The sequence below is a fragment of the Elgaria multicarinata genome, chromosome 2, assembly GCF_023053635.1.
Source record: "Elgaria multicarinata webbii isolate HBS135686 ecotype San Diego chromosome 2, rElgMul1.1.pri, whole genome shotgun sequence".
In the NCBI taxonomy this organism is placed as follows: domain Eukaryota; kingdom Metazoa; phylum Chordata; class Lepidosauria; order Squamata; family Anguidae; genus Elgaria; species Elgaria multicarinata.
The window spans coordinates 27,549,823-27,694,001 of NC_086172.1; positions in this window are offsets into that span (position 1 = coordinate 27,549,823).

The window sequence follows — 144,179 nt, forward strand, 5'->3', positions numbered from 1 at the left end:
TTTATTGTGTCTATAAACTGATGAAGTCCTATAGCTTTATAAACAGGCCAGAAGGATCTGAGATAAAGATTTTCCGGATTATATATTGTTGACTGTAACAAAGGTTTTCAAAATATGTATCAGGCCATTAACTTTTACTTAAATTAGGTGGCAGGTTATAGGTGCTCTTTCATAAAAGTGGAACATTGCAAATGATACCATGTTAACAATAATGTTCTAGAGATGTTGGTGGTCATGATCTAGTGTTTGTGGCCAGTGTTGAATGGAGATGTTCCCACTGGAAAATCTGAAAAGTAAGAGCTCCTCAAACAATTCTACAGCTTTGTCTTCCTATAGCTACAGATGGAAACCCTGTCATTAAATGGGTGGTGATTAAAAGGGTGGTGACATCAGGTTGCATGCAGTGTCATCCACCCATTCAGGGACCATGGCTAGATGGGGCGATATCCTGGGGATCGCCTCGGGATCATCCCTATGCATCCACATGATGCACAGAGGATCCTAGGGGCAGGGAGGGATGATCCCTCCCTTGCCCTGGGATATCGCCCAACATTCTGTTGCAGTTTTTCCAGTGGTCCCAGGTTGATCCTGAGACCGCGGGACGTGTGGCCGGGACCCGGGCATGTGTGGCCGCGACTCAGGAGCTCCGTGCCCATCGGGGGTGGGGTGGGGGGAGCAGGAGCAGCTTGGTTTTTTTAACTCACATTTTGTGCAGGAGCACTTCTGCGCTCTTTCTCGAATAAAATTTAAAAACCAAAATGGCGGGCGTGACGTCCTCTTCCTTCCTGGGCGCTGCATGCCATGTGTAGACTGAGGGGGGATCTCGCGACCATCCTCCGCTTCCACCCCCATCGTCTAGCCATGCCCAGAGAACCGTGTCGTGCCATAACCTTCAACTGCGCCAGTTGAATGGATGCAGCACCTACTGCAGAGGTGGCCAGCTCTGAGGGCTGTGTGGGCAATCAAGGGCTGCACACAAGCATATCATGTGGGATGGGGTGAGATTAAAGCCCTCCCATACACACACACACACACACACACACACACACATCCTTCCACAGATTCTCCTGTTGCTTCCCCTCCATGAGGGGATCAGAATCTTAAACTTTTAGGGTGGCCATACGAAAAGGAGGACAGGGCTCCTGTATCTTTAACAGACGCATAGAAAAGGGGATTTCAGCAGGTGTCATTTGTATGCATGCAAATTCCCTCTTCGTCACAACAGTTAAAGCTGCAGGAGTCCTGCCCCCTCTAGCTAGAGTGACCAGATACAAAAGAGGGCAATTGTCATGGGCATGCCCATTCCCTCTGGCAACCACATGTGCTGACAAACTGACGCAAGACAGTCACGTCAGTGAGACTTCTTTTTATTGAGGAAATCCCACGGTAACAGGCTTAACAGTTACACACTCCAAAACCGCACTTAAAGCTGAATGGTGGTCAGAAAGCTTTAGACTCCATGTTTCAGGCAATCACAAAGGGAATTTTGAAAGGGTTAACAAACCATCCCAAGGGAGCTTCTCCAAATGCAGCCATGGGTACATGGGTTACTTGGGGAACATGGTGAAAGCCTAAACAAGATCATAGGTAGGGTAAAATCTCAGGCACAGGAGCCCCATGCTTTCTGCTTTAGCACTGGCAACTCCCTGCCACCTGAGTCTGGCAGAGAAAGATCACACACCGATCAAACCCAGCCTGCCGAATGCTGAGCTGACCTGGTAGACCTGATCACAGGAAAGGGGATATCTCAGGCACAAGGACTCCTCTGCACACACGTTAGCTCCGATGGAGATCTCTGCCACCTGAGCCGGGCAGGGAAGAAAACCTACAGTCAATCCCAGCCTGCTGAATGCTGAGCTGACCCTGGAAGGTAAACTCTCAGGCACCAATACACAAACCACAGCAAGTACAAGTTCAAGTCTATGAAAAGCCTTACAGTACTTTTCATGGCAAAGTTCTTAGAAATCCACAGTCCCAATCAATGAGTCCATGTGCAGAGTGCTTTCAAAGTCCCAAGTGGAGATGGATCCCAACAGGAGTGATTTCAAGCCTTGCGTTGAAAGTTGAAACCTAGCAAAGGCTCTTCAGCTTTTACTACATTTTATAAAGGCTTGTTCAAAGCCACTTGACAGACAGGACCTGTGACCTGTAAAACATGCTCATGTGCCAACAGGGTGGGCCTGCACCACCCACTAAGATGATGCTACATTCTGAGTGACACTTTCAAACAGTGGCCCCCACTTTTCCAAAACACTCCCAAGTTCCCAGAGAACCAGCAGCTTCAAGGCCAAGACAGGGAATGAGTAAGCTACTCCCCTGGCCTTGTTGAAGACTTATACCTGACAGCAATAGCCACAGTCTCCTCCCTGTTCCCCCTTCCAATCACAGTGCTTAGGGGATGGATTGCAAATTATATAACCCATTTCCCTCCACCCTGGAGCTCATGGAGCAAGAATGAGTCCAAGTTCCACTTCCTATATGCACTTCATCTTCTCTCAAGAAACTAACCTACGAATATTGAAGTCCCCCATGTGTGTTGACTTGGTACCATAGACCATATGTTTAAATTATGGGAGCTGTGTCTGAAATAGAATGAAACTACAACCAATTTTCTTCACTTCTTGAAAAATTGATGTTGGCTGAAAGGAAGGATTTAGGAAAAATGGCTCACAATATGAAAATAATGAAAACCATTCCATGTAAATGAGTTGTCCCAGGAAATGATGATGACTGGCAGCCAGTATAGATCCATGCAGTCCCACAAGCCAATATTAGGATACAGAAAAGAATCTTGTGCCAAAGACTGATCTGTGTACTACAAGTATGGACACAACTTGGCCAGGCGTAAAGTCAAGAGAAGAAGTTTGCTATTGCTAGTACTGGTATCTATCTCCTGCTTTGGACTCAAGTTTATATGCTTTGAATATGGTATTATATTTCTATTTGTTCTTGTCTGACCTCTCATAGGGAGAGCGCGCACGCACACACACACCCCCACACACCCCCACACCCATTTCACCCTATTAGAGCAAATGGTCAGGGAATGCAGCAGATCTCTTTTTTATAAACTGAAGATGCACAACTGTGCATCAGCAAAGTAAAGGATAAAAGGTCCTGCACAGTGTGTGTGTGTGTGTGTGTGTGTGTGTGTGTGTGTGTGTGTGTGTGTATGAGAAGGGGAATGTTTTGAGGGTTTTTTAAAAAGAAATCCAAAAAATCAATGGATGAAGGGACCAGCTTCAAACTTGACATGGCTAAATCCGCACTTAAGAGCTCTCACAGTGCTAGGTTTCATCTCTTTACCTTTAAAAATGACAGAGCTGTAAGCATTTTGGTTTCCCACAGGCTATGATAGGGTGGTTATCGGAAAACAGAATGGTTCTCTGATGGGTAATCTGTCGGCGCGGACAGCCACTCTAGAAATTGGAGCAGAAAATTGCCTAATATGAGCACTGCTCTGATGTTAGGAGTGGAGCAGACCCTCTCTGAACACCCCAAGAAACCATAGAGTTCAGCAAGCTAGAGTGGCAGAAAGTACAGTAGGAAAGTGAATTTTGGGTAGGGGCAGGTAGGGTACTCGTGGGCTGCAGGAGAGACCTCTGAGAGCTGCATGTGGATTGACCTGCATGGTGGTATGAAAGCATATTATGGTTTGCTCAGTCTGAGTGGGGTGTGAGGTTGCAGGAAAAAATAAGAGAGTTTATATTGAGATTTTAGAAAACAAGTATAGATATTTATTTATTTATCACATTCATATTCCACCTTTTTTCCTCCTTAAGGAACCCAAGGCAGTGTACATAATCCTTCTCCTCTCCATTTTATCCTCACAATAACAACCCTGTGAGGTAGGTTGGGCTGAGAGTCTCTGACTGGCCCAAAGTCATCCAGTGAGCATCCATGGCTGAATGGTGACTAGAACCCGGATCTCCTGACTCCCACACCACAGTGGCTCTCTATAAGAGAGAAAGAAGCAGCTTTGGGGATGTAGGTTACTACTGTGGCATGGGTTGTCATGGGAACAGAAGGGCGGGGGAAAGAAGGGAGGGGCAGTTGGGAGCGGTTAGGAGGGGGCCGGGGAGAGAGAAGGAGCAAAAGAGGAGGAAGAAAAAGGAAACGAGGGAGGGTTTTGAGGGATTTTAGGAAGATAAGAAAGAGAAGGCAACATTGTACAGAATGTCTGTAAGGAGCAGGGAATTGGGCAGCCTGCCACGGCGAACAGCATTTCAGGAGCAGCATCAAAAAGTTTACCCGGCCAACATGCAGGGCCCTGCAGGAATGGTTGAACAGCTATTTGGGAGTTGAGATAACTCACAGGGACTCACAGGGTGTCAATTGTTAAGTTGTTAATAATAAATTCTTAAGTTTTGTAAAACGAAGGGCTTCCGTGTTTGACTAAGTCCTGGTGCCTCACCCAGATTCCTGACTTATGGTTATACTACCACCTGTGTACTTGCTTCTGTGCAATATCTGCTCTAGCTGTGCCTTGGTAAATAAGCAGCTGATGACAAAGACATAGTAAGTCCCCAGTGCTTTCGCCTCCTCTGATTTATTTTATCTAAGCATTTTTAAAAATCTTGTCCTTGAGCAAAGAGCGGCCAGTCTGGCTACCAAATCCCAAAATTCTTCTGCACCCACCCCCTTTATTCTCCCAACAGTCCTCCTGTGTGGTATGTTAGGCTGACAGATACTGACATGGCCAAGGTTCATGGTTGAGCGGGGAGTTGAACCTGAGTCTCGCCAGTCGTAGGCAGGGTCTACCCTACTGCTTAATAATGGTTGATAACAGTATCGACAACTGTTGGTGCCCAGGACACGCTCCAGATACCGTTTTCAAACCACTTTCAAAGCCCCTGTTCAGAAGACACCTTAAACCATGGCTTTAACCATGGTGACTAAAGCAAAAAGCCTTGTTCATTGTGGTTAAAGCCATGGTTTAAGGTGTCTTCTGAACACAGCCTGGCTTTCTGGCTTAACCAAGGTGGTTAAAGCTGTGGTTTAAAGTGTCTTCTGAATGGCACCACTGTGTTATATCCTGCTTGGTGTAGATCTGGCCCAAGTCTGCCAAACTAACCACTGCATCATATTGGCTCTCCATTGGACCTTGTAAAGGTCATTTTAGACTTCCCACCCTTTGCAGAAGAGGGAGCATACAGCAATATTTTCAGAAAATCCTATTGGTTTGGAGGATCATGTGGAAACTCTAACATTGTTAGAAAGTCTGGTGAAACACTTTGGGTGAAAGAAATTGGTTCAATCTCTGGCATTTCCAGGTGGGGCTAGAAAGATCTCCTTCCTGAAACCCTGGAGAGTTGCTACTGGGTCAATGTAGTACAGCATTCCCCATGCCTTCTAAATGTTTTGGACTATGACTCCTATCATCCTGGACCACTGGCCATGCTGTGTGGGGATGATGGTAGCTGAAGTCCAAAACTTTTGGAAGGTGCCTGCTCGGGGAAGAGTGGTGTAGACAATACGGATTTATATCGACCAGTGGTATAAGGCAGCCCTGCCATACTGCGGAGAGAAAAAAGCCCTCTGGATAATTCTTGTTAAAATATGTGCCACAGAATGCAGTCAGATGAAATGTAGAGCCTAATCCATTAGCTTTGTAGCCATAATTAAGAAAAAAGACAATACATCAGCACCAATCTCTTCAATCTAACTGCGTGGAAACTGACAGATCTATTTTTCTAACTGCCTTGTGGATGGAAGAGCAATTGTTCTTGGGTTGTAGTTACAAGTTCCTTCTTTTGCCCATGCCATGCTTTACAACGATTTCTTCATTAAGGAGGCTTACAAACAACACTCATTTATGTCACCTACTCTGGGAGTACCTCACAGCCTGGATATCTGGGCGGCATCCAAGGGTGTCATTTCACAAACACAAATCGCACTAGCGCAGCTCTGCCGAATCTTTCTGTTGCCCATCACGCTTGTGTGACCGTTGTTCAAGCAGTTGGCGGTGCAATGGGTTGCGTGAGCATAATGCACAACTGTGTGTAACCCTTTGTGCAACCATAATGCACAACCATTTACGCAACCATGCTTGTGCAAACATATGCAGCCTGCTCAGTGGTGGTCCTCCCATGAGGTGGGGTGAATCTCCTGCCTCAGGTGGGGGATCCAGAAGGACATTGGGTCATGGGCACCCACCATGGGGGTGCCCACCACCACCACCACCACCACCAGGAGGCCTACACGCCCCACCATCCTTTAAATACCCTTTTCAAGTGAGGCATAGCACAGGCAGCCCATCCAAAGAGCCCTGCTGGCTATTCTCTTGTTATGGCAAATGCTGCAACAGAATAGCAGCTGGCACAGCTCCTTGGGGTGGCCCCTGATGCTGCCTGTCCTATGCCTCACTCTGATGACCTCTCAGAGTAAGGCATAGAGTGGTGGGCACTCCAGAGAGCCACACCAACTACTCTCCTGCTGTGGCAAATCTTGCATCAAGAGAACAGCTGGCATGACTCTCCAGAGCAGGTGGCTGAGATCTCACTTTGAGAGGTCCTCAGGGTCAGGCATTGGCCTGTGTGGCACCTCCCAGCCCAAATGAATTCCTCTGAAGGATTTTCCCTTAGAGTGAGGCATTCTGGGTGTGGTGGCCCTCCAGATCACCTGGGCTGCTGCAGCACAAGCAATCTCCAGGTCTATCACCCTGCAAATGCCTCACTCTGAGGAAGGGCCCCTCAGAGCAATGCACTGGTGGGGGGGGAAGGAGAAGATGGAGGTAGCAACATGTCCACCCTCCTCAGGTGGTGAAAAGTCTTGCATTAGCCCTGAGACTACTGTTCTGTTGCAGTTTAGAATTTCCATGTGTGTTGTTCGATGGGAACCATTCCATGAAATTGCTTCTGCATGAGGGGAAAAAAATATTATGCCAGGATTGGCTAACAGAGACAGTGTTAGAGTCCTTCATGACAGGTAAACAGAAGGTCCTGTTGGGTTCTTTGCAGTGCTGTGTTTTGCCACAAATTTTGAACCCCCGAAGAGCTTCGTTGAGTGCATCTTCAGCCACGAGGTCATTTTTTTCCTGAACTTTGGATGACTTCTGATAAACGTGGCATGCCCGTCGCCGCCTCCGCTATCGGCAGAGGACTCCACCCTTTCCTTTTAACCAAGTGCTTAGGTTGGATTGCAAGTCACAGATCCCACCAGGCAGACCAATTGCCACAGCCTGAGCCATGTGCTCTTTCTAATAATGGGCTGGAAATGCAAAAACATCAAAAGAATGAGAATCACAAGGACATCTCTACAAGGTATTTGCTATCACTCACCCTGTAACTATTATTTCAGGCAAAGCATTGTAATTGTGGTTGAATGGCAGATTACAGATTCATACCGACTTCCCTCGGTCAACTCCTACCATTATGCTCCTAAATTTGCACATGTCCACATTGCCCCCTGGAAAAGCGCCATTGGTTCGTCACTTATGGGATAAATCATCTACTTTTTTCCCTCATTATTCTTCCCCCGTCTCCCCTCCCATAAAAGTGGGACTTGCACTATTTATAGAAGGAAGCACATGCCTCTTCTTAAAGTCTGGCTTTTGCCGTAGCCTGTAATTTAGGGTAATATAATAAGTAATTTAGAATTAAAGATTTGAGACAACAGTTCAGCATTAGCGTCTTTAAGACAAAACATTCAAAATAAAACTGAAGCCACAGGAATGAACTCTGTCATTAGATGCCTACTTTCAGCTAAATTTGAACCTATGGCTGTTTAAATCTCCGGCGGTTTCAGCATGACCTCTTGTGAAATAATACTAATAAAAATAGTATTATTCCATGCGGCAGAAATCCAATATAGCATATATATTTTATCCCTGAGGAAATCTTAATTGTATTAATTAGTTTGCCTTCCAAAATCACGGATGTTTTTATTAGGAAAGATGTGTGTGTGTGTGTGTGTGTGTGTGTGTGTGTGCTTGTCTTGCTGCTACACCACACATGCATACTGTGGCATCAATAGAGATGTAAAATTTCCAGAAATGTTGAAGCCATGGAAAAAACCATGTTTTTCCTGGGTTTTTCTGGGAAAAACGGAAATTTTCAGAAAAATTGAAATAATGCAATATTAGCACTTTTTACAGATTGAATGTCACTTTGTTTCTTTAGGAACATAAAATGTAATTATGTCCAGGTTGGTTTGGCATAAAATTATTACATTTGGTATATTAAAAGTACAGTGTATTTGAACAATTATTACAAACTAAATTTACTTTTTAATATTTTTACCTTTTTGGTAACAAATGGAGCTCCTGAACTGTTAGGAACACCTGAACTGTAAGGAACCTCTTTGGTTTTGCCAGTTTATGAGGAACAGGCAAAAAATAATTTAAAAAACCATCAACATTAGTAACAAAGAAAATTATTTATGTCTCTGCTAGTCTTCCACAGTGTCAAGCGGATATAAAGCACTCTTTCCCATAAAAAGAACTGAGAAAAAATGGGGGTGGGGCAAGATTCAATGAATATGCATGAAATTTAATCAGACTCATTTTCTGACCTATAGCTATCACTATCAGTATCAGTCTCTGCTTCAGTGGCAGTGCCCCCTAGAGGCAGAAATGCATCTTGCTCTTGCATTTGAGAGTTGTAGTCTCAATTTTCAACCTAGGACTTACTTGTAATAATCTAATACTGTACACAGTTTTTAGAAATCATTTGGAGAAGTAAATATCTGAACACCTTGTCTTAAACATTTTATTCATCATGCTAAAATAAAACATCCCATAATCCATTTTTTCAATTTTTTGGGAAAAAACCAAAAAAAGGCTTCGGAAAAAAACAGGGAGAAATGGCTTTTTTCCTAATTTTTCCGGGGGGTTTCCAGGCATTCACCGATACATGCATTTTCATTTGTGTGTGTTTCAGCGTTGATGTGACGTGCTTGCATAAAATACTCATTGGAAGTTTGCTACAATTAATTTCATGGCACGCTACAGATACAGGTATGAGGCACACTGCTCAAAAGCTTTTTAATTTTCTCTCCATAAATCAGATTTTATAAACTCCTTTTCCTTCTTGGGATGTACAAGAAGCTGACAGGCAGCTGATGTCAAAGCCAAATGTTCGAAATGCTGTAAATAATGGATGTCAGGTAGTTCAGTCGAGTCCATTAACTGTGTTAAGATGGACTGTTCCCTGGTTATTCCTCTTAACACGGCACATTTTCCCTGCAAATTATGCAGCCCTCTCTCTAGAGCAAGGGATCCCTCTCTGCCTGGTGTCAGCACAGGCTGGAGGGCCTTCAACTAGATAGGTAGACTTTCTAATCCTGAAGGTGCTGCCCTCTGTGTCTACCACCCATCCTGAATTCTTATGACTCTTCTACACCAAACAGGATATCCCATTATGAAAGCAGTATTTAAAAGGCAGGAGCCATACCAAGCAGGATATAGCAGTATGAAAGTGGCATATGGTACGGGTCAATGAGCCCCAACAGTTTTCAGTGCACTTCAATACCACTATAAAGCAGTAGTGTGGCTCCTGCCTTTTATATACCATGTTCATAGTGGAATATCCTGCTTGGTGTAGATGAGCCCTCAGCCTTGATCGTACTTTCCAATGGGAAACCTTGAAGAATCAGCTGAAGCTCAATCACGTTGCCATATAGGTGGATGGGCCATTAATTGGATCTGCTCAGACCCCAATTGGCACATTAGGCAGTATCCACTCCAGTGCTACCATGCACTGGTGGGACCCACTGAAGCCACAATGGAATCCTAGGGTGCAAGCTGGGTGAGCATCCAAGATGAACACAAAGGCCTTAGGTAGACCTAAGGTTTATCCTGGGATCGTCCCAGGGTCGTCCCTGCCTGCTCCTGAGATCCCCTGTGTGTCATTTACATGAACAGGGATGACCCCAGGACGATCCCGGGATAAACCTTAGGTCTAGCTAAGGCCAAAAGGGGAGAATAGTCTCAGGATGCTATAAACAAATTTATTGGGAAAAAGGCCGAAGCATTTCAGCCTCTTGTTTTTTTTTAATTAGGTCTTCTTCAAGGATCTGTAACAATACATCTGTGAACAACCCAGAGAGCTTTGGCTATTGGGCGGTATGGAAAAGCAATAAATAAATAAATAAATAAATAAATAAATAAATAAAACATGAGTGAGACAACACAGAACTAAAATAATTTTCAATTAGAAAACTACATTGCAAGCCCGGTCTGTGCATCCATGTAAACAAGAACCAAATTTCAACCTTACACATAAATGGTTCATAGGGCACATTGCAAGTGAGGCCTGTGGATATATTTAAATCGTATACATCAGTTAAAATATGACATACTCAAAGATTTTTTTTTGTCTAACTGTATAAAAAACATAGCCTTCAGCACATCCCATCCAGTCGCCAGTGTTTATAGCAAGACTATCTGTTGTAAATAATTTCTGCTTTTTGAATTGATAATTATTTAATTCTGTGTTGTCTCATTCATGTTTTATATATGTATTGTAACAGCTCCTTGAAGAAGGCCTAATACAAAGCAAGGGGAGGGAACGTGTTGGTTTTTTTCTCCAATCCATTTATTTATAGCACCCTGAGACTAACCTCCCGCAATGGGAAACTAGCACTTCCTAAGACAGCCAGAAATGAGCTGGACCTTCCATAATGAGCTGAACCACTCATTTCCTTCCATAATCCCTGCTGAATTGTCACATGCTGGAAACAAGTGTTTCGACCCACATTTGGGTTTGCTGTAGGAAGCGCCAGCTTCCTGTTGCCCCAGAAGTGGTTTCCACTGGTGTAGCATAATCAGTGGGGGAATGCACAGGCTGTACTGCCAACTGTCTATGGGGCAGCCATGCCCTTTGTCTCAAATTTGTGCCACTGGAACAGAAACGGAGAGTTTCTATTTTGGGGGAATGTGCCACATCAGTCACTTTTTGGTTGGTGAACAGCCCATAATAACATGAATGAGATTTTTTTAAAAAAATACTTCAGCCTAGGGATGGAGAAAAAATGGTTGGGTTTGAACGTCATACTTCTGAACCAACATGCGAACCAAACCTCAGTTATCCTTCTTTAAAAATGCATTTTAGAGGGAAAGTGTGGACAATTGCATGTATTAGTGAAAAGAATGCTAAAAAAATGCACCTATAATGCAATGGACTGAAAACCTTGCAATGCTTTCAACCTTTGAATGGGTGGTGTATGGATGCCACCTGCGAACGGATACTTATTTGTATATTTGGTTTGCTTTTGTTGAAGTTTATGTATAATTCTTAGAAAAGTGTATTTGGCATTGCTTATTGGTCACAAATGAAGCCAAAATCTTAAATCCAGGTGGTGGCATATATTGGCCAGTGGTACCAGAACACTCTGTTCATCTCTTCCCCGTTGTGGGTCTACAGAGCTTTAAAACAGGGGTGGGAGATTCTTACCATTGTAAGGCTAATGTTTTATTTCAGCCCATGTGTAAAATCTGACTCTTCCTTTCCTAGATCCTGGAGAAGATCCCAAATAGTGGTCTAAATTTAGGAATACTTGGAGCAAGATCATTGGTTTTTCAGGCATCTTTATTATTCCAATGAAAATGACTTGACTATGAGCTAAATTCTGGTTTTGGAAGAACAGTGAAATCAATGAGACTGGCGTATTTGACATCCAAAGGAAAAGTTTGGGCCAATACTTGGAATGACAGATCCTTAATTGAATATATAAAGATGTGGTAGCCACACCCAATGTTTTGAAAAGCTCTAACACCACAACAGTTCTGAAGTTTAATGCAGAACATTTGTTTCCCCCTTTCATCCAAACCGTAATCTCTTGGCTCGTAATGTATGAGAAAGTATGATGGTTCAGTGCTTTTGAGGACCACGTTACTGAAGAATCCCAGAGCATGCCAGTCTATTTGGTGCCTTAAAAGGAAATGCACATTGGCAAATCTAGACAACTAGGGGTTGCCACTGAATTCTAGAAACACTCAGAATAAGGCAGGGAAATCTGGAGCAGGGAGGTCTTACTGATCTGTGCTCTCTGGCAACTGCCCAAGGCAGATCAGGGCCAGATCTACACCTCGTGCCAAATTGTTATGAATGCAGAATAAAAAGCAGGACATAACACTATGGAAGTGGTATATGGAATGCGTCCTGTGCCCCAACACTTATCAGTGCTCTTCAATACCACATGCCTAGGGCACAGCAGAATAGAAACATAAGAACGTAAGAAGAGCCACGCTGGATCAGACCAAGGTTCGATGTAGTCCAGCACTCTATTCACACACTGGCCAGTCATCTTTTGACCAGGAACCCACAAGCAGGACATGAGTGTACATAGGCCTACTGCCTCTGATATTGGAGGTAACACATAGCCCATCAGGCCTAGTAACCATTGATAGCCTTCTCCTCCAGGAATTTATCAACCCCCCTTTTTAAAGCCACTCAATTTGGTGGCCATCACTACATCTTGTGGTAGTGAATTCCATAGTTTATGTGCTATGTGGAGAAGTCCTTCCTTTTATCTGTCCTGAATCTCCCACCCATCTGCTTCATGGGATGCAACTGTAGCTGTTTGCTATACTCATTTCTTCTCCGCATCCCATCCTTCAGATCTTCTCCAATGGTTCAAGCTTTCCTCCATCTGCTGTATCCATTTAGGCCAGCAAATGTACACACAGGGCAGCTGCTTACACATTGCTGAAAAAGAGGACACCGATTTCCATAAAATTTGCAGATTGTAATTTATATGAATTTAGAAATAATTAGTATAATTTAAATAGAAGTGCCATACAGCTCATCATAGTGTAGAAGACTGTGTCCAGGTGACCTGTGTTTCTTCCTCAGTGCATTGTTTGGGTGCTTGCTATTGATGGGCAACTTCATGGCGCCTTTAAACTCTCCCTCCTTATGGTTCTTTGACTTTAAACCAAACTGATCAGCCCCTTAAATAGCAGACGCCTTCATATAGAAGGCTGTTTCTATAAAGCAGGACATATGGCCACCCTATTTGCACACGATTACTCTACTACAGCTGAACATGTGGATTAGAGTAGGGGTGTTGTGGGCGTCCAATGGACTCCCACCCCAACTTGGCCTGCTGGACTGGAGTCCACAGATCCTGCCAGCCACCTGTCCCTGCTGGAGCCACTGGTCAGCCCAGCAAACTCCACGTAGTGAACTGCTAGTTTGCATAAAAATGGTGGCTTCTTAGTCTACATGAAAGGTCTTTTATGCAAATGGAAACTGTAAAGCCTCCATTTACGCAACATTAGAGGCGTGAATGGATCATTCACGCTTCTAATCTTGCTTAAATGGAGGCTTTACGGCCCCCATTCACGGAAAAGACCTTTTACGCAGAACAATGGGCCACCATTTTTACGCCAAATGGCAGCTTGCTAAGGTGATGGGGGGCCACGCAGTGCTCACGGGCCCTCCCCAGGCCATCCAGCAGCTTGTGCAGTGCGGCAAGTGTGGGCAGTCAGCCAGCACGGGTTTGGCGAGCGCCCAGCGGCATGGATGGAGGTCAGGCCGTCCATCCCTATATTAGAGTCTCTGTTCTTTATATTTTTATTTAAATTCATTTCATGTCATTTTATTTTAAGCATTTAATGAGCCACTTGATTAGTCCAAAGGACTCTCAAGGCAGTGCGCCATGTGCTCTAATGTAATGTAATTTTGCCCTTCGACATCTGCCCAAGTTGGCATGAAATACAAGCCTTTCCCCACCAAATGTGTATGCCATGAAGAAATACAGAGAATGGGCAAAACGATGTTTCCTCTTTGTTTTCATCACAATATGTGTGTGTCTGTGGCTGATTATCACACAATAAGAGCACAAGCCTGTGTGTGTTTAGACATGTTTTGTCCTACAACTGCTGGCTGGGCAATGATGAGAGTTGTAGGACTCCCCCCCCCCTATCTAAACATGGATAGGCCTGTGTCCTAAATTGATCATAGAGCCCGGGGAGCAGTTTAATAGTATGTAATCATGAGAAGGCCTGAAAAATGCACTTAGCTTAAAATCCAGACAATTTGCCTTACCAGTGGGAATTTTGGAATTGGATGATTTACCTTGTGAGGGGTGTAAGGCCATGGCTAGACCAGGCCTATATCTCGGGATTGTCCCGGGATCATCCCTGTGCATCCAAATGCCACACAGGGGATCCCGGGAACAGGCAGGGACGACCCCTCCATTTGCCTGGGATAGTCCTTAGGTCTAGCTAAGGCCTAAAAGTCTCATGAAGAAGGGCTGAGAGACAGAAAAATTCAAAATGTTTGCACTGAGAAGGTAAGAAAGGTAAGGATTGGGGGCAGGTCGATTGTTAATCTAAAAACAGCTATGTTGTTCTTTACTTTTACCCTCCGCTCACCAAGGAACCTATGTATTTTAGCTAAAGTTGGAAACAAATCCAAGTAGAGAAATCTGTTCTGTTTTATACTTCAGTGTGAACTTACCTCATTTTGCCATTTCAAATCACCATGTGAACTGAAATTCAGTAATCCTTCAAAATCCGTTTGCACTTTTCCAAACGCCACAGTGGAGTGCTCTGATTAAAAACAAACATACAAATGCATATATGAGGAAAATGGCTTGCAAAAAATGTATATGTTAGTCAAAACTGCATACAAAATGTGTGTACTAGGAGAAATGGGCAAATAAAAAATGCTTGTGAATTTTCAAGCATGCTTAAAACAAAAATCTCAGTGTTCGGGATGAGCCGAATGTAAGACTGAAGAAATGTTCGCAATTCAAAATGAAACGAATTTAAGATTGGAAAACTGAAAACTGAGAGAAACCAAAATTGGCAGATCCCTAGCTGACATGTTGCTGTGCCTGTTTGCACATGGTGCGCAGCTGCGTATATTTCCACATCTGCTTGTGAATGAGTGAGAGTGAGAAGCTGCCATGACTTCACTTGATTTGTGGTCTCTGACTTGGCTCACTGCCTCTAGTGTGCTGACTGACATCTCTTTTGATATCTCTGCTCTGTTTGCTTAGTTTTCAGTCAGAGATAACAGCCCTGGACTACATTACAGGGTTGTCATATGTCAGCTTTAGTATCTCCATGCAATGGACCACATTGTATGTCTAGTATATTTTTTGAAATACTGGGGAAAGTATGAATAGAATAATGATATTATTATTGTAAACATTACTGAGATAATATGACTGAAGTGCTTTCAGTATCTTAATGCAGAGTTATAATTGGTAAATAATCATCGACCAATGAAGTCAAATCAACCCTCTTGTAATTCAGTAAATTTCCTTTTCAAAATCATCATCATCATCATCATATTTATATCCCACTTTTTTTCCTCCAAGGAACCCAAGGCAGCATACATAATCCTCTTCTCCATATCATCCTCACAACAACAACCCTGTGAGGTGGGTTGGGCTGAGAGTCTGTGACTGGCCCAAAGTCAGCCAGTGGGTTTCCATGGCCAAGTGGGGACTAGAACCCGGATCTCCTAACTCCCAGTCCAACACTCTAACCGCTACACCACACTGGCTCTTAAGATCAAATAAACGTTTACTTTAAGAGAGGAGCAAAAGAACTTAAAAATTACTCCTGCACCAAAAATCATGGTGATTGTAAAGCAAGGCACCTACCGTAACCTTGTAACCCATTGTACAGTCTCTCATACTGGGTTGGCTCCAGGTTTAGGCATGTGCCGCTGGGCTGGAAGAAGCAGGCTTCTCTGCCCACCCACCCACCCACCCACCCTTCAGAAAATGCTCAACAGGGGAGATGGGGACCCAGCTCAATGGGATGAGTCAAGGTGTGTGGGGGAATGGGGATCCTCAAAAATCAGAGTTGAGCCATTGTAGTGATGGCTATCAACATAAACCTCTTTAAAGGGGGGTTAGACAAATTCTTGGAGGAGAAGGCTACCAATAGCTACTAGTCCTGATGTTTCTATGCTATCTCAGGTAGTCAGAGGCAGTATGCCTATGTACACCAGTTGCTGGGGAACATGAATGAAAGGATGCTTCTGTTGCACTCATGTCCTGCTTGTGGGTTTCCTGTGGGCAGCTGGTTGACCACCGTGTGGACAGAATGCCGGACTAGGGCCTTAGCTAGACCTAAGGTTTATCCCGGGATCGTCCCAGGGTCATTCCTGTTCATGTAAATGACACACAGGATATCCCAGGAGCAGGCAGGGATGACCCTGGGACGATCCTGGGATAAACCTTAGGTCTAGCTAAGGCCTAGGCAGACCCTTGGTCTGATCCAGCAGGTCTGTTCTTATGTTCTACTAAGTGAGTGCATTGCGTGAGGCCCTAGATCATGCTGTTTCCATCCTATTTGGTGCATGAGGGGTTGTTGTTGTTTTAAAAAAGGTCTTAACTCTTCCCTTAAACTGAAAGGGTTTGTTTCCTTCTAGATTTTTTTCTTGCTTTCCCCTAAATATCACAAAGATTTTGTTTATATATAAGAGCAGACAAAATGTCTTTTTTCTTTCTTGCCCACCCCCCAAACCCGCCCACCCCCAAATCTTATGTAAACTAACTAAATAAATGATGAGGTGAAACTCTGGCCGTTAATAATTCATCCGTGCCATTGGCTTTTTGTGCTTTCTTGCAAAACATTTGTACCCGCTTGTAATATTTCATTGTATTTTTAAATACTTTCGTAACCTTGAGACCAGTGGCACTTTGCCTGGAGTAATTGTTTCCTAGTGGCTTTCCATCCCCCATAAGATTTGAAGCTGAGTTCTAAGCATGTTTAGTCAAAAAGATGTCCGGCTGGGCCCCGTGGCATTTACTTCCTGATGAGAAGGTTTAGGATTGCAGTCTTAAGTAAATTTACATTTTGTGCATGGTTTAAAAAAGAAGCTTCCATTATTATTTTTTAAAAAATAATAATAAAAAGGAATAGAGATCTATTGCAAATAATGTTGTACATGGTTAGGCACGTATTCTACAGCCATGCCTCCCTGTTTGGTCTGTCAACCTATGGTTTTACAATTGCTCTTTCTATGGGCACATTACAGGAGGTGCTCGTGTGAAGAGGTAGACAGGTCAGAAACGGTAAGGTGGTTTTTTTGGAAATTGAAATAATTTCAGCCAGTCATTGTCAATATCAGTGGAGGCTGGTGGCTCCAGGTTTGGTTGGGCTGTGAATCCATTCTGGGTTTCAGACGGAACACCCAAAACTCTAAAGGGAGCTATCCAAGGTGCTGAACCCAACCCCAATAGGTTCAGCACCTTGTATATCTCCTTTAGAGTTCTAGTTGGTTCTGACTAAAACCCAGAATGAACTCACAGCCCAACCAAACCTGGAGCCACCAGCCTCCACTGGTCAATCTTGAGATGGTCTCCAACCCCTGAGGTGAGACCTCTCATTCTAAATATTCTACCTAGCAGGGTGATGTTTGCACCTAATTCACACTTCCTGAATCAATATGTGAATCAAAGTTCAGCTATCCTTTGATACCTGCATCTCTCCAAATTTTTCTCCAATCAAAAAATGCATTCAAAAATGTGTATGTTAGGAGGAAAGTGTGTGCAAAAAATGTGTATATTGGTGAAAGTAATGTACCAAAATGCATTTTATTAGCAAATATCTGTATATCTAGCAAAATTGGGCAAAATTGGGCAAAACAACGTGGACAAAATTTTACATCCATTTTTGTGCAGACAAATCCTAGCTTTCTGATGAATAATATGTGAATATGTAATGTCTGAGTAATATGTGAATTAGACAAATACATGTTTGGAAATATTTGCATCGAAGATATGCTCCTTGATGCATGCCTCTCTGAACATGTATTTGTCTCATTCAAATATTTCATTTTAAGTTATGTGTGTGTGTGTGTGTGTGTGTGTGTGTGTGTGTGTGTGTTTTAAATTTAAATGTACGCCTAAAAATGAAATGATGAGTACGTTGGTTCCTCATGGCTGACCCTGGCTTCAGTGAAGGAATACTGAGAGTGAGGTTGTCTAGAAAGAGCAAGGGGAACCAATCACTGGTGCTATAGGCAGAGTTTGGAATAATAATAATAATAATAATAATAATAATAATAATAATAATAATAATAATAATAATAATATCCTGCCTTTTCCCCAGTACTGGGACTCAAGGTGGTTTACAAAATTAAAACATGTACAATTAAAACATATAAATATAAATTACAAAGGTTAAAATAGAATTAAACCTACAGTAAAATTAAAAACGTGTTAAAAAATTTAAAAACTGTAACAGGTTAAAAGGGGGGGGGATCCAATACATTAACACAGGTCCAGTATAGTTCCAAAAGCCTGCTGAAACAAAAAAAAAATGTCACTAGAACCTCAAGTTCCACTAAATGGAATCTGTTGCCAAAGACATACACAATTTGTCTGTCCCTTCACCTCGTCCCGCCTCCATGAGAGTTGAATCTTCTGCATCAATTTCTGCCACTTCCATAGAAGCTGGTATTTATAAGAACTTGGTAACTTTCAGAACTGATATATGAGTTTTCCCTTCCACACATTTTTTTTCCTTTTGAGGGATGCCAGTTTTCAATACAACTGTTAAAGATACAAGGGCCCTGTCCTCCTTTTCATAGGGTCACCCTACATATATCTAGATGCTGTCAGCTTTATTATGGTCCTGACTCCTTCCAATGCCTGGAGAATGGAGACCCTGAGAATAGAGATATTAGCCAGCCCTGCTCTAAAAGATCTTAGAAATCAGACTGATACTATTCACAGGTTATTCCAGTGTCCTAATCACATGGACACTGAAACCAAATTGTTGTGTAATCAACCATTCATCGATGATTTTGGTTCTAATCATGTCTAGGCCAGCCTTCCCCAACTGGGTGCCCTCTAGTTATTTTGGTCTACATCTCCTATCTGGCCCAGACAGCATGAGCAATGCTCAAGGATGATGGGAGGTGTAGTTAAAAAAACATCTGGAAGACACCAGAAAAGGGGAAGTCAGATGTGAGCAATTGCCAGTAGTACAAACTATGGATGAGCTACAGGTGGGTTTGATTCAACAGAAGCATTTTTTATCAGCTTAGCAGAGGCTTTAGATCGGAGGGATGCAACTCCCAGCAGCCACAGCCAGCATGGACAATGGTCAAGGGTCAGGGCAGTTGTAGCACAAAATATCTGGGTGATGCTGGCTTGCCTACCACAACATTAGACTTCTTTAGGGTGGGTTCCTGCACTGAGCGGGGGGTTGGACTTCCAACTCTACTATTCTATGATTCTGCTCCCCCATGCTTCAGCGACTTTGCTGTCAGAACTTGGCCAATTCTTTCCTGACATTCAGTAGTCAGTTTCTCTCCCTCCTCCCTCTCTTTGTCAGTCAAAGGTGTCAACGTAGCCTCCTCTCTTTCCCCTTCTTGAGTGGTGTCACTCATCCCTCTCTTCTCTTTTTATTAATGATTTTTTGTGCGTGTGCCTGGATATGTCATTACTGCTCTCTACTTCTTTTCTGCAGATGGCACGACTGTGCATTTTAATGGCAAATCTGTTTCTCGCAGAACGACTGAACTGCAAAAAGATTTTGACAGACTGGATCCAAGAAAACAAACTGGATTTAAATCCAGCAAAAACTAAAACAATGCCTTTTGGCTTCCCTAATCATCTGAGCCCAAACTGCGATTTTCCTTTGAAGTCACAAATCTGTTGAAGAATAAAGATGTGAAATTCAGGAAAATCGTTATGATGATGAATGTCTTAGGTAAGTAGGTAGTTATTTAGGGGTGAGGGGATTTCCTCTGTTGCATTCCTTATTGTTACATGCGGGTGGCATTTCTTTTAATCCCACTGCCATGGGAGGCATGTTTGGTGGTGATATGAGAGAGGGCCTTCTTGGTGGCTGCCCCTAGTCTTAGGAATTCCGTGCCATGGGAGGCCAGCTGGGCCCCTTCTCTGTTCTCCTTCAGGCAGCATCAAAAGACTTTTCCCACCAGCCAGGCCTTTGACATGTAAGCTGGTCAGCTGCTGAAAGGGGCTTTAATGGGTTCTGCCCTATTTATTTCTCTCATTTGTTTTATTTTTTAATTCATTTGTTTTTACATTATGTTTTAATTACGCTTTTGTTTCCATTTCACTGTTATTATTGTTAGCTACCTTGGTGGTAAGGCAGGTTGCACATTTAATAAATAAAAAAAATGTTTTGTTTTTCTTCTGGCTTTCTATATCAGCCTTCTTCACCCTGGTGCCCACGAGATGTTTCCGTTTACAACTCACATTAGCCCCAGCCAGTATGGCCCAATGCTCAGGGGTAATGCACAATGTAGTCCAAACATCTGAAGGCACCAAGTTGGGGAAGGAGGTTCTATGTGCATATATGGCCTGATATGATCTCCAAGTAACAGGGCATGGATGAAATGTGTAGTGTTTTGGTCCCATCCAGTATTCAAATGTTATCAAGTTGCCATATGGCTGTTAATCAAGAGGTTCTATATTAGCTTTGATTGCCCCCTTCTCCTCTCCCCATGGAATTACTGCCATCCCTGGGCATTTCCCGTGCCCTCCAAAGTAGGGTGAACATCTGAAAGGGTGTTGCTGGCCTGTATCCCTACATTCCACCCCCTGCAAAAGACCTCTTGGCAAGTGTCACTAGTTTGCAGCTTGTCTTCACTAGGGATGTCTGGTTCTTTTTGGACTCGATGAAGTTCCACAGCATTTATTTATGTATGTATTTATTGCATTTTTATTCCGCCCAGTAGCCGAAGCTCCCTGGGTGCTTCACAAATTTTTAAACTCTTCAAAGTATAAAACAAACAGTATAAAACCATGATATAAAATACAATATAAAAGCACAACCAGGATAAAATCAGCCGCGGTGCAGAAATATGGATTTAAAATACAAATTTAAAAACAGCCAAGTTAAAATTAAATGTATAGACTGTTAAAATGCTGAGAGAATAAAAAGGTCTTCACCTGGCATCTGAAAGAATATAGTGCCGATGCCAGTCGAACCTCCTTAGGGAGCTCATTCCACAGCCAGGGTTGATACAGCTTGATTTGCATTTGTGAGTCTAGCTGCAAACTCTGGGAACTTTTTGTTGCATGTCCCCCCACCCCACCCCACCCCACCCCTTCTTCAATCTGGGCAAATTTCTGAGCAATTGGTGCAAATGCCTTAGCAAGTTGCACAAATTCATCTCAGAAATTTACACAAATTGTATGAGGAGATAACATAGGGTGGCAGCTGTGGAGGCACATGGGGGCAGCTCTGTGTGTGTGTGTGTGTAGGACACTTTGCCCAGGGCCACCTCAAACCTGGCACAGCCACTGTGCAATAATAAGAAAACAATCAAATCTGCATCTACCCACAGCCTGTCCAACTAAATATTTAAAAAGTAAAGGAACTCCAGAGAGTTATAGCTATTTGGGATCCTTACTCTCTTTCTAAGCCCTGCAACTTACAGTTAATATTTCAGGCTCATCACGCAGCTCTACGTTTCCCTCTGAGGTTCTGGAAGTTTCCATCACCCTTGCTACTACCAGAGCAGGCTTTGCAGTCATCAGTGTTCCTGATAAATAGTCAGCGTCCCCTCATAAATAGTAGCATTTGATACTCAATAGCTCTGCTCAAAGGTTAACCGTTCTCCAAGTTGAAGGGGCTATTGACTTGAGCCATGCTTTTATAGGACAGGATTATAAATAGTGTTTAACTAGTGCAAGTCGATGCCATGAGGCTCAGATATCTGAGGGAAGCGCTTGCTCCATCCTCATCAACCTCCCATCGCAGTAACTAGCTTTCAAAATATCGCTCTATAAAAGAATGGTCAGAGATGGGCACATGTTGTTACAATACTATCTAAGGATACTACTGAAGGCTTTCTGTGTGGTCTTGACAAAACACGCACGCAGCTTGCAGTGGGTGGCAGAGATGGAAACTTTAAAGATTGTTGGAGAGTGTCATTGACACCAGAAACAATGCAACACACCTTCTCCTTAACTGGAAAACCTACCTGAGTTGAGATGTTGCTAGATCACATTTCACACGACACCCTCCGTGGGCCTCCTCCTCCAGTGACTCAACCTTCTCACTGTGATTATCACCAGCTGCTATTGCTCCTCACCCTCTTTCATCACTACCGCTCCCTCTCTTGAGAGCCAGTGAGCAAAGAAGCAGTAGCATCTCCTGCTTCTCCTTCTCACCGTTGTCAGGAGCTGGGCCTGCAGGTTGCCATGGTGAAGAGGAGGAGCCAGGTCAGGAGGCTCTGGTCAGTGGGCCCCTGTTGGGATGTGCGTCATCGGCAGGTGCCCAACCATGCCTGTCCTTGAAGCCGGCCTTGACTATATGCGATTCTTCTCACTAATTACATTTCGTGGGATGGGATCGATCCTGCTTTCCAGGGATAGTCAAAACATGACAAAAGAGCACAGGATGGTTTTTCTTTTAAGTAAAGACTGAACTGGATGTGATATGGCAGTCTCCTCAACTGTGCCCCCCAGATGTGCTGGATTGCAAATCCCATTATTCCCAGCTAGCATGTTCAATTGAGTAAATCTTTCAACCCACTGCAATTTCTCTCCCCCTTCCAGACTTAGGCCTGTTTCCCTTACTGTGGAGGAAGGAGTTTCAGGCTACCAGTAGAAATGTACCAGCCTTCACAGGAAGTGGGGGAGGAGATTTTCACAGGCCCTTCAACAGCCAGGGATGAATCTTCACAGGACCTTATCAGTGAAAATCCCACAGTCTGTGGGAATTTAGCAATCCTTAGAGGGGGAAGGGACTTCAGAGTTGGCCGATCCCAGAGTCCGCCGCAGGTTCAAACGTGCAGAGCTAAAAGGAAGCGAGAGGCAATTGGCTCAGCTAGCTTCTTGCCAAAGGCTTCTTCAGAGGAATCCTCCCTGAAGTTAAAGGGACTCAGGGAAAAGACCATCCCTTTTGTTGAAAGGACAATTGTCTTGCTTAGTTAGCCAATTTTTAGCCTAGAGCAAAGTTCCTAGTGTTTCACCTCTGTTCAGGTGTGAAGAGATGTTTATTTGATGAATAAAACTTTGTGGATTACTTGGCAGATGTCTTTATTGTCTTGCACTGCAGTGGGAGGGCTTGAAAACATGACACAGTGCACAATTAAACACGTAAGATGTAGTGATAGCCAGCAATTTGGTTTTAAAGAGGACTAGGCAGATTCATGAAGGAGAAGACCATCAATGACTACAAGTCATGATGGCCATGTGCTACCTCCAGTATCAGAGGCAGTATGCTGGTTGGAGAATACTAGTTGCTGACAAACATAAGTGGGATGGTGCTATTGCACTTGTGTCCTGCTTGTGGGATTCCTAGAGGTATCTGGTTCTCCACTGTGTGACCAGAATGCTGAACTAGAGGGACCTTTGGTTTGATCCAGCATGGCTCATCTTATGTTCTTTTGCCAACACCAAAATGATTCACCTTCTGTAAACGTGTGATGGCACTGGAGGAGGAGAAGGAAGAGGAAGAGGAAGAAGAAGAAGTAGAAGAGAATAGAGAAGCGATTCTCTATTAACACTCTTAACACTCTTTAGTTTCAGTTGAATGCATAGCGAGCAGCAGCCTTTAATGGCATGGGTTAAAATCTTTCCTTCACAGAATTATTGTGCAATCCTATGGGATATGCCCTGGTACTCAAAAACCTCCAAACTCCAATGCAGAGCAGGAGGCACCTTGCACCTCCTGTTCTGCATTTTAGCTAGATGGGTGATTTTGCCCGTTTAGCAGATGCTTTGGAGAGGAAGTGAGAAGGAGGCTGGGGATAGCTGGGGATCCCTTGTAGTCCCACAGCTCCAGTCTCCTCCCTCTCCACCTCTTGGAACACCTCCTTTTCTCTGTCTCCATACTTTTTTCTCTCCATGCCTGTTATGAGGGAGAGGGGGGAACGCGGATCCCTGGCTCCAAGCCCTCTCTATGAGCTTGGAGCCAGAAAACCAAACAATCCCATGTCCCCCCAGGTGCTATCTAGGGGAAATAGGATTACCCTGTGTCCCCCCAGACACTTTCTAGGGGACATAGGATTGCTCCCTTAGGCTACTTTTTCTTTTAAAGCCACATTTGAAACAATGGGCTTTAAATACTTTTATCGTGCCCAGCATTGCACAGCTGCATTTTCTGTCAACTATCATGGCATGTATGTAGCACTACAAACCTAAATCTGGTGTGTGAAGTTTGGCACCTAGAATTTTAGACGCACCCTGCCCGGCATTTTCTTGTGACAAGTGCTTCTGACAGTCAGTATTGTTTAATCATAAATAAATGAAACACAGGTTAAATTCTTGGTGAGAAGTGGCAGCTGCCAAATACGAATGTGGTCTGAATTTATCAAAGGTGATTGATGATTATTTTTACTCAGTATATTAAATGGAAACCAGCCTTCAGAGAGGTTGAAGTAATTTCCTTTCATTTGCTGTATGACTTGTATTTATGTATCAGTGAACATAGCCTTTGAAGTGACCATGTAGTCCTCTCCTTTAACCCTTTTCTGCTACATGTGCCTGGGCTGTAGTGGTTAGAGTTTCTCCCTAGGACTTGAGAGGGATTTTTTTTTACATTGTATAGGATCTTTATTTATTTATTACATTTCAATACCGCCCAATAGCCGGAGCTCTCTGGGCGGTTCACAAAAATTAAAAACATTCAAAGTATAAAACAACAGTATAAAACCATAATATAAAATAAAATATAAAAGCTCAACCAGATAAAAACAGCAGCAATACAAAAATACAAATTTAAAATACAAATTTAAAACACCAAGTTAAAATTAATTTATAGACTGCTAAAATACTGAGAAAATAAAAAGGTCTTCACCTGGCGACTAAAAGAATACAATGTAGGTGCCAAGCGAACCTCCTTAGGGAGCTTATTCCACAGCCAGGGTGCCACAGCAGAGAAGGCCCTCCTCCTGGTAGCCACCTGCCTCTCTTCCTTTGGCAGGTGCTCGTGGAGAAGGACCCCTGAGGATGACCTTAGGGTCTGGGCAGGTACATATGGGAGGAGGTGTTCCTTCAGATAGCCTGGCCCCAAGCCATTTAGGGCTTTAAATGTTAATACCAGCACTTTGAATCGGGCTCACAACAACATACAAATAATAAAAACCATAAAATGGACATAAAAGCCTTCTTCAGTAGCCTAATGACATTGAACCATATCTACAGGCGTTGGCTCTTATATGCAAAGCTTTAAATGAAGAAGAACCAAACAATTCTCTTTAGACACCTTTCCTCAGTCCTCATCCAATTAATTATTTCTCAACATGGTTATGAGAATATTTCCCCCAATTACTATAACTTTTTCCCATAGGATCTCTTTTTCCCTTGTTTTCCTATGGCTATGTATTCACCAAAGCCACTGGTGAGTGAGCCTTCCTTGTTAGATGAAGCTGCTACATTCACAAGTAGGGAATCAAAGCAATGAATGGAAAAATCTCTTCATCAACTACTAAGCTTTTATTAACCATTCACCAAACCCAAGTGTCTGTGCATTTTAATATCTATATTTTTATTTAGGCCATTTGTGAAATTTATTAATTGCTGGGATCAGAAATATACACTCTGAGCAAGATTTATTTAATTAATTAATTTCTATACCACCCAATAGCTGAAGTTATTCAAGAACTACCTGCTACTTACAGTAAATATCTTCCTAAATTAAATAATTTTCTTAGAGAGCAATCCTATGGCCCCTAGGCAATGTTGGGGCATAGGATTGCTTGCTTTATTGGCTCTGAGGTCAGAAACAGTAAACCACTAAATTGTAGAAGGCGTGTGTTCTTTGACGGATGCCATTTGAAGAAATCAGTATGACCCTTTATTGCAGAGATAGTTTCAAAAGTTTAGGCTTAACCATAGTATCCTGTCTCTTGGATGTCAGAATAAATCCTATGGCCTGGTTCAGAGGACACTCTGGGCTTTGTGGTTAGCTTAACCATGTTCAGCTGTGGTTAACGCTAACCACATGTGGAATGCTTGCAGACAACACTTTTAACCCTTTTGTGGTTAAGTTTTCCTTAGTGAGCCTAACAACAATGTGGTTAACGGGGCTGACTTTTAGGGAAAACGTGTGTCAGACGACACCGCAAACCGTGGTTAAGCATTTCCATTAACCATTTTGTGGTTAAGCAGCATGGTTTAGCGTATTGTCTGAACAGGGTCTATCTCTTGTTAAGTTATCACCATCCCCGGGGTCTACTTGTGAGCCCAGTTGTTTCTTTAAAAAGATTGCATAGGTAATGAATAATGTTCTATCTAACCTAAATTTGTCTCCCTATAGGGTTTCAAATAATAGCTTCTTAGTAGGTATGTCGGAGGAATCCATCTTGGGGGTGAAGTTTACTGACCTTTCATCAGCTCAGCCCCTCCGGATCCCAGCTTGTTTCCCCTTGAGCTAGCCCAACTCGATATGCACCATGTCAGGCCAGTTTGCGGATTTATGGAAATTACGGAAATTACGTTTGCAATTTGCTCAAATTTCTCTGTACAGAGATTAAAACAAGCAAATGGAAAATGTTCCCATGTTTCAGGAAAAACCATGGCTTGGCTCACAAATGCAAGCTGAGTTGGGGGCACCACAGAAGTTCAAGCCCCCAAAGGGCCAAATTTCCTGATGATAGACATCCCTACTTCTTAGTGTGTTCTTGTGTGAGTAGTTCTTTCCTTTATTCATTCTGACAGCCTCTTAAAATATTTTCAAACTGTTAGCATATCCTCATAATGCTACAATCCTTTCCACATTTATCTGGGAATAAGCCCTTTGGATTTAATGGGGATTACTTCTGAGAAGACATGTATAGGGTTACACTATTCATGTTATTTTTCAATGCCAAAGCATACCCATCAGTTATAATAATAATAATAATAATAATAATAATAATAACAATAATAAATTTATTTCTTACCTGCTTCTCCACTCTGATTGAGGCGGGAACAACAACAAATGATAAAATACGCAATACTCAATCAAAACACAATATACATAGTTAAAAACATTTTAGTCTGTTCTCATTGAAGGGATCTAGAACCTGCATCATCTTAGCATGAAAACAAACAACCACCTTCTATAGCAGTGGTTCCCAAACTTTTTCAGGTAACCACCCCTTTGGTTCCACAAACTCATGCCCAGTGCCCCCTACCCTACACTATAAAAATCATTATTCAGAATAGCAGTTTTCAACAACCCTCTAAGGAAGTTAATAATAATAAAATTCAAAACTAACAATTAACTGAATATTTATTCAAAATCCAATTACATCTTTTCCCTCCCTCCCTCGGCAAGCCTGGGGTGGGTGCTTCCCATTTAAAGGGTCCACGCTCCTCTGGATCCTGCTGGTCTGGGCACCCGGCTGAGCAGTGGCGGTAGCCGCTGGATGGAGGAACTGAGCTAAGGAGCTGAGAATGAAAAGGGGGCTGTGCTGAGCATGGACCCTTTAAATGGGAAGCACCCGCCGCAGGCTTGCTGAGGGACGGAGGGAAAAGAGAGCGAATGCCTCTGTTTTGCAGCTGGCGTGGCGGGGCACACCAAGCAGGGAATGTCTCTTCATTAGCATTTTGGTGCTTTTGAAACATTTCAATTCACCATTCAAAGGACTCTTCTTAAATGGTATTAATACATGTGTGGATTCTTCCCCTATATGGCTTGGGACAAAACTACCTTTTCCCATAAAAATGTCCTTGGGTTTTAAGACCTTCTGGAGAGGCGCTTCTCAGAAAAGATGACCTTGAGCGCCCCCTGCTGCCTCTTAGCACCCCCTGCCACCCCCTTGCATCTTAACGCCCCCCTATGCAATCCCACCCACCCAAGGGGGTGGTACCGCCCACTTTCGGAACCACTGTACTATAGGATAACTTACCTTGTTGGGCATGAAATCAACTGCATTGTTTATCCACATGGAGAGAAGGATTTTACTATACATTGGCTTCTGAACAGCACTGCAAGCAAGCTGCAAATCGCAAGATTTTCCTCACCACATGGGCAGCAACTCACCATATAATTATATCATCACTATAGTAAATTAATAAATGATAAATATCCATCTGTATTGAAACTAATAACTTTTGTTTGACCACATCCAGTCTCTGTTCTTGGTGGCTTCATTGGAAAAATGATGGGGCCTAGGACTGCAGTCTGAGGGCTTCTCTAAATGAGCGATTTGTAGCACGCTCATGACTGGCCATTCACAGAAGTTTGCAGGTCGATTACATGATGTTGTCAACAGCCAGAATGAATCCTGCACTATCCCCCCTATCCCACTGTCAGAAAGCAGAGACAATCAGAGAGGTTTTTTTAAAAAAAATCCACAAAATCGGCCCCGTGTAAAGATGTTGTTGCACTATAATTACACACTAAATGGCGATGTTTCATTGAGTTGAATGGAGGACACAGAGATAGGAAGTATTCAATCCAAACCACTTGACTGCCTGTGTAATTGAGCTGATTGCAATCCTAGAATGAAAACGGAAGCAGAAAGCAGTGTCTTTTTTCCCCCCTTTTCTTTTTTAACGTAGAGAAGCTTTGAATCATGAAGGCTATAATTCTGTACTCCTGGGAGCAGGAGTATCAACCTAGGGAGTAAGACCCATTGAACTGAATGAGGCTTACTTCTGAGTAAACATGTATAGAATGGCATGGCACAGCACCATTTTAGAGGAGACCCTATTGCCAATGGACTTGAGTAGGATGGTTGTTGGGGAATATGCAAGAAGTTGTTGGATGAAGATAAAATGTTATTTTGCTGGGAGTTTTTTTTCCTTCCAAAAGTGCATCTGGTTGCAAACTATTTTGCCAGGTTTCATGTGAATTTCAGCATTGATTTCCCTTAAAAATGGAGCTGAAGTGGAAACGCTGGCAGAAGGGATGGTGGGTGCTGCTACTGTATATATCTGTTGTTGTCATATTGACTTTTGTGCAATAAAAATAAAGCTCTCAGTCCGAAGCCCCATGGAAATTTGATTGACTCTTCTCTGTAATTGCTTATCATCCTTGAAGATTCTTCTTGGCATTAAGGAACCAGTGAATCTGTTTCACATTTCTTTGAGCTTTATAAATGCACCCTGTTTATATTAAAAGGATAGACATATATACTGGAAAACATGACCACAATGTTTCCCCCCTCTTCTTTATTCACAGAGGAGGAAAATAATAATACCTAAAAACATTTTTTTAAATGGTTTCTAAACTTTTGCCCTTGGCTGGTAGAGTCTTCTTCATATCTTAACAGACCATGATGTGCTTTTTATGCAGTCTTTGTTGTCTGTGAGTTTTAAACTAAAAAAAAACCCACCTCTCTGAATCAACATTGTGATGCCATTGTTTTCTTTAAAAAAAAAAAAGGCTAAGCAATGTGATTTGCGAAAAGAAACATTTTCCCCTTATTGGATATGCATGTTTTCTTTCAGCCATTTGTAAATAAATGCCTTACTAATAATTATTACAAGCAGGATGGAAGAACTATACAAACTGATATACATATGGTTTATGGGGTTTAAAACTGAATGTGTACAAGGCACCTAAGGGCCAAAACAGAAACTACTTTAAATCTGTATCTAGTAACTACATTTTTTAAAAAAATACTCTAGAGTAGGCACAGGGGGCCTGATCTGGATTAGGACTCTAGTATGTGAGGGTTAAGGGAGCTTTCATGGTCCTGAATGTCCCTTCCCAACACCTACTCTACAATATTAATGAAAAAGAAAGGCATTGCTACTAGACTCTGATTTAAAGTAATGCTTGCTTTGGTTCTTAGTTTTTCTGGCCTGCAACTTATTGTTCAATGCAGCATTGGTCCATTGCGTGGGCTCTTCTGTTCTGAATCAAATCGAGCTGTGCTCAAATGGCCTCTCAAAATTTTCCATCTTCTTTACGTGCCAAGAAATTGCAAGGGGGTAGGGAGAAACCATTTTACTAAATGCCGAGAGAGAGAGAGAGAGAGAGAGAGAGAGAGAGAGAGAGAGAGAGACCCCACCCACAGAAGTGTATTCTACCTAGTGCTTCATTGAAATCTGTCCTCAAATTTCCCCAAAGTTTTCTTCCCCAATGAAAGAGCTGCCATTTTTCTGCCTCATGGCTCAGCGTGTTTAACGATTTCTTCTGATCGTGTTTTTGAACTTACCTTATTGTTGAGAGTTGGCTGAAGGTGCTCTGTGTGTGTGTGTGTGTGTGTCCCTTCCTGCCATTACACACCTCTCCTCCATTCTGCAGCCTCCTCAGCTGCCCACACTTCCTGATCCGAAAAAGTGCTTATGGCAGAAGTTATCTCTTTATCTCTTCCCTGGGGCTTTAATCGAAGTGAGGGCAGCCCAAAATGTTGCAGATTGATGCATAGATGGAAAGACACTTACTCCTTGGCCATCTCATAACTAATTTATTTATTTATTACATGTATATCCTACCTTTTTTCCTCCAAGAAACTGAAGACGGTGTACATAATCATCCTCCTCTCCATTTTATCCTCATAACAACAACCCTGTGAGGTGGGTTGGGTTGAGAGTCTGTGACTGGCCCAAAGTCACATAGTGGATTTCCATGGCCGAGTGGGGACTAGAACCCGGATCTCCCGACGCCCAGTTCAACATCTTAGCCACTACAACACACTGGCTCTAACTAAGGTAAGAACAAAAATCCTACACCCCACCCTCAATACTTTTAGCAACATTTTCTTCTCCTTTGAAATTCCCCCCTGAAGGCAATTTCTTTTCCGTCAAATTGAATGAGAATGGTCAGGTGGCATGGGGAATGTGGAAGATATTTTTTGGCACAGCACTGATCTCTACTGCAAACCATTGAAGGGTATATCCATTTCTTCACATGAAACGGCGCCGTTTGATGCACTGTTGTTTTAAAAGCCCTCCCCCCCGATTTAAAAGAAGACAAGTGTCATCTCAGAAGCAAATAAGCCTTTTGTTCAGAAGTACAGAACAACAAAAAATAACTTGACACATTCCGGCATGGAAAGCCAGCTCAAAATACTTTAAACGAAAGTGCTCTTCGGATCTGGAGGCTGAAAAATGGCAGGGGCACAGTTTTCTCTTTCTAGATTTTGAGTAGCCAAAAAAAAAAAAAAAAAAAAAAACCACCTTGCTTGGCAGTTCTTTTTTTATAAACAGTGGGAAGCATATTACGAGTTTGTTGCTAGAAGACAACTAAATATTTCCCTTGTGGAGCCAGCAACTTCTTTTCTTTGAAGAAAGTATTTGAATGATATCTCCGGGCAGCTAGAATGAACTTTTTGGATTGAGATCACTATACAGAGAAATTTCATTCCACCCCTCCCCACCCCCCACCGCTTTGGAGGAAATAATTGTTTAGAGGCAGAAAGTAAAGTTGGAAATCTTGTTGACGCTTTGAGTCACACCCTTTCCATGGGAAGTTGCGTGTTGGCTGTAGCACGATCCCTTCTCTCTCTCTCTCTTTTTTTTTGCCGCGCAATTTGTGCCGGTTGTGGTATGCCCTTTTATTATCCCGTGGTGACCTCTCAGCAGTAGCTCATGCCTCTGTAACCACAAAGGATTGATTACTATAATTCCCTCCTAGCAGGAGTCACCAACCCGGCATCTAAATTGCCTGCCGCTTATTCCAATGGCCGAAGCCCATTTCTTCGCTGATGAGCATAGGATCAACCATAATTATATTTCATCTTCCTGGCCCGCTTGGAAATTTATTTGAAAAAAACATTCTGCTTTGGTGTGTCCCCATTTTTACTGTCTGCAGATTGTCTTCTCTGATCGTTTGTCAGCATGACAAAAAGAGCAACCAAATGGATTGTTTCAGAAAGTCAATTAAATTTAACAGTTGAACAGAAAGGAAAGTCTGAATCCAAGTATTTCAAAGTCAACGGGACTGGGCTGGCTGCAGCTTTTGAATGACAGAAATGAATATTGTTATCGTATCTAAGCTGACATGCAACATCTAATTAGATTGGCGCGTATTCCTGTCATCTTCTCTGTGCATTTCCCACCCCCTCTTGAAATTTGGTTTGCATGCTTCTTGGGGCAGGGGACTTGCTTTTCAGTTTATCTTAAATCTTCATTTTTTTTTTACAATTCACAAAACAGATCATTTTTTTTATTTATTACATTTATATCCCACCTTTTTTCCTTCAAGGAACCCAAGGCTCCTCCTCTTCATTTTATCCTCACAAAAACAACCCTGTGAGGTAGGTTGGTGTTGTGTTTCTCAGAGAGCTCCTGCTTTTGATGGGAGACAAATGACGAGGCCTACTAGGTAATCCACAAAGCTTTTATTAAGCAGCAAACATCTCTTCTAGCTGAAGAGAGTCTAATCTCTTGGAAACTTCCGCCTAGGCAAAACTATGCAAACTAAGTGAGACAATTGTCTGACCAAGGACAACAGGAAGCCCCTTCCCAAACACCCGTAACTTAAGAGAGCCTGGTGCGGAGGCAGGTTCTGGCGCATTCCTAGTCGGACCGACTTTCTCACACCTTCCTTCCGCTCTGTGCATTTTAGCTTCCGGCAGACCCTAGCATCAGCTAGCTTGTCGGGGCACTTTCCTCTGGAAGAAAGCTCACTTCCCACTGAGTGTGTAGAATTTGGCCTTAAGGAGATTAGCTCTGGAGAGGGCTGACTCCCAGCTGGTGAATCACCCATGAGAGCTTCCTCCCCACTGGTACAGGTTGGCTGGTGTCTGGCGCCTCCTCCTCTAAGTCTGAATCTGATTCTGATTGATTACCTGAAACACCTTCTCCCAAAACAGGGGCAGTAGGGTTATACATGACAGTTGGGCTGAGAGTCTGTGACTGGCCCAAAGTCACCCAGTGAACTTCCATGGACAAGTGGGGACTAGAACCTGGATCTCCTGACTCCCAGTCCAACACTTTAACCACTACACCACATTGGCTCCCACAGAAATAACAAGATTGTCATTTCTGAGCCATTCTGCCATCTGCTCTATTGCTGAGCTATGGCCCTACCCTAAAATGTAAGGTTGTCTTTGAAATATTCACCATCTGCATTTCTCCCTGGATTTTGGTGTTTCAAATTATCTGATCTAGCATCGATGCATCAGAAATCCCCCACTGTCCTGCCTTTATTTCTGGATTATGTACAGAGCACTGAGCATTTGTAATTTGTGTAGCTTTTGGACTACCACTCTCACTGGCCCCAGCCAGCATGGCCAATGGTCAAGGATAATGGGAGTTGTAGTCTAAAACACCTGGAAAGTACCAGATTGGGGAAGGGTGCTCCATATTACCAATACATATCTGCACACTGAAGGAAGGAAGAAGGAAGGGAGGAAAAGTTAATGCAATGTTAATGTGGCTGTATGCATGACTTACATCAAGATTACTCCTGTGAGGAATTTTACTAATTCACATATGTGCTTGCCCTGTGCACATTGGTAAAAGAAGCAAACTTGATGCAATTGTATATAAAGTTGCTTCAAGATCCTTTTTGTGTGTCGTTTTTCCAATCTGCAGTAGCATATGTAAGCGTCAGTAAAATGCTACACGAAAATCATCCTGATGTGCACGTGTGCATGGATAAAACACTGCAAAAAAGCAGGCTTTATGTGATCTTCATGTGTTCTGCAGCCATTATCTAAATGTTAATTTTGCATCATCCCTACAACGGGTTGCTGATGTGGATTGAAAATACTGTTTTTGTGTGTTGCTGTGTGGATCTCCCCCATACCCGCCCCGCCCCGCCCCGCCCCACCCCACCCCACCCCACAACTCTCTGCTTTGCAGGCATGATCTTAATGTTAACTTGCCCTGGTTTGCCTTTTCTGTAGAATAGCTTGATGCTGTGGATTCAAAAGACTGCTTTTGAGTGTTGTTGTGTGGATGTTTCCCTCCCTGCAACCCTTTGTTTTCCTTCAAACATCTTTTTCAAGGCTGAGTTTTGCAGAAAAGCTTCCACTGAAAGACCAGGCAACTGATGCTCTTGAAAGCTCTGAGGCCGCGGCTTTCAAGGAGTGGTAGGCTTAATCGGAGGCTTGGGGTGGTGGACGTCACGCGCCTTTTCTCCCAACACAGAAGAACCAAGTGACAGCTCCCAGCCCTTTCAAACCAAGGTAAGATACTACCCTATAGATTAGTTAGAGGCATGGTGATTGTAATGCATTGCTTAACTGTCTTAGGGTTTTTGCAAGGGACGAGGATGGAGAGATAATAACATCTAGCTGGCTCTGCCTGAAGTGCCCCTTGGCTCCACCTACCATTAGCTGCCATGTCCCACCAGCTCCAATGGGTGCCAGCCACCCCTTATTGGTGGATGCAGGCTCTGAGAATACAGAGAAGTTCAATAATGGCCATGCATGTTTAGCATCCTGAAGGGGAGCTGTCCAACAAGCATCGGAAAGCCTGGATCACCTAAATAAGTGAGATGTTGTTCTAGTAATAGAGAATTATGGATGTTCTCTTTGGACCTATCTGGGCCTTGCAGAGTTAGGCTTGCAAGCAATCAGCAGGAAGGGCCAGAAGTCAGCATGTAGTGCAGGTCAGGCAGAATGGCTCATGGAAGTAGGAGGTATGCCAGTGGAGGCCAGTGGCTTTGTGAATCCATTCTGGATTTGAGTCAGAACCAACCAGAATTCTAAAGGAGCTACTCAAGGTGCACAGAACCTATTTTGGGGGTTGGGTTCAGCACTGTGGATAGCTCCCTAACCCTCCTGCTTTACTTTGACCACTACACCACACTGATTCTCACTAGTATGGATTACCTTCAGTAGCAGAGGCCGGGGAACATGAGCGAGAGGGTGCTGTTGCCAGGGTGGCCCATGTTTCCTACTTTACAGAGGACACTACTCTGTGTGGTAGGCTGCCAGAGGAGCCTCCTGTATTTGAAGGGCTGTCTTGTCTAAGCCTGGTTTAAAGATAAAGAATGGAAAACAGGAGCCTTGTAGCTGATGGGCACCCTTAACAGCAAATGGGCAGCAGGCGGAGCAGCAGGCACATGGGTCATGGGGCCACAGTCTTCCTGACTATGGTTAGGTGTATTGTACTTCTACTTACATTATTTCTAAATTTGCATCTCCCTCTAGCATAAGCATTTTATTGCATATGTGTGTGTCCTCATTTTGTGGGATGGATTTCTTCTTTCTTCTTCTTTCTAGCAATGTCTAAGTGGCCACCTTGGCTATTGCATTCATGTCCTGCTGATGTGGGCTACCCAGTGGGCATCAAGTTGGCCACTGTGAGAACAGAATGCTGGACTAGTCAATGCTGGACTAGTCTGACCCAGCTGGGCTCTTCTTATGTTCTCTGTTTGTTAATGCTCTGCTTGGAGTATTTTTGTTGTGAGTGTGTGTGTGTGTCTTGTCCCCGCCATTAGATTCTCTGCCTTTTTTCAATACAATACAGACGCTAAACACTTCTCCCATTCTTCCCCCTGCCCTAATCCTTCCCTATAGGTTTCCCCCTCTCCTTCTCATATTGCTCTCTATTTAAAGAGTAAAGGTTTCATGTATATAAGTAAAATCATTAAGAAAAAGTTGGATAGTTACATAGAAAGAAAACTATAAATAAAACGAGAGGGTTTAGTGCCATGCACTTTGTGGGCCTGCACTGCTTTTGCGGTGGACCATATTACTCTGCACATAATTCAAGAATATTTACTTAAATTGTTTGGAAATTATTTTCTTTTAGTAATTTGACGTTCTGCATGGATTGATGTTTTGTTAGCCACTGTGAGAACGTTTTGGGGTTGATACACAGGATTTAAGACAAACAAACAAAAGAGTAAAATAATATTCTCGATCATGCCAGAAATGCTTGCCTTCAAGACCGCCGCCCCCCCGCTGCCACCCAAAATAAAACAACTATCACCCAACAATCCTTTGGAAAAGCTCCACTTTGGAGATACCCTTTCCCAACAGTGCCCTAGTTACAGTGCACTGAGAACAGATTCTGTTCTCAGCGGTATTCAGAAGTTGATAATATACTTGCTCCTCAGTGAAGTGCAACTCCCATCAAACAGAGATATTCCCTCTCTTCCCTCCCCTCTCCCCATTCATGCACAGACAAAAATTATTTTTGTTTCAGTCAGCAGGAAGTTTCTAGCAATATGTTTTCAGATTTGGAGCAGTTTGCCAAAGAAAGGGGGGGTGGAGATTGAAGAAAGAATGGAATATCAATATTCTGTTTGCCCTTAACTATCTTAAACCTCAACTAGGGAAGGATGAATCAGCAAAACCTGAGCTCATCAAGATTCTCCAAATTCCACCTCATAGCTTGTATAGTTGCGAACTTTGTTTTTGGTTTCCCCCCTCCTTTTTGCCCCCCCCCCCCAAAATCTGCATCTTTTTGTGCCCATTTTTCTAAACGTAGGTATCCATTTTGTGCCTTTCTCAAAAGGGGATGCCTTGTTCTTAAGGATTTCTCAAACGTGCACATTTCCCGAGCGCTTTCTTTCGTTCCACAAATGACATCGCAAGCTCAGAATTGCTTGGACTTCAGCCGTAGCTTTGGCCCTTGTTCGAGGGAAGCAGAAACGGCTCACTCTTTGCAGGCTTTTTGGAAGACATTGAAGACCTCATCTGAAGGCTGACTGGGCTTGCTCAATTCGTTTACACCTTTAAGATGAAGGTTCTGGCAGTGCCAGTTCAAGGTACTGGAGGGGCCTTGGGCCATGTACTCTCAATGGGGGCCCCTCCCTCACTGAGGCTGCCTTCTCACCACCATTATCACCAGCTGCTCTGGCTCCTCTTCCTCTGTCTCGTCCTTCCTCCCCCTTGCTTGCTTGACAAGCAGAGAGCCAGTGATAGGGTGACCATACGAAAAGGAGGACAGAGCTCCTGTATCTTTAACAGTTGTATTGAAAAGGAAATTTCAGCAGGGGTCATTTGTATATATGGGGAACCTGGTGAAATTTCCTCTTCATCACACCAGTTAAAGCTGCAGGTGCCCTGCCCTCTTTTAAATCTGGTCACTCTAGTATAGCCCCTGCAGCTTTAACTGTTGTGATGAAGAGGGAATTTCACCAGGTGTGACATGCATACAAATAACACCTGCAGAAATTCCCTTTTCTATGCAACTGTTAAATATACCGGAGCCCTGTCCTCCTTTTCATATGGTCACCCTAGCCAGTGAGCACTTAGGGAGTGGCCTCTGCTCCTCATCCTTCTCACCAAAATGTTATCTGGGTCAGAGCAAGAGGCAGGTGGACAATCAGGTTGCCATGGTGAAGGGGGAGGAGCAACTTCAGGTACCCCACCATGCCTAGCCCTGATGGTTGTCCTGGGTTCTAGAATAACTATATTCAGCTGTTCCTGGTTGTTCTTTTGGGGAGTGGGTGACCTGTTAGTATTCTGGTTGATGACAGCTTTTCCTTATTTTCTTTCCTTTAATTTTAATGTTTTATTGTTTCAAAAACACAAAAAAAAAAAAACCAAGCCAATGCCACAAAAACAACAACAATCAAAAACCAAAACAAAACCAAATGAAGTTAAAATGGACTTCCGGTTTTCTCCACAGCAAAGATATGTAACAATATTTTCTCTTACTGTATAATTACAAAAAACAAAAACAAAGTTCCCCTCTTTCTATTATCTTAAAGTTTTCTTCTTATTCGTTGAATCCACAGATAAACAAATCATTTTTTGTAGTTCCTGCAAAAAGTCAATAAGCAGTTTCCATTCGGTTATCATCTAGATGGAGACCTTTCTCTAATTATTGATGTACATTTTGCCATCTCCACCAACTCCAACATCTTCACCAGCCATTCATCCATTGTAGGTAATGTTGATCCTTTCCACTTTTGTGCATATAAGCTTTTCCTTATTTTCAATTGTATTTTTCGATCTGAAAATTATTAAAAAATAAAAATACAATAAATAAAAATGCTTATATAGGGATGGGTGAACCACTTTAGATCCACTTCACGTCCGTTTCACATGTATTCAGTCCTATGCCTGTTCTGTTAATTTTTGCATCTGTCTGAGTTTTTTTTAAAAAAAAATCCCCCCCAAAGGCACAGGAATTTCATGCAACTTTTCCTTACATTTCATATGCAATTTTGGAGCCAAAGATCACATTGCAAATCTGGAGAAGTGCACAATCCGAGGGGTGACTGGGTTCCAATCTGCACAAAGAAGCGTGAATTAAGTCAGCTTGCTTAACAATGCAGACCAAACAAAAATTCTCTCCCCCCCACCCACTGATATCAGTGTGTTACTCAGGTGAATGGAGATTTAAAGGCTGTAGACATATCCCCATGCACTGCAGTGTTGCATTTTGGAAAATTGCTCCTCATAATCATCTCTACTCTTTTTAACTTTCTTTTTCTCAGTTGATCTTTTCTCCTCCTTGAAAGGAAAGGGCTGTGTGACTTCTGAGCTCCTAAATACCTTCATTCTGACAGAAGCTAATGTAGGGTGACCATATGAAAAGGAGGACAGGGCTCCTGTACCTTTAACAGTTGTAAAGAAAAGGGAATTTCAGCAAGGGTTATTTGTATGCATGCAGCACCTGGTGAAATCCCCTCTTCATCACAACAGTTAAAGCTGCAGAAGCCCTGCCCTTTTTTGTATCTGGTCTCTCTAGTATAGCTCCTGCAGCTTTAACTGCTGTAATGAAGAGGGAATGTCACCAGGTGCTGCATGCATACAAATGACACCTGCTGAAATTCCCTTTTCTATACAACTGTTAAAGATACAGGAGCCCTGTCCTCCTTTCCAAATGGTCACCCTAGCTAATGCTTCTCATCTATCTATCATCTCTCTCTCTCTCTCTCTCTCCAGGAGTAAATTGGGGCCTAAGCCAAAGTAGCTGGGGAAGAAACAAGAGGGGGAACGAACAAACACTCAGGATTATTCCTTTGCTTCCCCCACAATTCCTGGAGAGTGCCAGCATGTAGAATATTAATGATGATTCATAAGGTCAAATGCTTGTCGTATAATTATTTTTAAAACACTTGGCTCTTTAAATATAATCTCCCATTAAAAAGGGGGGGTGTTCCTGCAAAACTGTCAGTCCGTGGCATTTGCTTGCCTAAGGGGGACCTTGAACTCCACAGACCAGGGGTCAGGAGCAAGGTTCCTTATTGTTGATCATGATAGCAAATCAACATTTGCTGTGTGTGTGTGATTTAAAAAGATGTTTGTTTAATCTCGCCGCTAAGGAGCCCCCGGGGTCCCAGCTCCTGCTTCACTGCTGCCGGGATGCTTGGTCAAGCCTTAAAAACTTTATAGGTTCTGGCACAGCCCTGGAACAGAAGCTTTGATGCTTGAGACCTTCTGCCTGCTCAGAGCAAATATAATTTTTTATCAGTACAGTAAATGTTTGTCATTTGCAAAGTCAATATAGCTACCTTTTAAAAAAAAAGAAAGGAAAAGAAGAGGCTTTTACAGGCCGTGGGCTTGGCAGACTTGAGTCACAGGTAGGCAGAAGTGCATTAGCGCCAATTAGGTCCCTCGTTCAGATCCAACCTGATGTTGCAGCAATGCCCTTAAACACTAGCAGAGGAGGCTGGTGGCTCTGCTTTTGCTGGGGCTGTGAATCCATTCTGGGTTTCAGTCAGAACCAGCCAGAACTCTAAAGGAGCTATCCAAGGTGCTGAACCTGACCCCTAAAATGGGTTCATAACTTTGGACAGCTCCTTTAGATTCATGACTGGTTCTGATTGAAACTTTGAGCACATTAACAACTCCACCGAAATCAAATCCAGCAGATTCCACTGTACACTAGAATGCTTCTCATCAACTGGGATTGGAGCATTGCTTGCCAGGAGATGTATAGCCATAACAAGGCATAGTAAATCATTCTCTCTCTCTCTCTCTCTCTCTCTTAGATATCGATACATTTGCAGATCAAAATTTCCCTAACATGGAAATGTTGCAGTCCCACTTAAAATGGGGACGCACGTGGTTGGCCTGCCTACTTACTTCAAGCCCAAGAATTGCTCATCAGCCCTTGCCTGTGGCTTCCATCAGTTTGAAAGAGAATCCCATGGAAGCAAGGATAAGACCAAAGACTTACAGCTGCTCAGAAGCAAGTCCCATTCAATTCAATGGGGCTTTCTCCCAGGTAAGGGAGTTTATAGGATTACAGTCACTTACTGTGGCATGCATGGCATTAGCAGTGTGTCAGACTCGTCAAAATCACTCCGATTCAGTGAAGGCGGTGTGCATGCAGAAGCAGACTTCCAGCATGCCCGCCTCCTGCTACCATATTGGGAACTGCTACAGAAAGGTTATGGCGTCCCCAAATGTGGATCTCTCTGGGCATGTCTAGAACTCCTGGCTTTCTGTGAGGGAGGGGGAGGATCCCACGATATGGTGATTGCGGGATCCTTACCCTCTGTCTACACACGGTGCGTGACATCCCGGGAGGACGTAGGATGTCGCACCCGCCATTTTTTTTTATCATAAATCAGTGCAGGAGCGTGCCTGTACAAAGGTACATTGTTGTTGTTTAAAAAAATTCTTGTTCCCTCCCACCCCACCCCAATGGGTATGAAGCTCCTGAGGAGCTCTGCGCCCCATGCCCGGTTCCCAGCTCCTCGCTGTTACTCACAAGGAGCCGAGACAAACCAGGATGGCCAGCTGCATGTCCCATGGTCTTGGGATCATCCCAAGACCGTGGGAAAAACTGGAATTAAAGGGTAGGGCGAGATCCTGGGGAAAGAGAGGGATCATCCCTCCTTGCTCCCGGGATCCCATGTGGATGCACAGGGATGATCCCAGGATCATCCCCGGGATATTGCCCCATCTAGACATGTCTTCAGCTCTTGGGGCTGCACCTGTAGTTCACAACAAGCTATTGAGGACTGTGCACACAGTAGTAGTTGCCCAGCTCTGTGTGTGTGTTTGTGTGTGTACCAAACCAGACATTAAAGATGTACCAAGCAGCTACAACTTTTGTTCTTTTTAACCTAGTGCAAATACAGTGTGTGTGGGGGGGGGGGGGAGGTTGCAATCTGGATTGGGACCCTAGCTTGGGCGTTTAAGGGGACTTTAGCTTCAGATTGGGGGGCCCAGACCTGTGATTTATACTGCCAAATAGTGACCCAAAGTCACCCACTGAGCTCAGTGGGGACTAGAACCCTGATCCCCTGACTCCCAGTCCAACACTCTAACCACTATGCTGCACTAGAGTAAAAAACGAACAAAAGACATAGCTGGTTGTAACATACTGTCTGCTTTGGCCCTGTTAGCGCATGTGCGTGTGATTTAGCTCCCTTCTTTTCCTACTGGGAGATCAGATTCACCCCCATCCCTTAAACGAGCAAAAGCTCTTAAAAACCAAGCTCTGGGCAGTGCTGTGCTGTCAACTCTGTGCTTCTGCACCACTGCAATCATACAATTTGAAATTCCCATATTATTTCAGATCTCACACTATTCTCTTCCCTTCATCAAATCATATAGAAGGGTTTGTTTGTTCTCAGAAGTACGGAGGCATTAGTTACGGCAGTCCTTTCTTGTTAATTTTGAATTCCAAAGTCCAATTTGCCCTCCTGGTCAACAGCTGGGGAACGCCAGCAATCTTAACCCCAACGCATCCGGTTCTTCTGTTTGTCCGTTGTGAAGTTTCACAACACCTATCAAGTACACTAATAAATTCTCAGTAGCAGAGGCTGTAATGGGTTGAATTGCATATAAACAGAAATGGCCTAATCCCTCACTTTTCTAGCACTTTTTATATCTATCTATCTATCTATCTATGGCTAACTAAAGAATTTGAACAGGAAATGGAAATGACTGATAATATTTGGGAAATTCCAACATGTGTGTGTGTGTGTGTGTGTGTTTTAAACAAGTAACATTCTTGTTTTCTCTTTAATTTGTGTGTATGGAGGTTTTAATGGTTGTGGATGTGTGAATGAATACGTAAAAAGTTAAAATGAAAGCCACTGTTGTTCCCCGCCTCGATCCATAGGAAGAGGCAGGTAAGAAATAAATTATTATTATTATTATTATTATTATTATTATTATTATTATTATTATTATTTTGGGATACTCGTGCCATGTAAGATGAATGCTTGTGAGGAAGGGAGGATGACATGGTGGCAAATTCCTGCCTGCACCATAGCTCAGTGTCAGAGTACAAGCATTTCATGCAGAACATCTCAACTTCAAAGGCCATAGCTCAATGTGATAGAGCATCTGCTCTTCATGCAGAAGGTCCCAAGTTCAATCCCCGGCTTCTCCAGGTAGGGCAAGGAAAAGAATTCTGCCTGTAACCCCGGAGAGCCGCTGCTGCCAGTCAGTGTCGACAATACTGGACTAGTTGGATCAATGGTCTGACTCAGTATAAGACAGCTTCCTGTGTTCCTAATGTCAGAAAATAGCTGATTCAGCTTGGACCAATTTGGAGGCTGCCTATTTCAACTTGGGTCCAAATCAGAAATCCAAATCTTTATGCTTCCCATTGACTATCATTAGAAATCAACAAATGGCTGTAACTGTTTGTCAGGCCTTAGCTAGATGGGGGTGATCCCCGGGTTCATCCCTGTGCATCCACATGATGCACAGGGGATCCCGGGATCAGGGAGGGATGATCCCTCCCTTGCCTAGGGATCTCGCCCTCCACTTTAGGCCCAGAACGTGTGGCCAGGCGTTGCAGTTTGTCCCGGCTCCTCACAGTTACTCACGAGGAACTGGGAGCCGTGCATGGGCACAGAGATCCTCAGGAGCTCTGTGCCCATTGGGGTGGGGTGGGATGGGGGGAGCGGGGATTTTTTTTTTAAAAAAAAGGCTTACTTTTTGCGCACGAGCACTCGTGCGCTCCTGTTGCTTTAAAAAAAATAAACAAAATGGCGGGCGTGATGTCCTCTCCCTCTGAGGCCATCGCACACTGCGTGTGAACAGAAAGGGAGATCTCACAATAAAAATATTGTGGGATCTTCACTCCTCCGTCGTGCTAAACCACTAGGTCTAGCTGAGGCCTCAGAATTAGATGACATTTGCAGGCCAGGGAATCCCTTGTGATGGATGTAAAAAATTAAAACCAAAATAAAACTAACAGCAAACGACAACAGCAATGCAAAGATCTATAAAGCACCTACTCAGTTTTTAACACACACACACACACACACACACACACACACACACACACACACACACTGAAGGGCTAAGAGGTCTGAGAGAACATGAAGGTCTTCACCTGGCACTGAGAAGACAACAGCATGTAGGCATGAGGTGTCATTACTGAATGGATGGCACCACTGGTTTCTAAACTTTATATCTGCCTGGAATTAGTAGCACATGGAATTGTCTGTCAAGGATCCCTTGGGCATGAAACCCTTCCTTGCTGTAGACGATTCTGGGAAGTGTCTGTGTACAAGACAAGGGCGATATGATCAAATGGGGTGCCACCACTGAAAAGGCCCTCTCATTAGAAGCCACCTGCCTCACCTTATCTGGGGAGGGGGACCAAGAACAGGGCCTCTGAAGACAGTCTTAGGATCCAAGCATCTATACATAGAAGAAGACATTCCTTCCGGTAACCTGGCCCCAAGCTGTTTAAGGCATTGAGTATTAATACCAGCACTTTGAATTGGGCCTGGAAACAGACAGTGCAGATCACAAAGCTCTGGAGTAATATGATGACATTGCTCTGGTCTTGCTCCCAGCTACTTCCCACAATCCTCTACAGCAAGTAAGGATTTCATGCCCATGGGATCCTTGGCAGAGAGGTTCATGTTTTACTAGTTCCAGGAAGATATACAATTCAGAAACCACTGTTCTAAGAAAATGAATGCTTACAGACAAATGTTTGTTGGCTGATTTATTTACTGACATTTATGAATCACTTTACATTAAGAGAAATTTCTAGGCAATACACAAACAATACAGTATCAAACCATAAACTTCTGTATATTATTTCTGTATACTGAAGATAAAATCTCAATTGTAGGAAAGCTTGTAGAAACAAATACATTTCCAGTAGATGCTGAATGTCCAGAAGGGACAGTGCTTGTCTGATTTGTACTGGTAGGGAGATCCAGAGACAGGAATTTATGATACTAAAAACCCTATTCTGAGCCATCATGGACAAGACTTCCCAAATCTTAGGCACCACAGGAGAGCATCTTCTGATGGGTAAAGCAACCAAAAACATAGGGCCATCTCGTAAGTATAAGTATGACAGTAAATATTCTCTCGGGTCCATCAGAAAGACCTGCCCAAATATGTCAACCAATTTCTGTCCCAACAATCATGTTAATTTAGGACACAAAATCCAGCCAAAGTCAAACTTTTCACATTCCTATTTCTTTTAGTGGGATATCATGAAGCAGTTGCTCACACTTCTTTCCCCTAGCAATGAGTGGAACTAAAAAGTGTTCAGTCTGAGCCATTCCCATGTTTATTATATCAGAATGGTGATATAAATGAAAATAAATAATTAAATAAAGCTAGATCCTTTGGTTGCCAGAATAAGGGACATTTAATAATAATAGGAGTCGTGTATATCACAAAGCCTTATGTGGTCATGGTGGAAGCTGACATAAAATGGGGGATTTATAATGCTGAATTAGCCTTGTGAAACAGTCCTGTACCTTTCATAAAAAGTCCAAAGAGCAATTATTACGGGTGTTTGACTGGCACCGTAAAGCCGTTAGTTCAATCATCATTGACCAATTACTGCTTTTATTATATTTTCTTTTTCTTTTTATGATCAGCGAATGGCATTCTTCCCACAATCAGTCCTTGAACACAAAGACAATAACAATTAAAAAGAAATATTTAAAATCTGGGTTTTATCTGCACAAAGGGACCCATCCGTCTCTATAAAGATCAGCTTTGCGTGCAGTTGCGTCTCAATAAAATATTCTCAGAACTATCTACTTTCTCGATGCAAAGTTTTTTTGGGGGGGATGGGAATATCTCGTTTTTGTTTTGTATTGTTTCTTGGTGGGAAATTGTGTTTTGCAGCCTGGCTTGAAAATATTGTAGCTCCTGGTGCCCTTTTAGAACCCATCACAACCATAGTGCGTGTTTACAGAGATGTGTGCGTGATAAGGTTGCATATGACACTGATTATGGTCCAGATAAGAATGATTATGTTGAGCACTGGGGATGTACTTGGGTGCTATCCAGTATTACCAGCCAAATGAAGTAGATGCATGTAATATATATATATATATATATATATATATATATATATATATATTATCAGACATGCATATACTAATAGTGTGTATGTGTGTGAAAGGAGAGAGAGAGAGGGAGAGAGAGAGAGATTAACTTGTATGTCTAAAGTTGCACCTCAATCAAACCATGCAAATGAAAGTGGGCAGGTTTTGGAGCACATATCCCTAATTGGATGATGAAACCTGTATGCAAACACATGGTTTCCAAAGGACTCCTGCATCCGTGTAAACACATGGTTTACAAAGACCATCCGAGTGTGATGACTGTCTTCGTCCTTTCAGAAAATCTGCAATAATGCAGTCATCTGGATTTTCCTGTCTTCTCTGTCCCCTTCCACTCAAAAAGATGATCGGCACAACTGCTGGTTTTCTGAAATGGCCGTGCTGGTGTAGGCTCTGCTGTTGTATGCATACACAGATGGACTGAGGCCGTTTGGGTTAGCCTGCAATGTGTTGGAACCTCTGGAAATGCTCCTCTACTTCCAGCATTACATACTGTAGAATCGTTGTTCACTTATCCCTGGAATGTCCACCTGGGGGTCTGAAGTCTCCAAGAGGGAAATGGTGGCAATAGGCCAGAGAGAAATTTCTGAAGCTCAGAGTAACAATTACTCCTCTACTGGATAGAAATAAAAGAATCAAGCATTTTTCAAAGGCATTGGCCTCCTCTCTTCCTTGCTCAATGCAATAGCCATAAGAACAAAAGAAGTGCCATGCTGGATTGAACCAAGGGTCCATCTAGTCCACCACTGTGTTCACACAGTGGCCAACCAGCCATTGCCCAGGGATGAACAAGCAGGCAACAGCACCCTCCCGTCCATGTTCCTCAGCAACTGGTGCACACAGGCTTACTGCCTCGAATACTGGAGATAGCACACAACCATCAGAGTTAGTAGCCATTGATAGCTTTCACCTCCAGTAATTTATCCAATCCCCTTTTAAAACCATCCAAATTGGTGGCCATCACTACATCTTGTGGTAGTGAGTTCCATAATTTAACTATGTGCTGTGTGAAGAAGTATTTCCTTTTGTTTGTCCTGGATCTTCCACCAATCAGCTTCATGGGATGATCCTGGGTTCCAGTATTTTGAGAGAAAGAGGCCATTTCTACACATCGTCCCGGGGTCATGCCCATGTATGCAAATGCCACACAGAGATCCAGGGAGCAGGCAGGGACGATCCCTTCATTTTCCTGGGATAATCCTTAGGTGTAGAAAGGACCGGAGAAAAATGTCTTTCTTCTCACGGTAAGTAAGGATTAGCAGTAGTTTAGTTAGGATGGACATATGCCCTACAAGAAGGAGTGAACATCAATTACTCTCAATCTGGGTGGGTGGGTGTGCTGGGGCCTCTGATTTTGGTGGAATTGTGGATCCATTCTGGGTATTAGTCAAAACAGCCAGAAATCTATAGGAGGTATCCAAGATGCTGACCCCTCGCTCAAAATAGGTTCAGCACCTTGGATAGCTCCTTTAAAGTTCTGACTGAAACAGAAGGAACGTTTCCTGCCCTGGCCGACGTTGTTCCAGAGGGACCCCTCAGGGTGGCCACTTATGAATTGCCAAAAGAGAGGAAATGCATCTCTGAAAAAGAGGACCCCAAAAAGGATGTTAGTTTGCAAAGCACTTGCATACTCTAATTTATACATATCGCTAAGGATGTACAGATTGTGTAAAATCTGTTCCACCCGTGTTTTGGGGATTGTCAAGCGCCTTTCATTCCATCATCTGCCTATTCTTGGAGTTTAATTTTCTTCAGTTTGCAAATTTGTGCAAATTCACATGTGTCTAAAATTCAAGCTGTGCACGAGTGGCCTCTCAAATTTCTCCAACCTATTTGTGGGCAGAGAAATTTTTTTGGGGGGGTATTTCACTGAATTTCTCCAAGGGGAGAATAAATTCTCCAACAGTTTCTCACAGGTAGGCCTCACCATTGGCAAGAGTTGCTGAACAGGTTCTTGCTTTCTTTTTTCCTTACGGTTTTGGGGTGGTTTTTTTTTTGCACTGCCATTGCAAGTGGTAGCAGCACCAACAGTCCCCATTTTCATCCCCCATATACTTAGGCTCACCCCAGGGCCTTGAGGGGAAGGAATGCAGCCACCGCAAAAAATAACGGTGAGGAAAACGTGAGGAAATTCTGAAAAGTGGCCTTTTATTTCTAGGGGTAAGAAAAGAAAAATCTCATGAATTTCATGAAAGTTTTTTCCCTCATGAAATGGGCCTCCATTTTTCTGCCTCATTCTCAGGGCATTGGTGGTGTTTTTAACCTTAACTAATCCCTGTGAGATAGCTGAGGGTACTGCCTATATTTATATATCTCACCATTGCTCTACAGTCTCCCAGTCTTCCCGATCTAAAAAAGACCTACGGGAGGAGTGCATTTATGATGCCTTCCTTTGGATGGGAAGTACAGGAAGCCAAGGAGTCTACAGACCGTCAGAGAGATGATTGTACAATGAAAGACAGAACACTCACACACACTCCTCAGTCAGCACAAGAGTAAGGTAAGCACAAGAACCATGATCTGAACCCATGAGAATTTCTCTGATATTTCTTCTTCAGCGGCTATTGGGTGGTATAAAAATGAAATAAATAAATAAATAAATTATTTGAATTTCTTTTCGAAAACAATTCCTTTTTCTATCAAATTGAATGAGAATGGTGAAAATTCTCGTGGGAGAAAGTTTTTGCAGAGCAGTACATTAAAATACAAAAAAAAAAAAAAACACCCAAGTGTGCATTTTCATGCTTTAGCCTGTGGAGGAATGCACATTTTGGGATTATTATTTTTAAAATTTTAGCATATGTTTCTATGATGGAATTCGCACAAATTTCCTGAAGGTTAGAAAAATGTTCCGCAAGTCTTCAGAATCTGCCAGAGAGGGGAAAAGCTGGTCCGCTGGAGAATCTCCAGGGTGGATTCTAAAAATCAAATGTGTCCAGAGTTTGGCATTGGCCATTAGGCATCATAGGATCACAGGAAGCTGCCTTATACAAAGCGCTCATCTATACCAAGCAGGATATTCCACTATGAAAGCAGAATATAAAAGGCAGGAGCCACACTACTGCTTTATAGCGGTATTGAAGTGTACTGCAGGATCTACATTACTGCTTTATAGGCCATAGCTAGACCTAAGGTTTATCCCAGGATTGTCCTGGGGTCAAACCTGTTCATCTAAGTGCCACACAGGGCATCCAGCGCTCAGGCAGGGATGAACCCGGGATGATCCTGGGATAAACCTTAGGTCTAGCTACGGCCATAGTGGCACTGAAGTGTACTGACAACTGTTGGGGCCCAGGACACGTCTACACCAAGCAGGATATAAACACTATGAAAGTGGCATGAAAGCAGTACATGGGATGTGTCAGTGGGCCCCAACAGTTGTCAGTGCACTTCAGTACCACTATAAACCAGTAGTGTGGCTCCTGCCTTTTATATACTGCTTTCATACCAGTTTCATAGTGGAATATCCTGCTTGGTGTAGATGAGCCCATATGTCAGCCCATTGGTCTGTCTAGCTAAGCATTGTTGGTGCTGCTGACTGATAGCAACTCCCTAGAGTTTCAGGCAGGAATATTTCCAGCAGTACCTGGAGATGATGGAGATTGAACCTGGGACTTTCTGCATCCAACACTTGTGCTCTATCACTGGGCTAGGCCCCTCCCCATCACATGGTACTAGTGCTAACAGTCAGTACACAACTGGTTGTGAAAACAGGAGCTATGAACAAGCAGGGCTTGTTCCAAAACCCAGTCTAGCAATTACTTGGTGCTACGTTTCTCTTTTATGCCACTGTTTGTGTATACATTGCCTGCCCCTGGCATGCCATTTGCTGCTTTTAACCACAACGTTGTTGATGTGTTATTTCTGTCGAGGTCTCCTTGGGCACTTCTGGACCCTTCACACAAACAGGGGTCTTTGCTTTTCAAAGAATATAAAAGAAGTGTCAAATCCTTGACGCTACTTGAACTGGTGTCACGGCTTAATTGATTTCAAATTCAATACCAAAGAAAAGTCGTGAAGTTGACATTCTTTTACTCCAACCATTTCAGAAACAAGCTACACAAAATGCCAGCAGATTTATTTTCCGATAACATTTTTGAGGTTTTCTCTCTCTCTGCAACCATGGAGGCTAAGAACAAAACAAACAACACTTCAAAATGGGGGGAGGGGGGTGCTGAAGAAATTAGCAATTGTATATTTTCAGTTTGAGACCATCAAAAGGTTGGATTTTCAGTACATTCCTGAAAGTTCCCAACCTCCACCCAGGCAGGTACAAATCCATTCCTGTGCCTGATTATGTGGTTTGTATCTGGCTTGACATCCTTCTATCTGATAAACACTTCACATTCTATGTAGTGGGATGTATTGGAAATAAATAATACCCCCCATTTGCGTCTATGTATTTATTTTTGTCATTTCTTATAAGCTCAAGAATCTCTCTGATTTCCAGTGCTTAATTCACTCAGGCACTTTTACTAAGCTGTTTTTGCTCTAGTTATATTTCTTTAAGTGGCTGAATCATAGGTAATTTGAGTTCAGATTTCTGTATCAATGGTAGTATTTAAAGAGAGCTTATCTGATTTCCCCCGCCAATTAAAGGCTTACATTTCTTGTTTATATCCCTCTCCAATCTGACAAGGTCCTCATTTGATTCGGGTAGGAAGTTGGGCCTTTGTGGAATATGGACGAGTCTCTGTGCACATTTGTTAGGCAAAATGATCATCCAGGAGTTCCTTTCTCATCTGACAAATAGCGATCGATGGATGAGGGTGGCCCCTGTGACTGTCATTGAAAAAGAAAGGGTGGAACCTGGATAGTGAATGTTTATTTGAGGCAACATAATGGGAGGAGGGCAATGAACAATGAGATGTGGAGTGGGTAGGAAAGATTACAGTGTCCATAAAATATTTCCAGCAAGGAAGCTGGAAGCCAGAGGTTAACGTAACAAGCGTACATCTAGTCAAAAAGGTCAAGAAATCTTGGCCTAGTATGTTCCAAGCTACCAGGTGAGTCTTAACTGTTTGTGGCAACGGAGCCATCTTTGACCAGTCTTTTGAGATTCAAAGGAGGCCACAGATGGATTGAATTATAAAAGCAACAGGTCATATTCATGATGTGAAGAGATACAGGAGAGGCAGACAAGACGAAGTACTTCTTCTCACAGTACATCATTAGGTTGGCCCTCTTTTTCAAAGGACAGTCTGAAAAGTATTTTGAAGCTACTTGCCATTTGTAGAGGTGTCCAGTCTTAAGTCTAGTTTAAAGATTAAGAACCATCATAAGGAAGAGCTGGGCCTTGAAGTTGCTGTCAACAGCTTCTGGACAGCAGACGGAGCAAGGCACACAGGTCACCAGGGCCAGAGCTACACTAAGCAGGATATAATATAATACTTTGAAAGCATTTTGAAAATGGCATATGAAATGTGTTATGGGTCCCAATGGTTGTCAGTGCACTTCAATACCATTATAAAGCCGTAATCAGGTCACAGTCTTCTGTATTTACTGTACTATATTGTACTGTATTTCTATTTAAATTATATTCATTATTTCTAAATCTGCATCTATACATATAAGTTAGCAAATGCAAATATTATGCAAATCAGATGGCAATGGTTTCCAGTCTTATCTCTGGATAGAGATCACCTTGCCACAGTTATCCACATTCTGGAAACTTCCCGGTTGAATTATTACAATGCATTGTACAGGAGGTCCAGCTATGAAAATCTTCCGGAAACTTCAGCTAGTCCAAAATAAGACAGCAAGTCTGCTGATTGAGACTGGACGATACGATCAAATTGCACCACTGTTTTGCCTCACAAAATGGCAGCTTGGCATGGGAGTGGAGGGCTCTGTGGTGATCCCCAGGCACTCACTGGACTGTTCAGCAGCTTGTGCAGAGCAGTGAGTGGGTGCAAGCTGCTGTGCAGCCCAGTGAATGTCCGAGAAGGACACTGGGGCCCTCCGCTCCCATGCCAAGCTGCCATTTTGCAAATAGGGCATTTCCTACAGCTTAGTTACTGGCAGTAAGAGCTTTAAGCTACAAACATGCTGGTATTTCTGTCCCCGCCTCACTTGCCTTTGGCCACACCCACCACTGGAATCCATCCCACCCCCAAGAGCCTCTCTGAAATGGAATTTGGTCCTCAGGCTGAAAGAGGTTCAACACAGAGGTTCTAGCAGGGATGGTGGATCCATGAGTTTGTCTACACTATGGGCCTGTGATTTTGGGAAAAGTTGGATCTCATCCAAAAAGGCATTTCCCAAATCATTTGGTCCACCAAGTCTCCCGCTATCATCAACTCCACCTTCAGATCTACACTTTGTGTCAAATTATTACGATCCCATCATGGCACTGCTATATCCGTCTTGCACATTTATACCTCGTAGGCCACACTATGGCCATTTCTACACTGGCATTTTTCCCCTGGGGTTGTCCCTGGATGCTCAATGACACACAGGGACTCCCGGGGGCAGGGGGGATGGGCACGGGTTTTTCCAGGGATAAAGAAACCCTGGGAAAACCCGACTCTTCCAGTGGTCCCAGGACCGTCCTGAGACTGTGGGAGATGTGGGCATCCATCCTTCCTGGTGCCTGCTTACTCATGAGTAAGCGCAGCACCAGAAATGGGCACAGAGCTGTGCTGTGTGGCTCCGTTACTAGGGGTGTGCACGGACCCCCCGCTCCACTTCACTTGCAGATCCGCAATTTTCGGAGCGGGCCACTTCGCCCCGCTCCTGCTCCCCCCACTTCCGCTCCGCTCCGCTCGGAGCTCCGTATCCGGATCGGAGCTCCGTTTTTCCCCCCATAGGGTTGCATTGAAAGCTAAAAAATTATACAACTTTTTTCTGTTCAAGTTAGAAACCTTACGTTTGGCACCTTGACACCTCATGGATGTATACACACGCACGCCAAGTTTCAAGGCAATCCCATCATCCCCTGATTTTTGGGGAATTTTTGAAAATCGGGCACCCCATTCACACCCCTTGGGATAGCTCCGTCAATTTGCACGTTAGAAACCTCAAACTTGGCACCATGAAAGCTTATCCACATGTCCACATGCACGCCAAGTTTCAAGGCAATCCCATCATCCCCTGATTTTTGGGGAATTTTTGAAAATCGGGCACCCCATTCACACCCCTTGGGATAGCTCCGTCAATTTGCATGTTAGAAACCTCAAACTCGGCACCATGACAGCTTATCCATGTGTCCACATGGACGCCCACACTCAAAGCAGTCCCATCATCCCCTGATTTTTGGGGAATTTATGAAAATCCAACACCCCTTTCCATAGCTCCGTCAATTTTGCACGTTAAAAAAACACCTCAAACTCACCATAATGAAAGCTTATCCAGGGATACATATGCACGCCGAGACTCAAGGCAGTCCCATCATCCCCTGTTTTTTGGCGGGGCTTAAACCTGCAAAATTTGGAACTTCCAAAACTCCAAGTGAGCGCAGGAAGGACTTCTCCCCTGAGTCAAAGCCACACACACACAACATCCCTGCGAGGTGGGCAGGGGAGGAGGGAGGGAAGGCATGCAGGCATGCAGCTGGCATTTCTGGGGGCATAAGGAAGTGAGCCAAGGATAAGCCAGTAATGCATATAAAATGGAATAAATAAATAAATAAACAAAGGAGGGGTGGAATTAAAAGCAGCAGTGTTGCTGAATAAACAACAAGAAGAACTTTAAAAAAAAGGCTATATCTGTCTTTTACCAGTAATAGGGGGACGTGCCCGGGGGAGAGGGAAGCAGCTGCCAGTTCAGCTCATGAAAGCCATTGCTTCACCAACAGCTCTGAGAAGTAAACGCTCACTTTAACTCATAATAGGCATTGCTCCACCACTAAGAGAAGTAGAACGCTCACTTCGACTCATGATAGGCATTGCTCCACCGGGTTACTCTCTTTGGAAGGCTCTGATGGCCTTCTAGTACAGGAGAGAGTGGGGGCACGTCCACAATGAGATGCCCTAGGGGAGCTCATCCCCTTGCACCACATCTTTTCAGTTGTTCCCCAAAGTTAGGGTGGGTAGCAGTGCTGTGTTTCTATCTCTTATTCTTGGCTTAGTATATGATTTCAGGTTGTGTTTGTGCATTTGGTGGGGCTACTGTGTTAAAAAACACTGGGAAAAGTCCGTTCAGATTAAGAAAGAGAAGTTTCCCAGAATCCCAAGTTACCCGTTTTGCCTATCCCCTCCTCCAACTTTGGGATCATCATGACCGGGAGCTGACTCTGCCCCTCAGCCCTTTGAAAAAGGTATTTTTCCCGCCATTTTTTTAAAAAATTCTAGCGCGCGACCCGCACCACGCAGAGAGGTGAGAGTAGTCTCAAAATGACCCCCCATCCATGACTCTCTGTGCACAAGAATTTTCAGAACGATAGCTTAAGAAACAACCCAGTTATCCGCGATTATTTCCTGCAATGCAATCCTATGGGCGAAATGTTTTCAAGATGGCGATCGGAGTGCTCCGCCTGAAATAGGAGCTCCGAAAAATGGCCGCTTCTCTTCGCCTTGCTTCTAGGGGTCCGCGGTCCGCTTCTACTCCGCCTCTGGGTAAGGCAGAGCAGGCCAATTCGCTACTGCTTCTTCGCTCCTAATCGGAGCGGAGCACATGCCTATCCGTTACCATCAGGGGAGGGCCCCCCCTGCATTTTTGCCGTCTGTGAAGGGTTGAGGCCTACACAGACTTGGGTTTTGTTTAAGCCTGAAGGCCCAAAAATCTCCTGAGGAGAGGGGGCATTCTTGAATTTCATTTCCCCCCTAAAGGAGTTAAGTTTCATTTCCCCAGTTTTAGGTTACCTGGTTGTATGGTTTCAGTTCTGGGGGGAGGGTATAAAAGGGGTTGAGTTAACTGTTCAGGAGGAGAGAGGGGAAGAACTACGGAGAGAGCTGCAGAGAGAGCCAAGGAGAGAGATTCTGAGGAAGAACAGCCAAGAGAAGGCTGCAAGGGACTCTAGGCCAAAGCCTACAGGTGAAAGAGTAGATAGACTAGAGGAAACTGCATTTTTATTTCTTTTATTTCTATTTTAAATGCCTTTTAAAGTCTTACAGCGCTGTTTGAGTCAATGCCTTAAGTTGACGTGTCTTTGCCTTATATCATATAATCTAGTAAATATTTGTTGTTAAAACCTGGTGTTCAAGAGTGTCATTTACACCACGCCTAAGGCCAAAACCCCACGTTACTAAGAGGGGAAGGTAAAAAGATATTGGATGAGAAAAAGGGCTCTTGAAGAGGCAAGATATCTTTAAGGAGCGGATCAAGGGGTCCAGGTAAAGGAGGAACCTTGACACCATCCATGGGATGTCGGGGGGAGAGTAAAGGCCGCGATTTCAGGGCTTTTTAAAAACAACAACAACACCTGCATTTGCAATGGAGCAGGGCCTCGCTGTTGCGGGACTGGCCCCACTGCTTAAAATAAAAATACAAATGGCCCCCGCGACATCCCTGCTTCCTCCCAGGATGTTGCGCACCACGTGTGCATGCTGGGGGAGGCTCTTGCTCTCAGGATACCGCGAGACCCTCCTCCTCCCTCCTGGAATGCTGGGAGGTATAGAAAGAGCCTATGACATTTGTTGTAGTATTTTGGCTAATGTAGAATCAAAAGCAGGGAATAACTCCATGAAAGCAGTTATATGGAGTGTAATGTGCCCCTATAGTTGTCAGTGCACTTCAATACCACTATAAAGCAGGAGTGTAGACCTAGGCCAAGTCTAGAATGAGCTGCGTTTATTCCCTCTCATCTAAGCCATTGCTAATTTCAGTCACTTGTTCAGGGAAGAAACCACCAATCTCAACGTGGTACAATTGGAGAAGCATCTGAGCCCCAACCATGCCACTTTGCAATCCACGGCTACTTACTATACTGTTACTATACTATAGTATACTATACTATACATGAAGTGTATATTGGATTATGCAAGATCAGCAGCTTCCACCATGTGGAAAATGCTTTTAGGATGGCGCGTGGCTGCTATCGACAGGTTGCTCCCTTTCCATGAAGACGCTTTGCGTGATGCTACCATGGCATATTTGCCAATGACGGCGGTCTCAGTACAGAGATGCTAACCCTGGGGATCTGCTTGCAAGCGAAGTCAAAACCCTCAGGGACTGCAATCCAGGGATGGGGTGGTCTGCAGGCAAAGAGGGCAGGGTCAAAGTTAAAAGAGGTGGTCGGTAAATACAGAAAGTACCAGCATATTGTAGCTTAACGCCCTTACTGCCACTAACTAAGGAGAGGCATTTCTACCTTTTAGCATGAGCAGGGTGGATGTCCACAGTAGCCAAGAGGCCACCAAAGAGCTGGTGGTTGAGGGAAAAGGGGCGTGGCCTTCTGGGGAACCCTGGAGGGCCAGCCTGGAACTGCAGAAGAGCCGTATTTGGTCTGCAGGCCTGAGGTTCGCCACCCCTGATCCAGGGAGTCTGAGAATGTGGCAGCTGCAATGCTCCAGAGACAATTATAAATAGTGGCCATGTTGTAGCTGGATGTTAACCCTCCGCCCTTAAAAACCAAATTGACTTTGCCTGGATTGTGCCAAATGTTGCTCTCTCTTTTCCTTCTTCATGGGCACAAAAATGTTCTTTTTAAAGCAGAGGAAAGTACAATGAAGGGTCCCCAAATATCCACCAGATGACTATTTGAGAAGATGTCGTCATAACTATTTATGAAATCAGACCTACTGCAATTAGGCTGATTAAGCATTTCTTTTCTGGGGCCCCATAAAACATACAACTGGAAGAATCCCCCCCTTACAGGAATAATAGATTAGGAAGCTTTGACATCAGTGTTTTGTTGAGTAATTACATCAGTCGTCTCGGCTTAATGCAGATAAGATTTCCATGGCAAACATTAGAAAACAAACTGAAATTCTTTATGATGTGACATGAAATGATTTTGTTCGGGATAAAACTAGGGCTGGCAAAATCCTAATGCTTGATTGCTCTTGGGATAATATTTCAGAATGCGAACAATTCTGTTTTAAGGTACCTCAAGTTTACAATGATAAATCTTTGTAGCACTAAAATCCTTACTCAATCAACTCTAGTTCTCGAAATGGCATCTGCCTTTGAGCTATAAAAATAACAGATGATTTTTTTTTGATAGCTTATCAGTTAACAGACTGTTTGGTTAGGATAGCACATTTTTATGCTAATCCTTTGATTGGGGTGGGGGGGGGGAGAAAAGAGATCTAGAGTATGGTTGCATGTGCTTTAAGTTCAGCTCCCTATATGTGCATCCTTTTTCAGAGAGGGGAGTGTCACTTCCACTAGTAGAGCATCAACAGAAATACCACAATGTAAGTGATCTATTGAAAAATGCCGTCAATTGATCTCTACTAGATCCGATGAATGTAATCTGTTTAGCCATGTATAAATGATGTACTGTGTTACATCTATAGTCGTGTGAACTTGTACAATGAATTACAGTGACTGGGAGCTTCTGTCCATTGTTTCCCTCATAATATTAGTGTTGGCAGAACCAGGAGGGAGACGTAGCCCACTGCGTGCCCTCAAAATCTCCTATGGAGTTGAGGGACCCTCTGGACAAAACTTAGAGGGCGTGCATAGACTGACAGAGGAGAGAGAGCAAACTTCTGCTCACTTTCATTGGGTTCAGCCCAGTGTGTTTTAAGTATATTTCTGAGATCATCAGGAGAGGCCCTTCTCACCCGCCCACCACCAAAGGTTGGTGCACACAAAGGACAGGGCCTTTTCAGGAGTAGCCCCGAACCTCTGGAATCAGCTTCCATCAGGGGTTTGTCAGGCCCCTTCTTTGCAGGTCTTCAGGAAGTCTCTGAAAACCCACTTGTTTTTGCCCACATTTCCATAATTTGTGAGATGCAGATTATTTTTATAGTGTTTTATTGTTTTCTTTATTTTTGCATATTTTTGTACTGTTTTTATATTGTACGCCACCTCAAGAGAGGCCTTAGCTAGACTAAGGTTTATCCCAGGGTTGTCCCTGCCTGTTCCCAGGATATCCTGTGTGTTTACATGAACAGGGATGACCCTGGGACGATCCCAGGATAAACCTGAAGTCTAGCTAAGGCCCTTAAAGGCAGCCTAAAATCATCTTAAATAAACAAATATCTCATGGTGAGTTTTTATATCTCACAATAATCAGATACAGTTATTTCTGAAGAATAATCCCATTTGGTCTGAAATAGGAAGCTTCCCTTGCTCTCTCCGAATTGTGACCCCACTTCTAGGAGAAGATGAAATGGATCCCAGGCAGACCTGAATGCAAACATATCTCTTTCTTTAGAAATTAAGCTACTTGTTCCCAACAGTAGCGAGTAAATATGGTAATAGACTAATGAACGTGTCTCACCAGAAAACAAATTAAAATAAGGTGCCCTGTTGAGATTTTTAGGTTAAATCCCTACTTGTTCCATCACTCTCTATTTAAAAAGACATCAGCGACTTTTTATTTGCAACGCAACCATAACAACAACAGACAAATAAACAAAAAAGAAAAAAGGCATTTTTTAATAATCAAACATATTAAAATACTGTAATCATTGACATCTCCCTTGATATAGGAAAAGAAAAAAACACAAGGAGGAGAGGGAGGGGAAAGTATTAACAGTTTCATTTCAAAGATATACATTAATATGAGCGGTCCATACATCAAATAAGAATCCATATGACTTTGGCGGTTGTAGGAGATAAGCTTAAATGTAGCAGTAAGATCTTCTGTCCATTGAATGATGGGTGTCGGGTGTTTTTCCTTCCAAGCTTGGAGTATAAACTCTCTTTGCAACTGTAAAGGCTCCCAGTATCCCCTTTTGCTGTCCATCTATTAATCTCTCTTAAAACAGAAGAGAAAAGAAGTTCTCAGGTGCCTGGATGATTTTTTTTCTCCTGCCTGACACTTTTCAGAAGGAATTTCTTTCCTCGGGGGCTGCTTACCTGTCTTTAGATATATCAATCCTTCCTATGTATCTTCTATCTTGGAATGCATTTCTTTTCTCTTCTATTTGGGGATGCCTTGATGCCTTCCCCTTTTACTGTCCATCTGTTAATCCCCGCATTGTGGGTCGGTAATTTAGAAGTGCACGTGCGGCCGCTATTACCATCGACCTTTCAAGAACAAAATGTCTACAAGCAATGGGTTCCAGTTCAATGGTCCATAGATTTCACAACCGTGTTGGAACAAAGTCCATGTAGTAGTAGCCTAGCCCCTTCTTCACTCAGCATTATCTCGGTGAACTGGAGCTCACCCAGCAAGAGATTGCCCAGGGCTCAACAAGTATCCACAGAAAGGCTCTGTGTCGCAAAATCCAAGCGGCTTCTCCTCTTCCAAGTGCTGCCAGATGCCCTCCTGAGGCTCAGTGACGCTCTCCTTGCACAGCCTAGAGTAGGACCGTCGGATGTCATCCATCTCTGCGGCAGGCATCAGTGTCACTCATGGCCCCTACGTAGATGAGTAATTTAAAGAGAGATCTGAGCCAGAACCCTGGAGAAAACTTAAGAGCAGGAGCTGAAGCGGGAAGTCGACTACAGCTCCCAGAATGCCTGACGAAGGAGGCGGCCGGGTTCCAATCAAAAAGAAGCCACGTCAGGACATGCCCACATCATATGCCTCAGTGTGGCATAGTCCTCCATACCTCGCCAACGTTTAGTAGTGTTCTGTTACTCTCTAGAAAAGAGGGAAGGATGACGACAATGGAGGGGCAGGGAACAAATGTGACCAATACAATAAATATGGATAGCATCCAGGAAAATGAAACACTTGGACAGGATTGTGCCAGCAATAAGGAAGTGCCTGGTGATCCTTCTGCATGCGCGGAGCCCTCCTGTGTGAAGGCCTCTCACACCTCCCCTAGAGCCCTCTCCAGCTGCCTCATGCTCTTGGTGCAGAACTGAGTGAGGCACAGGATGAAGCCACCTTGAATGGGCTGGTACTGTCGTGTTTCTCCTGCTTTTGATGGGAGGCAAATGACGAGGCTTGCTAAGTAATCCACAAAGCTTTTATAAAGCAACAAATGTACCTTCTACCTGAAGAGAGTCTAACCTCTTGGAAACGTCCCCCTAGGCAAAACTAGGCAAACTAAGCAAGACAATTGTCCGTTCATGAAGAATAGGAAGCCACTTCCCAAACGCCTGTAACTTCAGAGCGCCTGGTGCGGAGGCAGGTTCTGGCGTAATCGAACCGACTTTCTCAAGCCTTCCTTCCGCCCCGTGCGTTTGAGCTTCCAGAGGACCCTAGCATCAGCTAGATTGTTGGGACGCTCACCTCCGGAAGAAACCTCACTTTCCACCGAGTGTGTAGGATTTGGCCTTGAGGAGATAAACTCTGGAGAGGGCTGACTCCCAGCTGGGGAATCGCCCGTGAGAGCTTCCTCCCCCACTGGTACAGGCTGGCTGGTGTCTGGCGCTGCGTCTTCTAGTTCTGAATCTGATTCTGATTGATTACCTGAAACATCTTCTCCCAAAACAGGGGCAGTAGGGTTAGACGTAACAGGTACATTACCAGCCCCCACTGTACTGGAGCAGCACGCCTGCTCTGGGAAAAGCATAGACTGCTTTGAGATTCCAAACTATGCCTACAGCATATTTACAGGAGAGGTATGCTGGATCACCCATGAACTGCCGACTATGTATTTGCGCCTAAAAAGAAGTGGAAGTCATTGGGCACTAGAAAACCCATCATAACAATTTAAATTATTGGCATTATTCTAGAGCCCACTTACCTACCCCTATTCCCCTAGGGATAGCTTTCTGAAAGAAATGAGTGGGAGCATCCTTCTTTTGAACAGTAGGGAGAAGATTTGCTAGCTATTGAATGACGATAGGGATGAATACATTACGTATAAAGTCATTGGCCTGGTTCAGACAACACACTAAACCGTGCTGCTTAACCACAAAATGCAGCACGGTTTAGCGTATTGTCTGAACCAGGCTTTTATGTTTGCTCTTAGAGCCCGGCTTGATAGATACAAATTGATTATACAAAATGGGATTGAATGCTCTGGGGATCCTCTATCTTAAAACATATCTTTCAGTCCTGATTATTTTGTTGTGTGTTTGTGATCATCAATGATTTTTAGCAACTATATTTGACTGACTGACTGACTAGCAGTGCACCTGGTTGAAGACTGGAGCAGGACGTGGGGGAAAGCTCAACTGAATGTCAATGGTGAGTTGCTAGGAGTTTAGGGAAGGATCATGTCTGAAGTTAGTCAGCCAGTTAGAGTGAAATCCTAAGTGTAAGCTGCACTGAACTCAATGGTGCTTACTTCTGGGTGGGCATATACAGGATTCTGCTACACAGAGTGCATGTTGGATTGTATTGAAGAACAGGTGGGACACTATTGTGGTTTTGGGGTTTAGTTGCGGGGATCCGATTCTCCATCAAAATTTTGTTCAAAGGAGGCTGGTGGTTCCTATTGCAGTGGGGCAATTAATTTGCTCCGGATTCAGTCAGAACTCTAAAGGAGCTATCCAAGGATCTGGACCCTATCACCAAAACAGGTTCAGCACCTTGTATGGCTTCTTTAGCATTCTGACTGAAACCCAGAGGTAACGCTCTGCCCCACTGAAATAGGAGCCACCAGCCTCCACTGGTTTTGTTCATAGATTTGATACTTTTGCATGTCATACGGTCTGGATGGCACAGTCGGTATTATCCAACGGGGCTGCAGAGCTTCTGCCAATTCCATTCCACAAGTGGAACCCACTGCTTGCACAATTGGTTTAGCCCTTCATAAAAACCATCCCCCAAAGGACCAGAAACACTCATTGCTGGATCTGGACAAGTTGGCAGGGTTCCATTCTATGAACTCCACTGACCTGCTCTCCTCCAAAAATGTGCATTTCCGTTCCTTTCTGGTTCCTATCCAAAGTGCTAAATCCCCATTGCACAAGCTGTGAGTCTCGGTGCTTGTACAGCTTTGGGTCCTGCCCCATATTCTACCCTGTCCGTCTTACAATGAGTAAAACAAGTTTTTGATTGGCTGAGGACTTTCAATGTTCACTTCTGCCAGATGTTGTGAACGTTTAAGGATAAATGGTGAACAGGGTGGTAATGCTGAGAGTTAAGCTTGAGAATCTGATTCACGATTTTTGTTTTGATATTAAACAGACAAAGTGTTATAATTTGTGCCTGCAAGTGCTGGATGAGTGTACAGCTGGCAAATGAGAAGTGGAAAGCACTGGCCATGGCTCCCCCTCTCAATTGGAATCCCCTTGTTATCTCCGATTGGTGATCAGAGATAACAAGGGGATACTCCTGTATGCCACTCCCCCTCTCGTTGATTTCAGTGGAGACTTTTTCCTTATTTCCCTGGAGGAGGATTTGGGGGGGGGGGAATGGTGGGGGAGAAGGTTAGGGGGTGGGGATAAATGAGTGGGTGGAATTAACTATCATAACACTTCTCTATCTGGTCACCTGGGAGTTGTCTTCATGGCGCTGGGTTGGTGCCACCTCCCTTTGAAACTCTACGCTTTCCCTCTTATTAAAATAAGAATCGCAGCATCTTAAAATCCTTAAGTTTAAAATTCATCTTAAACTCAGGCTGTCTTAAACTCAGAGAGAGCATTAAGCTGACGAATCCCCTCCGGCAGGCCATTCCACAGTCTGGGGGCAGCAGAAGAAAAGGTCCTCTGGGTAACAGTTGCCAGCCTAGTTTTGACTGACTGAAGTAAATTCTTCCCAGAAGACCTGAGTGTGTGGGGTGGATTGTACAGGAGAAGGCGATCCCACAGGTAGCCTGGACCCAAACCATGTAGGTATTTAAAGGTGATAACCAACACTTTATACTTCGCCCGGACCCTAATTGGCAGCCAGTGAAGGGATTATAAAGTTAGTGTAATATGGTCACCCCTAGGTGTACCGGTGACCAACCTGGCTGCCATATTTTGAACTAGTTGAAGTTTCCGGGCAATATTTTGTTGCTGAACTTACTTGTAATTCATCTAAAAGCTGAAAATACAGTACAGACTCTGTTGCCTTAATTTCATAAATGTTGCCATGACCTATCTTTACTGGCTTCACTCCACAGATGCATCAGTTCTTTTGTATTAATACAATTTTATAGGAGCTTTTTCCAGCTGAGGGGACTCTTAACATTCCTACTTAATGTACTGATTAATGAGCGTAAACAATGCTTTTAAGACACCTTTTACCTGTGTATAATCAAGCCGCCAGGAACTGCAAATGTCACAGATTTCAATGGTCTCTTTGGGACTTTTAATCTGTTTGCTTTCTATAAAGGAGGCGATTTTATTTTTACATTAAGGAAGCATTAACATCATTAAATGGGCTCCCACTTTATGATAACTGCAAATGTCACATTGATCCAGAAAGATAAGAAAATGTGCTCATCTTTGGAACAATATCCAAGGCAAGAGCAGGCAACCCACACTATTTGCATTAAAAAAACAAATTGTATAAATGTGGAAGATTGATGTGCCATCTGTTCATGTCCTTCACTTTTCTGGCTCTTCTGTGTTGAGATATTTTTATGGAACAGTTACGTTTATTATTTTTGAAAGTGAGCCACAGGTTAAAAAAGTTTACGATGGGTAATATGAGTCAAAGATATTGGTTTACTCTATCTCATGCATTTTAAGAAACACACACCCTGAGGCTGAATCCCAGTTCTGTGCTGTCAAATGAACACCGGCATTTTGCCATAACTCGAATTCTAGGATCTTGGTGACAAAGGCCTTAGCTAGACCTAGTGGTCTAGCGGGATGGAGGGGTGAAGTTCTCACGATTTTTTTCATCACGAGATCTCCCCCTCAATTCACACACGGCGCGTGGTGACCTCAGACAGAGAGGCGTCACGCCCGCCATTTTGGTTTTTTTGGTTAAAGGGGATGATGTGTATGAACACTCATGTGCAGAAGATAAGTGTATTTTTTAAAAAATCTTATTTTCCCTGCTCACCCCACCCCACCCCACCCCTGGGCGCAGTGCTCCTGAGGAGCTCTGCACCCCGTCCGCGGGTCCCAGCTCCTCCACCGTTCCTGGCCACAGTTTGAGCCTAAAGATCTCTTCCTGATCCCAGGATGCCCTGTATGTCATGTGGATGCACAGGGATGATCACGAGGATCACCCAGGATTTTGCCCCATCTAGCTATGGCCAAAGTTACCGCCAATGGTAATGGTTTAAAGAAAAGGGCTTTTCTAGAGCATGGTTTTCAGTCTTGAGGGCTGAATTCCAATCTGGGAAAGGTCTTAGCGGCTGCATTCCATCTGTGGGCAGGGCCAAAAGCAAAGTAGGCGTGTCTGAAGGCAGAGTAACCAGGTCTAAATAGGTTTCTGACCTATTTTAAGCCTACTCGGAAATAAGCGGAATAAATGTCTGCATGTTTATGCCGAAGTAGGACCGAATCTCTCAATAATACTGTCAAATAGCTTCCCCAATGCCAAACCTCCACTTCGGGTCACCATGTGTCCTCTTTTACAGAGGATAGTTCTCTGTTTGAAAGGCTACTGGATAGGGATATTGGAGAAATCTGAAATGGATTCAAATGGGTTTTGATTTCTACCAATTTGAGCAATGAATTCTGCAGCAAACTGGGTTGTTGTTTTTTCCTGAGTTGCATGGGTTTTTATTCAAGTATTTTTTTACCTTTCTAACCTGCACAATAACCGATGTTTTGTAGGCAGATTACAAACAGTTAAAAGACTAAAATGCCATAGAAACTGTTAAAAACAAAATACAAAGCAAATATTTTTAAAAAGCAAATACAATACAACACACATGCAGACTGGTTTGTTTGTTTTTTTGAACTTGGGGGAGTTTTGCACAAATTTGTACTTGTGCATTAGGATGTGCAAATTCGTACTGGTGCATTAGCACACATGAAGTCACACTTGCACATTAGCACAATTAGTACAAGTGGAACTAATTTCTCATACATCCCTAAAAAAAAGTCTGATTCCGTGAGAGGATGACAGCACTTGAGAATCCACAAAACACAGACAGTACAGATTTAACATCCCTACTGCCAAAAGACAGTTAGAAGGTGCCCTCTGTTTGAAAGTCTGAACAGTCTAAGTCCAGTATAAAGACAGAGAACCATCGGAAGGACGAGTTGTGCCTTGAAGCCGCTCATCGACAGCACCTAGACAGCAGGCGAAATATGAAAACACCCATACAAACAAGTGGGTCTTTGTAGCCTCCTTGAAGATCTGCAAGGAAGGGGCCTGGTGAACACTGGGCAGAAGTTGATTCCAGAGGTGTGGGGACACCACTGAAAAGACCCTCTCCCTTGTACACACCAATCTAATCACCCTTGGTGGTGGGCAAGTGAGAAGTGCTTCTAGTAGGGTTGTGTAAATCAGCAAAACCTGAGCTTGGCATGTTGAATTCCATGTTGAAGCTTGTTCCGACTTAGGTCTGTAGCAGATTGCAAGTTTTTTTCCCCACATTAAAATCCGTCTGTATTTTCGTGAGTATTTTCCCCCAAATGTACACCATCCATTGTGGGCATCTTTGAAATGTACTCGTTCTTCTCCCATCCATTAAATCACATTTTCGTGAACTGCCCAGAGAGCTTTGGCTATTGGGCGGTATAAAAATGTAATAAATAAATAAATAAATTTGTGCGCTTTTCCCAAAAAGTACACACTTTTCCCAAATGGATGCATGCTGTTGAATCCATTTTTGGAGGATCTACAAATCAAATTTCAAGCTCGGAAATGTATGGACTTTGACCACAGATGACGTCCGGGTTTGTGTTTGGGCCAGAAGATAAATCCTGACCCAAAATGAACTGAAACTACTTTCCCATACATCCCTAGGCCTCTGTTGATGACATCGGAGTGTGGTCAGGCTGGTATGGAAGAAGGCTGCTCTTCAACTAACATGGGCTTAAACTATACATGGTACGTTAGCCAATTTAGTTGTTTTTAATAATATCCACTCAGTGTATTGGAGCCAAGACAGAGGCATGATCCTATAATTTGATAGATGGGGACCAGAGAGTCCCACCCGTGCCCCCGTTGTCTCTAAATACACCACTGCATGTGTCTAACTCAAGGTGGCCACACATGAAGTTCGATATCTGTCATCAAGGTGGCTTAAAGACCCCGAAGCACACGCTAGGCCCTCAAAGCCCCACTGTCTGGTATAATGTTTGGTTATGGGCATAGGTAATGGCAGTTCTGGATGGCCAATGAGAGACTTCGGTACACAGGATCGGTTTCTTCTCTCTTCCCCAAACCACACAAGAGCTGTACTGGACTTTGTCAGAATAAATAGAGGGAGGACGCGCACTCTGTCTAGTTTTCAGGGGATTCGGGAGTGGCAGCGACTGTCACTAGCTTATGTATTTGTTTGTGGGAAACCTTGTTTGTGCTTTCAGAAAATGCCAGGGTGTGGTGGTATGACTCCTTTTCTTCTTCTTTTTGTAATGGGAACCAATATTTATATGACACAAAGACCGCAGCGTTCACTTCTCTCATTAACTCAACAAGATTAAGACTGCGCCCGAGATGATGGAAGTCAGAGATATCTGGTGTATTGTTAGGCAACCAATGGCAATATTGTTTATGTAATCGAAGATTTTTCCATGATACATTTGTCTGAGAGTCAAGGATAGAAGGCCTTGGATATTATTATTTTTTTAAAGAACTAAACATGCCTAGCGCCAGAATTCTTTTCTCAAATTAAAATACCCAAGCTTTATAAAAATGTGGTGGAGAATCATGGGAAATGCAGAGCTCAAAGAAAGCTGGTGAAGCTGGCTATAAACTAGAACCCACACATGTAAGTGCGTTTGGCCTGACACTTTCCCACTTGCCCTCATGTTTAGGGTGACCATATGAAAAGGAGGACAGGGCTTCTGTATCTTTAACAGTAATGTAGAAAAGTGAATTTCAGCAGGTGTCAATTGAAGAGGGTGAAATTCTCTCTTCATCAACACAGTTAAAGCTGCAGAAGCCCTGCCCTCTTTTGTAACTGGCCAATCCACTATAGCTAGTGTAGCTTTAACTGTTGTGATGAAGAGGGAATTTCACCCACTTCAATTGACACCTGCTGAAATTCCCTTTTCAATACAACTGTTAAAGATACAGGAGCCCTGTCCTCCTTTTCATATGGTCACCCTACTCATGTTACTCCTGTTTTCCCTCCTTCCCCTCCCTTCCATTGCTGCCACAGCTCAATGCTTCCTTTCTCCCAGCTTGAGAAAATAAGCTACATGCTTTGGTGATTGAAGCACTCTATGGTCCTGTTCTGAAGACACCTTAAACCATGGCTTTAATTATGGTGAATAAAGCAAAAAGCCTTATTCACCATGGTTAAAGCCATGGTTTAAGATGTCTTCTGAACATGACCTGGCTTTCTGGCTAAACCACCATGGTTAAAGCCGTGGTTTAAGGTGTCTTCTGAATGGGCCCTATATCTGAGAGAGAGAAAGGGAGAAAGCAGCAGTGGCCATGTCATGGCAGTGGTCTTCTCGGGATGGGGAAATGAAGTGCTAACCCATGACATCTGCCAAGCTCAGCACTTTTTCTCCTCCTCTTCTGGTGTTAACGCCAATGGGCTAATCTACACCTGCAGCCCGTCTGTTACAGAAGAGGGATATTTCTGAATGCTCCCCACTTCTGGGATCGCCATTCACGGGGCACACATGACCGATGTTTACCGCAATTACAGGAGTGCCATTACGGGAGCATGTGTGCCCCATTACGGCGCTTGTGCATGTGTAGCGATACAAGCGGGTGGATCTAGGCAGATGGCTGTGGGCACAGGTTTTTCTTAATAATTTGTGAGGGATGCGCATGAGCACAGGCATGCAGCAACGCATGGGGGTATAGGAACTCTGTTGAATATGTGCTCCTGAGCAGAGATATGTTTGTATTTTTTAAAACAACAAGAACAACAACCACCTATGGCAAAACACGCTGATATCCATCCCTAACATATGTCAGACAGGACCACTCTCACACACCTCTGATACCCCCACACACGCCCCTCATAACTGATGGGGTGTTTGCTGAGCCTGGAACTCATGGCGAACAGCAACGACCTCACAAAGTGGGGCACACCGCAAACGTTCTTTGGAATGGATGCGAAAGAGCCAGGAAAAAACGTGACAAAAGCAATCAGGGATATTCAAGGAAAACTGAGAGTTGGAGCCAAGATCACCACGGGAGCAGGTGAACATCATGTGCCCCATACGTGATGACTCTGATACAATCCTGCAATAAATGGCTGGTGTGGACTCCCTAGATGGTCTTTTGCCACAGTGCAGCAGTAGACTTCTCTGTTGGAGGAATGAAGTGCCACAAAATGGCGGGCGCGACGTCCTCTTCCTCCCAGGATGTTGCACACCGCATGTACACAGAGCGGGGATCCCGTGATCATCATACCGCGAGATCCTCCCCCCTCCCTCCCTCTATGGTCTAGACATGCCCTAAGAGACTGCCAAGTGCCTTGTGTGCATGTTTTGGCAACGCAATTGAGCAAGCAATTAATACATGAAGAAGAAGAAGAAAAACACGGGCATTTCAACAAGACATAAAGAAAAGAACCAGCCTAGTACATGATTGGTCTACTGTGAGCAGTGGGTAGCATGGAGAGCCATTCCCCCAGATAACCCATGAGACTGTGTGGCTAATTACAATATATAAGCTCCACATTATTAGCATAACTTGGATATATGTTTTGTGAACAGCATGGATGCCAAGCAACAGTTGGTGAATCTGTTGCAATTTTTCTACAATCATCTTTCAGAAGTTGTTATCCTCCAGCAAACACTTTCTGTGCTCCCAATGGCCCCTTTTAATAAACTGTGTGTAAACCTCCATCCTTCCAGAAAGTGTCATATGTGCGGCTGGTGAGGACCAGTTTTGGGTCATCAGGCCGTAATGAAAATGCGTTGAGTGCTCATTTATTATTATTATTATTATTATTATTATTATTATTATTATTTACATTTTTATACCACCCCATAGCCAACGCTCTCTGGGCGGTTTACGTAGGATAAAAACACTTAAAAACAATATACAAAAATTTTAAATCACAAAAAGTACAATTTAAAACTACAAAAACATACAAAAACAAACCTAGGCTAATTACATATTGCTAAATACCCGGGGGAAGAGAAAAGTCTTGACTTGCCACCGAAAATATAACAATGTCAGCGCCAGGTGGGCCTCGTCAGGGAGATTGTTCCACAATTGGGGGGGGGGCACCACGGAAAAGGCCCTCTCTCTTGTTGCCGTTCCCCAAGCTTCCCTCAGAGTAGGCACCCAGAGGACAACCTTGGATGTTTAGCACAGTGTATGGGTAGATTCATGTCGGGAGAGGCGTTCCATCAGGTATTGAGGTCCGAAGCCATGTTTTATAGGTTAAAACCATCACCTTGAATCAGGCTCAGGAACATACAGGTAGCCAATGCAAGCAGGCCAGAGTGGGTCTTATATGTTCAAACCTTCTGGTCCCTGTCATCACTCTTGCCGCTGCATTTTGCACAAGCTGCAGCTTCCGAACCATCTTCCAAGGCAGCCCCACATAGAGTGCATTGAAGTAATCTAACTTGGAGGTTACCAGGGCGTAGACAACTGAAGCCAGGTTATCCTTGTCCAGATAGGGGCATAGCTGGTCCACCAACCAAAGATGGTAGAAGGCACTCCGTGCCACCAAGGCCACCTGAGCCTCACGTGACAGAGATGGTTCGAGGAGAGACCATATGTGTGTGTGAATGACCCAGGGAACTATCTAGGCCTGTTTCCTTTTCTCAATACAGCACTACACGTGGGGCAGCCTTTGTAAAAAATCCTTGGCCCATCCAGCACATTCTGGATGCCCTAGGGGTTCTGCTCCCTTTCTGAAGTTGTGAGTACGTTGTGAGTACAGAAAGTGTTTGCCCCATTACAGCATTGAAGAGATATAATCTCATACGACAGGAAAATGATCTGCTCTGTATCTCATATGTCTCAATTTGCACTTAGCGAAATCTTGGCAAAAGGTTATCAGCTCTGATCCAAAATCCCAACAGAAACTGTTTAAATGTGTAAAGTTAAAGTTTTGATTTATGGAGCGACAGAAATGTAAATTGGGTAAGAATTTCAGGCTGCACAAAAGAATTAATGTACTGTATAGCGTCGTATCTGGCATGTGGCAATCTATTTGGGCTTTAAAGAGCACAGAAGCAAAAGAAGTTCGTTTTAGAAAGCTGCACTCCAAGCTTTGTAGAATGAACAAATGTTCTACCAGCCAAATTTAAGCATTTCAAAAGAGACAGAAGTCTGTATAATTTCAGTCATTCACACAGTGTTAGGACACCGTTAAAATGGACAGGAGGACAGCTCTGTCCTCTGCCATTGTTATTATTATTATTATTATTATTATTATTATTATTATTATTTATTTATTTATTTATATAGCACCATCAATGTACATGGTGCTGTACAGATTACACAGTAAATAGCAAGACCCTGCTGCATAGGCTTACAATCTAATAAAGTTGTACTAAACAATAAGGAGGGAAAGAGAATGCAAACAGGCACAGGGAAGTGTAAACAGGCACCGGGTAGGGTGAGGCTAACAGTATAGAGTCAGAACAAACTCAATATTTAAAAGCTATAGGGAAAAAGAAAAGTTTTTAGCTGAGTTTTAAAAGCTGTGATTGAGTTGGTAGTTCTCAAGTGTTCTGGAAGAGCGTTCCAGGCGTAAGGGGCAGCAGAAGAAAAAGGACGAAGCCGAGTAAGGGAAGTGGAGGTCCTTGGGCAGGCGAGAAGCATGGCATCAGAGGAGCGGAGAGCACGAGCGGGGCGATAGTGTGAGATGAGAGAGGAGAGATAGGCAGGAGCTAGACCGTGAAAAGCTTTGAAGGTCAGCAGGAGAAGTTTATATTGGATTCTGGAGTGAATTGGAAGCCAATGAAGAGATTTCAGAAGTGGAGTGACATGGTCAGAGCAGCGGGCCAAGAAGATGATCTTAGCAGCAGAGTGGTGGACAGAGACCAGTGGACTGATGTGAGACGAGGGAAGACCAGAGAGAAGGAGGTTGCAGTAGTCCAACCGAGAGATAACCAGTGCGTGAACGAGAGTCTTGGCAGAAGAGACAGACAAAAATGGTCAAATCCTGGCAATATTATACAGGAAGAAACGACAGGATTTAGCTACTGCCTCGATATGAGGAATAAAGGAGAGCGAGGAATCAAATATAAAGCCAAGACTACGAGCTTCCTTGACCGGAGTAAGCGTGACATCGTTGACAGTAAGTATACAGGTACGGATGGGCAAACTCCCTGACATCTGGGAAGGTGGTCCACTGTGGGGAGATATGAGTAACCTAGCTTTAGTAGTAGTCCATGATCTGCTAATGTCCCATTTAGATTACTGTACTGTGTTGTACGTGGGGCTATTCTGAAGAGTCTGGAGACTGGAGATGGAGTGGGGTGCTCAATTGCCTCTGTTGTGGGCTTTGGGAGCCTGAATAATCTGGTTCACAGACCCTTTGGAGGCACCCGTGGGACATCATGTGCAGAACCCTCCCAAACCTGGTGCCAGACCTGCCTTTAATGTTAGCCCCTTACTGCCCTTGAAATTTTCAACCATTGCCATGAACTACATGACCAGTCAGCCTTTTGTTTGGGGAGTATCTTTTCTTGGGTTCAGCAATTCTCTCGAGTATTTCTTCCAAACTTTTGATGCCACTATTATCTCACCTCCAGAACGATGCCCCCCACACTTGCATTTGTTTCAGGATGGTGGAGTTTCCAACTGGTTTCCCAGCATCTGGAGAAGTGAAACCCTCTGCTTGCCTGGGGTGGCGGTTGCTGCTTTGCTTTGGGGGCAGTTGCTAGAAATGCAGAACAGCCAAGCCATTGTGTCCCTTCTTGGCTGGCTTCCTCTCCACCCTGCCCCAGCTATAGGCCTTATAGCAGAGGTGGAGAATCATAGAATAGCAGAGTTGGAAGGGGCCTACAAGGCCATCGAGTCCAACCCCCTGCTCAATGCAGGAATCCACCTCAAAGCATCCCTGACAGATGGCTGTCCAGCTGCCTCTTGAATGCCTCCAGTGTGGGAGAACCCACGACCTCCCTAGGTAATCGGTTCCATTGTCATACTGCTCTGATAGTCAGGAGTTTTTCCTGATGTCCAGCCGGAATCTCGCTTCCTGTACCTTGAGCCCATTATTCCATGTCCTGCACTCTGGGAGGATCAAGAAGAGATCCTGGCCCTCCTCATTATGACAACCTTTTAAGTATTTGAAGAGTGCTATTATGTCTCCCCTCAATCTTCTCTTCTCCAGCCTGTACCCCCTTGATATTTTTTGACTACAACTCCCATCATCCCTGACCATCAACCATGCTGGTTTGGGGCTGATGGGAGTTAGGATCCAACACCACTTGGAAGGCCACAAGTTCCCCCACCCCTGACCCACAGACAATAGGCACCTCTGCATATGTCCTAGAATGCCACACCACTGGCTGTGTAATCACACAACAGCCGTGCGGTCTGCCTCTGGTAAACAGCCGTGCCGTTTGTCTCTCACAAACAGCCATGCAAGATGCCCCTGTGGACTCAGTTTTCTTTGAATCCCGAGATCCTAACTTCAAACAGCCTTCTGCCTGCCTTTAACACTAGCACTTGCATCATATTTGCCCTGCTGCAGCATAAAGCTGCAAACTACAGTTCGTCATGCTGCCCCCACCTTATGCGAAGTTTAGATCAGTCCAGAAGACTGGATCTGCCCACTGGTTTTGCAAAGAGAAATGAAATGATACTTTGTTTGGGAGAAGCCCCTTGGCAGCTGCTTGGAGTGATAAAAATTCCAAGCTGTGGGAATTTCATGTTATCCTGGGAGGGGGCCATTGCACTCTGCTAGAACATAGGCTTTGCAACTGGGACATCGGCCTCTTTCAGCCCCATGGCCAAATTCTACTGCAAGGGAGCTCACAGGCAAAATGGGGAAAGGGCCAAAAATACCAGAAATACCAAATGTACCAGCATATTTTTTTGCTTAAAGCTCTAACTGCTGTTAATAAGCATCAGGAGAGGCAATTCACTCTTTTAAAATGGGTGGCTGGCTGGCTCAGAGAAGCAGGTGGAGCCAGGAAAAGAGGTGTGGCTTTCTGGGGAACCTGGGAGACTGGATTGGGACTCCAGGAGGTCCAGATCTGTCCCACGGCCATGAGGTTCAATACCACTGCTTCACATGAATTTGATACCAGATGCAAAGCCGGGCAGCTCCAGTTTAAAGAGATCTCTGGCACAATCCCCCTAATTCCTATCCCTGGCCTATAATTTAGCCTAAATAGGTGTTCCTGAAATGTTAGTGTGTTATATGTGGTGTAGTGGCTAGATGGTTGGCCTGGAGCCAGGAGATCCATGTTCTAGTCCCCTACTCAGCCACAGAAGGTCACTGGGTGACTTTGGGCCAGTCACAGACTCTCAGCCCAACCTACCTCACAGGGTTGTTGTGAGGCAAAAAATGGAGAGGAGGAGGATTATGTACACTGCCTTGGGTTCCTTGGAGGAAAAAAGGCAGGATATAAATGTAATAAATATGTATGTTACTGATAGATTTTGTTAAGAAAGATCCTATGGAATGTTTACATTCTGTGTGTTTTCCTCCCTAATCCTGTTTTTATCATGGAATGTTCTGTGCCTTTGATTTGTAGCACTAGAACATCACTGCTTTTCCTTCTTTTGTTTTTTCCCTTTGTCAAATTCTAGATTGTAATCCCCTTGGGGCAAGGTCCTGCACTATATAAATAATAAAGATAGCCAGGATGGGAAGGCCTTCATGTGGAGACCCTGCTGCCAGCCTAGATATACCGGTAGACTAGATGAACCAATGATCTCTGACAGAATAAAATCACTTCATCTGCTCATTATTTACAGCGGCTTCGACACTCTCGAAACCCTGTGATGAATAATTCTTCACATTTCTGCATCAACAAAATGAAACACAGGTTTAAGAGAAAAATTAGTAGGTTTTCTCCCCCTATACTTGTTTTAATTATAAAGGCCGGGCATCCAAGTCCTGATATAACTTTATTGTATAGCAGCTTTTTAGGAAAACAGTGTTTATTGTGAAGGATGATTGCAGTTTCAATAACGACTCCCTCTTATTACTTTAAAAAACATATATTTAGTCCGATAGCAGGAACACTAATTTTAGTACTTCTGGCAGGGCTTCAGCCGGCTCTTTATAATCTTTGTATTTAAAATCCCAGATAAGCCATAATTGACTGGACATGCTGAGCCACGTCTATACATATCCTGTGTTTTTAGCATAAAAGTATGAAATTACAGAGATATGATCAATTATTTTACTTTTTTTTAAAAAAAAATGCAAATGCTCTGTAATGGTTTAGAAGGGAGCCACGTTGCTCTGCATTGCAAGTGACTACACAAATAGCTGGGTACTAAGTAGAAGGGGGAACAGGAATCGGGCTTCCCTAGTTCCGCTGTGTGAACTCTTGAGGAAGTGACTGAACAAACATTTCTTAGAGCTGTTCTTCTGTCGAATTACAAATAGGAATGACATGTCCTGATTTGGAACATGTGGGCATAGCTAGATGGGGCGATATCCCGGGGATCGCCCCGGGATCATCCCTGTGCGTTCACATGACACACAGCGGATCCTGAGAGCAGGGAGGGAGGATCCCTCCCTTGGCCCGGGATATCGCCCTACCCTTTTAACCCACTTTTTCAACTGTCTTGGGATGATCCCGAGACCATGGAATGTGTGGCCGGGCGTCGCGGGTTGTCCCAGCTCCTTATGAGTAACCGGAAGCAGCCAGGACTCAGGCACGGGGCACAGAGCTCCTCAGGAGTTCTGTTCCCATCAGGGGTGGGGTGGGGGGGAGCAGGGAAATTTATTTATTTATTTAAAAAACTTACAGTTTGTGCATGACCACTCATGCGCTCCATATCCTTTAAAAACAAAAACAAAATGGCGGGCGTGACATCCTCTTCCTCCTGGGATGTTGCAAACTGTGTGTAGACAGAGGGGGAGATCTCATGATAACCATATTGCGAGATCCTCCCCCCTCCATTGTGCTAGACCCGGTAGGTCTAGCCATGGCCTATGCTTCTCTTTTCTGATCGATGGATAGATGGAGTACATCCTTCAACAAGCCCAAGGTGGGATACATAATCCTCCTCCTCTCATTTTATCCTCACAACAAGCTTATGAGGTAGGTTAGGCTAAGACTGGGTTCCAGCAACACGGTAACCAATGGTGGTTTAAATAGTCAAAGGTTGGTTGTATGGAGGGAGTTTTTTAACCAACAGTTGTTTATGTGGTCAAAATAACTGATGCAAATAACTGACGCTGTGCAGAGTTAGCTATTTGAACCACCATTGGTTATCGTGTTGTGTGGAGGGCACTGTTGGTTATTTCCTCAGCCACCATTGGTTATTTCCTCAGCTACAGAGTCTCAAGGCAAGAGCGGTCAAAGCAGTGGTTGTTGCTCTAGTCCAGCTGGCAGGATAGATTTTCGGCTGCAATGGCTGAGGGGATACTAGCAGGAGGACTGAGGTTTGGGACAGAACGGGGGATGAGTGAATCAATTCAGCGTGGACTAATAACTCAACGCTGATCCTAATCCACACCATGGTTGATTATTATCATGTTGTGCGGGGAGTACCCCCTAGATAAACAACTGCCAAATTGATTATTACCCCACCGTTGACTATCGTGTTGTCTGAACGCAACCTAAGAGTCAGTGACTGGCCCAAAGTCACCCAGTGAGCTTCTATGGCAGAGTGGGGACTAGAACCCAGATCTTACTAGTCCCAGTCAAACACTTTAACTGTTACACCACACTGGATCTCTACACCACACCTACCTTACAGGATTGTTGTCACAACAACCCTGTAAGGTAGGTTAGAGCAAGAGACTGTAAATGGTGAAATATCACTCACCAAGTGAGCATCATGGCTTATTTACGTTTAATATGTAAAGCACATTAAATTCCCCCACCCATCTATGGGCACCCAGGACCTGTTCACATGGGCAGGTTTATTGCTAGAAAACTGCACTGATGATTCATTTATGCATGAACTGCCATGAAAGACAAATCAGAGTTTTCTGATCCCTGCAGACAAAGAAGCTCTGTTCGCAGGTTACTTGCGTGAACAGAGGAAGGGAGGCGAAAGGCAGCACAGGCAATGCATTTAGCCCCACCCCCTCCAGAGTCATACTACTCAGAGTGCTGCTGTCACAGGAGCTGGCTGAAAAGTTGGCAACCCTCTGAACTGTCCTAGGCTATAGATGGGCTGTTTGCATGTCGAACCCTCCCCTATATAAAACAGACTTCGGTCCCGCAGCCTGACTTTTGGAGATCCCTCTCACAGCTCACTCCATGGAGAAGGTTCTCCTGAAGTTCTGTGAAGCGTTTTCAGGAGGCTGGAGGGACTGCTGTCCAGGGAAACCCACTTCTGTGAGCACAGCCGTTCCAGCTTAATTCTGGATCTAACCCAACATATCTTGTGGCACTAAAAACTAAGACCCAGAGAAGCATAAACTTACACAGACTTCATGTATCTGACGGAGTGGATGCCAGTCTGTGAAATCTTAGGCCAACCTTGAGAATGCCATGAGGCCCTTCATTGCTTGTATGGTGATGCATACTGACATCTGTTCATCTTTTCTTGGAACCCTTCTTTCTAACCTGCTGCTTGACCTGGCAGTTACATTCCCCTCTAGCCCCTGACATCACCTTCATTTCCAGCATCCTTTTCCTAGAGACCTGCCAGAAGACTTTAGTTTCCCAATGGACAACCTGGCAGAGTCTTCGGAAAGCACATTTTCATCCCCAAGAACTGCTTCCGGTGTCAGTGGAAGGCCCCGGGGGCTGCACATGTGTGTGCACACACACACATGCACAAATACCCACCCACCCCCAAAATCATTCCATAATACCTTCCTGATCAGAGATCTTTGCAGCAATTTCCCATAGTTTTCCTTTCCTCAGGCATTGCTTCCACCTCCACCATGTCTCCCAGTTTCTAACATTAGTTCATTAAAATCAATGTAATTTTATTAAAAGTAATTAAGGAAAACGAATTTAATTTAATATTATTTCATGAGTTTTATTCCATTTTAATGTAATAGATTTTATTTCTTTGGCTTAAATGGTGGTGGCCCCTCAATTATGGAACGATCCCCCGAACGAGGCTCACCTGGCGCCAACATTGTTATCTTTTCAGCGCCAGGTCAAGACTTTTCTCTTCTCCCAGGCATTTAACAGCATTTAACAGCATATGCTGAGTTTTTAACTAACCCAGAATAGATGGATATTATATGTAATCTGTTTTTATGGTTTTGCACATTTGTTTTTAATGTTCCATGTTTTAAACTTTGTAAACTGCCCAGAGAGTTTTGGCTATGAGATGCTATATAAATGTAATAAATATAATAATAATAATAATAATAATAATAATAATAATAATAATAATTCCCCACTTTAGCTTAATTTCCCTTTACCTCCAGCATCAGTTTAATTTTGCACTCACTTTTTCTTAAAACACTGCAGTCCTCTCATTCTCCTCTCAAGAGCAGCAGCGGTAAAAGCACTGATACTCAGAGGGTCATAGAGGCCTCTTGCAGTGGCTGCCTTCACATCTTCTAGAAAACCATGGGCCTGTTGACTAGGGTGACCATATTTTGGAAACCAAAAAGGAGGACAAAATGGCTGCCCTCAGGAGGCGTGGCCACCCCAACATGCCCACTCTAAGGCGGAGCCAACTCAACATGTCTGGCCCCCAAGGGGGCGTGGCCTCGGTCACGTTTATTTATTTATTACATTTTTATACTGCCCAATAGCCAAAGCTCTCTGGGTGGTTCACAAAAAGTAAATGATAGCAACCAATGAGTGCCAAAGGCACGCAACTACTATAATAATATACTAAATACTAAAAAAAAAATTAACACTTATATAAAACCATTTCTTTATTTTTATAACATAATAAACAACCACAACCAGCAATCATCACCAGCAAGAGAAGGAGCATTATTAATATTAGAATCAGCATCCATTATCATCATCATCAGCAACTGAAGGAGCATTATTAATATTAGAATCAGCATCCATTATCATCATCACCAGCAACTGAAGGAGCATTATTAATATTAGAATCAGCATCCATTATCATCATCACCAACAACTGAAGGAGCATTATTAACAAATGAAGCAGAAAATTCATATTAACAAATGAAGCAGAAAAATCTAGTACAATAAAAAGAAAGTCATACTGTAAAATAACCATAATCTCAAAGACATAGGGCTCATCTACACCAAGCAGGATATAACACTATGAAAGTGGTATGGAAGTGGTGTATAAAAGGCAGGAGCCACACTACTGCTTTATAGTGGTACTGAAGTGCACTGACAACTGTTGGGGCCCATGACACATCTATACAAGCAGGATATTACATTATAAAAGCAGTTATGAAAGCAGTATATGGTACATGTCAATGGGCCCCAACAGTTGTCAGTGCACTTCAATACCACTATAAAGCAGTAGTGTACATCCTGCATGTTATATACTGCTTTCATAGTGGAATATCCTGCTTGGTGTAGATGAGCCTTAAGTCAAAAATAAAAATTCATTCACACACACACTCAAGGTAAAATAACAGCAATAAATACCTCACATATGCTCATCAAAGGCAATAAAAATTAAAATCCACACACCCCTACGTACTCACCCAGCATGGAAAAAAACTCCACACCCTCTCCAAGGTAATCTAAAAACAACAACTCCACACATACTTAATTGGGGGGGGGGATAAATCCATCCCACACTCACCAAAGGCAAAATAATAATAATCTACAGCAACACCCTCAAGGCAAACAGTAAAATAACATCAAAACCACAATACTTACTCACCCAAGGCATCATCATCACCATCATCATCATAGTGTGGTATAGTGGCTAAAGTGTTAGACTTGCAGCTGGGAGATTCAAGTTCTAGTCCCCACTCAGCCATGGAGTGACTGCGAAGAAGCCCGGGCCCAGCTGAGGTGAGCCCCGTGTGCGCCGGCCGTGGCTGCAGGCCCGGGTGCTGGGAGGAGGCCCAGGCCCAGCCGAGGCAAGCCCTGTGTGTGGCGGGTGCTGGGAGGCGGGGCTGGAGGACCCGTTCCCAGCCTCCAGCCCTCCCAGGGCCGAGATTGGCCTTTTGCTGGCCTGGCGTGATGGCGCCGGCCCAGCATCGCTGGAGGAGGGAGCTGGGAGATCCGTTCTCGGAAAATGGGTCTCACAGCTCCTCCCCCCAGCAACGCAGGCCTTCTCCTGTGTGCTGGCACACTTGCGCCACCACAGAGGAGAAGGGGAGAGCGTCGCTGGGGGCGGGGGCTGCGAGGCCTGTTCTCAGCTCTCCCAGCTTCCATCAGGACCTCTCCTTGGTCATCGTCACCATGGTGACCAAGGAGAGGCCCCGATGGAAGCCGGGAGAGACTTAAACTGCATGTTTCCGAAACGTGGAAACACCCGGCTTAAGCCATGCCCACCTCATCCATCCGGGCCTCTCCAGTCAACGTCATAGGAGAGGCCCAGATGGACAAGGTGGGCGTGGCTTAAGCCGGAAGTTTCTGCATTCTCCAGGCTTCCATTGGGGCCTCTCCTTGGTCGCTATGGTGACGATGACCAAGGAGAGGCCCCGATAGAAGCCTGGAGAACACGGAAATGCCCGGCTTAAGCCACGCCCATCTCGTCCATCCGGGCCTCTCCAGTCAACGTCATAGGAGAGGCCCGGATGGACAAGGTGGACGTGGCTTAAGCCGGACATTTCCACGTTCTCAGGGCTTCCATCGAGGCCTGTCCTTGGTCGTCGTCACCATGGCGACCAAGGAGAGGCCCTGATGGAAGCCTGGAGGGCCTTAAACCGCTCGTTTCTGAAATGCGGAAATGCCCAGCTTAAGCCATGCCCACCTCGTCCACCCGGGCCTCTCTTATGACATCAAATGGAGAGGCCCGGATGGACGAGGTGGGCGTGGCTTAAGCTGGGCATTTCCACGTTTCGGAAACGCGTGGTTTAAGGCCCTCCAGGCTTCCATCGGGGCCTCTCCTTGGTCGCCGTGGTGACAACGACCTAGGAGAGGCCCCGATAGAAGCCTGGAGGGCCTAAACAGGTTTTTTTGGAAGCATTTTTCCCCGACAAAAGGGGGGGAACTGGCATTTCCGGCCAGACCCGGATTTGCCCCCCGTTTCCAGGCATGTCCGGGCAAATCCGGACGTATGGTCACCCTACTGTTGACACAACCCACTAAGTCATGGTTAGGCCACTAACCCTTTTGAAGAAAATAGTTAGTGAGCATATTTAAATTGTGATTATGTAGACACCATGTTTAGGAATGGTTCACATGACACGTTAAGCCATAATGTTTAGCTCAAAATGTTTAACCCCTATGGCTTAGTGTGTTGTCTGAACAGGGTCACTCTAGCCTCCAACACTCAGAAGGGCAGGCCCTCTGAGACTGACTTCCTAGAGAAGCTCCAGGAAAAGGTCCAACAACAACAATGGTGAATTCAGTGGCAGAAGTCACAGGGTGCGTATGCAAAAAAAGAAAAGAAAACCCACCCTGGGTGGAGTGTATGTCTCCCGTGGGTTGTGCACCCGTGCTTTAGACAATGGTGCAGAAGGGATATTGGCAGTCAAACCAGCTTTTCTGCTTCGACTAACTTGTGAAGGTCCACTGAGATCACCGTGCAGTGTACATAATGAAGTGAGCCAACTTTAGTGTAGGCACCTTAAAGTGAATGGTCTCTATCTCCCATTACGAAACGGCTTTTCTGCTGATGGGTATTTCCGATCCTGCTTGTCAAACAGTAGGTTCATGGCTTAGTCAGGGACAAAGTTATTAAGGACATAAAATGCCATCTGGATGATGCTAATAAACATAAAATGTAACCTTCAGATACACTGCTGCAGTGACCGGACTGTGCCTCACCACATTACCCTTTGTCTGTGTTAAAGCCTGAACCCTTTTCCAACCTATTTTGACAACACCATCTTAGCATATTTTATCCGAAATGCCCCCAAACTGCAGCCCTCAGTAAGTCGTCGCTCTGAGCTGTGTTCTCAAGCCACTACCTTGTAATGATTGCTGCATCGGCTCAAGTTTTTAAGCAGTTGGGAGGCAACTTACATTTGTATTTCGTTTCTCAGCTTGCCACCATGGTTGGCATTTTATCAGTGGGGGGGGGGAATGGAGGAATCCCACAAGTCTACAGCCTTGACTTCCAAATGCAGGTTTTTTATATATAAAAATGTGAAGGAGTGTAGACACAGTTGGATGCATCAGCCATCTGCCTTGCATTTGGATGTGTATTCCGATGCACATCTAAATGTGCATTCCTTTCCACATTCTGCCACCGGTCAACTATGAGTGACTGCATCAGGGCAAAGGAACGTTGCCCCGGCAACAAGGACAATTCTCCTCTTCCCACCAATGTGTTTCCCCTTGCTAATCTGTTTGCATCAGGGCTGCCTCATTTCATTGATTAAAAACAGCTGGCAACCGGGTGCCCTCCGGTTGTGTTGGACTACAAATCCCATAAGCCCTAGCTAGTATTGACAATGGTCAGGGATTATGAGAGGGCACCAGATTAGTTAGTAGCAGGTGTCCCATTGCATATGGCAGTGTATTTATTTAAGACAATTTTTAAAATACAAATATTTATTTTAAAGATGCAGAAAATGGCAGGCATCTTTGTAAGAGAGGTATTACTCCCTTTCCAGTGTAGGCTGGTGGCTCCAATTTTGGTGGGGCTGTGAATTCACTCCAGTTTCAGTCAGAACCAGTCAGAACTCTGAAGGAGCTACCCAATGCGCTGAACCCACTTTGGGGACAGTATTCAGCACCTTGGACAGCTCCTTTAGAATTCTTGCCGGTTCTGAGTAAAACCCAGAATGGATTGATAGCCTCACCAAAATCAGAGTCACCAGCCTCCCCTGATCCTTTTTCTCACAGAGAAGGGGTTGCTTTTTCTAAGACAATCCCTGCTATGATACATATGTGCATTATCTTAAGATAAACAAGGCATGCTTCTTTCATCAGAAATATTGTGTGTGGGGAGGGTTTACACATATGCAAATATATATGCAGGCCTACCCAGCTGAATTTTAAGATGCCTTTTTTAATAGTGTGCTGCTTTTAATGATGCACTGGTTTTAAATGTTTAAATTAGTTTTATGTATTTTATGGTGTTTTTATTTGTGTTGTACCCTGCCTCGATCCAGAGGGAGAGGTGGGTAACAAATAAATAAATATAGTAGTAGTAGTAGTAGTAGTAGTAGTAGTAGTAGTATGCACAGTTAAGTAGGGTGACCATATGAAAAGGAGGACAGGGCTCCTGTATCTTTAGAAAAGTTAAACTGCTGGAGCTATACTAGAGTGACCAGATTTAAAAGAGGGCAGGGCACCTGCAGCTTTAACTGTTGTGATGAAGAAGGAATTTCACCGGGTTCCCCATATATACAAATGACACCTGCTGAAATTTCCTTTTCAGTACAACTGTTAAAGATACAGGAGTTCTGTCCTCCTTTTCATATGGTCACCCTAAGTTAAGCTACAAATTACTCGATTAATCAACTAAAACTGATGTGCTTAGTTTATTTTCAAATTGGGTTTCAGCCCTAGTTTGCACCCTTTTGCAAAGGAATAGAACAACTGCTGAAAGGAGGCACTTTCCACAGGGGCTAAAAAGGTTAATGAAAAACACTTCCCAATTTTGGATTAGCTCTATACATGTCACATTTATATGGCTGGGCCTTGGAATATCCAACCTCTCCCCACTCACCAGCCTGCAATCTTTGACTGTATGTCAAGTTCCAAAATCAAACAAGTTTCCCTCCAAATAAATTTGGATATTACTCTGTTTAAACCTAATTGTGCATTAATTTTACCACACAGAATACACCCAAAACCCTTTTAAAGCCAACCTTATGTAAGACATTGTATCCATTTTCCATGTAGATGCTATCTCAATATTTGTTGTAATTATTAGATTAGATTAGATTGGCAACCAATCCCCTATCCAATTGTTTAAAAGTGTATTTATACAACCCTAAACATTTCCTCCAAATACATGGTACTTTAGTTTTTCCAGATGAACCTGAAAGAATATAATTTTATTCAATTCCAAGCAGGCCACACATGTATTTCTGTCTTTCTAGTGGCATTTTTTTTCCTCATGGAATTTTATTTTATTTTGAAATAAAGTTAACACAGTAAAGGCAACAAAAGAATAAGAGTAAAAACATACATAACCATAAATCAAGATCACTAAAGACACAAAGGCATTTACTAATGAATAGATATTGGTATAGAAGTGAAGTATAATGGGACCATTTTGCCTGCTATGCAAGAATAGGACATTCCTGTTTTTGGAAAACCTGCTAAGCCTGTTATTATTATTTTTTAACAAGGCAGCCTAAAATGGGTGATGTCACCAAATTTCATAATTAGTTGGCTCATTGACTGAAACTGATCCGTTCATAAGGCTCACATTTGTAGCAAGGCTAGATTAATGTATTACAACCTTCAAGCTTTGGAGCTTGCCCAGTATACATCTAAAGAACAACATTCCTACACATGTGCTGAGTTGGTTAGCTTAACCCTGGAATGCTGCTTCCCTCATCCACCTTGAAGCTGTGGAGGAGGGAAAAGGAGAAGGAGGAGGAGAACTCTGTAGACCTAACTTCATCTCCCCTCCATATATCAGTAATTGGCAAATGCCACAGAGTAAATATCACATCACCCAGGCAGGCCACATGAAAACAGCCAATCAGGAAAGAGTACATAATATGGTGAGGCATAACATCATGCTGCACTACATAATTCCAAGCTACAGGTCCCTAGGGTGACCATATGCCCTGATTTCTCCAGATTTGTCCAGGTTTTAGCACTCAATGGGTCAGTCCGGGGAAGCAGCAGCTGCCCGCTTATGCCCCATCTCCTCGCACATGGCTGTACCACATCACAACTCACATCTCCCCAGTGGCAGTGCATTCGCACCACACCTCTTGACCCTGCATGCTCGCTTGAATTCTCCTTGTATTGCAGGCCCATGTGCTGCCTTTAAGGGCTTTGTCCCTACAAGAGCTGCACAGCACCTGCATGTGCGACAAGGTATCACAAGAGACTCTTATATATTGTTGTTTGCTTTGGTGTTGTAAAATTGTTTTTATTGTTTTTGTTCTGTTATTATCTACTTCGACCACATAGTTTTTGAGTCTCCATCCCACCCACCCCCACATCTTTTCTCTCTAAATAATTGTTGTTTTCCCTCAGGGTGCTTCCACACAATGGCTGCAATCCAATGAACAACTTTAGGCATACCCAGTGGCCTTTTAACATTTTTTTTCTTTAAACAGAAGACTTGTTACTACATCGTAAACTATTTTTAAAAGCATTCCGGTAGATTTCTAAATCAGGATTGCCAGACGTCCTTTATGCCACAGCTCTCTTGCTGTTAGCCAAGTACCCAAGAGGAGGAGCTATTTCTTCTAAGCAAATAGCTTGCAAGCCTCTTCAGACTAACCACCTTGTTAAACACAGGTGAGCACAGTCCAGGCCTTTTTGAGCAAGAAATTTATTTTTGTAGCGACATGCATGGGGTGCCTAGGAACATGGACTTATTCTACAAGGGCCAAGTGATTCTTTCAACAATGAAGAGGTTAAGGAGGCTTCTGGCTCCTGGTATCATATGAGCCATGCTATCTAAATAGCCCTGGAAGCAATGAGGTAAAAGTTTGAGTAGACTATTCAGCAACATCAGTACATACCCACAGGCCTCTGCAATTAACCTAGCTAGATGAAATTGCAGTCCCCATCCCAAAAGACTCTTTCTCTTTTTCTGCATAAAAGTGACTGAGCTCCTTCCTGCCATGACATAAATGGCATTCCTGTTTGGATAATATGGGAAATTCAAGGAAAAAAAACTTGCATGTCAAGTGGCAAATCACTGTCACAATGCTATACAAAACAGATTCATTTAATAACTTTAAATACCCCCTTCTTTCAATACATTACCTCAATATTTACTGAATTCAAATGTGTGAAGATTACATGGTTTGCCTAAATCCAGTTAAACAGAATTACATCAATTCTAAGGCCACAATGGAAAAGGTTTACAATGATTACGCCTATTGAAACCAATGGATGATGGACATTAACTGTGTTGGCTTGTGATTTATCAGTCTGTCTCTTCACATGTCAGATACTTTAAATTTGGCAAATTTGTCTGAATATTTTTATACTAGTGTTTTATCCTCTGAATTTTTCTTCCACTTATAGACCCGTTCATTAACATATTATTTTACCGCAAAATTGTGTGTGTTTGTGTGTGTGTGTGTGTGTGTGTGTATATATATATATATATATATATATATATATATATATATATATATGTGTATGTGTGTGTACTTAAGGACAGTATCCAACAGGAGGCCATACTCCCATTGATTCCCTTCCACCCTACCGATTTCGTTATGCAAATCGGACTCACTCCTTATGCAAGGGAGATCTAGCACTTCCTAGAGGAAGCCCCCAAATTAGTGGAAATCCTTGTTTCTGGATTGGGGCCGATCAGCAACGCTCACTTAGGTGAGCTCCACTGACCTGTCCCATTCCAGAAATATGTGTTGCTGCTCATTTCGGGTTGCTCCCAAAAGTGCTAAATCCCCATTCTGCAAGTGGAGTGTGCTGCTTGTGGAAGGGAATTGGCAGGGTGCAAAAGAATTGGAGGGGATATAAGCACCCCATACTGTCCTATGTGTTTTATGTCTGCAATAGTGTGTGTGTGTGTGTGTGTGTGTGTGTGTGTGTGTGTGTGTGTGTGTGTGCAGTTCTGGAACATAGGTTTCAGAAAACCATAAAAATAATCATTTCCTTAAAAGAGATTTACTGTTATCTAGTATCCACAAACCAGTTAAAGAAGTAAGCTTATACTTAAGAGAGGTTTGTTACACTTTACATAAAGGAACATACATCCAGGTTTCCTATGAGATGCAGTTTGCTTTAGGATTGTTGTGAGTGTCTGACTTGGTCCATGAGAAAAGCAGGACACACACCTCCATCCAGCCCCCATGGACCCAGTCAGACATGTTTGACACGAGCACACACCTACACCTGAGCACTCATGAGCCCCTGTGTTAATGGCGGGCGGAAGTGCACAATTTCTGCAGGCTCTGGAAACATTTGCCCTTGGATTACTAGCCCTTTAAGGGCCCCATTTGTGCAGGGGGGGGGATGTGTCACTTCCAGAGCCTCTGAAAATTGTGCATTTCCCCTTCTATTCTAATTGCAGCCACCATTAATGCAGTGGGGGGGAAGCACAATTTCTGGAGCCTCCAGAAATTGCACACTCCCCCTGCTGCATTAATGGCAGCCACCATTAACACAGGAAGCCAGGGTGGGCAGTTGGTGAGCACTCACAGTGTTGGGGCAAGAACCCATGGGCTGAACATTCGATGATTTTGCCCATCCCTAGTTTGCTTCCATATGAGGCATTTACTCCAGAATAGCTATAGTTTGTTCACACATGTTTTATGAGGCTCCACGCATGTAGGGAGACCTCTTGCAGTTCACCAAAAAGAGGAACTACATAGCCAAAAAACAGAAAACAAAAGAGGACACCAAATCGCATAAACTTTGTGTACTGTAATTAATATCAATTTAATATCATACATATTTAGAAATAATTCTTGTCATTTCAATAGAAATACAGTACATCTCACCATACTGTGGAAGACTGAGCCTTTCTCAGTCTGCTGTCCAGTTGCTTTAAATGGGCGACTTCAAAGCCCATCTATTCCTTCTGATGGTTCTTCCTCTTTAAATATAACCTGGACTGGGCAGCCCTTCAAATAGAGGATGGCTTCAAAATTAGGGATGGGAGAATGATCGATATTTGAAATCGTTACGATTCCCAGGATTTCGTCTCTCTTCTCACACCCGATTCTCATTAGCATTTGGGATCACTGCTCGCTCTGCGCAAACAGGAAACTTGCACAAATCAAGCAGCGATCAAACATGAAATTTGAGCAACTTTCCTAATTTGATCAACTTTGCACCATAGACTAAAGCAGGGCCAGATCTACACCTTCTAGCAACCCATTAGGATCCCATCATGGTAACACTATATCCCTCTTGCACATTTATACCTCTTGGGACACACAATGACAGTTGTGGTATTTTGGATAAGCAGGAAATAATGCTATGAAAGCAGTACAATATATAAATATTATAAATAAATAAATGGAATGTGTAATGTGCCCCAACAGTTATCAGTGCACTTCAGTACTGCTATAAATTAGTAGTCTAGATCTAGCCCAGGGCTGATTCAGTCTACAGGGGAAATTTGCGCACCTTTGGAAATTTGCGCAAAATGGAACCGGAAACGTGGTGCAAATTGAATGTGAGCGCATGTCTGGCAATTTGGAAACATTTTCAGTGGACATGTGCTCATGCTCGCAATTGCATTTGGGGCTTCGAACAGGGCATGTGCATGTGTTTTGCAAGCAAAAACAAAATCCCCACGCATCCCCTCTCAAAATAGAGGGCAGTCCTCTCACAGCTTTTCAGAGATGGCTGTAAAAGAGGGCACATGGTATGCCCTCTGTAAAAGAGGGCACACCTGATGTAATCACCCAAATGTCATTCAAGTGCCTTTTCCCTGCGCTTCTTCCATCTCTTTTGTGACTGCAGAAAATCAGACCATTTGGGGGGTGAGGGTGGGGGATAAGGAATGGAACAGCAGTGCCATTTCCACAGAATGTCCGCACACTAAAAGCTTACCATTAACAACAGCTGCCCTGTGATGTGACTAAAAGTGGCCTCCGTGTGGCAGACATAATACATAAACCAGCCTTCAGCTCCACACAAATGTGTTTAGAATTTTGGTATAAGATAGCTTAACCACAAGTATATTGCATTTCACATACAAAACATGGCTTAGAACATCTAGCATTAAGACACATAAGCACTCTTACCAAGATTGATTTAAACAACAGATGCTGGGTTCATGTAGGCTAACACCACACCTGTCATTCAAGTACCTGTAAACTGAATGTCATCTACATTTTGCCCATGAGCCCTTCGATCCATTGGCTGACTTGTTATGACATCATGGTGTGTTCATAAACATTCCAACTGATGATGTGAATGTAACATTAATAGCAGAGCTAGACCAAAACTGTGTATTTATTTTGGATTTATTTCTGCTATTCAGAAAAACATGACAAAAAAAAACACCCTACCACTGTTTCTCTACATGTTTTGACAACCCTCTTTAAGTTTTCTCCACTTTTCATGCAGCGCCCCGAGTCGTGTTCTGCGACAGAGCTGTACAGAAACACTCAGTCGTACTTGGTGTGTAGGGGAAAAAAAGTTTTGATGTAGTTTGCATGTCTTTTATGTGAACGTTTCTCCCCTGTCGAAAGTGCAAATCAAAACGGATGAAAATTCGCCTCAGTTCTAAGAAAGAGAGCAACTTCTGTCAAGGCAGTAGGTGCTCAGTTTAGCTTGGAGGAAAGTTTAACAGGGTAAGATCTGGGCCACTGGGGCATGTCTACACCATATGGAGTAGAGGGAGGGAGGTGGGATGATTTTGGATTTACCTGCTTCCGAGGTCATCCCAACGTGACGTCCCGGGAGGAAGAGGACGAGCACTCGATTGCAAAAGGTACATTTTAAAAAATAAATAAATAACCCTGCTCCCCCCTCCCCCCCGATGGGCACAGAGCTCCTGAAGAGCTCAGTGCCCCGTGCCTGGTTCCTGGCTCCTCACGTTTACTTGCGAGGAGCCAGGACAAACTGCGACGGTTGCCCACACGTCCTGCAGTGTCGGGATCATTCCGGGACTGCGGGAAAAACTGGGGGGAAAGTGTAGGGCAATATCCTGGGGAAATGCAGGGGCCATCCCTCCTTGCTCCCGGGATCCCCTGTGCGTCACATGGACGCACAGGGACGATCCCTGGGATATCGCCCCATGTAGACGTGCCCTGGGTGGGAAGGTTGCAGAGCCAGGAGGTGCCGGTCAGGCAGGGAGGATGAGAACTTAGAAAGAGATGGTAAAGAACTGATGAGCTAGGGGGAGCTAATAGAAAGGAATACCAGGCAAGATAGCCCATTGAAGGAAGACAACACTGGGTTCAGAAGCAGGGACCTGAGGAAAAGATGGATAGGAGGTACAATCACTTCTTGTGAAGGGAGCAGGAAAGGCACAGAGCTGACAGATGGAGAAACGAAGGGGGAAAGGAACAGGAGGGGAACTTTACTAGGGATTTACAACATTTTCATTTCAGTTCACAAATTATCGGAACTTGCCTTGTTCATGACCCTGAATGTGAGTGGGGGCACAGTTTTTCCAAAAGAGTTTGCGCACATTCCCAAACTTACAGTCATGTTTAAAAAATGCATGGTTTTGTTTTGTTTTTGGTGGGAAATGCACCTTAAAATGCACATTTTTGAAATAAATAATATGCATTTTCACACTTTAGTCAATGGGAGGAAAAGTGCGCACTTCCCCCGTTTGAGCTGCACGCTTCTCCTTGTTCAAAGAAAAAGAAAAGCAGGTCACAAATGAAAACAGGAGACAGGCAAACCAAACTTTAAAGTGGAGTTTGGAGAACCTTGGGAAAACTCAAGCATCTCAGGTTCTCTCATCCCTAGACTTTCCAGAAGGCCACTGGGGAGAAGTGTGTGAGCAGGTGAGTTATAAAAAGCAACAAATAACAGGGATGGAGAACAGTCTTTTTCTGGTTGATGTCACTTTTGCATGTTTCTACCCATAATTCCATTCTGATGTGTTTCCACATTAATCTGTGATATCCTCTTAAATAATTATTTAAATAGTCATTTTCTCTCAAAGCACATCCTTAAGTATACCTTTTGAAATGCAGAGACTCTTGAGAAATTCAGCACATTTGTTAAATCTGGAGGATGGCTAATTTTCAATCCGCGCATCAGTCTGAGAGGTGCGAGTCAGGTTATGTCATATAGGAACTTGCAAAAATCACATTTCTCAAGGATCCCTAGTCAACAGACAACTGAGCTATTGACAACTGAGCTGAAAAGTCAGCATGTTCTGGGCTGTTGACCTAAGGAGCAGGGAGGCATAGCAGTAGATCTGAGTTTCACATTCTGGGTTGGATCCAGGATTTGATTCTGCCGGTGGGAGCGTCCCAAAGTGGAGTTCTACTCAAAATATTTCTGCTGGTGGAGAGGACAGGGTCAGGAGATTAGTTTTCCCTATGCTCCTTTCCTCTTCGCCCCCACCCCAGTGCTACCTCCCACAACTGTTCTGGAGGTTCCCCAGAACAGATTTTGGTGGGGCACGGTGGACTGTAGAGGGGGGAGATTTGCAAAGATCACCTCCTCCCCCCATTCAGTCAGGAGGAGCATGGATCCATCAGTGGATCATCACATGGATCAAAGGAGCCCTTTTGGATCCAACCCATTAATTTGAAAAACAACAGCCAAACAACAAAGCCTAACTTTCTGATTTTGACCCTTGGACATTGTTTTCCCTGGCACTTTGTTTTAAAGCTCATAGCTCAGTTCTTTAGAAGTCCCTGAATGGCCTTGATTTGGAGACACATGCTTCTTGGCACTGTTAAAGACAAAGAAAATCATCCACACTGCGAGAGGTCTCATGGGTACAAGGCATCTTTCTTATAAGTACATCTTACGATATATTTCACAGCAACAGAAAATAAGAACATAAGAACAAGAGAACATCAGAAGTGCCCTGCTGGATCAGACCAAGGGCCCATCTAGTCCAGCACTCTGTTCACACTGGCCAGCCAGCCATCAGCCAGGGATGAACAAGCAGGACATGGTGCAACAGCACCCTCCCACCCATGTTCCCCAGCAAAATGGTACAGAATGATAGAATTGCTTTAGTATAGTAATAGGACATGACTAAATAATAAAGACACAGAAGAGGAACACCCCTAGAAATTCATCTAACACAAGAAAACTTTGCAACAGCCATTTCGTCATTCGTCATGAGCGGTCACAATAAAATGGATGATGATCACAATACCATATCCCAGTGGGAGGAAAACTTCAAAACCATCATCATCACCATCATTTTGTGGCAGCTTCCATAGATCTGCTCAACAGGGCATCTAAAAGTGCACAGTTTAAGAGGGCAGTCGTGTGGCCCATGGGAGGGTTCCTAAGGGCCATAGGATATGCTGGATTTCCTCCTCCATGGGCAGAGAGAGAGAAAGAGGTCCCCCCTTGGAGGGGGATATTCCAACCATTGATCCTCCTCCACCACCATAGAGGAACTCCTACCATGGGGACGGGGGGAAAGAGGCACACAGTGAGGGTGCTGTTGGGTATGCTGGGAGCAGCTGTGGAATTGCAGGACCCATAGCCCTCCCAGCCCCCAAGCAGGAGAACATTTAGATATGTCTTTCAAAAAAACCCCGGGGTGGGGGCAATACAAATCCAGCTCTCTACTTGCTTCTGCCTTGCTAGCAAGAGCCCAGAGGGGAATAGCATAACTTGGAGGTTCTCATATCTGAGAACGCTGTATGAGAGCATAGGATTGCTCTGGAAAATCTCTAAGCATAAAATAATGGACATTTCACCTGTCCCCATTCAAAAGGGGATGAGTTTATTGAACATACACACACACACACACGCACACAGAGAGAGTATTAAAGGATGCATATTGTTTATAACATATTATCCATAACATTGTGATTATTGATTTTCTTCCCTTGGATGATTCCTCATTCGGACCAGCGTTTTTGTTGGAAATCACCCTCCCTCCCTCTGTTCTTTGTCTTTTGGATGCGCAGGTGGGCATCCATCACTAAGCTAAACACACACAGCAGACCCTGGAGAAGTAGGCTAGGAGTGAGAACTCTCCCAAGCTTTCAAGAATTGTTTTGTTTTTGTTCCATTCTTCCACTGAATCCTTCCAAAGACGAAAAGATGGATGATGGTGGTACTTGGTCAAAACTGCCTTATGTTATCCCTCCCGATATTCAAACACCTATTCCCTTTTATCTTCTGCTACCTTCTTCCTAGTGCAAGTATGCAATAAAATTATACCTCAGTTTATCCCCCTTTATAGGCAATTGTCCTATATTTGTGATATGATGTAGCAGGTTGCTCTAGAAAATTGAGAACGCGCAAGTTTCATTGCAACATGTGGAAATCCTAGGGCAAGAGCACTTGGCAAAGTAAGCCGAGATCTACTCATACAATTTTAATAATACTAATACTAATAAGCTTTTTAGTAACTTTTCTTAACTTTCTGAAGCATTAACAAGTATGTGTCCACATAGCCCAAGAAGGAGGAGGAGGAGGAGGAGGAAGAGGAGGAGGAGGAGGAGGTCATCACTTATGAACCACCTTGATATGGTTCTTTGTTGTCTTCCCCCACCTTTTTTTTTTTTTAGTATAAGATACGTAATATTTTGTTTTGTATTTTTATGTAGGCAATATAGCAGCAATAGTGATATTTTGCAAACAAAAAACATATCCTTCGGCAATATTGATTGCCACTTAATAATTCATGGAGTAATATTTGCTAAAAGAAGCATAAGTAGGGAACTCAAATATTCACAGTTTGGGAATATCCATGTTTATTTGCGAATCCTTTTCAAAAGATTTTAGGTCTAGGTAAGAGATCGGTGGAATTATTTGAAACAGGCAAAAAGCTTTTTAATTCTCAGCCCCCCTCCCTCCCCGCTGAAACCTGCTCTCACATGAACAGTCTGCATTGGATTATTTAATGCCTGGTATTAATAAATATTTTATTGCAATGATGGAATTCTGTGGCTTTTAATGCAGAGATAATAATTCGGTGGCTTTTTCATACAAATCTAGTTTGAGACTCTGAACAGTTCAAGGCCAGTTCTTGCCTTTGCATTTTGAGATCCCATATATATATATATATATATATATATATATATATATATATTCTCTTTTGTGATGAGTTATGATGCCTTGTTGAAGACCACTCACTCAGCTTCATGGTTGAGAATTGAAACAGGGCTCCCCAAGACCACGGCTCCTCCAGACTAGGGGTGCTGAACCTCTTTTAGCCCAAGGGCTGAATTCCATTTCGGGGAAACTCATAGGGAATCCCATTCCTGTGGTGGGCGGGGCCAAGGGCAAAAAGGGCGGGGCCAAAACCACCAGCATATTTTAACTGAAAGCTCTTACCGCCAGTAACTAAGCCTTAGGAGAGGCATTTCAGCCTTTTAGGGCATGTGGAACAAAACTGCACAAAAGCCCGGAAACTGTTAGATGATTGGTGCTCAGGGGGAAGGGGGGTAGGGCCGGGGGAAAGGGACCCGGGCAGGTAGGAAACCTTGGATGGCTGTAGTGGAACCATGCATGATTTAGGCCCTGGTCCTGAAGTTCTGCCCTCTTGTTAGAGACCTTTGGTAGGGGTAAAATGAATGCATGGAGGCTGGGCAAGGAGGTAAGACATTGCAAAGGCAGCCCTCCAGACTTTTCAGATTACAACTGCCATCAGCCCAGCCAGCATGGCCAATGTGCAGGAATGGTAGGAGTTGTCTCAAACATCTGGAGGGCAATACCTGACGGACCGCCTCTCCTGATACCAACCTACCCATATGTTCCAAATCTAAGGTCCTCCTCTGAGTGCCTACTCTGAGGGAGGCTCAGAAGATGGCAACAAGGAAGAGGGCCTTCCCAGCAGTTGCCCCCCAATTATGGAATGATCTCCCTGATATTCTAATGAAGGTACACAGGTTAGGGTGCAACCTGCCACCACCATGTCATTAACCCTATTGAACATCTCTTAAGGGGCTTAAGTTATGCACTTCCAAGGCAGAAAAAGAAGAGCTGTCTTTCTCTTTATGTAAGCATTTGTACCCTGTCACTCCCGCAAGGAGTGCTGGACAACTCAACTGTCCCGTTGGACCCTCACAGCAGCCATATGGAGGAATGATTTTTTCCCAAAGCCACCCAGTGAGGGTTGTGATTTGAACACAGGCTCCTTGTATCTTGTCAAGACCACAATACATTTGTCTATACCATCCTGAGACTTTTCTCCTTTTTGTATTCATCTTGGATGTTCACCCACCTTGCACCCTCTTGTCAAGACCAATACCCTTCCTTGTATGTCACACTGCCTCTCCCTTTAGGCCTATCCCCTTGCATGTAAAATGGGATACGCTCATGAGGGGACTCATTCATTCATTCATTCATTCATTCATTCATTCATTCATTCATTGCATTTATATCCCACCTTTTTCCTCCAAGGAACCCAAGGCGGCCTACATAATCCTCTTCCTCCTCCTCTCCATTTTTTTATCTTCACAACAACCACCCTGTGAGGTAGGTTGGGCTGAGAGTCTGTGACTGGCCCAAAGTCACCCAGTGGGTTTCCATGGCTGAGTGGAGACTAGAACCTGGATCTCCTGACTCCCTTTAGCCACTTTAGCCACTACACCAAACTGCCTCTAATGGCTGAGTGGGGACTCAATGGCTGAGTGGGGACTTGTGGCATTTGGTGAGGAATGGGGTGGGTGAGAAGGAGGAGCATGGATCTGCCTGCAGGAAACTGCTAAAGGCTTCATTTGTGAGGTAAATATTTAAGGCTCAGGAGGAAGGAATTGAGTTCGCCATCTGACTACCTATCACAAGAATAAGGGGGAGGGGAGAACTGGCAATTTTAGTAATTTCAGTTGCTTGTTCTCAGCAGTTTAGTTTTCACTTGGGGAAAACCCTTCTCCACTGGAAATAGTACACAGGAGGTAGAATTTTCCCTTCCACCCAGCCAAAGTTCCTTCTATTAAACCCTTAACTATAGCCATGAGACTCTTCTAGCGCAAAATGCATTCTCAGTAATGGATTTGTTGGCATCTGGCACAGCTGAGGGACTGAACAAAGTCGCCGATGTATAGATCTGTTTTCCTTCATTTTGACTTTGTCCGCTGATTCTTAATCATGTAACAGGGCAGGCAGATCTCCTTTCTGAAATTGGACTGGATGTTTGCAAACTATAATCCTTTTGTCCTTTCTGTAGGAGAAACTTTTCAAAAAATGAGAGAGAGAGAGAGAGAGAGAGAGAGAGAGAGAGAGAGAGAGAGAGAGAGAGAGAGAGAAGTTTTAGGCTGTTTAGTCACCTAACTATCACTTTGCAAATTTATTTTCTTGCTTTGCTGAGTGTATCACTTTGCTATGGGTTTAAAACTGTATTGACTAAAGCACATAAATCAGATTTATATGGGGGAAAACTGATACAAACCCTTTGATCACGTTCCACCCTTAAACAGCAGTGAAAATGACTATGGGGCTCAATCCAGCAAAAGATAAGCACCCCATTGATTCCAGTGGGGAAGTAGCTTTTCCCATTGAAATCAATAGAAATGAGAAGTACTTCAGTTGGGCTGGATGGTGCCTATGAACGTCCTCCAACTTCTCACAGTTGAAAATACGGGAAACACGTAGCACCCATATGTCAAAGATGACTGCCCTTAGGTCGCCTCCCTCTGCTTTTTACTGAATACATTTACTTTGTAATATTTTGTCCAGCACCCCTTTAAAAGCTATGAGAGTGGTTATTCTTTAGGTTAAGGTTATGCTAGGACGTTATTCACTGTGCTGCAAATCTGTCTTCAATAGTTCAAAATGAGCCTGGGAGGCTGCAAGTTTGACAGAGTCAGTGGTGGAATGAAGCCAGGACTCACAGGGACGCAGCACTGAGACATCATCATCATCATCATCATCATCACCATCATCATCATCCTGCTTTTCTGGTTAAAAATCATTTTTAAGCAGGTCTCTGAATTTCTTCTGATGGTTTTGGAAGAGATGGGCCAAAACTCATGGAAGTATAAAATGCAGTCAGTCACCATGAACTTGGGATTTTCCATCTCTTTCCTTTTAACTCAAGGTTGTGATAGTGCTGAAGTATTACAGCTCCAAAGGCTCAAGGATACTGAGATGCAATCTCAGGTGGCTGAGATCAAGACTTGCCAATCTAATAACTTCTATGCCTCCTTTATCCCTTTGTATTTATCTTTTCCAAAATACCTGGTAGGCTTGCCAAATACTAAAATGAGGGTAGCCTTCGCTCGGGCAAGATTAAAAATGTTCTCCCATTGTCTGACTGGGTGGCGATGTTGGCACAACGGGGATCCTAAGAAGGCTAGAGTATGTAGTTGCAATTATGTATCAATTGAAGATACTATTCGTGTACTGCTAAAATGCTCTATTTATAATGATCTCAGAACCAAATACATTCATCCGTTGTGAAGATGGTTGTAGGGAAGGCCATTGCTTGTTAAGGCTTGTTTCCTATTGTCTGATGCTGAGAAGTACAGTATGTATCTTTTAGAACATCTAAATTTCTTGTCAATGCTCTACAAATAAGTAGAGCAAGGGTTCAAACTAGGCTGTGTGGAAAATAGTTCAACTCTTAATGGTCTATTAGGCCTTAGCTAGACTTACAGTTTATCGCGGGATCATCCCGGGGTCATCCCTGTTCATGTAAATGACACACAGGGGACCCTGGGAGCAGGCAGGGATGACCCTGGGATAAACCTTAGGTCTAGCTAAGGCCACAGTAGAGTTCTAAATTGTATAGTTTTTCCCCTTCTCCTTTTGCTGTATTTGTGTAAAATGGCAGTTTGCTAAGACACTATAAACTATGAATTATTATTATTATTATTATTATTATTATTATTATTATTAGAAAGGACACGGATGACCAGTGGAGGCTGGTGGCTTCAATGTCAGTGGGGCAGTGAATCCACTCCAGGCTTCAGTCAGAACTGGTCAGAACTCTAAAGGAGCTATCCAAAATGCTGACTCCATTTTGGGGATAAGGTTAAGCACCTTGGAGAGCTCCTTTAGAGTTCTGATTGAAACTCATAGCTGATTCACCCTCCCACTGGCATAGGAGCCACCAGCCTGCACTGCTGATGTCATCAACCACCCCCTCAGAATTCCCCCCTCCCTCCGGACTTAGCTGCAATCAGCACAGTAGCTAGGAGAAAATGAAGCTTACCAGCAAGTTTAAAATTTCCCACAATGCTCCACAATATAGGTCAGAGGTACTGTGGGAAATTAAAAGGGCAGCTTCATGTCCCACTGGGCCAAAACCAACATTAAATAAGGAGAAGTGAAGCCACAGTGGGACGTACCAAGTCTCTGGGGGTGCCGCAGCAGTTGGCCCTGAATATTTACATGTAGACAGGTAGAGGCAAGATGTGTTCAGTGAGTTCAGTGCAGGGAGTTTAGCCACGGAGAAGGACAATTCCGGCAACTCGATTGCTAATAAAACATTTAACGAAGCACTCCCGGAACGATCACTTGCAAGGAACCAAAAGTGGCCTCCATGCCTGGCTGCAGTTGGAGGCTTGGAACGGTTTGATTGAGCTACTTCCTCTACTTACTACTGGTTACCCTGAGCTGGGGGGATGATGAGGGAAGGTGGAGGTCCACTATCTCTTCTCTCTGGACTTAGGGTGGACAGCTGCCCTATTTTACAGTTCTCTATTTTGGAGAGCTGACAAAACTTCGTTCGGAAGTGTCACTGATTTGCATGTGCCGATGTAATGCAAATTGTTGTCCTCTTTACTGGTGATGCGATTCCGTGTGTGTGTGTGTGTGTGTGTGTGTGTGTGTGTGTGTGTAATGTGTAAGTGCCCACCCTAATGCAGAGGAACCATGGGGCTCTACTACCCAATGGAATGGTTGTGATGCCACATGATAGCAGTGGCCCTTTGGGCTTCCTCTCCTTTGCTATGTAGACAAAATGAAGATACGATGCCTGCAGCCATTCAGATTGAGGTTGATAAACATATTTTAATAAAGGCTTATCATCCATGTACCAGATCATGGAGTTATTGAGTTGGCCATTAATGCTTTCTTTTGCTCCTACTAATCCATTCTATTTATTTTGAAACTAAACTTATAATTAAGATGATGCATCTGTGGACTGCTTAGTTGTCTCATCATCCCATTTCTGTTCATTTGTCACATACAACCAGAAAGCAACAGTAAAAGGTATCTGAAGATGTATGGGGGGGGGGGGGGAGAGAGAGATACAGAAATAAAACCCTTTAAAAAAAATGTCTACAGCACCAGCTAGACAAAGGCTGCTGCTCCCTAAGCTCCAGCCAGACAGTTTCAGATAGGGAAACCACTTATACATCACCCCCAGAGAGGAGATCTAAATTATTAGTATTATTTAAAGAGAAATAAATTTATTTATTTATTTATTTATTTATTTATTTATTTATTTCATTTATATACTGCACCATAGCTGAAGCTATCTGGGCGGTTTACAAAAGTTAAAAACAATGAACATTAAAAACAGATATACAAAATTTAAAACCACCAAAAGTTTTAAAAAACAACAATATCCATTTAAAGCAACTATTCTCCGGTCAGTTAAAAACTCAGGGAAGTAATAAAGGGGAAAGGGTGTAAACCTTTACAAGAATCATTACAATTCTGGAAAGGAGAATAAGGGCCCTGGGGGTGGGGTGCACTTACTATTCATTAGTATTTTATTATTAAAATTATGTATTGTTGTTATTAATTGTGTTTACGTGTTAGTTTAATTTGATGTTTGTGTATTATTTTTTAATAATGTTAAAAAATTATTTATTTATTTATTTATTTAAAAAACTCAGCATATGCTATTAAATGCTGTTAAATGCCTGGGAGAAGAGAAAAGTCTTGACCTGGTGCCGAAAAGATAACAATGTTGGACGTCGTCAGGGAGATCATTCCATAATTGGGGACCACCATTGAGAAGGCCCTCCCCTTTGTTGCCATCCTCCGAGCTTCCCTTAGAGTAGGCACTTGGAGGAGGACCTTAGATGTTGAGCGCAGTGTACAGGTAGGTTCATGTCGGGAGAGGCGTTCCATCAGGTATGGTGGTCCCAAGCCATGTAGGGCTTTATAGGTTAAAACCAGCACCTTGAATTGGGCTCGGAAATGTATAGGCAGCCAATGCAAGAAATACCATTGTGGGGAAGAGTGTGATCGGGTGACCTGCTTCCCTGGTGCTCATTGCTGATGGCCAACTTTAACCCCCCTTTGAGTTCTCCCTTCTGATGGTGCTTTAGCTTTAAATGAGATGTGGACTGGACAACCGTTCAAACGGAAGACACATTCAATAAGAACTGGGATGGGTAGATGGTAGATCTCCAGATATTTGCACTTCAGCTCCCAGAAGCCCCTGTCAGCACGGCCAAGGGCCATGAATGCTGGGAGTTGAAGTCTATAACATCTGGAGATCTATTTTCTGTCCACTCCTGACCTAGAAGACTGTCCTCTGACAGCTCTGCAAACAGAGGACTGCCCTCTGTCATGTTGGGGCACATGGCCTTCCTAGCTTCAGGAAGCAGTGATGGGGAACCTGGAGGAGACCAGAGAAACCCACTCAACAGCAGCAGCAATGGTGTCAGCAGTGGTGTGTAGGGTGGAGAGGAGACGTGGGCGCTGGCAGGCGGAGAGGAAGGAGGTGTGCACGAATGAAGGAGTTCGTGGTGCTCAGTACAGCTCAGTGCTTCTCCTCTCATCAGCACTACACCAGCTCGGCCTGGACTCTAGCAGCAGCAAGCAGCTGCCTCTCCAGGGTGTGTGTGTCTATATGCCCTATTAAACCCCATCGTGGCTGTGCAGTGGCGCTGTGTCATTTATGTTATGCAGCTGCCAACTCATAGCCCCATTAGACTCCCCCCCCCCCTGAAATGGTGTATTTTCAACTTGGAGATTAACCACAACTTTTCACTTTGCTCCAAGGTCACCACATTGTTTCTTGCGTCTGGTGGCTTCGGTTCAGGTTATCAGCAAGTCAGCTTAACTCTGGGCAGATTAAGTACATGCAGAAATGCAAGGCAGGGGGCTGGTTGGACAAGTAAAATGGCCACCAGTGTTGTGTTTTCTCCTGACTGGAGAGTCCGTGCTTCCTCTAGTCATCTAGCATGATGGTTTTTGCCTCACAGCAGTGTCACTGCAGGGGTTTGAGGGAATCACCTACCAACCCAGCGTCGTATAGACACCCCTCCCCAAGAAACACCATGGATTCATTTACTCAGGGCATGTCTACACCATACCTTTTCCCCAGCATCATCCCTGGATAGTCCTTGTGGGTACAGGAGATCCCAGGAGCAGACAGGGACGATCCCTCCATTTTCCCAGGATTTCTGGGACCACTTTTTTCATGGTTTTTCACATAGAATCATAGAATAGCAGAGTTGGAAGGGGCCTACAAGGCCATCGAGTCCAACCCCCTGCTCAATGCAGGAATCCACCCTAAAGCATCCCTGACAGATGGTTGTCCAGCTGCCTCTTGAAGGCCTCTAGTGTGGGAGAGGCCACAACCTCCCTAGGTAGCTGATTCCACCGTCGCACTGCTCTAACAGTCAGGAAGTTTTTCCTGATGTCCAGCCGGAATCTGACTTCCTATAACTTGATCCCGTTATTCTGTGTCCTGCACTCTGGCAGGATTGAGAAGAGATCCTGGCCCTCCTCTGTGTGACAAACTTTTAAGTATTTGAAGAGTGCTATCATGTCTCCCCTCCATCTTCTCTTCTCCAGGCTAAACATGCCCAGTTCTTTCAGTCTCTCTTCATAGGGTTTTGTTTCCAGACCCCTGATCATCCTGGTTGCCCTCCTCTGAACACTCTCCAGCTTGTCTGCATCCTTCTTGAAGTGTGGAGCCCAGAACTGGACGCAATACTCTAGATGAGGCCTAACCAGGGCCGAATAGAGAGGAACCAGTACCTCACGTGATTTGGAAGCTATACTTCTATTAATGCAGCCCAAAATAGCGTTTGCCTTTCTTGCAGCCATATCGCACTGTGTCCCCAGGTGGTGTGGGTGCCCATCCTGGCTTCTTCCCTCCTTTTCCCTTCCGGGATGTCACACTTCTGTTTAGACGTCCAGGAACAATCCCAGAAGCAGGAGGGGAACTACACTAGTCAAGTTAGAACATGTCTTACTGTTTTTAAGTGTGCGTTTGGTAGAATTTTGCCACATGATGTTCAGTTTGTGACATTTTATTGTTGTCTGTTCTCTGGTTTTTATTTTGAACTTCTCTGAAATAAGTTGTTCTATTTGATATGATGTGGCCAATTTATCATATTAAATGGGTTGCCTGTAGTTCTTAATTAGCTAATCACATTCTGGGGGGGGGGGCATGTTTGTGTAATTGCCACGCCCAAAGTTGGAGCTGTTTTTTTCTTTCAAGGCTCTTTTTTGCAGACACTTTTAGGCCACAGCTAGACCTAAGGTTTATCCTGGGATCATCCAGGATTCGCCCCTGCCTGAGCACTGGATCCCCTGTGTGTCACCTAGATGAACAGGTTTGACCCCTGGACGATCCAGGGATAAACCTTAGGTCTAGCTCTGGCCCCAGTTTCACTTTTGGGAGGCTGCTGGCTGGATAGTTTGTAAGTGGAGGATTCTTGGAGAGAAGAGGAAGTGGGAGGGGAAATTGGCAGATGGGGAAAAAGAACAAACAGATTTCTTTTCTTAGCGTGGCCAAAAGGAATGCATTCCCACAGAAAGAGAAAAGTAAGTAAACATTTTAAAAACTGCTACATTTGAAATCGTTCAAAAACAAAACGTTCAATGACTGTAAAAACAACATTTCATATATTAGTGTAGATCCCCTCCAGATAAGTCCGGGATCATCTCCCCTCCCTCCTTCTACACCGTATGGTGTAGACATGCCCTTGGTTGGGATGCCCTATGTGTATGTAGGAAGGGGGTATTGGTTGGAGTCCATTGCAGGCCTCTAGTGTTCAAACACATGGTGCTGATCCTCTTCAAATGCCCCTGTTCCCTTCTGCACTTGAAGAACACTTTGAGGCCTGAGCACATGTAGCAAACACACACCTAGCTCACCAGGCTAGGTGTGTTGGCCTCAACTTCTGATGTTCCCCATTCAAAAACACAAAAGCCCTTGTACCTTTTTCACCTCGCGTTTGTAATCTGAAGATGCTGTCCTTAGGGGAGTCTTTAGTGCACAGCCCATCCACTGGTAGAGCCACAGGGCGTTTCATTGTCCTTGTTTCTCCAATCCAGTGAAACAAAAGAAGGACTTTGCCCTTTAGAAGGCAGTGTCATTGCCATCCTTTGGAAAGCTGAAATGCCATCAGTAGATGGTAATGAAGCTCTGCTAGAATAAACATGTGTGTTTTTAAAGAGGGGTCAAATGTTGCTGTTTTGTTTCTATGAATCAGAATCTTTATGGTGATTGTATGGAGGGGGTATGTGTGTGTGTGTGTGTGTGTGTGTGTGTGTGTGTGTGTGTGTGTGTGTGTGTGTGAGAGAGAGAGAGAGAGAGAGAGAGAGAGAGAGAGAGAGAGAGAGAGAGGGTATCCCCATATTTATCCCCTTGATTTCTAGCAATGTCCATACTGCATCATATGTATTACATACAGTTAAAACTGGAAACGAAAACAGAAGGCACTATAACGTTCCTGGGCTTTGTCCTCAGCAAGACATGCTCCAAAGGGTCACTGGCCCTGTGGGGTTATCCCTTTGGCAGCCACCTGAAGGCAGCCACTTCCAAGGCAGCAGGTCCTTTGAAGTCTCCAGAATCAGGGCTGTCCCTACCATTAGGCAGAGTGAGCCAGTCGCCTCGGGCACCAGATGCTTGGAGGTGGCAGGAAGATGTTGAGGGGAGTCTTCTATGTGCTACACAGCCTGCCCTAGGCCCCCTAAGATAGCCTGCTGCCTTGAGGTGCGATAGAGGTTGCTGTCCCATCACCAGCAATGAAGTAAGATTCAACTGCCAGTCAAGTTGGCTTTTGTAAATGGGATGCAAGGGGGAATGTCTCAGGCAGCAAAATATTTTGGGTGGGCCCTGTCCAGAATAGAAAGCTGGGCCAAGTCAGGTGAAGGTGCTCAGCACCAGTTCTTACATCGTCTCTTTCTGCCAGTCCCACCCCCTTCCAGATCTACTAAATCCTGATCAGAAAATCTGGTGACCATTCTGAAATGAGCCACACTCTTGATGTGCTTGTGAATACTTTTAGATGGACGTGTATTTTGTATCCACAAGGATTTCTACAGTCTTGCGATATTTCAACTCCTTGACATGAAATGATCAGCATTCTCATGATAATTTTAAACTTTTTGCATCAAACTGTCTCTATTTTCAAAAACCTTTAACGGTTTCCCGTGAAAACATCTTCCCAAGCAAAACATACCTGTATGAGAGCCAAATCATCTTTATTTACCAACTGACTCATTTCTGTCTGCGCAGATGACATTTGCAACACCTTTTTTTAAAAAAATATTTAGAGAGGCCTTCATTAAATACAGCAGGCCATTAGAGAGGCTGGCAGAACATCTAGGGTTCCAAACAGTTTCAACCTATGTCCTGTACTGTCATCCTACTAAGGCTGCAATCCCATCGTCACTTACCTGGATGTAAGCCCCCTTTGAACTCAATGGGACTTTCTTCTGAGAAACATATATACGAGTATGCTATACGTTTACTTGATCACTGACTTTCCCTCTGTTATATCTAAAATGTTTAATAAAATAGCTGCTTGGAATTAATTTTAAATGGCAATTTCCTTGTTTAGTAGTGCCATTCCTCCATCCATCCACCCAACCACCCCACCCCCATACACTTATGTATCAGAGAGAGAGAGAGAGAGAGAGAGAGAGAGGAGAGAGAGGAGGGAGAGAGAGAGAGAGAGAATGAATAGCAGGCAACAGCTGGAATTTAATTTAATAAGTGAATATACACGATGGAGAACTGACTAAGGGAAGTGAATTACTGACTTTTCAGCACTGTGGTCATGCTTCCTATCCATCCCTCCTGATCAGGAGAAGTGAAAATCTTTCTGATTAAATACATTTTAGGAGTCCTGGAGGGAAAGTATTTAAGTCAGGTCAGTTCTATTTCTGGATTGGTATATGCAATATCTTCCAATTTCTATTGCCAGTTTACAGTGGGGTTAATTGAGTGAGGTTCCTACCAGGGAAAAAATGTAATGCAGTAGATTGTTGAAAACTCATTCCCATCTCCCATAATGAAGGCCATGGCTCCAAGGCTATGTGAAACAGTAAGCCATCACAGCTGACATATAGTAGTGTTGTTGTGTGTTTTAAAGTATTTCTGTATAGTAATGTCAGTTATTGAAAACTGTGTTCCAGAGAGTTCCAGTGTATATGCACTGGGCCAGCCATTTTTATTTCCCACAGCAACATTACACTGTAGCATTGTGGGAAATTATAATGGCAACTGCTCAGGTACCCAGTGCTGAGATGTCAAGGGGAACCCAGGCCTTTGGGGCCATTGCTGTTATGAAACTTTCAGGATTTGTTCTACCTCTATCTGGGATTATTATAGGCATTGCGAAAAAAATTAAGAAAGGGAGGTCATGTAGAAGTTGCTGGAATTAGATACAGGTAGATACAGCAGAGAAGGATAAGGGAGTGAGTTGACCAGGTAATGGAAGAAGAACGTTAGCAGTTGATGTGGAGGGAGGGGAAGAAAAGGAAGAGAGGAGAAGAAGGGAGTCATGGCTGAGAGAGAGGGAAGCTCAAGACAGTCTTCAGGAGACTAAGAACAAAATGGACCCCTCCCTCAAAGGGCTATGGGGGTCACCATGGTAGGGGCTGTGCTAGGGGTCAGGGGAAACCATAATGTGTCCAACTCTGACAGCAGCGTAACTTTGCTTGAAGGCTTTGCTGTATCCAACTCTTCTGACAGGTGTGTAAGACTTTGTTGTATCAAACCAAGGACTCATCATATATATATATATATATAATATATATATATATATATATATATATATCACCATCAATGTACATATTTATATATATTATGTAGTGGGGGAAGGGAGGGAGAGAAAGAGAGAGGTGATACTTCTGTGGATGTTGAGGGTTGTAGGACTGTTTTCTGTCTAAACCTACATAGGATCGCACCTTTTATTGCCTTGCCTTCACTCCTCTGTGAAATCACCATGCAGTTAAATCTGAATAACTATGAGCATCATCAGACGAGCATTTTATCGCACGCTCTTTACTGCCCACTTACGGATGTTCGTGGCTCTTTTTGATGATGACATCCACCTCCTTTGCACCTCTTGCTCTGTCCGGCCTTCTTTGTGTTACAAAATAGACCCTGGTAAATCTGATTTTTAAAAAACAAAAACAAAATGTGCCTCCATTAGCTGCTGTGTGCAGGAAAAGTGGCACGATAAAAACAGCCATGTGGGTCATTGTTTACTTCCTCTTTCTTCCCCTGTGTGAAGGAAGAGGAAGTATCATGGGACATAAATCAGGGAGGGGGGAAGCGACTGGAAGGAAACACGATTTTCTCCCTGTCTGATGATACTCTTAGTTAGGTCGGGAAATTGTCACATTTACCACGGGATTTCTGACTGGGTGAAACCACCGATGTGACTAATCCAGGAAAGAACAAGAAAGGGCAGCTAGGAGAAAAATGGCACAAAAGTAGCAACAGGGGAAAGAGTGGAACCAAACGTGGTTTTTAAAGGTAAATGTTTGAACAGTTTTGAGCATTTTTCTGGAGAATTTTTGCTTCCTCAAAATTGCTAGTTTTGGCATGACTTTTTTTTATTAGCAGGGATGCTAAGCTCATCTGCCACACACACACACACACACACACACACACACACACACACACACACACACACCTCAGAAATCTCTGCTCCTTCTGAGCTTAGCTGCAACCCTCACACAGTACTGTAGCTATGGGGAAATGAATTTCTCCAACCACAATACATTGTGCCTTGTTGGAGTGTAAAAGATGGGTGGAGTAGTCTTCAATGGTCCATTAAGACCCATTCGCTTTACCAAAGACCTCCTCCTCCAGCAGATGAAAACTCTGAGAACTGATTTCTTGATATCGACCAGAGCAGCTGCCTGAAATTTTGGATTCTTCTTGTGGGTGTGGCTATGGGGCTGTTATGATGAGTGCATGGCCTTCAAAATTCACCATGACACCACTGATCCTAACCCCTCTTGGATGGATTGCAGTGCCCTTATTGTTTCAAATTTTGTATTTCTGATTGGCACCTTGAGTAAAAAAAACAAAAACAGAAGTTGGAACATAAATGCTGAAAACTATTAATACTTATTAATTCATGTGCAGCTCATGACACACATCCCATGACAACCAATCCCGCAACTGAGAGCACCATCCCTTTAAAGGGGATGTATTGGGAGCACCTTTTATACCCCATTCCCTGCTCTTTCTTTGGGTTGTGTGTGGCAGCCTGCATGTGTTAGGACATACATCAAGCCTTCTGAGAAAATGATGTTGGAAATCCCTCTAATTTTTGTTTGGAGAGACAATTATGGAACTGTGGACATCTATTTCTTTCAATTATATCTTGTAGCTGGATGAAAGCACCCCACCCCACCCGGCCTCCAAACTGTAAAGCCAGAATATTTTCCTGTTTTTTTTGTATTGTGAATACATTTCTCAGTAGCAAGGGAGTTGGAACTGTATTCAATCAACAACCTTGAGGGCCTTTGCTGGCATTTAAATGCTTGCTTCTGTTTATATAAGCTGCGTGTTCCCATGCATATCCATCCGAGGGCACATATAGACCTCACAACTGTAAACCAAGAGAATTCTATTGGGAGAAAACTGGAATTTATCACACTACTACCGAGAGAACAATTCGCAACGCGGTCCATCACAGAAATCAAAAGACAGTTCAAGTACAGCCTGGATTTCATTTAGAAAAATCGAAATATTTAGCTCACTGTTGGGCAAGGCGCTCCCAGGAGAGGAACTCGTTGGGATGCATCTGTTTGGAGCTGTGATGATGGTCTGAATTTCAAAATGAGAAACAGGTTCTTTTTCAGCCATAAGGCAAGTCCATAAGTCGATGCTACAAGCCGCCAATATGCCATAGTCGTTGGGGGCGGGGAGGAGAGGACTCAAATGACTTTGCCTCTGACCCTTGAAAATGTCTAAAATCCCCATTCGGTTTGGATTTCCCCCAATCTATGGCACAGTGCTGTAGCTAAGGCAAGCATATGGTCCTAATAGATATTCAGTCCAGATGTTAGTTGCCTATAATGTAGGCTGAACGGCTGTGCCTAGCAGTATACGGGGAAAGATGGTGAAGCCGTTAAATAAGGAACATGCACATTCCAGTATTCTCCACCCGTTTACGAAAGTTAAGAGTTCCAGATTGCGATACCTCCGGTTCTGTCACATTGAATTTCTGGAAAGCATTAAGCGCACGAAATGCTCCATGCACGTGAAAAAGACTTCGGAAAGTGGGACCCTCTTGAGAGTCGAAAGCGCTGCAAACATAGACGGTGTCATGCGCTGACTTATTATGAATGCACATGACATTTTCCTTGAAAGGGTGTGCAGGTGTTCCTACAACGTGGATATCGCCTTACTCAATGTGGCGGCTCTTCCAGTTCTGGTGCAAGGAGACTTGAATAAAAACCAGTGACCCAGTGATTATGATTCCTATTGTACTTTCACAGTGCAAGTCCATACAGCTCTACTCAGAAGTAAGTCCCATGTATTTCAATTGGGCTTACTGACCATTAAGCAGGTTTAGGACTGCACACACCTAACGTGTAAAGTGGATTATTACACACCTGATGTGTAAAGCTCCTCTTATGCTCTATTATTTAAATGTGGTGGGGCGTGGGGTGGGAATCTAAGAAAATTAACCTCACAGGAAGATTCTCTGTGAGATTATGACAGGATCATAGAATCATAGAATCACAGAATAGCAGAGTTGGAAGGGGCCTACAAGGCCATCGAGTCCAACCCCCTGCTCAATGCAGGAATCCACCCTAAAGCATCCCTGACAGATGGTTGTCCAGCTGCCTCTTAAAGGCCTCTAGTGTGGGAGAGCCCACAACCTCCCTAGGTAACTGGTTCCATTGTTGTACTGCTCTAACAGTCAGGAAGTTTTTCCTGCTGTCCAGCTGGAATCTGGCTTCCTTTAACTTGAGCCCGTTATTCCGTGTCCTGCACTCTGGGAGGATCGAGAAGAGATCCTGGCCCTCCTCTGTGTGACAACCTTTTAAGTATTTGAAGAGTGCTATCATGTCTCCCCTCAATCTTCTCTTCTCCAGGCTAAACATGCCCAGTTCTTTCAGTCTCTCTTCATAGGGCTTTGTTTCCTGATCATCCTGGTTGCCCTCCTCTGAACACGCTCCAGCTTGTCTGCGTCCTTCTTGAATTGTGGAGCCCAGAACTGGATGCAATATTTTAGATGAGGCCTAACCAGGGCCGGATAGAGAGGAACCAGTACCTCACGTGATTTGGAAGCTATACTTCTATTAATACAGCCCAAAATAGCATTGACCTTTCTTGCAGCCATATCGCACTGCTGGCTCATATTCAGCTTGCAATCTACAACAATTCCAAGATCCTTCTTGTTTGTAGTATTGCTGAGCCTAGTATCACCCATCTTGTAACTGTGCATTTGGTTTCTATTTCCTAAATGTAGAACTTGGCATTTATCCCTATTAAATTTCATCCTGTTATTTTCAGCCCAGCACTCCAGCCTATCAAGATCACTTTGAAGTTTGTTTCTGTCTTCCAGGGTATTAGTTATCCCACCCAATTTTGTGTCATCTGCAAATTTGATAAGCGTTCCCTGCACCTCCTCGTCCAAATCATTAATAAAAATGTTGAAGAGCACTGGGCCCAGGACTGAGCCCTGCGGTACCCCACTCGTTGCCTCTCCCCAGTTTGAGAAGGTTCCATTGATAAGTACTCTTTGAGTCCGATTCTGTAGCCAACTGTGAATCCACCTAATAGTTGTTCCATCTAGCCCACTTTTGTTAATCAGAATGTCATGTGGTACTTTGTCAAAAGCTTTGCTGAAGTCAAGATATATGACGTCCACAGCATTCCCACAGTCCACAAGGGAGGTTACCTTATCAAAAATGAGATCATATTAGTTTGACAGGAGTTGTTCTTGACAAATCCATGTTGGCTTCTAGTGATCACCGCATTGATTTCAAGGTATTTACAGATTGACTTCTTTATAATCTGCTCCAGAATTTTCCCAGGGATGGATGTCAGACTGACTGGTCTGTAGTTCCCAGGTTACTCCTTTTTGCCCTTTTTGAAGATAGGGACAATGTTAGCCCTCCTCCAGATGTCCGGCACCTCACCCGTCTTCCATGATTTTGCAAAGATAATAGACAAAGGTTCTGAGAGTTCTTCCGCTATCTTCTTCATTACTCTAGGATGCAGTTCATCGGGCCCTGGAGATTTGAACTCATTCAAGGAAATTAGGTGTTCTTTGACCATTTGTTTATCAATCTCAAACTGTAATCCTGCCCCCTCAACTTTTGCTTCACTTTTTCCAGGGGGGTCATAGACCTGCTTTTGGGAGAAGACTGAGGCAAAGTAGGAATTGAGCACAGTAGGAGCAAAGTACGAACTGAAGTAGGAATTTGAGCAAAGTAGGAATTGAGGATCTACACTACTGGTTTATAGCGGTTTATAACAGCATCAACAACTGTTGGGGCCCCAGGACGCACTCCATATACCGTTTTCATACCACTTTCAAAGTGTTATATCCTGGTTGGTGTAGATCTGGCATATGAACAATCATCCTTTGGGCACTATGAGACATCGTTTTAGAATCTTGAGTAACCATCCTTTTGGGATTACTGAGACCTGGTTCAGGAAGTAGCATGCTATACTGACAGATGCTCCTTTGCAACAGCGATTCATGCGAGCACATCAGCTGGCTTGTTACCTACCAGGCTCTTGGGGATTGCCACCAGCAAGTGGTGCCTATCGATGTGGCACCCCGGCTGTGGAATGAGCTCCCCAGAGAGGTCCGCCTGGCGCCTACGCTGTACTCCTTTTGTCGCCAGCTGAAGACCTTTTTATTCTCTCAGTATTTTAACACTTAATTTTTAAGTTAAATTTAAATTTTACTGTTCTAATTCTGTATTTTAATCGTATATCAATTTCTGCTGCTGCGTGGTTTTATCCTGGTTGTGCTTTTTATACTGTATTTTGTATTTGTGTTTTTAGACTGTTTTTAGAAATTATGGTTTTAATTTCTGTGAACCGCCCAGAGAGCTTCAGCTATTGGGCGGTATAAAAATGTAATAAATAAATAAATGCTAAGTCTGATGTTCTTTCTTCCAGGCAATTATGTCCATGGTTATGTTCCATATTAAGCAGTCTTAGAGCACTTAAATCAGCAATTAGAATGAATAGCATCACACCATTTATGAATTTATGAGATTTATATTCCACTTTCTTTTTGACTAGAGTCCTCATAGGAGCTTAGAATATTTATAAAATACAACAGCTACAGAAAGAACCATGTGCTCAAAAACAAAAGTGTACAACATTACCAGCTCCATTTGAACAGTAGCCAATATCTGAGGTTCCTTCCCACAAGATCTTAAGTTAATGTCATTTGGCCCTGGGGCCAGGTCGCGGCCCAGCTAGGGCAGACCCTCATGCTCCCTTTGCCTGACTCTCTTGTTCTGCAATCCCATGAATACTAATCACCAAGTCCCACAGTTATGTGACAAGTCCCATAGTTCTGTCAGAATTGATATGGTATCAAAAGATGTGGGAAGATTCACCACACCTCACTAATCCACTACGAATGTAAATATCAGCATATTGCCACGTCATGTCCTATGAGCCAAGATGAATCAAAGTTGAACACTGATGTTCCTGAAGTGCACAATCCGGATTTGCATTGTTAACTCGAAGCGGGAGTCCTGGATCTGTAAATGTAAAATTGTCAATCCTTTCTTTCTTAATTATACAAAGTTACAGAAAAAAATGGGGGGAAGGGAAGGTGAGTCCTCAGGTCTCATGCCCACGTGGACATATGCCAGGTGGACATAGGCTTCACAGGCTCATGCGTTTGTGCTGTACATACAATGGGGCTTCAGAACAAGTCATGAGTTTGCACATCTTTCCCTGCTATATGTAGGTAGGTATCCTTGAGTATTCCATTCCATCCCCCACCCCTTTTGAGCAGGCGATGGATTGAATGAGCAGGACCATTTATAGGTAGATGTTCCAGTTGAAGGTCATTTGTGCAGTGTGTGTTCTTATCCAAGGATCACTCCAATGCCCCCACCTCCATGACAGGTTAGACCTGGATTCTGGAGTGCATGCATGCACACATGCACACACACACATGCATGCACACCTGGTACAGTCAGAACCATTTGCGCTGATTATCTGTTCATCCCTGCATATCCAGACAGAATGCTCCAAGGGCAACCCTGAAAGCAGTTCTGGATACTGAATGCATAATTCCAGCAAAGGGAAATCACTTATGCAGTCCAAAGCCCTGATCCCAGAACGATGATTCTCTTGTGCATCGCCATTAATGGACTGGTCATCCGTTGGTAAACAGTAGAAAGTAATGGTGGAGGGCTTTTGCTTGTGATTTGGAAAAAGTAATGCAAAGATAGAGCCTTGGGAGAAAGTTCTGGATGTGACCCTCGCTCAAGGTGAAATAGGCTAGTTAAGACACCCTGATCAGCCAGGGAGTCTTATTTAAATGCATCTCAGCCTTGGAGATCAACCCCTTTCTCACATAAAAATAAAACCCGACTAGATCAAGTTACCATCTCAGGACAACTCTTTGCATAAACAACCCCCTTTGTTGCACTGGCAATAAAACCTCCATGGAGCACACGAGGCGATGAAGGCTTAGAATTTACTGCCATCGAAATCACTGCTGGGTAACAAAGCAGACTATAAAAATACAGTACCATAAAGGCAATAGCAGTGTGGGTACAAGGTGCCAGGCCGGTAAATTAGACGGGAGATTGACCTCTTGCACTTCACATCTTTTATCCGTTCTTATCCTTCAGTATGGTTGGAAATGACTCTCCTATTACCTTTGTTAAGGGGGAATAAATGTCTTGTATTTCTGTGATTTCCTTTCTTTTTGACAAAGGATTGCAAGAAGCTGCAGCTGTAGTCACCCTCCCCTCCCCGCCTCTCCTCCCCCTCTGCTTTATTACAATGCGTGTTGTTCTGAAATACTCAATTCAGCTATAAACAATCTACTCTATCAACAACACGCTTTTGCACTTTTTGAAATGGTGCTTTGAGGCAGATAAATGAAAATAAGTATGGCAGCTTGCCAGTAAAAATTTCTGCAAACTGGATCATCGCAGGGGCACCAGCTTCACTCAGTGAGTTGTTTTATTTACTGTAGGATCTGAAAATCCATTTCTGCCCATTCAATAGATGTCCGTCCTTCCCTTTGGTTGATGTTTGTTCTAATCGTAGCTGACATTTTTAGATGCTAATGGCTCACAATCTGTTTGGGTCCATGCTTAAAGAGTTTCATCACCAAGGACTCTTCTCTGTTTTTCACTGTGCATGATCCAGACAACTGGAAGGTATATCTCTGAAGTTCTGGTCACAGCACATTTGCCATCACGGCATAGGGGTCAAGAATATGTTGATGCTATGGCTAAATCATATCAGAGTGGGGTCATATTTTTTTTAGCTTTTCTAAAACTCAGACCTTCTCCATGTTCTCAGCCTTAGAAGCCTTGGTTTCAACCAAACTGTCAATTCCCCTTTGCCTCACAGAACCCAAACTGTACTCCCCAAGCAACTGCACATTCCTTGCCACCGCACTAGCTTAGCAAGCGTCAAGTTTGTCACTTCTGTAGACCATGTACAAGATCGATGACTTGGTGACTGACTTTATACAGCAGGTCACCTCACCATTAGGATGGTTGACTCACATTCACCTGCAGGGTAGGAGAAAGCTATGAAATGAGTGTGTGGGGAGTAGATCTAAAGCATGGATGTATGACTTGTTGCACTACAACTCCCATGGTCCTTCATCATTGGCTCTACTGGCTAGGGCTGAAGGAAGTAGACCAAACCACCTGAAGGGCCACAAGTTGCTCACCCGTGGTTTAAAGGATGGGAGATCTCTGTATCTTGCTGACTTCTGAATGGCTGGAATGAACTGCTGAGACAAGACCTCTGGAGAAAAAACACTTAGGGGTGGGAATTCTCCATTACCATGAATCTGGCACTGCACGCATGTTTTTTCTTCACCCTGCATAATGCCTGATCAAGCTATACAGTTGTAAATTCCTTTTTCATGGAAGGCTGCCTTGGATGGAGAAAAGAGAGGGCAAACCCATATGTACTTTCCAATATATGTTATAACAACATGACAGTGAAGAGTGTGTTTAATTTTGCTTATTTGCAAGGTATTCATAGGTACCAATAGTGTTCATAGCTGGAGTCTTCAGCTGTATCCTCTGCATTGTGCTGCCTCATGCTATGTCCAGACCCTCCCTCCTCCAAACAGGTGGGGTGACAAATGTCCCCAATGAACTTTACACAGCAGAATGTACACAAAAGTAGACCTTCCACATAGTCCAACCATGACATTGTTGGGTCTGTCACCTGCATAATGTCCCCAAATTTCACCCTCTTACCACCAACTTTATGGAAAGAAACACACACCTGGGGCATAATATATTGATTTTGTCATTGGGGTATCTTTACACCCCAAACATAAGCAATGTACTGGGGTGTAGAAAATGTCCCATGGTTTTTTCTAAAGAAAACTGGTTTAGGGAAGCAGGTTTAAGTACTCTGGATGCTAGTAGGTTGGCATAAGCCATGGGATTTCAATAGGGATGCATGAGAATTTTGGTTTTGTACACAAATCACTTGAAAATGCCCCATTCTCAATCTTGAACATGAACAGGAGCACATTTGCTTCCCAAATGATCTCAGCTTTCTGAATTTGCCTTCACGTCTGCAAAAGGTCTACTTGAAAAATGCACAACTTTCTCAAAATACTCACATTCTAAATCACCCATGCTTTAGTCTATAGGGGAAATTTGGGAAGCGTTTGCCCCAAGTCTCACATTCGATAGCTCTCCATTCTGCAGAATTTTCTCGGTCTTGCTGAATGAACATCAGTCGCAAAGCACAAATCAAGGACAGATGAATATTGTTTTAGAACATTTTAGAATGTTTTAGGATGTTTAACAATGAATATTAAGTTTTAATTCAGTTTTATATATTTTATATTTACTGTTGTAAATGGAGAGGTGGGTAAGAAATAAAATTATTATTATTATTATTATTATTATTATTATTATTATTATTATTATTATTATTATTGAGCTGATGTTGGGAGAATTGTGGCAAGCTGGCAGTTTGCCCTGTGGGGAAGAAGAAGGACCGAGGGGACAGGAGCAGGCAGAAGTAACATCGGGGCCTGCTCCTGCTGGACTCTCTCTCTCTCTCTCTCTCTCTCTCTCTCTCTCTCTCTCTCTCTCTCTCTCTTTCTTTCTCCTCCCTCCCTCCCTCCCTCCTTGACTCCTTTTCCTTGTGTGTCATGTCTTTATTAGACTGTAAGCCTGAGGGCAGGGACTGTCTTTTTTGCTAAGTGTAAGCCGCTCTGAGAGCCTTTTTTTGGCTGAGGAGCGGGGTATAAGTATGATAAATAAATAAAATAAATAAATAAATAAGCTGGAGCATCATTGGAGGAACGTTTACCTTACCAGAGACAGATTTCTTATGGTGTTAGAAAAATACCCCTGCGTGACCAAAAATGTTAGTTTTTAGTAAATACAGTAAACCTTAAACCTTTACCCTTGTGTCAATAGGGCCTTTAAGGCCCCCACTGGTGCAGGGGGGTGGGAATGTGCAATTTCGAGAAGCTCCGGAAATCATGCGTCCCTGCCTTCCATGCTAATGGCAGCTGCTATTAATGTGAAAGTGGTGAATGCACAATTTCTGGAGCTTTAGAAATTGCACACCTCCCTCTTTCACGCCAATGGTAGCTGCCATTTATGCAGAGTGGGGGAGTGCGCAATTTCGGCAGTGGCTGCCGAGTATTCGCTGAGGCCTCATGAGTACTCAGCAGTGGTCTGTGCTTTCTGCTGGGACACCCAACTGGGTCCGTCAGGGCTGGATGTGGTGGAGTCTGCTGCCCTCCCGGACCCACAACACTAAGTGCAATGCATTGCAACAACCCAAACGGAAAATATGACTTCAGGTTTGTTGAGGGCCATCGAAAGACCAATTTCCGCAATCACCTGAAGGCCGGATGCCCTTAAATTCTCATCATCAATGGCGTGTTGGAGATGTTAGGTTAAGATGACTTAAGGAATTGCTGGCATGGGGATGCTGAGAGTTGTAAGACTTTTCCTGTCTAAACATGCACAGGATTGCACCCTTAACATAGGGTCCAAGGTGAATTTGGGGTGAGTCCTCCTTCACCTATCACCCCACCCCATGTTGTACAGAGGGGCCCAGCCCTCCATACATGCTTTTCAGAGCTCACAGGTAAGTGCAGTGAGAAAGACGGCTTTTCTTCTATGAACTTCTTTCAGTTAAATTACCTTATATTCCAAACCATTATGATGCCCACCATATTTCCTTTCCTTTCATTTATTGCATTTCTATACCACCCAATAGCCCTGTCACAAAAATTAAAAGCTTAAATCACAGCATGGTAAAATACATTATAAAATCTTTAGACGTTTAATACCGAATCAAACCATACTAACTTTCACGGTGGCTGCCCCGGAGCTCTGGAACCCCTTTCCCAGGGAAGCTAGACTTCCAGCAGTCTTTTGGGGAGTAGTGTGGACCTCTCTTAAAGCACTGTTTATATATTGGATTTTTAAAAAAATATTCGTATTTTTAATGTTTTTAAATGTTTTAATGTTGTAGCTTGTTTAATTCTTGTTTTAATTTTTGAATATCCCTATTTGTTTTAACTGAACATGTTTTAATTTGTAATGCTGCCTTCAGTCCCAGTTTTGGGGAAAAGGCGGGATATAAATAAATATCAATATCATCATCATCATCGGCAGGGTGAACATCTAAAAATGTGCTAATACATCTAGGGTGCAATCCTATCCAGGTTTAGGCAAAAATAAGCCCTGCAACTCCCAGCATGCCTCCTGGCAGCATGGCATGTGTGGGATTGCACCCTTAAAGCCTACACTGAAGGACTAAAAACCCTAGGAAAATAAAAAGGTCTTCACCTGGCACTAAAAAGGCCATGATGTAGGTGCCAGGCAAGTCTGGAAGGGGCCATCACAAAAAAGGCCCAAAGGTAGTTTTTTATGTTACTTTTAGAACTGGCATTTTTAAAGCTGGTTTTCAAATAAAAGCAAACAAGTACCACCCCCTTCCAGAAGGAGAAGGAGAAGAAGAAGAAGAAGAAGAAGAAGAAGAAGAAGAAGAAGAAGAAGAAGAAGAAGAAGAAGATTATTGTAATAGTTTAAAATGGTTCCCTTTCACCACTCCCTCTGTGCCTCTTAGATCAAGTCAAACAACTGCCTAGTTATGTATCCCACTCCCAATGAACCCCCCCCCCCCCATGTTTGCTGTTGTAGAGCACAGTCTTGAGCAGGCAGCAATTAAAATATTGTCAGATTTTGTGAAGAACGAAAGGAAGGAAAAACAGTAACTGGCTGCACAAGCTCTTGCACATTTAAGACAATTGCCCAGGCAAGTGCAACCATAATTCCGGTATGCATTATACTGCTCTTTCTACTTCTGAACAAGACTATGATCCTCACTTAAGCAAATTGTGCATAATGATGCCCGTGCAATGCGCAACGATTCAGATTTGCATTGTAAAAATCATGAAACCGCTTTTGTGGATGGCTCTTGTGGACAAGTGTTAGCAGCATGCAGGAAAGCCTAAATATGTGCCTAAACAGAAGCACACATTGCTGACGGTACATGGCTCGGTTTTGCACGTTCCTCCTCATTTATCCTGTAGACGAGTAGGAAGTCGTAGACGCAAGTCCTAGTCGTTAGTCAGATTTTCCAGGCCATGTGGCTACTGATGCTCAGGCCGAGAGGTGAACAGGTGGAGTGACAAAAGATGCGCGCCTCTGGGTGATGAGAAACGTGTTGGTGCCTAATACATCTGAGGAACTGTTTGCGAGCAGTTCATCCATGTGAAAACATGACCCCTGTTATACTGTCAAGGTCAGAGATGCTGAAGAGGAAGTGCTGACTAACGGCTGATTGTGCAGTGGAAAAGGTACCCAGGGGCAATATAAACATGAAGAACTCGTTCTGATGGGGGAGGGAGAACTGTGAAAGCAGAATGGGAGAAATCTCCCCAGCCCACTTTTCTTTCAGTCTCATTTATTTTGCCCACCCAGCTTTTTTTAAGAGCAAGAAAACCCTCCTTTCCCCCCTACGTAGGAAAATGTCAGACATTGTACGTCAGAAAGCAACACCTATATGGGTTTTACAGGATAGATCAGTGAATGGGAAGGGGTTGGAGTCTGAAGGTGTGTCCCTAATTTAGTTGGGGGCTCAGCCTCCGGGACTCTGTTCCAACTTCTGCCAGCTCCGTTTCAGTTTCAGCCAGCTGGTGGATTTTCCTTCTTTCATGAATAGACATTTGTGCAAACTGCAGTTGCAATTTGCATAATTTACGCAAATTCCAGATACGATCTGCATAATTTGTGGAAATTCTGACTGCAGTTTGCACAAATTACACAAAATTTGGCCACAGTTTTTGCAAATGTATTTTTATGCGCGCACGCACACACACCGCCCCAATAAACCTGAAAAGTCCTCAGAAATTCTGGAAAAATCCATGGCTTGGCTAACAAATGAGAGCCAGTGTGGTGTAGTGGCTTAAGTGTTGGACTGGGAGTCGGGAGATCCTGGGTTCTAGTCCCCACTCAGCCATGGAAACCCTCTGGGTGACTTTCGGCCAGTCACACACTCTCAGCCCAACCCACCTCACAGGGTTGTTATTGTTGTGAGGATAAAATGGAGAGGAGGTGGAAAATTATGTACGCTGCCTTGGGTTCCTTGGAGGAATAAAGGCAGGATATAAATGCAATCATAAATAAAACAAAACAAAATGCAAGCTGAGCCGGGGTGCCATGGAAATCCAGTAAGCTTCAACACAACCAGATTTCCAAGTGAGGGACATCCCTACCCTTATTCACACTCCCCTTGTAGGGAATGGGAAGGACTATCAAAGCTGGCCAGCACCCTCATCTGGAACTCCTGCAAGCGTCAGATAAGTGGGCTTGACTTGTCCTTCACCTTCCCCTCACCAATGAGTGAAGGAATGGTTTGTGGAGCAGCTTTGCTACATGAGGGTCTTCTCCAATGGGAAAAACCCAATAAAGCCAGGAGACATGCCACAGGGAGTACCCATTCAGTATCCTTACTAGGGCTCAAATGACATCAGGAGGCCCATGTAGGGCTGGGGGGAGGGGCACGTCACCATCCACCTCATCCTACTTTCATTGCTCACTCTTGCTCTTCAGCTTCCATTTTGCACCTGGATCTGATTGCATTCTAGCAAAAAACACAGAGAACTCATAAGCCTCAGGTCTGCCCACCCCTGATCCAGCACAAGGTCATAACACAAGAGCTAATGCTGAGGTGTTCTGCTGCTAATGTTCCACACTGCTGTTCTCATTTCAATGCATCCACTGCAGTTCAATATACATGGATCCTTGGATTCCGGGATGGGAAGGCAAACCCATACAAATGACAAAAGGAAATATCTGAGGTGGTAAAAATAAATAAAAATAAATTACTGACAAAAAAAATTAATGAGTATCTTCTTACAGTGAATAGTTTTTAACAACAACAAAAAATGCAGCATAGCACCATGAAGCCCTACAACTGAATTAATAATGAACAAAGATAGTAATTTTTGATCTTTTGTGTGCATGAGGAGAAGAAGAAAAAATCCACTCACCAGATTTGACAATTAGAGCAGGCCAACAGCATTGCATGGCACAATGTGAAGTGTTTTTTTCCCAGTGGCTCTTGTGAGGGAACTCAGCAGATGTGCTCAAATATTTACAAGTGCACAATATTCACATGCTTTTCAGATGCTGACCCTGCTGATTTGCAAAAGTCTGTTTCGCTTTCAGTCTGGAGCCTAGAAAGTATGACAGTCCTGGGCTGCCTGTCGTACCGGAATGTCTGCAGGTTGCCACCGTCTGCAGTACTAGGGTGACCCCATGAAAAGGAGGACACGGCTCCTGTATCTTTAATAGTTGCATAGAAAAGGGAATTTCAGCAGGTGTCATTTGTATATATGGAGAACCTGGTGAAATTCCCTCTTCATCAGAGCAGTTAAAGCTGCAGGAGCTGTACTAGATTGACCAGATTTAAAAGAGGGCAGGGCACCTGCAGCTTTCACTGTTGTGATGAAGAGGGAATTTCACCAGGTTTCTCCATATATACAAATGATACCTGCTGAAATTCCCTTTTCAGTACAACTGTTAAAGATACAGGAGCTCTGTCCTCCTTTTCATAGGGTCACCCTATGCAGTTGAGTTGAGTTGAGTTGAGTTTGTTTATTTTGGTCATAGACCAGCACAGTAGAAAATATCATCACAATAATATTAAAAAAACCAACATACAATAAAATACATACATGCTTCACCCTATACAGTACAGAACAGTTGTGGTGGGCTTAGATAAAGAGGCCATGATCCAATGAAATGAAATATTTACAGCTCAGTCCCATGCATGCATACTAGGAAGCAAGTCCCAAGATTGTTGGCCGTGCAACCTGATCCTTTGCACGTTTACTCAGAAGCAGGGCCGATGTTGAGGGTAGGCATGGTTGAGCATTTGCCAAAGGCCCACTGGCAAGAGTCCATTGGGAGTTGCTCCTCCTCTTCACCATTGTAATTGGTGGGAGATATATATCTGCCTCCTGTTAGAAAAGCAGCTAGCAGAGAAAAACAAAAGGCAGAACAGAATGAGCACTTACCAGTCCCACATCCACACAAAAGGAGAGAGAGAGAGAGAGAGAGAGAGAGAGAGAGAGAGAGAGAGAGAGAGAAGAGAACTCTTTCTTTAGTAAAAGAAAGAAAACAGCTTTATTTACAAGTATCCTTGCACATAATATGCAGGCACAGCATAGAGTTTCAAGAGCGTTTGTTCAGTCTGTTTTTTGTTGTTGTTCTATAACACTGCCAGGAGTGAGAGACAGCAAGCCATGCACTCCCAGCAATGGAGAAAGAGAGAGGCGGGGGCAGGAAGGGGAGGAACAGGAAGGAGGAACCACACTATAGGCTATAGAGAGCCTAAGGCTAGCTATGCCCAGGCATTAACTAACTGCAAAACTGCCCCCTGCCTGTAACTTGCAGATGAGGTTGCAATATTCCCAGCGGTAATCGGCTTGTTCATCTGACTCTCTCTCTCTGGCCCAAACAATGGTGGTGAGGAGGAGGAGGAGGAGGAGGAGCAGCAGATCCCGTGCCTACTTGCTCGCTGGCTCTCTACCTGACATGCAAGGAAGTGATGACAATGATTGGAAAGAGGAGGAAAAGCAATTGGTGGCATTGGCAGTGAGAAGGTTGACTCACTGAAGGAGGGAGCCCATTGAGGGTGTCTTGGCCAATGGCCACAGAAACCTGGCTCCGGCTTTCCCACCCATGCATTTACATATGACAGTCCTGTAACATAGATGATGATGATGATGATGATGATCATTATTATTATTATTATTATTATTATTATTATTATTATTATTATCCTGGTGCAGGCTGAAGGAGTATGAACATCCCAGTGGTCCAGTACACAATATTAGCCGCTTTGTTGTGAGGAGAGAAACTGAGTAGGTTCCGCATGTGGTGAATCCCCAATCTGTGTACTTGTTGTAGGGGAAAAAAACATGTCACACTCAGTACAGTATAACAACTACACCATTTCCTATATGGATATTAATCTCAACATGAGGAATGTATAATCTACAAATGGGTTCTTACACCATCAGTCTGAAATCAATCCACTTTTGCCAGACCATCTTAGCATGGAGGCATGAACAGGTGCACATTAGCAAGTTAGTCAACTGGGACAGTCCCCCACCATCAGTCTTGGCTTTCTTAAAATACAATTTAACGGAAACATTTTAGTCCCTCTTCAAATCGTCAACGTTCTAGTGGGAAGTCCTGAACCGAAAACGTTCATTTCAAATCGACATTTCAGAAATAAAACCGCAGAGTTTAATTTAAGTCAAAACTCTCATTACATTTTGATTTGTAGTGGCATGCCAAAAATAAATAAATTAAAAATCGAGTGTCCCAAACCCAGAAATGACACTGTGTGTGGGAGTTCCCACTTCCTTTTAAACCTGAACTGCTAACAGATTTCATCTTTGACGTTCCTTAATTGAAACTTTCCTTAAGGTTGTGAATTTCACTTGGGCTTTTTGCTGTGACTCAGAATGAAATCTATTTTCAAAGTGTCCCAGAGAATAATGTTGCCTTTTAAAGAACAGCCTGTGTTTCCGACAGGCAGGAAAATATTCTTCTCGGGGGTCTTTGGGATCCGGCTCAGATACTTCTCAGCCTCTTTGTGATGGCCCTCGGAAGTGAGTGGTTCTACTGGTGACCAGTGCCTCCATCTAGGCAGCGAATCAACTAGCCCCTGTCTGCTATCTGTGTGAGCAAAGAAATCCCTGTACCGGTTCATACAATTGGCACCTTTGACCTCAGGCAGGTTGCAAGCCTTCAGGTGATGCTGCCTCCCCCACCCAGGTGATCACACAAGGACCCAGAAGTATCTGAATGGCTTCAGTTTGCACTACCCATAAAGGCATAACATCCTCTAACTCAGCAAACCTTTAACCCCCAGAGCAATCTCTAAATTTTGAGGGGCAATTCAGAATTTGGGGGTAAAAGGGGGCCGATCAGGATTTTAGGGGGCATGGTCCCTTCTCCCCTTTTGCAATGTCTTCGGACAGCCAGTGTTGAATTCTGCTCACCCACCCTGAAGGGTAAAATTCCACATCCTAACATTCTTCCCCCTAAATCAGGGGAAGGACACCTGGTTTCTTCCCTCCAGATGTTTTGGACTACAACTCCCATCAGCCCCAGCAAGCATGACTTGCACTGTATTAGTAACAAAGACAAGGAAGAAGGGGGTTCTCCAAAGAAGTGCCAATCAGGCTCAAATAAAATGTGGCAGTTTTTAGAACCTCCTTCTCACTTGTACGTATTTAGCATCTAGAACCCTCCAGCTCATTGTCCATCTTTTCCAACCTCTGCCATTTCTCCATTCCAAAAATCAGTCATGTCTAAAGACGGATAACTATACCATACTATACCAACTCTACCATTAAAGAGACTATTCCATGGCAAGGGAAATGTACTCTGTACATACTCATAAAGAAAACTTCTTTATTTCTATTTTATTTATTAATATATTTATACCCCACGGTTGGGTTTGAGGAATCTCATAAATGCAAATGTTGAAACAGCACAGCTAGATATTTATAAAAAGATGAAGAAAACAGTCTGTATACAATTAAAAAAAACTATCATAAAGGACCTTCCTGAATAGAACTGTTTCCAAGGCCCATGTAAAAGCATGGGGTTGTGGATACTTCTCAGAGTTCCTCACAGAGGGAATTCCACAGTTGAGGTGCCACTGCAGAGAAGGCCCTATCATCACTGGTATCCACCAGAAGAGCTGTAATATTACTATACCATCAGGATGACCATCATTATGAAAGATGGGGTGAGTGAGGAGGTTACAGAGGGTGCAAGGGTTAAAATGCAACCCCCTTCCCTTCCTCCCTTGAAAAGCCTACTCTCATTTTGAGTTGGGTTCAAGCCCCTTCAAGCATGAGGATCCTTGAAATCCTAAGGGCTTGGGGGATAAGGATGTATGAGAAATTAGTTCCCGTTCATTTTTTATAAGGGTTTGCTGGGTTCATACGTTCCGTACTGAACACAGCCTCGGATGCAATATGCAGTCAAAGTCTGTACCTTTCCGAGATTGCAATGTGATTTGCATACCCCTAAAAATGCGTCTGGCAGCACATTCAAAAAATGTGCCTGAAAAAATGTGCAGAAATGTACTTTCATCAATGGGAGAAGAAGGTGTACATTTCAAAAATGTGCACAATTGATGTACCGTATTTCTTCGATTGTAAGACGCCATCGATTGTAAGACACACGCTAATTTCAGTACCATCAACAGAAAAAAAAAACCCTAAGACACACACGTGATTCTAAGACGCACCCCATTTTTAAAGATGTTTATATGGGGGGAAAAGTGTGTCTTAGAATCGAAGAAATAGGGTATACCTTTGGGGAAATGCACACAAATTTACACACTGATTTTCATGCGAAAAAGAAAAAAGAGAATTTTTTCTAGGCAACTGTTAAAGATACAGGACCCTATTGTCCTTCCCATATGGTTACCCTAATTTCCAGTAGTAAGCAAACCTTTATTTCCCTGTGCCACCCCAAAGATTATTGGAGGAGGAGGAGGAGGAGGAGGAGGAGGAGGAGGAGGAGGAGGAGGAGGTTTCTGAATCCCAGTGAATAAATTATCATCCAAATCACAGGGGCCAAACGTAGGATTCTCAGCTGGGCAAGGCTTGCACTGGGTTCTTTCTTCCCCTCAATCTCCTGGGCAATCCATTGCTATTTCTATTCCATTTTTCTGTTTGCATCGCAACCGTCTGCCTCGCTTGACACATTTGCAGAATACCTGTCATACAGCTTGTCTCTTCACCTCTTGCATATTGCAACATTCACACCTCGAGGAATTATAATGGTATCAGTAAACAAATCTGTTCTGTCGGTGGGAACCAGCAAAATGTAAGCGTTCGAGGTTGTTGTTTTGATGGTGCCAGGCTCTGTAAATTGAAACAGGACTTGGGTACTTGTTAGTCTTTCAGTGACACCCAAAAAAAACCCATTGAATAACTCGGGCTCTGGTAATTCAGGCAGACTTGTTTCCGAACATGTATATATCAGCCATCAGGATCCAACTGTGGTAGCCATTTATTTTGGCAGCAAAGAGGTTAAACTGCAGGTGCTCTCTGCTACATGAGATGGAAGATTTCTGTCTGTTTGCTTGCAGTATTAATTCATGATGACCTGCTAGGAACCAAAAAGGAGATACAACTAGATTTTTCCCCAGGGAGGAGAAATTCCACCCCCCTACAGAAGAGCCTTTTACATGCAACAGTGCCTACTTCCAGGAAGGCCAACACATGTCTCCCTGCAACTGGCATGCCATGGGTTGTATACTCCTCACCACCTCCATAAAGTAATCCTCCAATACATGCCAAGGGGGACCCAATCCACAGCTCCTGAATATTTCCATATGGGAGCCAGTGTGGCATAGTGGCAAGAGTGTTGGACTAGGAGTTCAATGATCTGAGTTCTAGTCCCCCTTCGGCCATGGAAACCCACTGGATGACTTTGGGCCAGTCACAGACTCTCAGCCCAACCCACCTCACAGGGTTGTTGTTGTGAGAATAGATTGGAGAGGAGGAGGAGGAGGATTACTTACACTGCCTTGTGTTCCTTATGGAGGAAAAAGGCAGGATATAACTGTAATAAATACATATGCAAGGGATTCAGGGCCAGCTGCCGAAAGGAATCTACTACAAAAAAATGGGAGATGCCATTGGCAAATCTGACTGAGCCCATTTTGGATCTTGATCCAAAACTGAAATCAAAGAGAACACACAGTAGCATCTTCCTGCCACACTTTGGTTCTTACTGCCTGCGTCGTTTTGCCTACGTTGTTGTTGTTTTTGATATATGAGGCAGGGCAAGAAATGTGAATAGATGAGATTTTCCCATTACTGATTTCCAGCCCTGTTCCCATGGCCCTGCAGGGATCAGCAAATATGCCGCCCCCTCCTTCCACCAGCAGGCACCACCGTTCAATTAAAGGCATTGTTTTTCTCTCTCTGAATATGAGGATTAATGTGTTAAGAAGCTTAAGTGCACCAAATGAGCTCCTGATACCGCCTGCCCTGAAAACCTCTTTTATGGTCAGAGTAGTTTCTGCCTGCAAAGTAGGGATGTGCAAGAATTTCGCTTCCGTTTGAGCATCACACAAACATGTCCCATTCACAATCCCGAAAGCAAACATGAGCAGCAGCACGTACTTTTGGGAAATGTTCCCAAATTTGGGGTCCAAAAATGCATATTTCCCATGCTTTAGTCAGTGGGGGGAAGTGTGCACGTTTGGGGGGGGGAACACGCACAGAAAAGTACACTTTCCCCATTCGAAATGCGCAATTTCCCCATTCCAACGAGCCAAAGAACCAGACAAAAATGAAAATGGGAGCAAGCCAAAATGGGCTTCGGAGTGATTTTTGGAGGACTTAGATGAGCTCAAAAATCGCTGACCCTCCAATCTCTACTTAAGACACTGCAATGACTCAGAATTGAAGCAAACCAAGACTATGCCATTAGTTGCTCATCTGAAACAGCAAGGGAGTTCTATAATGAAGAGAGAACCAAGGGGTGTCCTCAGAAACATTCGATTTTGCATAATCTCCAAATGTAGATTATGCCAGCCTTTATGGAAGTGTTCTGCTAAAGCTACTGTTTACACAGATTTAATCAGTTGTGTCACTGGGGCACAGCAAAACCAGCAATGTGACCTGCAGAGGTTTAGCACCAGATTGCGATTTACAATCCAACCAACAAGAGTCACTGAAGTGCAGAGCTCCCGCCCCAATTACTAATTAATCAGGCCCAAAGAAGTGTCCATAAAAGGCACGGCATTCCGCTGCAAGTCCCATAAATCCAGAAGGCTCCCTCTCTCCCTTTTTTGAAAGTAGGAAAGGTGACCTACAAATATATCGTTGCTCCATTTTGCCAGTTCCCACCTCTTTCCCTCTTCATCTCAAGTGGGAACATGCTTGCCAATAACAATTATTTCCCTTGAAGTACTGAAAGAAACATGTTGTGTGAATCAAAAGTGTGGGGAGTCATTAACGTCAGTTGAAATGCATATGACGAGTCTTTCATCTGTAGGGTAGTAGACATCTAATCGGTTTCACTGCTTTTAACTGTCTGTTCCCACCTTTTCTGTTGTCCGTTTAGAATGACAGGACAATTTCTCACATGTCTCAGACATAGGGATGGGCAAACTCCCTCTCATGCCACTTGCTGGATGTACACCACTTGCCCGACCTTGGTGGGAACATGGAACAAGCCGGTGGATAGTCTGTAGGCAAGTGATGGGTGGCATGCAGCATCCAGCATTCCTGTGAACCACCATTTTATGCCAAATTGCAGGTAAGCCTTTTAAGAACACACACAGTTCAAACTGATGCAGAAATGGAGAACTGGGCCATAGCTAGACCTAAGGTTTATCTCTGGATCGTCCAGGGGTCAAACCTGTTCATCTAGGTGACACACAGGGGATCCAGTGCTCAGGCAGGGGCGAACCCTGGATGATCCCAGGATAAACCTTAGGTCTAGCTGTGGCCTTGGTTGGCAAAATGAGAAACAGAGTGAAACCAAAATGGACAGATTCATCCATCCTGAGTCCTAGGCCAAAACTTTAACCACTGTATCATACTGCCTTTCATGTAGTGTCAAAAAATTAGCATCCCCTTCGCTTCAGCAACAGAACTTCATCATGTGTAGCTTTTACGACCCGATTTGATCCTTTAAAAAAACAAACACTTACACATCTGTCCTGCTACACAAAGCATGAAGATCCAAGAACTCTAGTTTGACCTTCTGATCATATTCCCCCCATGGACCAAGCTACCCTGAAGCCCCTCCCCTTCCCATGACATCATTCATCCATATGCTGTCCACTTTTCCTTTCTCTGTGCAGAGTGAGGCATGGAGATCTGTGATCCTTCTGCACAGAGAAAGGGACTCAGACGGCACGTGCCCTCCCCTGGACTCTAGGAGTCGGATTCATAGGTGTCTCAAAGAGATTCGCTCCTACTGTGGAGAGCATAATGGGGAGTGGTCTGTAAAACACTTCATCTTTTGCAGTCCCGCTTCAATTACAGTGGGCAAAATCCTGATGAACCTCTTTAGGTAGCCACACAGAAATAGCAGGAGTTCTACTAATACGTATTTTGAACCATACGTACGTGAAGCTCCAGTCCCGGCATGGCAAAGAGCCACCCAGCTTTGGCAAAGATGTGGGCTGTTTATTACGAAAAGTAGAAATACAGAATGCGCACTTATTGTAAAGGTCACTTGGAAGCGAAACTCCGAGCTGTTTTCGTCAGTTTTCAACCTGTTGCAAAAGCAAACACAGCCAGCCAGTGAACGTCGATGGCACTCCATTTCCTTCTGTGGAGCTCCGTATGATTCGCGTGCCAAAGTAAATTTGTAATCAAGGCTCTCAGCATGTCTTTGTGTGACATATTGCATCAGCAGTAGGATGTGTCATGTTGGACCAGCGCCTCCCTCCCACACTACGGGTGTAGCATGTTCAGTGAAACTTTAATCAGGAGAGACATCTACTGCTAAGTGTTCTTTTTTGTGCTGTATGGAAAGACCAAGTGAGGAAAATCTAATTTAGCGTTCAGTCCTGCTCCATAGAACTCAATGGAAAAACTCCTCCTCAATGGAAAAACTCCTCCTTAGCTTGTCAGATCAAGTAGTAAAACAAGGCCTGGACTTCTCTGAGTGACTCTTTTCTAGAGGCACTATGTCATCCCATTATCAAGGACACGGTGGCAGTTTGGGATCCTCCCACCAAGAAGATTATCCAGGGGGCTGTCTTCATGATGCCTGGTTGGCACTCCCAATGCCAAGGAGGGGGCGCAGGGTTTCTGGGCGGCCATCTGGGTACCAGAGTCACCCTCGCACTCTTCCTGGTAGAAGGTGACCAATCACCGGTTGCTTTCCACCAGGCACCACTCCCGGATTGTCCCCAGATTCATTCATTCATTCATTCATTCATTCATTCATTCATAGAATCATAGAATCATAAAGTTGGAAGGGGGCCATAAGGCCATCGAGTCCAACCCCCTGCTCAATGCAAGAATCTACCCTAAAGCATCCCTGACAGATGGTTGTCCAGCTGCCTCTTGAATGCTTCTAGTGTGGGAGAGCCCACGACCTCCCTAGGTAATTGGTTCCATTACCATACTGCTCTAACAGTCAGGAAGTTTTTCCTGAGGTCCAGCCAGAATCTGGCTTCCTGTAACTTCAGCCCGTTATTCCGTGTCCTGCACTCTGGGATGATCGAGAAGAGATCCTGGCCCTCCTCTGTGTGACAACCTTTTAAGTATTTGAAGAGTACTCTCATGTCTCCCCTCAATCTTCTCTTCTCCAGGCTAAACATGCCCAGTTGTTTCAGTCTCTCCTCATTCATCGCATTTCTATACTGCCCAATTGCTGAAGCTCTCTGGGAAGACTGGCCCTGGAACAACATCAGATAGCAGAAGAGCCGTACTGACGTCACTCCGATTAAAAAAGTGAGGATAAAAATCCCGACTTTTTAAATCTGCAGGTTCGCAGCCCCTGTGCCTGCATCGTCTAACTGATGCAGCACAGATCTGCAGCCGCCGTGGGGCTTTCTCCACATATAGACAGCCCCCAGCTCTTTCACAAACCCAAACTTGGCTCAAACAGTGAATGACATAAGGGAGAGAAAAAAGATATTGCAGAAGACAAATAAGAAATCCTGGGGAAAAATGAAATTCCAGTTGCCATGGGACCAAACCATGTAATCGAACATTTCTATTCACTAGGAGATTAACCAGGGCAAATGAAACCAAGGCAATCAGTGGACCTTTCTCAAGAGGATGTAATCACCATCCAAAGACTTCTCTTAGGGTTCTTTCAACGATGAAACAGCTTTATTAACTTCTAATTTGATGCATTGTGGCCACAGTCCAGCAGAGAGTGATACATGCTCAACTTCCATTGATTTCACTCCATCATAATGTATAACTATGTACTGGAATATTATGTTTGGTTGTCATCTGGAGCCAATATAAACATAAGACTGTCAATGCTGCTTTATGGACGTCTATGGATTCCTTGCCATTACCAACAATGGTATTAGGAATGTGCAAATCAGCAGAACGTGGGCTTCTTCGGATTCTATAAAGTCTACCTCAAAGGTTCCAACTCATTGCCCATATCACACTCTGAGAGTTTTTCTTTTCTTTTCACATATGTATATTTTCATACCCATTTTCACAAATGTATGCATTGGTTGCACACATCTTTCAATCATGCACATTTTTCTCCCATTGATTAAAATGTCTGTGCACATTTTTCAAAAGTGTGCATTTTTTTCCAGGGGCAATTCTTCAAATGTAAGCAATTTTTTTAATGCATTTGTTCTGTTCTGCATATTATTATTATTATTATTTACATTTATATACCACCCCATAGCTGAAGCTCTCTGTGCAGTTTATAAAGATTAAAACAATGAACATTAAAAACCGATATACAAAATTTAAAACCATAAAAAGCATAAAAACAGATTACATACAATATCCATTAAAACAACTATTAAAACACATCACACACGTAGGTCCGGAGGGAGAGGCGGGTAATAAATAAATATATTATTATTTTTTTATTATTATTATTACTATTAGTAGTAGTAGTAGTAGTAGTAGTATGGACTTCAAGTACAGTTTGTGTTTGGGGATGGGTGGGGGCAAACTGGATAAGTTCTGGCCAAAAACAAACTGAAACAAACTTCTCCTACATCCCTAAATGGGAGAACCTTGTCCTCAAATGTGGGGATCCCTTACCACTCTGTAGCAATCATTGATGGCAGGGCTGCCCTCCGTTTCGTCTACATTGGTCCCAATGAATCCATTTAAATGTAGGTATCATATTTAAAACTCTTTGACAGGACTGTTAGCTTTTAAAAGTCATTAGCTTTTATTTCTCTCCATCTTTAATTATCTCAAATGCAGCTGCAATGTATCTTTGAGAAATCTTTTAAATATGTCATGTCATCGGGAATCAGTTTGTGGTTGAAATAGGCGCCTTGTAAAAGAGAAATCCAGTTTGTTGGATAATTCACTTTCATATATATATGGTTTAAACCTTTAATGATCTATTTTTATAGCCAGATTGGTCCTGGTTTATGCATATGGTTCAAACTAGAATCCCACAGTATTAAATATAAAAATAAAACTTTCCCCAAGAGGAAGCCACAGTATATCATTGGGAGAGAGAAAACCACAATGTATTGCTAAAATAGGCTATTTCCCTATAAATAGCCAGTTTCTATTTTTACGAATATATATATGTATATATATATATATGGAGAGAACGTATGTAGACGTATGTATGTGTGCATTCATGCATGTGCATGGGTGTGTGTGCATCTGTGTGGGCGTGCGCATGTATAGATGTGTACACATATTTATTTATTTTTCATAACTATAAATTACAGGGTAGGTATTTTAAAAAGCTGCTTGGTCCAAGACAACTACTCATGCCGCCTGGGGGAAAGAAAATGCCTCTGCTTTTCTCGCCACTTGGCAATGTAGCAGGGAACAGAGGTGCACATCTGTAAATAAATGCATCATTAGATTCTCATCAATTTGTAAGCTTCACTTGATGTATGGCTAAAATAATCCCAGAAGGATAGGTAAGCAAATACTTGCTTCCAAGCATACAACGCACGACAGGGCAAAGGAATGGGGGGAGAGGTGGTTTTAATGGAGTTCATTTTTTTGTTTTGTTTTTGCAGATATGCAGGGGGGGGATCTCATTCGTTACAACAACTGTCCACAATGAAGAACTATTTAAAGTACATAGTCGCCAATATACTCATTAGCCAAGGAGCTCTGGACATATTAAAAGAACACAGTAAAACAACTAATGAGGCACTTGAGTAGTAACAGGTTGTCATTAGAGCAGCATCTGCTCTCATCAGAGTTAATTATTCAGTTGCTTTGTTTTCCAAGTAGGTGTCTGATAAAATTTAGCAGAATCTTAATTAAAACACATTTTCAAACTCCTTAGATGCTCATCTCATCTAAAGAAATCGAGACAATATCCACCATAAACATCAAGCTTCAGTTGAGCCATCAAACGGAAGAAGGAGCTCAGCCAATGCACTTTTTTTGTAAAAGACATTAACCATTAGAGTGCTAATAGAATGCAAATAACGGCACCATTTTGCAGCGGTGAACTGGCTTGTCTCCTAGAGCCTCTGTCATTACAGAGTGACAGCGCGCTGACAGTTAAGGCCACAATCCTGCAGCCTGCATGAATGTATGTATTGCATTTATATCCCACCTTTTTTCCTCCAAGGAACCCAAGGCGGTGTACATAATCCTCTCCATTTTATCCTCCTGAGAATCTGTGACTGGCCCAAAGTCAACCAGTAGATTTCCACGGCCAAATAGGGACTAGAACCCAGATCTCCCGACTCCCAGTCTGACACTTTAGCCACTACACCACACTGGCTCTAAATGGAAACAGAACAGGCACTGAAGGGTTCTCTGTATGACATTGGGCCTCTTCTGATGAAGAGGTTAGTGGCCTAACCCATGGTTAGGCCATTAACCCTTTTGAAGCAAATGATTAGCAAACGTGTTTAAACCATGGTTATGTATGATTAGGAAAGGTGCACATGACACACTAAGATAGAGTTCACACAACACACTAAGCCATAATGTTTAGCTCAAAATGCTTAACCACTGGGGCTTAGCACGTTGTCGAAACAGGGTCTATCACTTAACCTCTCCTCCCTGTTCATCCACCTCTAAGTCAATGCCTGGACAGTGTCAATAGTGCTTGCATGAACAACAGCTTTTCCAGGAAAACACTATTGCCATTGGCCAAGCATTCATTTACTCCCGTGCAACATTAATAGCGCCAGCGCCATGACTCAACTGGATCCTTCTCTCTCTTTTCTCTCCCTAAAATTGGAAGGAAGCATATTGAGACATCATATAAAACAACATCAAAAGCAGCAACCACAAAAGCATCTAATCTCTATGGCCCCATTCAGAAGACACCTTAAACCATGGCTTTCCTAATATATTTCACTTCTTTCTGTATCATGCTAGCCTAGCAGCTTCTGCAGACAACTGCACTAACGTTATAAAGCCCTGAGGAAGAACGCAACCGCGTTCGAAACGCGTAGGCACCTGGCACTTTAATAAACCTTTTACTAATAATATTATTGCAGAAGATTACTTGGTTCCGCCCTTGCTATTTTTTACTGGTCTAGCTATGGCCTTAGTTTCTTGGTGAGTAACATTTTCGCTCTTTCCACAATATTTTTGCCTACAACTCATTTATTTTGTCCCATAGAACTTAATGGAAGCCACTGAAAATAACTGGCAATCAAGTTTGCTTCTATCTACATAGCCCCACCCCTTCATCTGCATAGCCCTGCCCCTTTCATCCACATAGTTTTGCCCTGGGTCTGTTTATTGGACACTATGAATGTGATCAAAGCTTCGATGGAATCAGCATCTCTCATGGACAATGCTCTCCAGCTCACTGCCAAAGTCTGCAAGGTGCATGCAAAAATCCCACACATCTACAAATCCTTATTCAAAAGAATTTACAACAGCTCTAATTTTCTTGGGGCATGTCTACACCAGAGGGTGTAGAGGGAGGGGGGAGGATTGCAGACTTACTGGTTTCCGCGATGCTCCCTGGGCATCTTGATGGCTGTGTGACGTCCCAGAAGGACATCGCGGACACCATTTTCTTTTTCACAGAAGAGGTGAAGGAGTGCACTTGTGCTCCTCCACAAAACAAAGGTAAAAAACCCAAGAACCCGACCCCGCTCCCCACCCCCCACTCCCAATGGGCACAAACTGGCACCTTGCAGCTCTGTGCCCGTTTCAAGTGCTCCACTACTTGCGAGGAGGACTGGAGGACCTGGGAGCGGCAGCCACATGGCCTGCGCTCTGCGGGATAGTCCTAGAACCATGCAAAAATTGGGTTTTCTGTGGTTCCTGATATCTCGGGGAAAGCCCCCGGTCATCTTGGGTTGCCCCCGGGATCCTCTGTGTGTCATTTGGATGCACAGGGATGATCCAGAAGCAACCCCAGGATATAGGACTGGTCTAGACATGCCCTTGGAGTCTCTATTAAACAAACAAGCTCTCTCTGTTCTCTCTTTAATGAAACATTTTCAATCTTAGGACAACAGGTTGGCTCCTATGAAACCTTTGGAAGGCTACCAAGGTGGGAGGGAGATGACCTCAAAATGCATGGTGGATGGTCAGCAAGGTGGATTTCTCCTTTGGAAAAGGCAGCTCCTTGCTGCTGCAGTCACAGGAATGGCTCATGGGAGCCATCCTGTGCCTCTTGAAAGTAAAACAAGAAGCAGCTTCTGTTCTCAGACATATCTCTTATCAAGCCCAGTCAACGGCATCATAGCTGTGGCTGGTAATATTCAGCAAACTCAGGTTAGCTGTAAGCAAGGGGTTAGGATGTCGCAGAAATCTGCGACGGAATAAAATGAGTTTGGATTTCTATATACTCAACCTGAGGATTCCACAGGGGAGCAGCTTTTCCCGAGTTGCATGGATTCCATGGACATGAGGACCGGGGTTTTTACTTTCCAAAATTTTGCACCAATTTAGTCATAGAAAAGAACGTAAAGTAAAAGAAACACACCAGCCCAAAATGCACATCCCCCATAGGCTAAAGCATGAAAGTGCACATCTGGAGGGAATTTATGTATATTGGGGGGGATTTGCACATTGGGGGAGTGATTTGTGCATTTTCATAAGTGTGAATATGTGCAAATTTGGGAAATTGGGGGAAAAAATCCACTTCTACCAAAGAGTGGACAACAGAACGAAAAGCACCTGAAACTCAGGTGGAACTGATTTTACAAAATGCATATATCCCTAGCTTGGGGTCGGCTACTTGTAGCCTCTCAGATATTTTAACCTTCGGTATTATGGCTGGCACTGATGGGAGCTGTCAACCAAAATACCTGGAAGGTTACAAGTTGCCCACCCCTGTTATTAGGGATGACAGCATTACCACTTCAACTCCCAGCAATTCTGACCTTTGCCCATGCTGGCTGGGGTTGATGGGTATTGAAGTCTAAAACACCTAAAGGGCACCAGGTTGGGGAAGGCTGCATTAAAGTACCGCCTCCCCCAGTGTAGAGTTCTGTGTCAATCCTTGGTCACACCAGCTCAATCCACAGGCTTCACAAAAGTATTCCCAGGTGAATGCATATGTTGCATGGAGCAAGCAGTACCATGCAGGGGAAGGAGTCGGAACAGGTGAGATACTGGATCCAGTTTCTGGGAGAAGGGCAAACGTGATCCCAATCTGAGTACTGTCAGGTCCAACACTGTGCTTCTCGGTGCCCAAACTAATTTCCCAGGCTCAACACTCTTCGCCATCCCACTGTAAGAAGCACAATATTTCACGCCAACTTTTTACACACATTTTTACACACGCACACACGCACTGTGCTTGCATTAAAATGCTTACTTTTCTTAGACATCAGGCAAGCTGAACCAAGCCAACGTAGAACACGCCACTCTGTCAAACGAACCAATGATCCACCTGTAAGGAAGAAAGCATTCATTCTACTTCTCACTATTTCTAATATTTTGTCTGATTCTTCGAAAACGTCATGCTCCCACCGAACAAAAACATGGGAGAATGGCTAAGGCTTTGCCTCCATTATCCTTCAGAGGAAGCCTATCAGGCAACCTTTCCGAAGGATGTAAACAAGCTCTCTGTTGTCACAGAGCAACACATTTGATGATCAAGGTATCCTGAAATATGTATTTTGCCATGTAAAAGGCGGCTTTAAAAGCAGCAAGAACTGTTTTTCTAAGGCGCCACCAAATCCAAAATGGCACCAACCATCTGTTAAAGCAGAGCCTCCCATCATGCTAAATCCCACAGTTTTCAAGTGACAGAATGAGAGCCACTCTGTAGTAATGCAGGCAATATAATTAATGAGAGCAAGCGCGTATCTCATTGCCTCGCTTTCTACCCGTCTGCCCTCCCTTTTTATCCACCTCACAGAGAGACTAGTACATGTGATGGCCTTGCTGAGAGCCTTTGTTATCATGAATAGCAGCCAACCATTTTTACAAGCCATGAAGTGAGCGTAGCATGAGTGAGTTTTGCATGGGCGTGGAGCGGCTGCCCGGGTCATCGAGCCAAACCACTTGGTGAGCCGTCTCCCAACGTTACGAGCACTGCAGGCAGTTGGGGCCAGGGGGAAGTGGTTTCAGTGGCTTCCCTGTGTGGGCCGCTCCGTTTGACTCAGGCCTCTGTATTTCAGAGAGTGGTGCAAAAGCAAATCACAAAAACTCTCAAAAGCTAATAACAAAAACTGAGCAAAGTAAGTTCCACTTTTTAGAGGTGGCTTGAGCTACGACATAGCAAATGCTATTTTGGGTTGCCTTAATAGAAGTATAGCTTCCAAATCGCACGAGGTACTGGTTCCCCTCTGTTCGGCCCTGTTTAGGCCTCATCTTGAATATTGCATCCAGTTCTGGGCACCACACTTCAAGAAGGATGCAGACAAGCTGGAGCGGGTTCAGAAAAGGGCAACGAGGATGATCAGGGGTCTGGAAACAAAGCCCTATGAGGAGAGACTGAAAGAACTAGGCATGTTTAGCCTGGATAAGAGAAGATTGAGAGGAGACATGATAGCACTCTTCAAATACTTGAAAGGTTGTCACACAGAGGAGGGCCAGGACCTCTTCTTGATCATCCCAGAGTGCAGGACAGGGAATAATGGGCTCAAGTTACAGGAAGCCAGATTCTGGCTGGACATTAGGAAAAACTTCCTGACTTTTAGAGCAATACGACAGTGGAATCAATGACCTAGGGAGGTTGTGGGCTCTCCCACACTAGAGGCCTTTAGGATGCAGCTGGACAACCATCTGTCAGGTATGCTTTAAGGTGGATTCCTGCATTGAGCAGGGGTTGGACTCAATGGCCCCTTCCAGCTCTACTATTCTATGATTCTATGATAGTTTTCAACTAGGGCTCAACCAAAAAAAAAGGATGTTCATGTTTTGCAAACAATTTCATCCCACCCCAAAAGGGATTCTTCTTTGGGGTGATCTTTCTCGGGACACACACGAATGGATACGGAAATGCTCGTGGAAGAGAAAGAACAATGGCATCATGTCACAACATAACCAGTTGGATTTAGCAATGTGAGGATGTAACTGAGGGCAAGTGAGAGCCTTGCTTTGCTCTCACTTTGAATGGAGCAGGGGAGAGGGAATCTGTGGATGGGAGCAACCAGAGTGATGCTCCCAGTCTTGCTGTGATGCTCTTCTGTGGAATGGAAGTCACTGGCATATTGCAGCAAGGCAGAGAGTGGTGATCTAGTCATGTCGGCAATGGACATCCCACTTAGGCTCCCACAGGGATCTGTATTGGGCCCAATGATTTTAAACCTGTTCATAAATGATCTGGAATTTGGCATGAACAGTAAAGTGGACAAGTTTGTTGATGATATCACGTTATTTAGGGCGGTTAAAGCAAATAGGGATTGTGAGGAGCTCCAAAAGGATCTCTTCAAGCTAGTAGAATGGGCATCTAAGGCCTTAGCTTGATCTACCTGAAAGTCTGGGGGAGAGGAGGGGAGACCTCACGTTGGGATTAACACAAGATCTCGCCCCCGTTTACATGTAAGGCGCGACGACCTCAGGAAGAGAGGCATCGCGCCCGCCATTTTTTATTTTTTAAAGATGACACAGTGCACGAGCGCTTGTGCGCTCAAGGTAAGTCTTTTTTAAAATTTAATTTGGTTTCCCCACTCCCCCCACTCTAACTCTGATGGGCGCAGCTCCTGGCTCCATGTGAGTAATTGTGCAGAGCGGGGTCAAGCCGCAAAACGGGCCAGATGTTCCACGGTCTCAGGATCAGCCTGAGACTGCAGAAAAAGCAGGAGAGAGCTCTATCCCGGGGCAAGGGAGGGATGATCCTTCCCTGATCCCAGGATCCCCTGTGCTTCATCTGGATGCACAGGGATGATCCTGGGGTTCGCCCCAGGATATAGCCTGGTGTAGGTAAGGCCTAAATGGCAAATGCAATTCAATGTAAGCAAGTGTAAAGTGGAGCACATTGGGGTTAAAGAAAAAACCCAAGTATAAATGGGATCTGAGCTAGTGGTGATTGACCAAGAAAGAGGTCTTGGGGTTGTGGTGGACAGCTTGATGAAAAAGTCAACCTAATGTGTAGCTGGTGTGAAAAAAGCAAATTCCATGTTAGGTATAATTAGGGGAAGAATCGAAAACAGAACCCTTATACAAATGCATGGTGCAACTACACTTGGAATACGCTGTACAGTTCTGGTCACCACACCAAAAAAAAAGGATACTGCAGTGCTGTAAAAGGTGCAGAAAAGGGCAACTAAAATGATCAAAGAACTGGAGCAACTCCCCTAAGAGGAACAGCTACAATGCCTGGGATGGTTTAGCTTAGAAAAAAGAAAAGTAAGAAGAGACAAGAGAGATGTGTGCAGAATTATGTATGGTGTGGACAAGGAGACATTTTCCATCCTCTCCCATAGTTCTAGAACCCAATGGGCTCATCAAATGACACGGACTGACTAGTGGGAGATTCAGGGCACATAAAAGGAAGTACTACTTCACAAAGCACATAGTAAATCTTTGGAATTCACTGCCACAAAATGTGGTGCTAGCCACCAATTTGGATGGCCTTAAAAGGGGATTAGAAAAATCCACGGTGGATCAGGCTATTAAATGCTACTAGTCTTGATGGCGATAGCCTATGCCCACAGTCAGAGGCCGTATGGCTCAGGATACCAGTTGCTGAGGAACACAGCAGGAGGGTGTTGTTTCACTCATGTCCTTATTGTGAGTTTCCCACAATCATCAGGTCTGTTCTTGTGTTCTTATGTTCCGTCTCTGTTCAGAGTGAAAGCAATATCAGGGCTTTATTTGCTCCCAGTAGCCTTATTTAGATGTTTGAGTGCTGTGTAGAAAGCAAATGTGACAGAAAATCCCAACGGGACTCTGTATTTTTCTGCAAGCCCAATGTTTGAGAGCTGCCCCTTCTTCAGGGGTGAGGTACACGCATCAAACCAACTTCTGACTCCACATGCCAGTGGTAAGGAGTTGGTTTGACAGGTGCGGGGCTCTGAAATGTCGGGCTTGCTTGAAAATCAACAGGCACTTAGGGATTTTGCTTTTTCACTATTCCTCTGTAGAATCAAGACACACGGAATAGAGTGAAGATCATCTCTCTCTCTCTCTCTCTCTCTCTCTCTCTCTCTCTCTCTCTCTCTCTCTCTCTCTCCATCACCCATCCCATCACCTTCCATGAGCTGGAGGGATAACTTCTGAAGCAGGCAACCGTCTCTAACCCCAAATGCTCCATGATGTAGAACCCTGGGAAATCAGGGTTCTATATCACACATGGAATTGGCACGAGTAGAAAAGAATCTCTGCTGCAGAATTTATCCCTTCAACTCATCTAGGGGCATGGCTCGACCAGGAGCCTGGAGGGGGAGGATCTTACGATATGATGATCACAACATCCTCCCCTTCAGTCTACATGCATGCATGACATCCCGGGAGGAAGAGGACATCATGCCCGCCATTTTGGTTTTTATTATATATAAAAAATGAGTGCAGGAGTGCTCCATCGCAAAAGTAAGTGGTGTTTTTTTAAAAAACAAACAAACAAACACCCTCCTGCTCACCCACCCCAATGGGCATGGAGCTCCTGAGTGTCAGGTGTAGATCTTGTACCTAGTGGTTAGATTTATTAGGAAATGCTTTGAGAATGTCAGTTGTTCCCTGCAAGCTTATCTCTGTAAGCAGTTCCCATGGGAGTAGCTGGTTCACTCCTTTGCTTTGGCCTTGAAGCGGCTGGTTCTCTGGGAACTTGAGTGTTCTGGAAAAGGTGGGGTCCACTTTTCGAAGTGGGTTGTAACATCCTGCCCTCTTGGCACGTGGGCATGGTTTACAGGTCAGAGGACCTGTCTGTCAAGTGACTTTGAATAGGACTTAAAGGCTGGTGCAAAACTGAAAAAGCTTTGCTAAGTTTCATCTCTCGACGCAACGCCTGCTTGGGACTTTGAAAGCACTCTGCACATGGACGCTTTGCTATTTGGACTTTGGATATCTAAGAACTGTGCCATGAAAAGTAGTGAGGCTTTTCATAGACTTGGACTTGCATATGCTGTGGATTTTGTGTTCATGCCCAGGCTCAGGTGGCAAGGAGTTCCCAGTCCTTAGCAGAAGGATGGGACTCCTGGGCCTGAGGCTTAACCTTTCCTGAAGTCATGGTTATGGGGTCGGATCAGTAGTGATAGGCTGAGACTGACAAGTGCATGACGGATCTCTCTGCCCGGCTCTGGTGGCTCAGGGCAACCTTTCCTGGGACTTCGATTTAGGAGATTGGCCATGTCCCTTTGAGGAGCCAGCATATGCGGCGTCTGGAGAAGCTCAAAGCCGTTATTGGCGTACCCTATTCACACACCCCTCTCCGAGTGTTTGCCTTAAGGATTGCTTCAGAAAAAAGAGCCTAAAGCTTCCTAACCATGGTTCAGCTTTAAGTGTGTTTTGGAGAATCTGTAACCATTAAGCTTGTCTACTGTGTGATTTCCTCAATAAAAGAAGTCTCACTGATATGAATGTCTCATGTCGACTTGCCAGCACATGTGAATGCCAGAGGGAACAGGCATGAACATGACACTGAGGAGCTCTGTGCCCTATGCCCAGGTACCAGCTCCTCGCGGTTACTCACGTTGAGCCAGGATGAAAATGGGATGGACGGCCACATGTCCCACAGTCCCTCGACAAGCCCGAGACCGTGGGGAAAACTGGAATTAGGCTATGCCAATACCACATGGAAAGGGAAGGATCATCCCTCCCTGCTCCAGGGATTCCCTGTGCATTGTGTGGATGCACAAGGATGATCCCGGGGTGATCCCTGGGATATCCCATTGTCTAGCCATGCCCTAGGTTGACAGGAATGGTTATGCGGAGTGGAGATAACTTGGTCATCCTTGCTCTTTTGCCTAACATGTTGATACTTACACAGGATGCTTAAATAGAGCTAGTGATGTCACCAGATTGCCAAATCTGATTGGCTATGTCGGCCTTCGCCTGGTGCCTTCCAGTTGTTTTGGATTGCAACTCCCAGTATCCCTTATCAGTGATGATGCTGGTTGAAGCTGCTGGCAGCGGAAGTCCAAAACATCTGGAGCACTATGCCAACCTAGCAAAGAACTGAGTTATGTGGTATTGTGCTGTCATCCTGGCTGCCAAGAGGATCCCTGATTGTTTGGGAACATACACACAGCCAGCAAAAGAAAAGTGTGTTTTAAAAACAGTGCCACAGTGAGGATTTTTTAAATTTATTATATTTTATTTATTGCATTTTTATACCACCCAATAGCTGAAGCTCTCTGGGCGAACAGGTGCAAGAATATAAGCTTTTATTGAGTTTGTGGATCATTTTCAGTTTTCCGAATGCCATTTTTTCATGCTGGAATGTTTCCCTCCAAGATTTGGCGCGTCTCTAGTTTCAACTGCTCACATGAAAGAAGAAGGGGGGAGGAAACATTTTCACAAAATGTGAAAAACTGTTCACATATTAAAAGATGAAAAAAAGGAGTCTCTGTTTATGATATTATCATTATGAGCTGGGCAAGGCGCTTGTCTACCTCATCATGCTATTTCATATACAGGGCGTCCGCATTTCCATCTTTTAAATGTTATTTGAAATGTGAACCGTTGAAACTAGAGATGTGTGATATACGTGGGGGTGAACGTTTTCGTACAAAAAGGGAGGATTACTCATTTGACAAGTCCTCATTAGCTATGGAGCCAAACAGAAGGGCACCATCACTAAATGGGCATCTCCCCAATATGTGTCCATGACACTCATAAAATCGCATTTCACACAGTGTTGCATATTGCAATGGGCAGACTACCAAAATGTTCCATAAAATAACATTTTACGGAATTGAGCGATGATATACCTGAAACCACAATGCTCACCCCCTACTTCCACTATGAAGTTACACTCTGGAAAGACCATAAGAACCTAGAGAACCTAAACCCCTTGTAAACCAACTATATCAGTCTTTTAATGCTAGGCAAAGTCTCCCTAGTGGAAGTCAGATACAGTATCAACCCGGCTGCATTCTGCACCTTTTTCTTTTTCGAGTCATTAATAGCTCTTACTGCTAGCAGTATAGTTGCTGAAATCATCTCTCCAGCCTGCGATATGCAGAATAGAGTTTTTAAAAAATAGATTTTTTAAAAAAAAAAAAAAAAATCTCGTCGATGACATTTTGTTGTGTGGGATGCAGCGGGAAAGCTTGCATTTTTGGAAGCCACTTTGATCGTACAATATGGAAAGCGTGCTATCTTAGCTGTTTCCTACACAGAGTTGGAACGAGTCCTTTTTGGAGAAAATCCACTGGCAAGAGCTCGAAACCCTTGAGCAGTCAGTTTTAATGTTAAAAAAAAAATTAAGTGTATTCTTTATGCATATACTGAGCAGTTATTTTGAGATCCTGCCTTCTGGGATGATGATTACCGTCTGATACCAGATAGGAGTTGCCATACTTCGTAAATGTGGGCGTGTGGATAGTTCAATTCCTTTGGGAAGTTGCACGGAGGACCAATTAGAGTTCTATTAAAGACTGCCGGGCTCGCTTCTCTTAAAAGGCACTTTCTAGGTGTGAAATTGATGCCTGAGCTGTCAGAAGTGAAGGAACTAAAAATGTATGGTCTCATTGGTTTTAGACAGAACAAGATTTGTTTGGAAGATATGCATAAGTGAAACCTGGAGGAGAGAGACGCAGCTTGATCAAAATCTCCAGGCCATATCTCTCAAAAGCAAATGGGCAGGGCGCCAGCATCAAGGGTAGGCTTGGTTGGGCTCCTGCCGGGGGCCCACATCCCAGCAGGGGCCCATTGTTCGTTGCTCCTCCTCTTCACCGTTGCAACCTGTTTGTTCACCTGCCTCTTGCTCTGGTTCGGGTAATGATGGGGAGGAGGAGGAGGAGGAGCCAATTCCAGTGTCTACTTGCACACAGTCTCTCTACTTGTCAAGAAAAGGAGTGGTAGCAATCAGGAGGAGGAGGAGGAGCAATAGCAGCTTGTGACAATGCAGGTGAGAGGGTAGAATCACAGAGAGAGGAGCCCCGTTGAGGGCGTCTCACCCCCAAACCTGAAGCTGGTACTGCAAATGGACCAGCTGTGATGTAGGCCCTTTCTACACCTGCCTTTTTTCTTGGGATCGTCCCTGTGCATCCAAATGACGCACAGGGGATCCCGGGAGCAGGCAGGGATGAACCCTCCATTTTCCCAGGATAACCAAAACCTCAGTTATCACAGGGCATGTCTACACAAAGAGCACCTTTTATCAGCTTAGGTTGATATACCAACTACGCCCTTATCTGGACAGAGATAGCCTAGCTACAGTTATCCATGTTCTGATAACCTCTCGTTTGGATTACTGCAATGCGTTATACGTGGGGCTGCCTTTGAAAACGGTCCGGAAGCTTCAGCTGGTACAAAACAGGGCAGCCCGTTTATTAACAGGAACTGGCCGGCGAGATCACATCACGCCAGTCCTTTTACAACTTCATTGGCTGCCAGCCCAGGTCTGGGCCCGATTCAAAGTGCTGGTATTGACATTTAAAGCCCTAAACGGTTTGGGGCCAGGTTATCTGAAGGAACGCCTCCTCCCATATGTACCTACCCGGACCTTAAGATCATCTACAGGGGCCCTTCTCCGTGAGCCCCTGCCAAAGGAAGTGAGGCAGGTGGCTACTAGGAGGAGGGCTTTCTCCGCTGTGGCACCCCGGTTGTGGAACGAGCTCCCCAGAGAGGTCCGCCTGGCGCCTACACTGTACTCCTTTCGTCGCCAGCTGAAGACCTTTTTATTCTCTCAGTATTTTAACACTTAATTTTAACTTAAATTTAAATTTTACTGTTCTAACTCTGTATTTTAATCTTATATCAATTTTGTTGCGTGGTTTTATCCTCATTGTGCTTTTTATACTGTATTTTGTATTTGTGCTTTTAACCTGTTGGTTGTTTTATTATGGTTTTAATTTTTCTGAACTGCCCAGAGAGCTTCGGCTATTTGGGTGGTATAAAAACATAATAAATAAATAAATAAATTTAAATACACTTCCAGGCATTCCGGGAGGGAGGAGGGAGGATCTCGTGGTATTCTGCTCACAAAATCCTCCCCTTTGGACAGAAGGCATGTGTGACATCCCGGGATGAACGAGGGACGTCGCAGCCGCCATATTTTTTTAAACTGAAGGTGAGCACAAGAGCGGTCCAAAGCAAAAGTAAGTTTTTTAAAAAAACCTGATCACACTCCCTCCTCCCACCCCCGATGGGCATGGGGCACCTAAAGAGCTCCGTGCCCCATGCCCGGTTTCTGGCTCCTCGCGTTTACTCACGAGGAGCTGGGACAAAACCGGGATGGCTGCCCACACCTCCCATGGTCTCGGGATGATCCCGAGACTGCAGGAAAATTTGGCTAAAAGCCATACTGGTTATCCTGGGGAAAATGGAGGGATCCTCTCTCCCTGTCCCTGGGATCCCTTGTGCATCATGCAGGGGATCACTAGGGTGATCTCCAGGATAAGGCATGGTCTAGACGTGCCCACAGTTTGACCTGTGGTCCTGGGACGATCCTGAGGAGTGTGGGTGGTGTGGGTGCCTGTCCCAGCTCCTTCTCTCCTCCCCACGAAAAGCGGGGGTCAGCAGAGGGAAGGAGCCAGGCTGAAGGGAGTCCAGAGATGTAGGGAGTGGGGTGGGGAGCAGAGTTTGGGCTCTCTTTATTTTTAGCTCTCATTTTGTAGGGCTCCTGTTCTTTTTTAAAAGAAAAAGAAAAAGAAAAAATGGTGTCTGCAAAGGGTGCAACGTGCCTCTTCCCTTCCAGGATGTCACACTTCGGTTTGGATGCCCAGGGATGATCTCAGAAGCAGATAAGTCCAGGATCGTCCCCCCCTCCCTCCCCAAAGGCCCTTAGGTAATGTTGACGGCCCTTACACGCGACCCTTACATGCTACGATCTTGTGCAATGACAGCAGAAGACATGAAGCCATCTAGGATTGGCCGTCATCTTACAAAATAGAAGAGGATCAGCTGACCACACTGGAGGTCATTCCCTCAACAAATGCAAAGGGAAATATGCCAGTTGCAGAGGCACCCGCCCTTGGAGAATGGGAGGGGAAAGGCGAGTGTCCTCTGCAAGTCCCCATAACGTGACATTGGCCAAAGCTACAGATGATGTTAAATGCGTCCTTGCATCCAACATGCAGGGGTTCAATGGAAATTGCATCACCTCAAGGGTGGTGCCTGATCATTACCGGGATCACAGGGTGAATTTAACCCTGATCTTTCCTACCACAGTCCTGATTTCATGCTGTTTGGCAGGAGATGGCTTTGGAGGCATCAGCAATCAAAGTGACCGATGGGCATCAAGGCATGTGGGCGAGAGATACCCAAGGAGGAGGGCAATCAGTGCCAGCATTTACTTTGGGAAGGTGAGATGTGGCAGCAACGTGCTTCACCCTTCCCTGCCAGAGAGCCATGTACATCTGAGGATGCTGAAGTTCAGGACTTGAGAGGCTGCGGCACTGTGTGGCAGGCTGCAGCAGGATCTACACAACTTTTTTATAGTGGTATTGAAGTGCAGTGACAACTTTTGGGGCCCAGTGACCCATCTACACCAAGCAGGATACAACACTTGGGCATGTCTACACCTTAAGGGTATAGAGGAAGGGAGGGAGGGGGGAGGATTGCAGACTTACCTGCTTCCGTGATCCTCCCCCAACTGGAAGGAAAGAGGGACGTCGCGGCTGCTGTTTTTTTTCCAGCAAAAGAAGGAGAGCATATTGCGCTCCTCTACAAAAGTGAGTTTTTAAAAATGAACCCCCTCCCCACCCCCACCCCCGATTGGCACAGACTGCCCCCACACAGCTCCATGCCCATTTTAAAAAGCCCCGCTACTTGTGGGGAGGAAGAGATGACCCGGGAGGGAGCAGCAGCCACATGGCCTGCACTCCTGGGATGGTCCCAGGACCGCAGAAAAATCAGGTTTTCCATGGTTCACAATATTCTGGGGAAAGTCCCTGGTCATCCCAAGTTGCCCCGGGGATCCCCTGTGCATTTCCCAATAGGGAAAGGAGTTGGGGAGCATGGCTTAGTCCCATTCGCTTGGCCAATTGAGTAGTGAAGGGGACTCAGTTGCTTTGCTCACCCCACTTCCTTCCCCCATTGCGGCTAAGCAGAAGGGGAATCACCAGTGGAGTCCGGTGGCTCCAGTTTTGGTGGGGAGTGAATCCATTCTGGGGACATGGTTCAGCACCTTGGATAGCTTCTGACTGAAAACCAGAACGGATTCACAGCCCCACTGAAATCAGAACCACCAGCCTCCACTGGGATTCACCCATGTGCAGGAAGCATGGCAGCTTTCCCTGGGGCAGACAAGTCCCAACAGCCACCACCAGGCATCCCTTCACTGCTATCTCAGAGCTGAGAGCTGAGATAACAGCGTGGGTTATATTACTGGTGCACCAGGAGAGGAATCCCCACTGTTACCTCTGATTTCAGATTGAAAGTAGCAGGAGGGAGTTGCCCTTTGAGGGACTCCT